General features: G+C 47.6%; 6 protein-coding genes and 1 long non-coding RNA gene across 14 annotated transcripts; 4 read left to right on the plus strand and 3 right to left on the minus strand.

Annotated features, from left to right (window-relative positions):
• Positions 1-27,070: 27,070 nt before the first annotated feature.
• Positions 27,071-39,244, minus strand: LOC144326052 (uncharacterized). 2 transcript variants are annotated; one of them, XR_013391206.1, is made up of 4 exons: positions 39,131-39,244; positions 29,800-29,980; positions 28,276-28,393; positions 27,071-27,794 (listed from the first exon to the last, which is right to left on the minus strand). It is a non-coding gene; the product is annotated as an uncharacterized LOC144326052 (long non-coding RNA). The 2 variants fall into 2 exon arrangements; XR_013391205.1 differs by having other exon boundaries at positions 27,071-28,393.
• On the plus strand, positions 32,601-34,024 carry LOC144326073 (vomeronasal type-2 receptor 26-like). Its single transcript, XM_077921900.1, has 3 exons — positions 32,601-32,714; positions 32,986-33,620; positions 33,929-34,024. Exons 2-3 carry the CDS (start codon positions 33,093-33,095, stop codon positions 34,022-34,024), a joined length of 624 nt encoding a protein of 207 aa, XP_077778026.1. The 5' UTR covers positions 32,601-32,714; positions 32,986-33,092.
• A 1,223-nt stretch (positions 39,245-40,467) lies between the features above and the next one.
• On the plus strand, positions 40,468-43,228 carry LOC144326097 (uncharacterized). The gene is made up of 5 exons (XM_077922031.1): positions 40,468-40,473; positions 40,573-40,671; positions 40,823-40,897; positions 42,560-42,709; positions 43,091-43,228. Exons 1-5 carry the CDS (start codon positions 40,468-40,470, stop codon positions 43,226-43,228), a joined length of 468 nt encoding a protein of 155 aa, XP_077778157.1.
• Positions 43,229-47,073: 3,845 nt separating this feature from the next.
• Positions 47,074-53,990, minus strand: NDUFA7 (NADH:ubiquinone oxidoreductase subunit A7). Its single transcript, XM_077922066.1, has 4 exons — positions 53,835-53,990; positions 51,287-51,336; positions 49,060-49,209; positions 47,074-47,306 (listed from the first exon to the last, which is right to left on the minus strand). The coding sequence occupies exons 1-4, from the start codon at positions 53,883-53,885 to the stop codon at positions 47,210-47,212; spliced, it is 348 nt and encodes a 115-aa protein (XP_077778192.1). The 5' UTR covers positions 53,886-53,990; the 3' UTR covers positions 47,074-47,209.
• Positions 53,991-54,581: 591 nt separating this feature from the next.
• RPS28 (ribosomal protein S28) lies at positions 54,582-59,151 on the plus strand. The gene is made up of 3 exons (XM_028713731.2): positions 54,582-54,739; positions 56,655-56,788; positions 59,047-59,151. Exons 1-2 carry the CDS (start codon positions 54,653-54,655, stop codon positions 56,775-56,777), a joined length of 210 nt encoding a protein of 69 aa, XP_028569564.1. The 5' UTR covers positions 54,582-54,652; the 3' UTR covers positions 56,778-56,788; positions 59,047-59,151.
• Positions 59,152-62,629: 3,478 nt separating this feature from the next.
• On the minus strand, positions 62,630-96,547 carry KANK3 (KN motif and ankyrin repeat domains 3). 4 transcript variants are annotated; one of them, XM_028713659.2, is made up of 11 exons: positions 96,440-96,547; positions 85,842-85,925; positions 80,586-82,382; positions 78,938-79,037; positions 75,731-76,009; positions 72,011-72,101; positions 70,713-70,932; positions 68,612-68,754; positions 67,109-67,309; positions 64,800-64,899; positions 62,630-64,217 (listed from the first exon to the last, which is right to left on the minus strand). In XM_028713659.2, exons 2-11 carry the CDS (start codon positions 85,876-85,878, stop codon positions 64,189-64,191), a joined length of 2,997 nt encoding a protein of 998 aa, XP_028569492.2. In that variant the 5' UTR covers positions 85,879-85,925; positions 96,440-96,547; the 3' UTR covers positions 62,630-64,188. The 4 variants fall into 4 exon arrangements, with proteins under 4 accessions (XP_028569492.2, XP_077778188.1, XP_077778189.1 ...); XM_077922062.1 differs by lacking the exon at positions 96,440-96,547 and adding an exon at positions 86,657-86,798; XM_077922063.1 differs by lacking the exon at positions 96,440-96,547 and adding an exon at positions 86,549-86,578.
• A 10,729-nt stretch (positions 96,548-107,276) lies between these two features.
• Positions 107,277-135,982, plus strand: NCLN (nicalin). 4 transcript variants are annotated; one of them, XM_028713478.2, is made up of 15 exons: positions 107,277-107,561; positions 116,221-116,411; positions 116,659-116,803; positions 117,782-117,876; positions 120,006-120,086; positions 121,365-121,468; positions 121,561-121,649; positions 122,349-122,488; positions 123,471-123,661; positions 127,068-127,155; positions 128,576-128,614; positions 128,745-128,905; positions 132,243-132,296; positions 134,024-134,102; positions 135,337-135,982. In XM_028713478.2, exons 1-15 carry the CDS (start codon positions 107,375-107,377, stop codon positions 135,394-135,396), a joined length of 1,704 nt encoding a protein of 567 aa, XP_028569311.2. In that variant the 5' UTR covers positions 107,277-107,374; the 3' UTR covers positions 135,397-135,982. The 4 variants fall into 4 exon arrangements, with proteins under 4 accessions (XP_028569311.2, XP_028569313.2, XP_028569310.2 ...); XM_028713480.2 differs by having other exon boundaries at positions 107,278-107,561; positions 123,471-123,649; XM_028713477.2 differs by having other exon boundaries at positions 107,282-107,561; positions 128,742-128,905.
• The last annotated feature ends 4,366 nt before the right edge of the window (positions 135,983-140,348 follow it).

The raw sequence follows: 140,348 nt of genomic DNA on the forward strand, positions 1-140,348 counted from the left end.
CCAGAATTGCATTGGCTTTTTTAGCTGCCGCGTCACACTGTTGGCTCATGTCAAGTTTGTGGTCAACCAAGACTCCTAGATCCTTTTCACATGTACTGCTCTCAAGCCAGGTGTCACCCATCTTGTATTTGTGCCTCTCATTTTTTTTGCCCAAGTGCAATACTTTACATTTCTCCCTGTTAAAATTCATCTTGTTTGTTTTGGCCCAGTTCTCTAATCTGTCAAGGTCGTTTTGAAGTGTGATCCTGTCCTCTGGGGTGTTAGCCACCCCTCCCAGTTTGGTGTCATCTGCAAATTTGATCAGGATGCCCTTGAGTCCATCATCCAAGTCGTTGATAAAGATGTTGAATAAGACCGGGCCCAAGACAGAACCCTGTGGCACCCCACTAGTCACTCTTCTCCAGGATGAAGAGGAACCATTGATGAGCACCCTTTGGGTTCGGTCAGTCAGCCAGTTACAAATCCACTGAGTGGTAGCATAGTCAAGACCGCATTTTACCAGCTTCTTTACAAGAATATCATGGGGCACCTTGTCAAATGCCTTGCTGAAATCAAGGTAGACTACATCCACTGCGTTCCCTTCATCTACCAGGCTTGTAATTCTGTCAAAAAACGAGATCAGGTTAGTCTGACATGACTTATTTTTCAGAAATCCATGCTGACTATTGGTGATCACAGCATTCCTTTCTAGGTGCTCACAGACTGTTTGCTTAATGATCTGCTCCAGAATCTTCCCTGGTATTGATGTCAGACTGACTGGGCGGTAATTATTTGGGTCCTCTCTTTTCCCCTTTTTGAAAATAGGGACAACATTTGCCCTCCTCCAGTCTGCCGGGACTTCGCCTGTTCTCCAGGAATTCTCAAAGATGACTGCCAGTGGTTCTGAAATCACATCTGCCAGTTCTTTTAATACTCTTGGATGCAGTTCATCTGGCCCTGGAGACTTGAATACATCTAGACTAGCCAAGTATTCTTGTACTATCTCCTTAGTTATTCTGGGCTGTGTTTCCTCTGCTGAATCATTTGCTCCAAATTCTTCAGGTCGGGCATTGTTTTCTTTATCGGAGAAGACTGAGGCAAAGAAGGCATTGAGGAGTTCAGCCCTTTCTGTGTCCCCTGTTTGCATTTCACCATCTTCTCCTCTGAGTGACCCCACGGTTTCTTTGTTCTTCCTTTTGCTACGAACATACCCATAAAAGCCTTTTTTGTTGCTTTTAACCTCTCTAGCAAGCCTGAGTTCATTTTGTGCTTTAGCTTTTCTGACTTTGTGTCTACACGTGCTGGCTATTTGTTTGAATTCCTCTTTGGTGGTTTCCCCCCTTTTCCATTTTTTGTACACATCCTTTTTTAATCTTAACTCAGTTAAAAGTTCTTTAGATAGCCACCCTGGCTTCTTTAGGCACCTTCCATGTTTCCGTCTCATTGGTATTGCCTGAAGTTGTGCTTTTACTATCTCCCTCTTAACAAACTCCCAGCCATCTTGAACTCCCTTTCCTTTTAGTATTACTGTCCATGGGATCTCACCCAGCACTTCCCTAAGCTTTATGAAGTCGGCTTTCTTAAAGTCGAGAAATTGAGTCCTAGTATGCTTGGCTGCTCCTTTCCGCTGTATAGTAAACTTCAGAAGAGCATGATCACTCGCGCCTAATGATCCTTCCACTTCTACCCCACTAACCAGGTCATCAACATTGGTTAGGACCAGATCTAAAATGGCTGTTCCTCTTGTTGCTTCTCCCACTTTCTGGACAATGAAGTTGTCTGCAAGGGCAGTGAGGAATCTGTTTGACCTTATGCTCTTGGCTGAGTTTGACATCCAACAAATATCCGGGTAATTGAAGTCCCCCATTACTACTATCTCCCTTCCTTTTGCATGCTTGGCCATCTGTTCCAGGAAGGCATCATCTATGTCCTCCGTTTGGCTTGGGGATCTATAGTAAACTCCCACAATGAGGTCACTGTTATTCTTCTCTCCCTTAATTTTGACCCAAATGCTCTCACTTTGGCTTTGAGGTTCTAAATCTTGGATCTCTTCACAGGTATACACATCCCTGACATATAACGCCACTCCTCCTCCTTTCTTGTCTGGTCTGTTTCTTTGAAATAGATTGTATCCCTCCATTATTACATTCCAATCGTGGGATTTATCCCACCAGGTTTCAGTGATTCCTATTATGTCATATTTAGTTTGCTGTACCAGGAGCTCAAGCTCATCTTGTTTATTTCCCATGCTTTGCGCATTAGTGTACAGACATTGAAGTCCATTAATCATTCCCCCGTGTCTCTTATTTAAGGATTTTCTCCTCCCACCACTAGGTCTGCATGCTCTTTGCTCCATTCGGTCTATGACATTTGGATGATCATCTTCATCAATTGATAGACTCCTACCTTCAGGAGCACTGTCTCCCTCCCCCACATTAGTCAGTTTAAAGCCCTCCTGATGAGGTTTCTGAGATTTTTTGCAAAAACATTCCTCCCAACCGTTGTGAGGTGCAGCCCATCGCTTGCCAGAAGTCCATCTTCAAGAAACTGCATTCCGTGATCTAAGAATCCAAACCGTTCCTGTTTGCACCATTTGCGAAGCCAGTTGTTCACTTCCACTATTTTTCCCTCTCTCCCTGGGCCACGTCGTTCAACTGGGAGGACAGATGAGATGACAATTTGTGCATTTAATTGCTTCAATTTCCTGCCCAGAGCCTCGTAATCTCTTTTGATCTTCTGGAGGCTATTGCTTGCAGTGTCATTGGTTCCCACATGAACCAAGAGGAAGGGGTATTTGTCAGTGGGTTTTATGATTCCTTGCAGTCGTTCAGTTACATCTTGGATCTTAGCCCCGGGGAGACAGCACACTTCCCGAGACATCTTGTCAGGCCCACAGATCACTGCTTCTGTTCCCCTCAGTAGGGAATCCCCTATCACCACTACACGCCTCCTCTTAGGTCTGGTCGGGGTTCTTCTGTGAGCTGTCGGTTCCAAGGTCGCCTGGACATTCCCAGAGGACTGCCTTTGCCTATTTGAAGCATATCATTCCTGTTCTTCGCCCATAAAAATCCACCCATTTTCAGGAGTTTCTTAAAACGCTTCTAATTTTTTTAAAAAAATGACAGAAAGGGGAAAGTGCTGGGATTGGAGGAGGAAACCTTTAATGTAGCTGAGACAGATTTCCCCATGTTGAGCTGTAGGTCTCCCGTTGCATTGTGTAAAGAGAACTGTGATAAGGTTGTTCACAAATGACCCAAATAGAATAAACATAAAATAATCTTAGCAGCTTGGGAATTTCTTGAGTTTCATGCCACCCTCTGGCTTAGGAAGAAACCTCAAACACCTCAATACTTTGAAATGAGGCCAGTTGTGTGTGGTCAAAAAAGGAATAATTACTTTTCACATTTTAGAGATCTAAGTCCACTTACAAGGAACTCCCCTGACATATTATTTTATTTATCCTTCCAATTAAAGCACATCTTTCAGCTACCAAAGGTCACCAAGAGGCTCTTAAAATTCCATTTGCAAAACTGTGGCATTCCTTAATGACAGTTTATGAATTGTCCAAATGGAATAATATTGAATAAAACCTTTGAGCCTGGGAAATTGCCTGAGTTTCATGGCATCCTGCAGGTGGGGAAATTCAGTGCATCCTTTTGAACCCTGACCAGATTCACTGGCATCCTTGTATTCTACTAAAAGCAACACAGAAACATAGGAACAGGATTGTTTTACTTAGGAAGACAGAGGGAAGAAGGAAATAAGAGAGGCTTTTTACTGGAACCCCCCCCCCCAAGCTCCCATCACCCCCAGCCAGCAAGAGCAATAATCAGGGCAGGGTAGTCCTGCAACATCAGCCCTTGGCTCCCAGCCCTGAGATAGGGGCTCTTTCCTATTTCAGCCATTACAAAGACTGGAGGACCATGAAACCCATCCGCATATGATTTTACATACACTTCATTCCTGGCGAAGGGTGTCTGAGTAAAGTTGTATGGAGTTGTCTCAATAAGGCGTATTGGAGATATGATCCCACTGATGAGAAAGTGTCCAGGCTGGTAGTAATTGCGAGCATCCGTTTCATCCCTGACTAGATTCAAGGGGCATTTCGCCTTGTGGTTCCCGCAGACTCCAAAGGGCATCATGAGCAACAGAAGCAGGGATCTCATTCTGGCTGTGCCTCCTCCTCCTCCTCTTACCTACCAAGGAGGCATAGCAGAAGAACCCAAAGACTCTTGCAAGGCCAGATTGCCTGGGCTTTGCCAGTCTGGGTGGTTTTCAACTCTACCTTCAGAGCTAGGAAGCACAAGGCAGGCACACCCCTCTTTCGCCAGCTCTGCATCTTCACTCAGTCTGTCTCCAACACAGGAAAAATTCTCTGCACCAACTTTTTCTTTCCCAGTCACACTTCAGTTAATATTGCCATGCTGTTGTTGCTTTCCGAGGACCATGCAATTTCCAGAAACATCTCCTGAACTTTTCGAAGATGAGATGACTATAATTTTGTTTATTCCAAGTGGAATAAGTTTCATCACAATAACTTTCTGGAGTCCTGAATGGCTCAGGCAGCAGGTGCAGAGCTGGAGAAAAACATGATGATGAAAAGTCAAAAGGTGTTTTGGGGAATCGGAAGTTTGGCCTGAACTTTGCTCCCAAGGACCAAAGAAGGAGCTGGATCTGACCATGGACTCTCCTTCCTTGGAGGTTTTTAAGCAGAGGTGGGATGACTATCTGTTAGGGATGCTTTAGAGAGCCAGTGTGGTGTAGTGGTTAAGAGCGGTGGACTCGTAATCTGGGGAACTGGGTTCGCTTCCCACTCCTCCACCTGCAGCTGCTGGGTGACCCTGGGCCAGTCACCCTTCTCGGAAGTCTCTCAGCCTCACTCACCTCACAGAGTGTTTGTGGTGGGGAATGAAGGAAAAGGAGATTGTTGGCTACTTTGAGACTCCTTAGAGTAGTAATAAAGTGGGATATGAAATCCAAACTCTTCTTCTTCTTCTAGTTGGCCACTTTCCTGCCGCTCCCTTCTGGTTCTCCCCCTGAAGGGAAGTAGCGTGTTGGTGGTTTTGAAGCTCTCTGGAGTTGGATGAGGGGAGAAAGGTTGTCCTGGGCCTTAGGCTCTCCCTTCCCCTTCGACATGTTCTGCGGAAGGAGAGCTTCTGTTGCACATGGAGCCAACTTGCTCCTCGTCTTTGAGCAGAAACATCTCTACTCATAAACAAATTGTCTGTGCAGAAGCCAGGCTAGCATTCTAGCAGCTTTATTATTCTTTATGAATTTATTTATTAATATTTATTTACTTTCTTACTTAATTATTTAATCTTTCATAAAATCCATGCACTATTTTGGCCAATCACCATTAGAGCGCTTTACGTCAAGATAAGTCAGGATGATCATAACAAAGTTTACAGTTTGACTTTAGAACATTCCAAAAGTTAAAATAATAATAAACAGAATCAAATTACCTCAACTTCCTAAGAATCTGGGTGGATGCTTTCTTTATTACATTTTTTTAAAAAAACTTTAAAAATTATTAAGTCTCCACAGATATTCCAATCACTTGTCTTCGTATACAGTTTAAACAAACAAACAAAAACCCCACACAATTTCTTCTTGACTCCCCACCCCCCTTCTCTATGTTTGTGTGATGGGATGATGGGCTGCTTGTGCGTAAAATCGTAGTCCCTCAGAGTTTGTTCAAGCCCACAAACTTCTGTCTGTGACAGAGCCCCTCAGACATGGCTGCTCTAGTCACTTGCAGATTCCGACAGTGGTTGCTTTCGGAATTGTTTCCAGCATAAAAGCTCCTTAACGGAAACACGTCTTCTGGACTCACGGCGTGACAGTTTCCGGCGAGGAGTGGGTCTCCCTATGGGAGCTTCAGATACCTCCCCACTGTTCTCGCTGGACGTGTCCCTGAGCCCTCCCTCCTGCTCGCTTTCCCTCAGAGATCCACCTCTCCCCCTGCTGGTTCCTGCTTCAGCTGCTGAGTCTCTCCCAGCCTGCGTGAGCCCTTCCACCAGAGACCCACCTCTCCCTCTGCTGGTTCTTGCTTCAGCTGCTGAGTCTCTCCCAGCCTGCGTGAGCCCTTCCACCACCGGTTCCTCCGATGGCAGTTCCCTGACATCCACCTCCCCTCCAGGGCCCCCTTCACCCCCTCCCGTTCCCTCTCCTCTGGGTGGTGAGGAGGTAAAACCCTGAAAAGAATCCTCTTCATCTTCAGACGTCTCGAACATTTCCCTCCATCGGTCTCCATTCCAACTCGCTGACTCCTCCTCCTCCTCGGAATCTGTGAACCCCTCCAACTCCTCTTCTTCGTCGGTGGTGGCAAAGTATTCCCTCCGGAACCTCGCTACAGGCTGAGGTTTACGTGGGAACCTCTGATGAAAAGTTTCTATTAAAACCTCGTCATTGACATCCTCTGCCATGACCCAGGTGTTTTCCGACTCCGGTTCCCCTTCCCACATTACCAAATACTCTACTTGATCTCCCTTCCACCTGGAATCGAGGATCTCCGCTACATGGTAGCTTTGTTCCCTTTCCTCCATTGCTGGTCCCCGAGTGACCCTCCCTTCTCTGTCCCCTTTATACGGTGACAGCAACGACCTGTGGAAAACTGGGTGCAGCTTCATGTGGTTTGGTAACCGGAGTCTGAAAGCCACTGGGTTGACCTGTTGCGTGACTTCAAATGGGCCCAGTCTTTTGGGTCTTAACTTCTTACAACCCCCTTTGAAGGGTAACCCTTTGGTTGACAGCCACACCTGGTCCCCCACCCTAATGGTTTCACCTTCTCTTCTGTTTTTGTCTGCCTGCCTCTTATATTCCTCCTTGGCCCTGTCTAAATTTAGTTGGAGCTGGCGATGGATCGCTTCCATTTCTTCTATGAACTGTTCGGCAGCTGGAACGCTCCATCTCTCCCCCTCCCCTCCTGGGAAAGCCCTGGGATGGGACCCGTAATTAGCCAAAAAGGGGCTCATCCCCGTGGACACATTCTCCGCATTGTTGTAGGCAAATTCCGCCAACGCCAGCTTCTCCACCCAATCATTCTCTCTGTCATTGACATAACACCTCAAATATTGCTGGAGGATGCCATTGGCTCTTTCTGCCTGCCCGTTGGTTTCAGGATGCCGGGCAGTCGAAAAATTGACCTCTACATGCAGTAAGCTCATGAGCTTCCTCCAGAACCTGGAAGTAAATTGTTTCCCTCGGTCTGAAACCACCCTCAAGGGGGCGCCATGCAACCTAAACACATTTTCTACAAACAATTTAGCTGTTTCTTCTGCCGTGACAGCATGTGAGCAGGCTATAAAGTGGGCCATTTTGGTTAACAGGTCTACCACAACCATGATGGCTGTTTTCCCTCTGGACCTTGGCAGATCAGTCATAAAATCTATTGCCACTGCTTCCCATGGTCTTTCAGGTGTGGGTAGCGGTTCTAATAACCCTGCCGGCGCCCGCCTCTCCCTTTTGGCTCGCTGGCATTGGTCACACCCTCTCACATACTCCCGCACATCTTCCCTGACCTTGGGCCACCAAAATTCCCTGGTAACCAGCCACATGGTTTTGTGTTGCCCAAAATGGAATTTGTGTTGGGATTCTGCCCGGTCAGAGGAATGTGCCATAGCGTAGGCACCGGCAGATATTCCTGTCGACCTCCCCGCGTTTCCCTCTGCTGATAAGCAGGCGAGGTCCCGGCGATTCTTCTCAGAAGTGTGAGAGGAACACACCGTTCTTCCTCTCTCCCCTTTGGTGTCCCCCAGGGAGGGGAAAGAAGCAGACAGAAAAACTATTTACATCATTTATTTCTGCCTCTCACATCAGTACAGAGAATCATGTCTGCACTCGACAACAGCAAGAAAAAACTCCACCCATGTACATCCAGTACAGGTCATATGACACACCCACTGAGCTAACATCCGGTGCTCAGTACAGAATGGACTGCCCCTTTGTTTCCATGGCAACAGTCACAAACATCCTGTCTGGCTTTCCAGCCACAAGCAGCTGACTGAGCTGCTGGAGCCTTTGCTTGCTGCAGCATTGGTGCTTTAGAATAACAAACTCCCCCTAAAGTATCAATGCTTGCTGCGAGCAAAGCGTCATCCAGAGAAGAAAACAAACAGTTGTTATACTTATAACATTCCCCTGTTGTTTCAGTTCCACCCTTGGAACTACCCGCCACTGGTTTAACCAATGTACCTCTCTGGTTGTGTGACTTCGCATTACCTTGGTTAACAACTCTCTGTTGTGCCTTTGTCTCTGACTTAGACACAGCTTCAATCTGTCCTTGATCGTTTACAACAGCAACATATGCAAGGTTAGCAAACTCCTTTGAATACCTCTTGGGTGGTACACCCTTTGTAGCTCTCTCAGACCTACGTAAGAGTTGCTTCTCTTCTCTGCTTTCTGGTTCAGCCTCTGAACTCTCTGGAGAACCAGTAGTAAGCTTAATCAGTGGTTCATCCTCCTCTTCTGAGGGTCTAGTCATTATTTGAGATTTCCTCTCAATGACTGTTACAACTGAGCTGTCTGAGCTATCGCTGTCATCATCAGTACCACTGAACTCAATAAGATCAAACTCATCATCATCAGAATCATCAGAATCATCTGTGGAAAAAGTGTGAACAATCACTCTCTCCTGTTCTGGAGCACTCTCTAGAAATTTTGTGAGAATCACCTGACCAGATTCAGACAAAATTACTCTATAGAGACCTTTTTCATAACCCACAAAAAATGCCTCTGGCATTCTTTACCCCACTTGGAGCTTCTGTTCTCACATGAGACTCGAAAACCTTAAAATAGGCAACAGAAGGTTTTCTATTAAACAGCTTCTCAAAAGGAGAACATCCCAACTCTGTTGAGACCTTTCTCAACCACACATGAAGATAGGACGCTAGCGACTCGGCCCAATATTCATGTGGTAAATGTGAACTCAGCAATTGTGCATGCATTCCCTTCTGCAATTCTTTGTTCACTTTTACACAGACACATTTCTTCCATGCTTCTTCGGAACTAGCAAGTTTGTGTCTTATCCCTTTTCCATCCAGGAACTTCTGGAACTTCTGTAAAAGAAAAACTGGCTTGTCATCTGTGAAAAGACAATCAATGTTAGCATCATGCATATTTTTAACCTTGTCACAAAACTCCTGAAACTTTTCTAAAGTTTCCTTCGGTTTCTTCATCACATAAACCCAAGAATAATTAGTGTAACAATCAACACACAAAAGGTAATATTTTGCACCGCCTCTAGATGGTTCTAGAGGACCAATCACATCAGCATACACCCGCTGAAACGCTCTGTCGACCTTCTTAGCCACCTTCTTGGTGTCCTTGTTGGTCAGATCTGCAAGAGAAATTTCGTTAAAATCAGAAGTATTACATTTCATGTAATCACTTTGATCAAAAGTCAACAAATACAGTCCATCTTTCTCTTTGGCAGTAAGAAACAGTTCTCCATCTTTGTAGATCTTGCATCTTTTAGCATCATAGTACAGTTTTAGCCCTTTATTTGCGATCTGCGAAGCACTCAGCAGACTAAACTTCAGCTCTGGAACCAGGTAAACATCGCTTATAGTCAAGTTCAGACTCTCAAGATACACAGTCCCAATCCCGGTCGCTTCCAGTTCTTGACCGTTGGCTTGTTTCACAGTGAAGCTTTGCTTCTTCAACGTCGAAAACAGTTGTCTGTGTGGGCAGAGATGCTTCGTTGCCCCCGTATCGATTATGAATGCGTTCCCAACATCTGGCGTGGTTCCTTTCGCCATCATCATAGCCTTTGCAGGTTTCACCTGGCAGTTGTTACGGCTTTTGCTTGACGCCTCAGGCTTCGTAGAGCTGTTCTTGGCTCCTTTTGACTGTCGCGGCTTCCTACAGTTCCGCTGTAGATGCCCAGTCTGTCCACAATTGTAGCATCTGACGGCGCTCAATGCTACAGCATGCTCTCCAGTATCATCAGCAGTGGGAAGATTTGAACTCTGTTTTTGCCTCCCTCTGTCCTTCACTTCCAGTGCAGCAAGTCTGTCGTGTTCGTTGAGGACCACCGCACACACCCTTTCCGCGGTCAGGTCTTGAGCCGGTAGCGAACCAAGCTGACTGGCAACGGATTTGTAAGTCCGATTCAGGCTGTTTATCATCATGAAGCAAAACACTTCCTCCTGTAAACGGAAATTACGTTCCACCATCTGTTGACGCAAAAACTTCATTTCTGTCAGGTGCGCTTGAACATCTCCATCAGGCGCTAATCTCAGATTGGTCAACTTCTCAAAATACAGCAACGCTGAAGAACCGGCATCTCTCTGATGCGTTGTACGCAGCGTATTCCAAACCTCTTTCGCATGTTCCAAATGCTGAATATGCACCAATTGATCATCTGAGACGCACAGAATTATAGCAGTCCTAGCCTTCACATTCTGTGACTCCCAAGCACGCGTTGGTGCTGCAGGAATGGGGTTTTCAATCACCCCAAACAGTCTCTGATTCTGCAACAGGGCCTTCATCTTTACAGACCAAGATGAATAATTGTCATTGGTCAGGAGGGGTGGAGAAGGCAGGCCTCCCCCCTTCTTAGCATCCATTTTGAGTCCTTGCATTGACTCTAAAACACAAGCCTCTAAAATCCAATAGCTGGCTTGTTTACTTCCTTCGCACCTGGCAGTTCTGACACTGGCTGCGTTGGAAAGTCCCTTCCACCAGTTCGTGAGGACCTAGTCATAACAAAACTTTGTTTTCGCCTCTCTGAGGCATAGACTGACTGTCCAGCCCTCTCGATATAACTTTCCAGTCCTCCTTCACTGAAGGACGTCGCTTAGCAACAGCGCATATTTCTCCTTGGACAGGAAACCACAAAAATGTTTGGAATGCAGGCCTCTTCTAAGTTGGAGCTGCTTTCCCACACACGCTCTCCGTGAAGCAGAGAATGAATCAATCTGCATTCACTCTTTTAAGCCCTTAAAATCTCATACCTTGGGCATCGTGGCTTGGCTGTCAGCTTCTTCTGGTCAGCTTCTGGCTGCAGAGGATCAGCCTCTCACAACAGGCTTCCATGGAGCAATGGAGGACAGTTCACCAGCCTCTCATGCAGATGTCCGATGAACCGAAACCATCCTCTGCTACCACTGTTGGAATTCTGCCCGGTCAGAGGAATGTGCCATAGCGTAGGCACCGGCAGATATTCCTGTCGACCTCCCCGCGTTTCCCTCTGCTGATAAGCAGGCGAGGTCCCGGCGATTCTTCTCAGAAGTGTGAGAGGAACACACCGTTCTTCCTCTCTCCCCTTTGGTGTCCCCCAGGGAGGGGAAAGAAGCAGACAGAAAAACTATTTACATCATTTATTTCTGCCTCTCACATCAGTACAGAGAATCATGTCTGCACTCGACAACAGCAAGAAAAAACTCCACCCATGTACATCCAGTACAGGTCATATGACACACCCACTGAGCTAACATCCGGTGCTCAGTACAGAATGGACTGCCCCTTTGTTTCCATGGCAACAGTCACAAACATCCTGTCTGGCTTTCCAGCCACAAGCAGCTGACTGAGCTGCTGGAGCCTTTGCTTGCTGCAGCATTGGTGCTTTAGAATAACAGTTTTGTGTTGCCCAAAATGCCCTGCTGTGGGGCTATCGTGCAGCTGCTTGAGTACCTTCTCTCTCAAATCACCTTCAGGTATATATAACGCTCCCTTGTAATACAACGCCCCGTTTTTCTCCTCAAAACCTCCGGGTTTATCTCCCTCCCTCCTGAGACCCCTAAGTTTGTCCTGGGCGTATTCATCATTCTCCGTTCCCTCTACCAGTTCTCTTTGCCCCACCCATGCCGCCCCACACACCCAGCGGTCCTCTGGAATGACATGTCTTTCTTCGGGTGCTCCCTCCCCCTCCAAATATTCAGGTTTGCGTGAGAGAGCGTCCGCCCTAACGTTCTCTGGGCCTGGCACGTAACAAATCTCAAAGTTAAATTTGGAGAACTCCTGGGCCCATCTCAACTGCCGTTGGTTGAGCACTCGTGCCGTTCTCCAATACTCTAGGTTCTTGTGGTCAGTGCACACTTGCACCTTATGTTGTGCGCCAATTAGCAGGTGCCTCCATCTCCGGAAAGCCTCATGAATAGCAAGAAGTTCTCGGTCATACACCGTGTAATTCCTCTCGGATTTGTTCAGTTTTCGCGAAAAAAAGGCACACGGTCTCCACTCTGACTCCTCCTTCCCTGGCTGCAGAAGAAGCACCGCCCCTATGGCTCTGTCTGAGGCGTCTGTTTCGACCCTCATCTTTTTTTGTAAGTCCACATGCAGAAGTCGTTCTTCCGAGGCGAAGGCCCTTTTCAGTTCCTCAAAAGCTCGCTCCGCCTCCTCAGTCCAAACGAATTTCTTCTTACTGCTGAGACAGTCCGTAATGGGCGCCGTCAGGTGGGCAAAGTTTCGGATGAACTTACGATAAAAGTTCCCAAACCCTAGGAACCTCTGCACATCCTTCTTTGTTTTGGGTGTTTTCCATTCCAGCACTGCCTGGACCTTGCCGGGATCCATGGCCAATCCCTTGTCTGACAGGCGGTACCCCAGGAACTCCACCTCCTTGGCATGAAACTGACACTTCTCCAGTTTCACCCACAGCCGGTTGGCCTGCAGCCTGCTCAACACTTCTCTGACGTCTCTCACATGCTGCTCCTCATTCTCAGAATACACCAACACGTCATCTAGGAAGGCCACACAATTCTTGTAAAGCAAAGGCCCCAGTACGTGGTTCATAAAAGCTTGGAAGCACGCCGACCCTGCTTGTAATCCAAATGGCATAACTAAATATTCAAATGCCCCCAAAGGGGTGAACATGGTGGTTTTCCATTCATCCCCTTTCCTTATACGTATCAGGTTGTACGCCCCCCTTAGGTCCAGCTTTGTAAAAATCTTTCCCTTCCGCACCCTGGTCAAAATGTCGTCAATCCTGGGCATTGGGAAGGCCACTGGTTCTGACACTGCGTTTAACCCCCTGAAGTCACACACAAGTCTCGGCTTCTCCGTGTTTTTTTTATCCACAAAAAACACTGGCTACCTCCCACCGCTCTGGACTCTCTGATGAAACCTCTCTTCAGGTTCTTGTCAATGAACTCCCTTAGCTCCTGCATTTCTCTGTCTGACATGGCGTACAACTTGCCTACAGGAAGCTGTGCCCCAGGGAGTAAATTGATTTGACAGTCAAAGGGTCTATGCGGGGGTAGTTGGTCAGCTTCCTTCTCGCTGAACACGTCGCTGAGATCTGCGTATTGTCGTGGTACCTTCACTTTCTCCATTACTTCCGTCCCTGCTAGGGTGGCTTGGGCCCCTGCTGAACCCTTCCCCCCTTTGCAGTGTTCTAAGCAATGTGCTGAACTAAAGGAAACCACTCTCTGATGCCAGCCCACCAGCGGATCATGTAACGCTAGCCAGCTCATCCCCAAAATAATAGGGGCGCCTCCCAAGGTGGCCACATTAAAGGCTATCAGTTCGGTGTGCCTTGCCACCTTCATTATCATTGGGACTGTCTGCAAGCTGACTTCTCCTCCCAACAACTCCCTGCCATCGATCGTGGTCACCTGCAGGGGGTTGCTTAAAGGGAGCGTCTGTATCTGGTGTTCAGCTGCAAACTCCTTGCTTATGAAATTGCAGGAGCTGCCTGAGTCCAACAGCGCCTTTATTTTTAGGGGGTATCCGTTTTGCAGCTCTAGCGACACTTCAATCACTAGGGCAGGTTTAGGAGGTTCTGGCGTGGGCACTTTCACTGCTCTTTGGCCTGGCTGCTGTGCCCCGACGGTGGCAACCAGGCGTTGGCTTTTACTTGCTCCGGTTTTTCCTCCTCTTTACCCTCAACAGCTCCCACCATCCCTTGCCATTCCTTCCTCTGGGGGCAGACTCTGGCAAAGTGACCTGGCTGTTGGCAGAGATAGCATTTCCGGGCGCCTTTTCCCTCCTTCTTCCCCCCTTCACTGGGCCTTGAAACTGCGCGCGCGCGCGCTGTTCCGATTTCCATCGGCTCTGCCGGCGGGAAAGGTGGCTCAGGAATCTCTGGAATGCGGAACTCCTTCCAACGTTCCCCCTTCCCTTCCCGCCTCTCCAAAGCTCTCGCCTCCTGGCGCGCTCCTATGGTCAGCGCAGATTTGCTCAGCTGATCCATAGAATCTGCCCTGGGACCCCGGGCCAGTTCATCTTTCACAACCGAAGCCAGACCTTCTTCAAATAGCATCTGAATGGGTTCCGCCGATAAGTCCCACCCCAATCTGTGAACCAGCATGGTGAACTCAGTCCAGTACTCACGGACAGATCGGCTCCCCTGTTTGCAAGCCATTAGCTGCCTGCGCACCACTCCCTGCTCAATATCGCTGGAAAACATCAGATCCATGGCACGAAAGAACTTCATTGTGTCCTTTAGGACGGCACTATTCGTTGCCATCATGGGTCTCACCCAATCCCGCGCTCCCTTTTCAAGATGCCCAATCACGAAAGCCACTCGCGATTCCTCGTCAGGGAATTCATCAAACTGCACATTGAGGGCATATTGCATCTCTGTTCTAAAGGCATGGTAGTCCTTGGGGTCCCCCCCAAACTTCTGCACCAATCCTGGTACCTTTCTGGGGAACTGGGTGGCTTTTCCCCTTTTGTCTGCATCCTGAGCCCTTCTCTCCTCAAGCCTTGCCGTCTGCAGCGCTAGCTGGATCTCCAACGCCCGGTAGCTTTCCTCCAGGCTTGGCCCTGCTCCAGCCCCTGCTTGCCCGGTTCCGGCTGGGTCGCTCATGATGCCTTCTCCTGCACAAACAGCTTACAAAGACTGTCGGAATGCTGTGATGGGATGATGGGCTGCTTGTGCGTAAAATCGTAGTCCCTCAGAGTTTGTTCAAGCCCACAAACTTCTGTCTGTGACAGAGCCCCTCAGACATGGCTGCTCTAGTCACTTGCAGATTCCGACAGTGGTTGCTTTCGGAATCGTTTCCAGCATAAAAGCTCCTTAACGGAAACACGTCTTCTGGACTCACGGCGTGACAGTTTCCGGCGAGGAGTGGGTCTCCCTATGGGAGCTTCAGATACCTCCCCACTGTTCTCGCTGGACGTGTCCCTGAGCCCTCCCTCCTGCTCGCTTTCCCTCAGAGATCCACCTCTCCCCCTGCTGGTTCCTGCTTCAGCTGCTGAGTCTCTCCCAGCCTGCGTGAGCCCTTCCACCAGAGACCCACCTCTCCCCCTGCTGGTTCCTGCTTCAGCTGCTGAGTCTCTCCCAGCCTGCGTGAGCCCTTCCACCACCGGTTCCTCCGATGGCAGTTCCCTGACAGTTTGTTTTTATTACTTCTTTTTATCAGATGTTTTAAAAAACATGTTTTTATTATCAAAGCCCCAATGTCATATTTCAGTAATCCGCTGCTAATAATAATAATAATAATAATAATTTATTATTTATACCCCGCCCACCTGGCTGGGTTTCCCCAGCCACTCTGGGCGGCTTCCAACAAAGATAAAAAATACACTAAAATGTCACATATTAAAATATATATTTCAAATCCTGCCTTTGACTTCATGTATGGATGATAGTTTGACAAATAAGATATCAATGGTCTCCATTCTTCCTGAAATGATTCATCCTCATGTCCTCTAAGTTTAGCAGGTAATTTCACCATTTCAGCATATTCCCCCAGTTTCATAAGCCAATCCTCCCTCTTTCCACTTCTGTGCATATAAAGTTCTAGCTGCTGTGGTTGCATACATGAATAACCCAGTCAGCTTTCTTGGGACCTTTAATTATTAAATTTATATAGGAGCCTTCATTGGATTGCTACAGGTTGAATTGCTATAAGAATAAGTGTTTCGTAAGCTTTCTACTAATCTGGAGAGATGAAAGTCTAAGTAGGATGCAATCTTAGCTAATGAATCTAAATGCTTCATCAGTGGCTGTTCTGCCAATTATTTTCACTTCCCATCTGATCTTGTTGTTGTTGTTGTTTAGTCGTTTAGTCGTGTCCTACTCTTCGTGACCCCATGGACCAGAGCACACCAGGCACCCCTGTCTTCTGATCTGATCTTGGAACCTGAATGGGAGGAACCTGAGTTGGAGGAGGAGGACCTGAATGGGAGGAACCTGAGTTGGAGAAGGAGGCCTCTCGCTCTTCCTTCCTGACTGAGCATAAGATGCCTCCTCTGAAAAGGTTTGGCAGGCAGGGAATACAACTATTTGGCATCGTCTCATTTCTCCCCTCCAATGCTGAACTTTTTGCTTGCTCACTCGTAATCCGGTGATCCAATCAACATCAGTGCACATCAGTGCACAAGGTGTCAGATCCAGGCAATGGAATCTGAAATGTGATTTCCCAAATTTCAGAATTCGAATAATCTCTCAACCACAAATTAAGACCAATTTAATAAAAATTGGTTCCCTTCCCTCTGTTAAGAGGCATGCAAGGTTTCTTCTTACCGCTGATTTATTTTCCTAGTTATTTCTAATTCACATGCCGTTCCTTTCCGTTAAGCTTATATTACAATAGGTTTGGGTTGTTGTTGGTTTTTTTTAAAAAAAAGCTTATCACCCTTAACAATCAGCTGTCAACTTGACAATTCCTGCACGTAAATTGTTTTACCATTTGCAACATCTGCAAGTGAGCTTACTCCACAAATTTTAAAAATCCACAATAAATCAGTAATTATCGGGGGGCCGCTAGGGGCGCCTTGGAAGATGGCTGACAATACCATCTATCCAGCTTGCACGAGGTAATTAGAGGCTGATTACGGGGAGTAAAATCAGTCTCCCTCATCTTCCCAGGGAAGGGGAAGATGCTGCCCTCGCCCGCGGATGCCATAAATCACCCCCGAGTTCGGACGAAGGAGGGGGTGAGAGGCACTGGTCGGAAAGCCCTCAAACAGGCTTGGAGCTCCCTGAAGCTGCTTTCAGGAGCGAATCTGGTTGCGTTGCTTAAAAAGAAGAAGAAATTGGAGAAGTAAACGCACATCCTTCAAGAGAGATCAGGAGTGTATTTATCTGCTAATAATTTTACCACTGAGATGAAGAAGATCGGGACGGCAGGAATAGAGATAACATCAGAGAATCGCAGACATGTTGGTAGGTGGAACGGAACGGAAAGGGGGGGGAAGACTTTTTTACTTTTTAATGTGATTAATTTAATAACCCTCCACCTTAAAGAACCGTCTCTGTTTTTATCTGCTAATAATTTATGAAGATCGGGATGGAAGGAACAGAGATAACATCAGAGAATTGCAGACATGTTGGTAGGTGGAATGGAACGGAAAGGGGGGGAAGACTTTCTACTTTTTCATGTGATTAATTTAACAACCCTCCCCCTTAAAGAATCGTCTCAACGACTAACTTGCAAGAGGGGTTAAAAATGAACTGTGTGGGGGGAAAATAATATGAATTAAAGGTTTTATTCTGTGAAAGATTTGGAAAAGAAAAGAGGCTCTCTCTGTGACGCAGCAAGAAATGTGACTTGATATGGACAGGCAGACCTTCGCTGCATGATATATGGTCTTAGGGAGGAAGAGCCGTGGATTGGTTATCAATTTGGGATCGTAAATTTGAAAGGCTATTACCCTCCTGGAGGACTAATTTACGATGCAGCGGGTCTGGAAAGTTAATGAGCGGACATTTAGACTGTATTTCATCGGAGGCAAGATGGCAATGTCTGCTCGAATGAATGCCTGGACTATTGGATTTCTGTGAGAGATCTACGAGAGAGCATTACAAAGCCCACACAGAGATATAAACAAGATTGTTTCTTTCAATCCACTTGTGGAGAGAACTCGGTGACAGAAAAGGAAAATGAGTAACGACAAAGAGTTGAGAAGATGGAACTGAAAACATCATTGTAAACATGAAAGCAGCAGAAATATAGATGATTGGACTCTGGCCGATCGCGAAGCATGGGTACCCCCCACAAAAATTTATAATTTGGAAAACATTTGGACTTTATGATGTGTATTTATACAATTTGGACAAATTGGTATGATATGTTTAATTTGGTAAATGGAAACTTAATAAAAATTATTTTAAAAAATCAGTAATTATCATTTCTAAAATAAATTACTTCCCATCCTTCTGCATGAATGAAAGCCCAATAGTTCATTTTTACTAGGCGTTTCCCCTTTTCTTCTTAATTGCATAGTCCATTCAATCAAAGATTCTGTCCAAAATTCTTAAATTCTCAGTTTAGATCTGAAATAAATTGTGTCTTGTCTAAGGACCTCTGGTTTCTATCTTTTCTTTGAGCATCCCAAATTGCCCTCCTATCTCAGCTGCTGTTGAAAGAAGGAGTGGTGGTTGTAGCTGTTATTGGACGGTCAAGACATCATTGGTCAACCTGATATGGTCATTTTGCAGTGGTTATTCAAGGAACAGCACAATCAGGATCTCCTAGCCCCCCCCCCCAATTATTCCCCCTACCTTGTTGAATTTCTTGTTCCACTCAATGGCTTCTGGGTTAATGGTGGACTTTATGCCAGCAGACGTCTCTCTCCTTATATTCCCAGTTTTCACAAGGTCACGAGACTTATTGGGAGACATCACCCAGTTCACAATATCGAAGTCCGCTGGCAGCTCTCAGTTCTCATCCAAGCACAGCCTGCCCCTGGAAGTATTCAGACCCCGGATTTCTCTTAAGAAAGGATGAAGCTGGAATGCCAGGGGAAAGTACCAGCATTGAGAAACCATGAAGTTAAGATGTCCTACTCACTTTGTCCTCTTATGATTTGGGGCCTGCGTGTATCTCATATACCCTAGAATTCCTATTCAGGCTTTTTTTTGTAATATATTAGAGCATTTATATAGAGTGCATATAAAATAACAAGGAGCTTTACAGATTAAGGTTAATACAAAAGACAAGTTAATACATTCTTAAAATCTACAAAAACCATAGATACTCAAAATGTCCTAAAAGTCAGTGTTCATGAATGTGCTTGCGAACAATCACATTGAAACTAGCAGAGAGAGCACAATTTCCGCAGGAGTCCCCTTTAGCTCTAGTGAAGTTTATCCCACAACACAGGGGTCATTGCAGAGAAGGCCTTCACAGACCCTGCAATCCTCACCTGAGGCCCTTTTTTGTGTGGCACCTCTATGAAAGATCTGGAGGGTGGCGGATAGAGAATTCACCTTTTTTTCAGAACCAAAGCCATCTGTTGGACGAAGTGACTCAATATGGATATCCAATGAATTATCATTAAGAACAACAACAACAACGAAAAGTAGAGATATGACCAAGGACACTTTCGGATCATAACCAATTACTACTTGAATTAAAAGATGAAAAAACACATCATTCAGGTGGAGATGAAACGATGGACTTCTTGCTAACCAAAGAATTTTACTTAAAGATGAAGAAGCTTTGAAAGATTATTTTGAGTTCAACTTAAATCAAGGAATGGATCTGAAGGTTGTCTGGGACTCAAGTAAGGCAGTAATGTGGGCTTTTTCATTCAAGAAAATGCTTTCTAAAAGAAGATGAGAGAACAAAAAAATCCCAGACCTGCTGGAAGAGCTGATTGAAAATGAAAATAATTGATGCTGTTAAATCAAGAAACTGAATGGAAGATTAAAATGTTATGGCATAATTTTTTTGAATTTGCCAACCAGCCAGGCAAGCTGCTGGCATGGCAGCTAAAGAAGAAGCAGGCCATGAACTTAATAAAAAAACTAAATATAGAAGGAAAAATAACCCAAAAGATATAAGAAAGCAATATGTAAGGTATTATTAAGAACTGTATCAAGTCAGTAAAGAGAACATAAATAATATTGAAGAATATTTAATTCTACCTCCCAAAATTTGTAAAAGAGAAACTCAATTCATTAAATGCATCTAGCACCATGATGGAGCTACAACAGGCAATTATTCAAAATGGGAAAAACTCCAGGGCCAGATGGGCTATCAGCAAAGTACTAAAGAAACTACAAGATTATCTGGCACAACCACTAAAATATGTAATGAACGAAATATTAAATATAGGGAAAGTGCCAGATGCTTGGAAAGATGCTTACATTATAGGGATTCTGAAACAAAATACGTTTCTATTATCAGTCAAAAAAATTAGGCCCATCTCTCTATTAAATAATGGCTATAAACTGTTTGCAGACATATTGGCAAACCACATTAATTCCACAGAGGAATTAACGCAATTTATTCTGATAGTAAATAATGTAATAACAGAAAAATGCAAAATAATGAAAGGGACAAGACAGAGATGTCCCCTGTCACCATTATTGTTGATTTTAGTTTTAGAGACCCTGGCCAGAAGTATAAGATCAGATGAAGAAATAAAAGGAAAAACAGTAGGTTACAAAGCATATAATCTTAAGGCATTTATACACCGCCCATCTGGTATAACCTTGTGGTAACTGTAGAAGACCCTGTGGCTAGCAGGGTCTTGGAACAGATTCTAAAGTTTGGAGAAGTAGCAGGCTTTAAACTAAATAAAAGTAAAAACAGCTAAGAATATAAATATTTTTAAGGATAACTATAGAAAAGCTAGGAGAGAAATAAAGAAAAACTTAGAAGTGTGTGGAAGAATGAATTTAGAGCAATTGGGAAGGGTATCATTACCTAAAATGAATGTATTGCCAAGAATGCTATTTCAAACAATACCCTTGATCAGCAATCCAGGACACTTCAAAGAATGGCAGAAAGATATTACAAAATTTATCTGGCAGGGGAAGAAGCCAAGAATAAAATATAATTTGTTGATAGATTCTAAAGACAAAAGCAGATTCTCCCTACCAGATTTAAGACTATATTATGAGGCATCCTGTTTATGCTGGCTAAGGGAAGGGATGTTATTTAAAAAAAACCCTGATGTTTTAGAAGGTAATGACAATAGATATGGTTGGCATGCATGTTGGTGGTATGAGAAGGTTAAAGTACATAGAGCTTTCTTAAATCATGTTGTAAGAGTCCTGCAGCTGGATCCCACCATGGACTCTCCTTCCTTGGAGGTTTTTAAGCAGAGGTTGGATGGCCATCTCTAATGGATGCTTTAGTTGAGATTCCTGCATTGGACAGAGTTCCCCCTGGAAAAAAAGCCCACTGTATAAATAGTAAAATATCATTATGGAAAGGGATGTCCCTATTTTCATCGGAGAAATGTTGGGGAGTATGCTACTCTTACTAAGACTAACAATGATATTTTACAGGTCTCTCCACAGTTGAAATCAGCATCTGCGTGGATTGCAGTTTTCAAAAAGGGGAAGGAAATACCTGCCATGGTCAGATCCAGCTCCTTCTTTGGTCTTTGTGAGTAAAGTTCAGGCCAAACTTCCAACTCTCCCAAACACACCCCTTGACTTCTGTCCAACATGTTTTTCTCCAGCTCTGCACCTGCTACTTGAGTCATTCAAGACTTCAGAAAGTTATTGTGGTGAAACTTATTCCACTTGGAATAATCAAAATTATAGTCATCTCATCTTCTGAAAGCTCAGGAGATATTTCTGGAGATTACATCAGCCTCAGAAAGTAGCATGACAATATTAATTGTGCTGTGTCTGGGAAAGAAAAAGTTAGTGCAGATAATATTTCCTGTGATGCAGACAGACTGAGTGAAGATGCAGAGCTGGCGAAAGAGGGGTGTGCCTGCCTTGCGCTTCCTAGCTCCGAAGGTAGAGTTGAAAACCACCCAGATTGGGAAAGCCCACCCAGTCTGGCCTTGCAAGAGTCTTTGGGTTCTTCTGCTTTAGCTCCTTGGCAGGTAAGAGGAGGAGGAGGCAGAGCCAGAATGAGATCCCTGCTCCTTCTGTTGCTGCTTCTGCTGCTCATGATGCCCTTTGGAGTCTGCGGGAACCACAAAGGGAAATGCCCCTTGAATCTGGTCATGATTCAATCAGATGCTTTCAATTTCTACCGGCCTGGACACTTTCTCATCAGCGGGATCATCTCTCCAAAACACTTTTATTCGCAAACTCCATACGTCTTTTCTCAGACACCCTTCACCAGGATTGAAGTGTATGTACTTCACAGTTTCATGGTCCTCCAGTCCTTCTAGTGGTTCCTATTTATCAAGGAAATAGCCCCTTTCTCAGGGCTGGGGAGCCAAGGGCTGATGTTGCTGTACTACCCTGCCCTTAACCATTGGGCTTGCTGGTTGGGGGTGATGGGAGCTGGGGGGGGGGTCCTAGTAAAAGATTCCACCCAACCCTCTCCTATTTCCATGTTCTCTGGGTCTTCCTTAGGAAAACACTTTCCTACCTTTGATTCTGTGTTGCTTTTAGAAGAATGCAAGAATGTTAGTGAATCTGGTCAGGGTTCAAAAGGATGCACTGAATTTTCCCACCTGCAGGATGCCATGAAACTCAGGCAATTTCCAAGGCTCAAAGGTTTCATTCAATATTATTCCATTTTGACAATTCAGAAACTGTCGTTAAGGAATGTTACAGTTTTACAAATGGAATTTAAGATCCTCTAGGTGACTTTTGGTGGCTGAAGAGCAGGAAAGATGTACTTTAATTGGAATGATGAATAAAATAATATGAATCAGGAGACTTCCTTGTTCGTGGAGTCAGGTCTCTAAAATATGAAAAGGAATTATTCCTTTTTTCACATACACAACTGGCCTCATTTCTAAGTAGTGAGATGTTTGATATTTCTTCACGTGGAATCCATAGGTACCTGTTTCCTATCCCAGAGGGAGGCATGAAACTCTAGCAATTTCCAAGCTGCCAAAATTATTTTATGTTTATTCTATTTGGATCATTTGTGAACAACCTTAGCACAGTTCTCTTGACACAATACCACAGGAGACCTACAGCCCACTATGGGCTACATTAAAGGTTTCCTCCTCCAATCTCAGCACTTTTTCCTTTCTGTCACTTTTTTAAAAAAAAATTAGAAGTGTTTTAAGAAACTCCTGAAAATGGGTGGATTTTTATGGGCGAAGAACAGGAATGATATGCTTCAAATAAAATGATTATATAAAATATCAATCAATCAATCTTTATTACGGTCCAGAGACCCAACAAATCATTACAAATCAATACACAATTCATACAGCCTACCTCCAGGTTAAACAAGCATTTTGTTTAGAATATAGGGCTCATTTATTCTTGCAACCTCCGATAAAAACTTTGCCATTGCTAACGTTCTAGCATTTGTCCGGTCTTCCAGTAGGAACCTGACACAGTGAGCCTCTGATTTTCCCGGGAAAGGTACCAGCAAGGGTAGTATCAGTTCAGCCCTGGCTTGCTCATATTTTGCACAATGCAACAAAATATGTTTTATGGAATCGATGTCTTGAGCACACGAGCAAAGTCTGTCCTGGTAGGGAACTCCTCTCAACCTGCCATCCAACACTGCAGAGGGAAAGACATTTAGTCTGGATTTGGTAAAAAGCCTTCGGTAGTTTGGTACTGTCAGGTTTTTGATGTAAGATGTTAACTTAAAGACATACCCATATTGTACTCCTACTCCCAGCGGACTACAGACTGTGTGTGATCGAGATCGCAAGTCACTGTGTGCATTATCCCATAATCTTTGCTTTAAAATCTTTTGGGCGCCTTCATAACCCAGGTAATACAGTTGGGGGGGGAGACAGACCAATAAGGTGGCTTTCTTAGCCATGGTTTTCTGCCATTTGCTGACAAATTCCTCATTGGTCAGGTGTTGGTACAAACCCTTCCCTAGATTAAACACTGAAATCCTGAGCCAATGTTTTAGGGCAGCCCACCACGCTTTAGTTGAAATTGGACATTCACCAGCTTCTAACAGAAGTACAGAGTTGGGGACGCAGTTAGGTACCTGCAGCAGAGATCGTAGAAATTTTGCCTGAAAGCTTTGGCAGGTCCCCATTATGCCAGACATTTGCTGCATACAGGAGTTGGGAAACGGGCTTTGCGTTGAAAACCCTTAAGGCTGCTGGAACATATTTGCCGCCCTTTGTGAAGAAGAATCTGAGTATGGCTAGCTTAGTAATCTCCACCTTTTGAAGGGAGGTTTGCCAATGGTGCTTCCAAGATTCTGTATGCTGGAATGTGAGCCCTATATAAATGAAGTATTTTATCTGTTCAAGGTTATGGCCATCCAGCACCCATTTAGACCGGGAGAATCGATTTTTCATAATTAATGGATAAACCATTTCCAGAACAGTAATCAGAAAATTTCCTCAACAGATAATTCAAACCCGGTCTGGAACGTGAGATGATGGCCGTGTCATCAGCATATAACAACAAGGGGTCCTTCTCATTCCTATTTTTGGAATGGGTCCATCTGGGTCCATTAAGTTCTCTTCTAGGTCATTTAAGAATAGACAAAACAATGTGGGGGCCAAAATACAACCCTGTCTCACCCCCCTAGTCATCTCGACACTGTTCGATAGCTGTCCCTGTTGACCGCATCGGACCTGCAGTTTGGTTCCATTATACAGGGCTTTTATGAGAAAGAGAAGTCGTTTGTCCTGCAAAATCAGACTTAATTTGGACCATAGCTGGGATCTGGGGATGGAGTCAAATGCTGATTTCAGATCCATGAAGGCCACAAAGAGTTTACCCTGTAGAGGCCTGGTACACTTCTCGGCTAGGAAGGACAGCATTAGACAGTGGTCTGTTGCTGAATGGTTCTCACGAAAAGCTGCCTGGGCTTCAGATAGCATATTGTGTTCATTTAGAAAAGTTGTCAGTTTGCTACTGAGGAAACGGGCATAAAGCTTCCCAATTATTAAGAGCAGGCTAATTGGCCTATAATTGGAAGGTACATTTGGGTGGCCTCTCTTAAAGATTGGAACTACTATAGCATGTTTCCAGCTATATGGTACCTTCCCCGAGTTATTTACTACCATAAAACGTGCTGCCGGAAGCGGAGGCCACCAGTGCTGGTTTGATGTGATCAACTCAGCTGGGATAAAGTCTTTCCCCGGAGCCTTTCCACTCTTCAGATTCCCAATTAATGTATGGACTTCCTCCACAGTAACCGGCCTCCAATTAGGGAGCAGTGACAATTCTGCCCTGTCATCCTCCTGTAAACTGGAAGGGAGGTTTGGATTTTCCATAAATATATTTCTGAAATGGTTCTCCCAAACCTGAGCTGGAATGACACAGCTGGGGGCTGAGGAACTATTTTTCATTGAGTCGGAGACTAGTTGCCAAGAGTTAATTTCATTGTTTAGTGAGGCATTCAATAGCAGGGACCAGGAATTTTGTTCGGACTGCCTTTTTTTTTGAGGCCAAAAGGGCTTTATACTCTTTTTTGATTTTGAAATAAGATGGAAGTAAGTAGTTTAATCCAGCGTTTCTATAGGCCAAATAAGCGTTCCTTAAGGCTTCCTTCTTTGTGCGGCACTCTTGGTCAAACCAACCGCGCCCTTTAGCAGTGCATGGCTTGCCGGCTGAGTTTATGTTGACAGAGACCACATCCTGCAAGGACTCAATGAGATTTTCGTAAGCCGTCAGGGAGGAGTCTATTGATAAATTGCTTATTATAATTGATCTTAACTTAATTGCAGTTTGTGAATTCAATCTATTCTCAACTGCAATTGCTATCTCAGGTGTCCATTTTTTCCTACGCAATTCTGGATCATTTGCTTTATCTATATCCTCATGTTCTATGTAAGAGCGCTGAATTGAGTTTTGGCCAGTAGTGGAGATGATTAGAGGTAGGTGGTCGCTTTCAGTCCTATTATCTATGGTGAATTTTTAAATTGATTCGAAGGCCTCTCTGTTAGTGAGACAGTAGTCTACTATGCTAGATCCATTTGTATTTATGAATGTATACTCGCCTTCTCTGTGCCCGGGGAATGCCCCATTAGCAATGACGAGGTCAAGACTTATTTGTAAAAAAGCCAGGCAGAATCCAGCATAGTTGATTTGGCAATCTTTCAAATGTCTACGAGGGGGTGGGTTTAGAAAGAGGGCGCTATTTTCCTTTAGATCTCTTAATATTGGGAATTTTATTTCCAGGCTAACATCATTTGAGCCTATTATGGCATTCATATCTCCCATTAGGTAAAATGCCGGTCCAGGGTACCTAATTTGTAGGGAATAAAGGAAACTATGGAATTTACGCCACGTGCTCTCTATCTGTGTTTGCACTGTATATGGTGGGATATAAGCTGAAACAGGAATGATACTCTTGGATTCCAGATGCAAAGTGATCCCCAGTGCCAGCTGCTCGAAAACTGAGCACTCAGTAACCTGTGACGCCAACTTAGTGGAAACCAGTTACTAGGCCCCCCCTCGGTCGTCCCCTTCCGAGCGGTTTAGAGGCCTTGATTTCATAGGCGTCGTAACCGTCGAGAACTATGTTGTCAGTTGCCCAAGTTTCCTGCAGCATTCTTATGTCAAAACCCGTTATATATTCACGAAATGGCTCGTCCCCTAGTTTGTTAGCCCAACCCGCTATGTTCCATGAGATAATGTTAAGGCTGCTCGTTCCATAACTGGCTTGGCTTCATTGTGGTGGGGAAATTGTTATCAGCTCTCCCACTGGTTCGGTAATGATGCAACCGTTCTTAGGATATGCACGGTGTTGTTGTTCTCGGGGTTGAGTTGCAGCATTTTCCCGATTTCCCGGCATCGACGGTCTTATCTGAATTGCTGGGACCATTGGGAGGTCTTCGTCAAAGACAATTAAATCTGTCTCTGGCTTTCTATGTGTCCCATTTCCCTTGGGAGGGGCGTCACTTGGCATTGGCTGATCAGATTCCAGCTGGGGTAAAGAGTGGTGAAATTCCGGATCTGCCAAAGGCGTAATGGAGTGTCCTATCTTTGAATTATCTAGATTGGGCTGTCGTTCTTTGTGTGTTTGGCCTTTTTGCTCTGACGTTTTCCTCTCCAAGGGAGTGTTACAGCTGGGTTCACCGCACATATTCATCTTTGACGGCCCTTCCGAATGAATCATGGCCCTATGGCGAAAGCCCTTCGGCAGAGAGGGCGTTGATTGCTTGGGGTCGGTCCGGCTATACAACAAGTTTGGCAGTAGTTGTTTTCGTTCTGTGTCTTTAAAAACACGCCTCAAATCAATATTATAGTCCTGTAAAAGGGCCCTATATTTCAGTAGCATTTTAGGGGTAGCTGAGTCAGAAAATGTCAGCATGAGTCTAGTGTGCTGAGGGTCCGTGCAAAGCAAGGTTATCGCGATCAGAGTGTTGCAATGGATATTTAGTAAAAGTTTCTCTTCACACTGTCGATTGATTTCCAGTAAGGCAGCATACCATTAAAAGGATATATATCGAGAGCTACTTGAGTACTTTGTAGGATCAGGTCCCTACTTTCGCTTTTGTTGGTTTTAGTATTTGTAGCCTCTCGGTTATCAAGTCCAGACCGGTTACACCCCTGTACGCGATGGTCTAGAGGGAGGGCAACGCTGTGGTCGGTCTCTTTAGTACTGAGTGAGCTATTTTTGGCTGCCAGGAGCACCAACTCCGTCAGGAGAGATGTTACCTTTTCTAATTTGATGTTAATTTCCTCCACTGTTCTTGCAGTCAGCAGGGAGTGGTCCGCAAGTATTTCCGCATAGAGCGGTGCCCCCTCAGATGGTAGTTCATGAGCGCTCATCTCAGCATTCTCCCCTGGGTGATCTCCACCCATTAAAGCGTCCCCACCGACCTGGGAATGAGTTCTATTTGATGTTGTAGGTTCTGAGTTCTGTGCTCTTACAAAATTGTCCATTTTACTCTGCTTGCCCTTCTGCTGTGGGCTCACTTGTGGAGATGAGGCCGGTCGTTTCTTTTTCCTAGGCATTTCCCCAGAGATAGAGCCGCTACTAATTTCTGCTGTAAATCAGGAAGCTCGGCGTCTTCCCACGATAGGGCGTCTAAACTCCACTCCTGCTGATAAGTAGTGTCTCTAAGACTTTTAACTCAAGCCATAGACTCAAGCTTTGTAAATATAATAGCTGCCAAATGACAAAGATAAAATACTGAGGCTGATAAAAGCTAATAAAAAACTGATAAAAATAATAAAAACAGCATCAACTGGTGCGGAGCTCAAGTCGACGCTACCACTAACGACGACGCCATCTTTGGGCTTTTTTAATACAGACCTCAAGTGTGTCCTCATTGGTGGAGTCACTGATCCAAACATGGGCAAAATTATAGATTTTACCATACACTCAAACCTGAAAGCCACCAGGCCTCATTTGTAACTAAAAGGGGACTGAGGTATTTGGTGCTTCTCCTCGTTCAGTCAAATGGTCTCTTATCTACCTATAGACTAGCCCCTTGGAAGGCGCCAAAGACCACTGCAGCAAAAGCAACCTGTGGAACAGCTTCCCAGTATATCACACATTTTGAGGGGCGCCTTCATTTCTTACTCATAGAACACAGTAGAATAGAATCATAGATTGCAGAGATGGAAGGAACCCAGAGGAATCACACCTGAAGCATCCATGACACATGGTCACCTTCGGAGGGAGTCTGTTCCACTGCTGAACAGCTCTGTGTGCTGTTTGCATCAAAGCTCCGGTCATGGAGCAGAAATTTCCAAATATTTGTTCTATGTTGGACAGGAAAAGGTTTGATATTAAAGCAATAAGATAAATAAATACTAATCTTTGTGGATCATATAATGTTTCCTCCCTCCCATTAATATGAATATGTTTCACTCTTTTTAAATAATTCATTTATTGCAGAGTGTCATCTAGGTTCACCGAGTACATGCTATCTTTCCTGTTCACCATCCAAGAGATCAACCAGGATCTCAGGCTCTTACCCAACATTACTCTGGGCTACAACATCTATGAGAACCAGTTCGATGCAATAATAACTTCGGACGCCATGCTAGAGCTGCTTGCAGGCAGTGGATGCAATATTCCCAATTATCACTGTGGAGAACAGAATCCCCTGTTGGCTGTTCTTGAAAGAAGCAACACTTTCATCTCAAGAGTGATTTCTGCCTTGTCAGGCATCTACAAAATCCCACAGGTAAGTAGTGGGAGAGCATGGAAGCACAGAGAATTTCAACTGCGTAAAATACTACTTTTTCTTTGGATAGGTCAAGCAGGGATATTTTTAAAAATGGGAAAATCCTGAGCTATGGATCCTACATCCCTTTTTCAAAACTGAGCCTTCACCAACTTGACACTTCCAGATGTTTCCAACTAAAACTCCCATCAGCCTCAGCCAGCAGAGATTTAGATATCAGTCATTTCAGATAATTAAATGTCTGTTATTCTGAAAGTAAAATAAATTGCTGATCTTTTGCTTTCCTTGCTAGATCAGTTATGGCTCCACTGCCCAGGTTCTCGAAGGTAAAACCCTGTTCCCTTTTGTCTACCGGATGAGTCCCAAAGAGGAAAGTCAGTATCAGGGGATTATTGAATTGCTCCTGCATTTTGGATGGACGTGGATTGGCCTCTTCACTACAGACAATGAAGGTGGAGAAAGATTTGTGAGCGCTGTGAAAACTCTGATGCTCAGCAAAGGGATCTGCATTGCTTTATCAAAAAGAGTACCAGAAAGTGATATGGGTCAATTTATCAGGCCTGGGGAACCTTTTTCCCTATGGAGACAAATTGGGGTATTTGTTTCCTATATAACCAATGCACATATTATCGGAATACTCATGGCAGTAAACCTTATCTATGAGAAGGAAATAGGGGCGAAAGTCTGGATCACAACAGCTTTGCTAGATATCACAACTGGCTTTTCCCTCCCTCCAAATCTATTCCAGCACCTCCATGGTTCTCTGTCCTTTGCAATTCAGACTGGAATAAGGAGCAGCAAAGGTGACAAATATAAATTGCAGACCAATTTTGGGGATTATTTCAATCAAGCATTTCAGTGTTCATATTCAAAGCATCTGTGAAAGGCAGGATAAGATGCAGAGAGGAGGAGAAACTGCAGCCATTGCCCCAAGGGGAGTATGAGAGAGTCCAGTTTCGAGACAACTATGGCACTTACATCACTGTTCAAGCTGTGGCTCAGGCCTTGCATGCTTCGCTTTCCTCGAGATCCCAGAGGAGGCTGATGGTGGAGGAAGGAGAGCAATGGGGACCCCAAAGGCTACAGCCGTGGCAGGTATTTCCTTCCCCCTTTTGCAAACTGCAGTCCACACAGATGCTGATCTTGACTGGGGATAGACCTGCAAAATAGCATAGTTACTATTAGTATTAGTAATAGTAGCATACCACCCAACATTTCTCTGATGAAAATAGAGACGGCCCATTCCATAATGATAATCTTACAGTTTATACCCAGGGCTTTTTCAGGGGGGAACTCCTCAGAACTCAGTTTTGGCACCTCTCAGGTGGGTGCCATTGCCATTCTCAGAGGGAGGTGTTCATGGTGAGTTCCGACACCTTCCTTTCTAGAAAAATAGCACTGTTTATACCCCACACATCTTCTTCAGTTGCCTCAGCACTCTGGGCAGCTCCCAACATAAAGAAATTCATACTAAAATATAAAAAACCCTAAAAATTCCTGATACAGGATTGGACGGCTTGTGGGTTGGATAACTCCACATCTGACAACATTTCTCCAATGAAAATAGCGACATTCTAAGGAAAAGTGGGAAATTCTGGGATCACATGAAAAACTGTCTCTAATTCAGGGACATCCCTGGAAAATTGGGGCCCTTGCAGGGTCCGTAGTAATAGAAATGTCTGAATAGGAATTCCAGTCTACATGAGATACACCCAGGCCCCAAATCAGAAGAGGTTGAAGTGAGTAGGACTGAGAAATCCATCTTGGCTTCAAGGTTTCTCAGTGCTGGTGCTTTCCCCTGCCATTCCAGTTTCACCCTTTCTTAAGAGAAATCCAGTGTCTGAATACTTCCAGGGGCAGGCTGTGCTTGGATGAGAACTGGCAGCTGCCAGCGGACTTCGCTATTGTGAACTGGGTGATGTCTCCCAATAAGTCTCGTGGCCTTGTGATAATTGGGAATATAAGGAGAGAGACGTCTGCTAGCATAAAGTTCACCATTAACCCAGAAGCCATTGAGTGGAACAAGAAATTCAATAAGGTAGGGTAAATCACAGAGGGAGAAGGCTAGGAGATCCTGAATATGCTTTTCCTTGAACAACTGCTGCAAAATGGCTATATCAGGTTGATCAATGATGTCTTGACCGTACAATAACAGCTGCAACCGCCACTCCTTCTTTCCACAGCAGCTGAGATAGGAGGGGAATTTGGGGTGCTCAAAGAAAGGATAGAGCCCAGAGGTCCTCAGAGAAGACACCATCTATTTCCGAACCAGACTGAGAATTTAAGAATTCTGGACAGAATCTTTAACCGAATGGACTACGTAGATAAGAAGAAAAGGGAAGGCCCCTAATAAAAGTGAACTATTGGGCTTTCATACATGCAGAAGGATGGAAAGGAATTTATTTTAGAAATGATAATTACTGATTTATTGTTGATATTTTAATTTGTGTACTCAGATCACTTGTAGATGTTGCAAATGTTAAACTATTGTACGTGCAGGAATTGAGAAGTGCACAGTGGTTGGTGAAGGATGAGAAGTTAAAAAAAAAAACCCTATTGTAATATAAGGTTAATGTTAAGGAATGGCATATGAACTAGAAATAATTAGGGAAATAGATCAGCGATAAGAGGAAACCTTGCAGAATGAGGAAACCAATATTTGGAAAAGTCATATTAAATTTGTCTTAATTAGTGATTGAGAGATTATTCGAATCCTGAACTTTGGGGAAATCACATTTCAGACTCCATTGCCATTTTCTTTGAAGATTTATTAAGCAGGGAAGCAGGTAAATGGAGAAGAGGAAAGAGAGTTCTGTGGTGCAAACCTCAGTTGTCCTGAACTAATTATGAAGAACAAGATATTCTGGTCACCCCAATGGTCAGTGGGGGGTTGAAAGGACCCTGATGAGGGGTCAAAGGCTGCAGTCCAGAGATCCTTTTGAATTCACTCTATGTGTGAATTAAGGTAAAGGTAACGGGACCCATGACCATTAGGTCCAGTCGGGGCTGACTCTGGGGTTGTGGTGCTCATCTCGCTTTACTGGCCGAGGGAGACGGCGTACAGCTTCCGAGTCATGTGGCCAGCATGACTAAGCCGCTTCTGGTGAACCAGAGCAGCGCACTGAAATGCCGTTTACCTTCCCGCTGGAGAGATACCTACTTATCTACTTGCACTTTGATGTGCTTTTGAACTGCTAGGTTGGCAGGAGCAGGGACCGAGCAACGGGAGCTCACCCCGTCGTGGAGATTCGAACCGCCGACCTTCTGATCGGCAAGCCCTAGGCTCTGTGGTTTTACCCACATCGCCACCCACGTCCCTATGAGTGAATTAAGGTAAAGGTAAAGGTACCCCTGCCCGTACGGGCCAGTCTTGACAGACTCTAGGGTTGTGCGCCCATCTCACTCAAGAGGCCGGGGGCCAGCGCTGTCCGGAGACACTTCCGGGTCACGTGTCCAGCGTGACATTGCTGCTCTGGCGAGCCAGAGCCACACACGGAAACGCCGTTTACCTTCCCGCTAGTAAGCAGTCCCTATTTATCTACTTGCACCCGGGAGTGCTTTCGAACTGCTAGGTTGGCAGGCGCTGGGACCGAACGACGGGAGCGCACCCCGCTGCGGGGATTCGAACCGCCGACCTTTCGATCGGCCAGCCCTAGGCGCTGAGGCTTTTACCCACAGCGCCACCCGCGTCCCCATGAGTGAATTACATACCCACAAATATTCCTAACTGTTCCTCTTTGTTGCACCTTCTTGTCTTTCTGGTTAGGCCGTACCTCGTTCCAGGTGTACAGAAAGATGTCGACCTGGATATGCCAAGGTGGTTCTAGAAGGAAAGCCCGTTTGCTGCTACGCTTGCGCTCGGTGTGCGGAAGGGACCTTCTCTGCCCAGGAAGGTGGGTGACTCCAAGGGGGAAGGTATTTCTGGAAAGAGTAAACACAGGGCAGAAACCCAGTCTCACACACTTTTTGTGAGAATTCTGCAGACATTGTGGAATGTGGCTCCTTCCTCAATTTCTTTAGGATTAATCACCTTCATTACATCCCGGAAGAGAGTTGAAAGGAATGATCATAAGGAAGAAATCTCTAGGATTTCTTCAAAACGTAATAAGCACAGATCCTTAGGGATGTAAGTGATGCTGCAGCCACTCTTATTCTCTTCCCCAGATGCAGAACATTGCACCAAATGCTCAGAAGATCACCATTCAAACAAGGACAGAGATCAATGTGTCCCCAAGATTACCACCTTCCTGACTTATGGAGAATATTTGGGAATGGTGTTAGCTTCCGTTGCCCTCTTCTTGTCCTTAACAGCAGGCATTGTGTTGGGAATCTTCATTAAATACAAGGAAACTCCCATAGTCAAAGCCAACAACCGGGACCTCTCCTACATCCTGCTCGTCTCCCTCCTGCTTTCCTTTCTGTCCTCCTTCCTCTTCATCGGGCGCCCAAGGAAAGAGACCTGCCTTCTCCGACAAACGGCCTTCAGCATCATCTTCTCAGCTGCTGTTTCTTCTGTCTTGGCAAAGACCATCACGGTGGTGCTGGCCTTCCTGGCCACAAAGCCCGGGAACAGGGTGAGGAGATGGCTGGGCAAGAGTCTGGCCAACTCCATTGTCATCTCTTGTTCTGGGGGGCAAGTTCTCATCTGCACCATCTGGCTGGGCTCTTCTCCCCCATTCCCAGAGCCCGACATGCACTCCCAGGTGGAAGAGATCATCCTGCAATGCAACGAAGGGTCTGTGTCCATGTTCTACGTTGCCCTCGGCTACCTGGGCTTCTTGGCTGCCATCTGCTTCACGGTGGCTTTCCTAGCCAGGAAGCTGCCCGGCTCCTTCAACGAAGCCAAGCTGATCACCTTCAGCATGCTGGTCTTCTGCAGTGTTTGGGTGTCTTTTGTGCCCACCTACCTGAGCACCAAGGGCAAGTACATGGTGGCCGTGCAGATCTTCTCTATGTTGGCCTCCAGTGCTGGGCTTCTGGGCTGCATCTTCCTTCCCAAGTGCTACATGATTGTGCTGAGGCCTGATCTGAACACAAAGGAGCACCTGACAACCAGAAATTAAGGGGGCATCTGATTCTAAAAATAGTCCATGTTCCTGATGTCCAGAAGTCCAGCATAAAGGAAGCACAGCTACTCATCCATGTTGCTTATTCTCCGTCTCTGAAAGAGATTGTGTTCATTCTTAGCCCTGGTTTTGTGTAATCCTGTTGACATGAACACTAAGATGGGAGGAAATGATTTGCTACCTTGCTTTGCCAAGGACTACCATGAGTCCTGGTCTACTGCCCTTAGTTTGTAAACTATTATCTTTTAATAATTTTGTGTTTTGGGAACTTATATTTATCTCACAACCAGATAGGCTGGAGGGAGAGAGGAGTTAGGTTTTTGAGTCTGTTTGCTTTGTCATGACTACCTATTAACCATATCAATTCTGATATTCAACAATACTGTTTGGTTATGCCAGTTCTATGTATTCCATTTTCTATGCTCCATTTCCCACATTTATGCGCTATCATTCATAAGCTCACTTCACATCATTTCGTTCTCCTAAGCTTTGTATATCAATAAACTGAGAAATTCATTTAAGACATCTTCCGTAGTCTGTTGATTTAATTTCTGTATTGTGTAAGCTCTGCTCCCTGTTCCAAAGAGTAGCAGCTGACCTTAGCCAAGCCTTGACTGCGATCCAATGAATTTTATTGCACTGGCCAGGGTTAGGGATAGGGATAGGGGTGGGCGAGGCAAGTGGGAAGAGAGGGGAGAGGGAACTCCGGCACTCACGGGAGTGGCAGGCCGCCTACGCCAATCTGGAAGAGTCATTGTGAAAGGAGGCGGGGAGAGTAGAGCTGGGGAAGGCAATGGGTCGCGAAAGGCAGCCGTGGAAAGCGGGGAGAGGCGGGGCGGGGTTTAGTGGGGAGGGGTCATGTCCACTAGGCAGGGCAAGGCAAAGCTGGGAGGAGCCTCTGGCTTGACTTATTTCATTATTATTACTAATATTAATTAGTAATACAATATTAATTTGGGGAAATGTATATTATTATATTATATTATATTATTATTATATTATATTATATTATATTATATTATATTATATTATATTATATTCATGGATCACTGCCTTGCCGTGGCGAAGGGGCTTGAATAACTCAGAGAAGCTATGAGCTATGCCATGCAGGGCCACCCAAGATGGACAGGTCATAGTGGAGAGTTTTGACCAAACGTGATCCACCTGGAGCAGGAACTGGCAAGCCACTCCAGTATCCCTGCCAAGAAAACTCCATGGACAAAGACAACAGGCATATAAAAGTTATGACGCTGGAAGATGAGCCCCTCAGGTCGGAAAGCGTCCAACATGCTACTGAGGAAGAGCGGAGGAGAAATACAAGTAGATCCAGAGCTGATGAAGCGGCTGGGCCAAAGCCGAAAGGATGCTCAGTTGCGGATATGCATGGAAGCGAAAGGAAAGTCCAATGCTGTAAAGAAAAATATTGCATAGGAACCTGGAATGTAAGAACCATGAACCTGGGTAAGTTGGATGTGGTCAAAAATGAGATGGCAAGAATAAATATTGACATCTTGGGCATCAGTGAACTAAAATGGACGGGAATGGGCGAATTCAGTTCGGATGACTATCATATCTACTACTGTGGACAAGAAACCCGTAAAAGAAACGGAGTGGCCCTCATAGTCAACAAAAGAGTGGTGAAAGCTGTACTGGGATGCAATCTCAAAAATGATAGAATGATCTCGATACGAATCCAAGGCAGACCTTTTAACATCACAGTAATCCAAGTTTATGCACCAACTACTGGTGCTGAAGAAACTGAAATTGACCAATTCTATGAAGACTTACAAGACCTTATAGAAGTGACACCAAAGAAGGATGTTCTGCTCATAATAGGGGATTGGAATGCTAAAGTAGGGAGTCAAGAGATAAAAGGAACAACTGGCAAGTTTGGCCTTGGAGTTCAAAACGAAGCAGGGCAAAGGCTAATAGAGTTCTGTCAAGAGAACAAGCTGGTCATCACAAACACGCTTTTCCAACAACACAAGAGACGACTCTACACATGGACATCACCAGATGGGCAGCATCGAAATCAGATTGATTATTTTCTCTGCAGCCAAAGATGGAGAAGCTCTATACAGTCAGCAAAAACAAGACCTGGAGCTGACTGTGGATCAGATCATCAGCTTCTTATAGAAAAATTCAAGCTTAAACTGAAGAAAGTAGGAAAAACCACTGGGCCGGTAAGATACAATCTAAGTCAAATCCCTTATGAATACACAGTGGAAGTGAGGAACAGGTTTAAGGATTTAGATTTGGTGGACAGAGTGCCTGAAGAACTATGGATGGAGGCTCGTAACATTATACAGGAGGCAGCAACTAAAACCATCCCAATGAAAAGGAAATGCAAGAAAGCAAAGTGGCTGTCCAACGAGGCCTTACAAATAGCGGGGGAGAGAAGGCAAGCAAAATGCGAGGGAGATAGTGAAAGATACAGGAAATTGAATGCAGATTTCCAAAAAATAGCAAGGAGAGACAAGAAGGCCTTCTTAAACAAGCAATGCAAAGAAATAGAGGAAAACAATAGAATGGGAAAAACCAGAGATCTGTTCAAGAAAATTGGAGATATGAAAGGAACATTTTGTACAAAGATTTCCATAATAAAAGACAAAAGTGGAAAGGACCTTACAGAAGCAGAAGACATCAAGAAGAGGTGGCAAGAATACACAGAGGAACTATACCAGAAAGAAATTGATGTCTCGTACACCCCAGGTAGTGTGACTGCTGACCTTGAGCCAGACATCCTGGAAAGTGAAGTCAAATGGGCCTTAGAAAGCATCGCTAATAACAAGGCCAGTGGAAGTGATGATATTCCAGCTGAACTATTTAAAATTTTAAACGATGATGCTGTTAAGGTGCTACACTCAATATGCCAGCAAATTTGGAAAACTCAGCAGTGGCCAGAGGATTGGAGAAGATCAGTCTACATCCCAATCCCAAAGAAGGGAAGTGCCAAAGAATGCTCCAACTACCGCACAATTCCACTCATTTCACACGCTAGCAAGGTTATGCTTAAAATTCTACAAGGCAGGCTTAAGCAGTATGTGGACCGAGAACTCCCAGAAGTGCAAGCTGGATTTAGAAGAGGCACAGGAACCAGAGACCAAATTGCAAACATGCGCTGGATTATGGAGAAAGCTAGAGAGTTCCAGAAAGACATCTACTTCTGCTTCATTGACTATGCAAAAGCCTTTGACTGTGTCGACCACAGCAAACTATGGCAAGTTCTTAAAGAAATGGGAGTGCCTGATCACCTCATCTGTCTCCTGAGAAATCTCTATGTGGGACAAGAAGCTACAGTTAGAACTGGATATGGAACAACTGATTGGTTCAAAATTGGGAAAGGAGTACGACAAGGCTGTATATTGTCCCCCTGCTTATTTAACTTATATGCAGAATTCATCATGCGAAAGGCTGGGCTGGATGAATCCCAAGCCGGAATTAAGATCGCCAGAAGAAATATCAACAACCTCAGATATGCAGATGACACAACCTTGATGGCAGAAAGTGAGGAGCAATTAAAGAACCTTTTAATGAGGGTGAAAGAGGAGAGCGCAAAATATGGTCTGAAGCTCAACATCAAAAAAACGAAGATCATGGCCACTGGTCCCATCACCTCCTGGCAAATAGAAGGGGAAGAAATGGAGGCAGTGAGAGATTTTATTTTCTTGGGCTCCATGATCACTGCAGATGGTGACAGCAGTCACGAAATTAAAAGACGCCTGCTCCTTGGGAGAAAGGCGATGGCAAATCTAGACAACATCTTAAAAAGTAGAGACATCACCTTACCAACAAAGGTCCGTATAGTTAAAGCCATGGTTTTCCCAATAGTGATGTATGGAAGTGAGAGCTGGACCATAAAGAAGGCTGATCGCCGAAGAATTGATGCTTTTGAATTATGGTGCTGGAGGAGACTCTTGAGAGTCCCATGGACTGCAAGAAGATCAAATGCATCCATTCTTAAGGAAATCAGCCCTGAGTGCTCACTGGAAGGACAGATCGTGAAGTTGAGGCTCCAATACTTTGGCCACCTCATGAGAAGAGAAGACTCCCTGGAAAAGACCCTGATGTTGGGAAAGATGGAGGGCACAAGGAGAAGGGGACGACAGAGGATGAGATGGTTGGATAGTGTTCTCGAAGCTACAAACATGAGCCTGACCAAACTGCGGGAGGCAGTGGAAGACAGGAGTGCCTGGCGTGCTCTGGTCCATGGGGTCACGAAGAGTCGGACACGACTAAACGACTAAACAACAACAATTATATTATATTATATTATATTATATTATATTATATTATATTATATTATATTATATTATATTATATTATATTATATTATATTATATTATAATATTATATTATATTATATTATATTATATTATATTATATTATATTATATTATATTATATTATTATTATATTATAGGGACCCTGTGGGTTAAACCACAGAGCCTAGGGCTTGCCGATCAGAAGGTTGGCGGTTTGAATCCCTGCTACGGGGTGAGCTCCCGTTGCTCGGTTCCTGCTCCTGCCAACCTTGCAGTTCGAAAGCACGCCAAAGTGCAAGTAGATAAATAGGTAACGCTCCAGCGGGAAGGTAAACAGCATTTCTGTGTGCTGCTCTGGTTCGCCAGAAACGGCTTAGTCCTGCTGGCCACATGACCCGGAAGCTGGACGCCGGCTCCCTCGGCCAATAAAGCGAGATGAGCGCCGCAACCCCAGTGTCGGTCACGACTGGACGTAATGGTCAGGGGTCCCTATACCTTTACCTATTATATTATATTGTATTTTATATTATATTATATTACATATTACTGTATTTTCCCATATACAACATGCCCCCGTGTATAAGACTCCCTCTATTTTTGGGGACTCAAAATGAAGAAAATGGGGGATCCCATTTTACTCTTCTTATACACAGAAAAGTACGATATATTATGTTATGTTATGTTGTTATGTTATTATACAAGGTGATTCATAATGAAGTATACAGTTTCAACACACTATAAAAGAGAATATAATATATCCCATGTTACCTGTGACAGAATTGTAGGGGAATGTTTAAAGTATTTTAGAAACAGTCACAGATGTTCTATGTGTGCACCCTTTGTCACACGACACACATCACAATCAAAAATGCTGTTGCACAAGAAACTCCGTTTTGCTCAATTCAAGAACCCAAAACGTCTTCTCCACTGCAGACGCAGCCATTTCGCCTGACTAGTCACGTGACACGCGCACTATCACCTCCATCACTTCCCTCAGTCGCGGAAGACAAACTGTATGAGTACATCTGCCTCACGGTTCGCAGCTGTGGTCCGTGTCAGCGCCGGTCTTACAGGATCTGGAAACTGTATATTTCATTATGAATCACTTTTAATCACTTTGTATTATATTATTTTGGTGTCCAATCACTGCATTACTATAGGATACTTCATTTCAATCAATCAAATCTTTATTACGGTAGTAGACCAGCATTCAGTAGGGTGGGGTACAGTCATTTACAATCTGTAAAACGTTTTGGAAAGCTTAAAAGTATTAAAACAGAAAGTATACATAAAAGTCTAATAGAAGCTAAAAGAAGGGTTTGGGAGCATTAAATGGATGTGGAAGAGCATAAAAGGTTAGCATATAAAGACTATGGCTATCAATTTACAGAGCACTCTGATATGAGTGTTCATTAAATCTAGTTTAATGATGATGATGAAAAGGTGTTGCAATGGAGAAGTGCAGGGAAAAGAGAACTCCTGGCACTCATTCTTTCTTGCTACAAAATTAAAAGATTTCTCTGCATTTTCACCTTTTTCTCTTGGGTGGTGTGTTCAGCAGTCGCCCTCAGGGCAAACAGGCCCCCCCCCCCCAGATGAAATGGACTGATCGGAACCTGGCTGTGACATCGGCTCAGAATCCCAACCTCACTTTGCAGTTGAGGCCAATCCCTGCCTTTGGGTGCCTTATCTGGGACTGCAAAGTGAGAAGATTGACGTCTGGGAAAATGGTGAGGGGACCAGCAGGAAACTGCTAAGGGAGTCTGAGTCCTTTTATTCTGTTGCAGTTGCAGAGAAAAGAGGGTGGGGGGTTGGGTCCGCCCCAGGTGTCATCACTGAGGGGGGTGGGAAAAGGACATAAAGCCGAGTTTAAAATAAAAATTGGGCTCACCAAACCTTTTAGTTGAGTCAAAAAACGCGGCTGGCACTGGGCGCCGCACCGCGGGGGCTGGCACTTACCGGGGGGCCTGCAGAGTGCCTGATCCACGCATCTCTCCTGGGAGTGACGTGGTGGCTTGGGCCCCTGCAGGCTGGGCGCTGCCTGAAACAGAAGCGTGGGGCTTGCGTCTGCCCCCTGCCTCTCCCTCAGCTGCCCTACAGCTGGGGGGGAGGCAGAGGATAGGCTCCAGAAAGCGCCCCCCGCCCACAGGACCCCCGCACTGAACCGGGCACCCGAACGGCTGGCTATGCCGCTGTTCTGTTGTTTGAATTATGGGTGCCTTGAGAGTGAATGTGCTGTGCTTGCTGCCCCACTCGTCCTGATGGACCAGCCCCCCATGGCACCAGGGCTGTAGGGCTTCCCTGGCTAGCGACTCAATGTGGGCAGGACAGTTTACCTTCTGGGTTCCTGCCTGTCTCATTTTGGGCTGCTCTCTTTCTCCTTAATCCCCGCCACCACCTCTGGGGTCCTGTCTCTGCCAGCAGTCAGCCATCGAAGAGGACATTCTCAATGACAAGGATGATGAAGGAAAAGGCGAGGAGGAGACCGCAAGACGGCTGGTTCTCCTCAGCCCTGACTGGGTACGTGGCCGTGGCCTAAGCGGTGATTGGCAGAAGGGGAGGGGGGCATATCAATCGTAGGATGAGACTGTTGTTTCAGTTATGGGTGCCTTGAGTTTTAATGTTTGGTTGCGTTTTTTAATTGCTCCTCTTTTGCATCTTTTCCTTGCAGGTTCCAAGTATGTCACCATTTTCGAGTGTTTCCTCCCTGTCCTCCCTGGATTCCCTTTGGGACTCCCTCAATGAGGTACGTAGCAGACAGAGCAGGAGGGAAGCCCTGCTGAGCTGCACATGGGCAACCCTGAGGCTCGGGAGGAGGAGGAAGAGGAGGATGCTGGCTGGCTGACCGGCCAGGCCACCTTCTGGACGGTTGAGAGCAAGGGGGCAAACAGGCAGGGGGCTGCTAAGGGCAGACCATGCTTGCTGCCCCACTCCTCCTGATGGACCAGCCCCCCATGGCGCCAGGGCTGTAGGGCTTCCCTGGCTAGCGACTCAATGTAGGCAAGAGAGTTTCCCTTCTGGGTTCCTCTCTCATTTTGGGATGCTCTCTTTCTCCTCTCTCCCCACCGTCAACTCTGGGGTCCTGTCTCTGCTAGCAGTCAGCCACCGAGGAGGACATTCTCAATGTCAAGGAGGACAAAGGAAAAGGCGAGGAGGAGACTGCAAAACGGCTGGATCTCTTCAGCCCTGACTGGGTAGGTGGCCGTGGCCTAAGCGGTGATTGGCAGAAGGGGAGGGGGGCATATCAACCGTAGGATGAGACTGTTGTTTCAGTTATGGGTGCCTTGAGTTTTAATGTTTGGTTGCGTTTTTTAATTGCTCCTCTTTTGCATCTTTTCCTTGCAGGTTCCAAGTATGTCACCATTTTCTAGTGTTTCCTCCCTGGATTCCCTTTGGGACTCCCTCAATGAGGTACGTAGCAGACAGAGCAGGAGGGAAGCTCTGCTGAGCTGGAGAACCCTGAGGCTGGGGAGGAGGAGGAGGAGGAGGCTGCTGGCCGGCCAGCCAGGCCACCTTCTGGACCAGTCTTGAGCAAGGGGGCAGACAGGCAGGGGGCTGCTGGGGGCAGATGGGCTTGCTGCCCCACTTGTCCTGATGGACCAGCCCCCCATGGCGCCAGGGCTGTAGGGCTTCCCTGGCTAGCGACTCAATGTGGGCAGGAGAGTTTGCCTTCTGGGTTCCTCTCTCATTTTGGGATGCTCTCTTTCTCCTCTCTCCCCACCGCCACCTCTGGTGTCCTGTCTCTGCCAGCAGTCAGCCACCGAGGAGGACATTCTCAATGACAAGGAGGACGAAGGAAAAGGCAAGGAGGAGACCGCAAGACGGCTGGTTCTCCTCAGCCCTGACTGGGTAGGTGGCCGTGGCCTAAGCGGTGATTGGCAGAAGGGGAGGGGGGCATATCAACCGTAGGATGAGACTGTTGTTTCAGTTATGGGTGCCTTGAGTTTTAATGTTTGGTTGCGTTTTTAATTGCTCCTCTTTTGCATCTTTTCCTTGCAGGTTCCAAGTCTGTCCCCGTTTAGTAGCCTTTCCTCCGTCCTCCGTGTCCTCCCTGGATTCCCTTTGGGACTCGCTCAATGAGGTACGTAGCAGACAGAGCAGGAGAGAAGCCCTGCTGAGCTGGGCAACCCTGAGGCTGGGGAGGAGGAGGAGGAGGCTGCTGGCCGGCCAGCCAGGCCACCTTCTGGACCAGTCTTGAGCAAGGGGGCAGACAGGCAGGGGGCTGCTGGGGGCAGATGGGCTTGCTGCCCCACTTGTCCTGATGGACCAGCCCCCCATGGCGCCAGGGCTGTAGGGCTTCCCTGGCTAGGGGCTCTATGTGGGTTCCTGTCTCATTCTGGGCTGCTCTCTTTCTCCCCTCTCCCCACCACCACTGCCACCACCTCTGGGGTCCTGTCTCTGCCAGCAGTCAGCCTCTGAAGTGGCTCTCAAGGAGGAAGAGCCACAGGAAGAACTAGCGAGCCCCCCAGAGGAGGACGGGGAAGACCAGGAGGACGGGGAGGCCCTTGATTTGCCGTGCCCCCCACCTGGAGAACACCTGGAGGCAAGCGTAATCGAGGTCAGATGAAACATACACTCATTCATGACATATGAAAAGCTTGCCTGAACAGGGCTGCCTTCAGATGTCTTCTAAAAGTCAGATATCGACTCAATGCGGGCAGGAGAGTTTGGCTTCTGGGTTCCTGCCTCATTTTGGGCTGCTCTCTTTCTCCCCTCTCTCCCCCCCCCCCCCCACTGCCACCACTTCTGGGCTGGTTCCTCCATCCTGTCCAGGCCAACAGTCATCCTCTGAGGATGAAATATCCCATGACAAAGTGACAGAGGAGGAGGGAAGCCAGAGTGGCCAGAGAGACCCTTGTAGTGTCAGGCCAGGTTGCAGAGGGTTCTGGGATGTCTGTCCCCTCTTCCCAGCGCTGCTGACAGCCCTATTCCTCCGCAGTTCCCCGAAATGGATATCAGTCCAGACAGCTCCCTGAGCTTAGACCACGAAGCCGAAGAGAGCGACACCTTCTGGGACTCCGTAGACCTCAAGGAGGGATGTGGCAGACAGAGGAGGCAACCTGTAAAGAGCTGTTAACAGAAGCAGAAGATCAGTTAAAGTTGAAAAAGTTTGAGTATATCAGAGATTTACTAACAGATTGGTTACAGTATTATCAATTAAATGATGTTTTCAAACTTGATTAAGAAATATGTCTTAAAACGGAGATATCAAAATTCGAAAGAGATCTGTTGGGAAATACGGTAATGTGAAATTGCTATCTAAAATGTATAAATTGATTTTAGAATGGTATACTAACGATGAAGAAGTTATATCTGTAATGATACACTGGGCAAGAGATTTTGGTTATAGTTTTCACAATGGGAATAGTTATGGAAGAAATTTACAGCTTGCTGTACGTTGAAGGAAAGTTACATGAAAATGATGAATTGTTGGTACCCGGCAGCCAGTAAACTAGCAAAAATGTACAGAACAGGTTGAAACATGTGTTGGAAATGTAAGAAGAAGGAAGGTACATTTTATTACATGTGGTGGACATGTGGGGTGGTAAAAGAATTCTGGGAAATGATATATAATGAAATGGGGGGAAAAAATGTTTGAGATAACTTTTGTTAAAAAAACCAGAAGCTTTATTATTAGGGATGACAGGTGCTGAACTACCAAGAGATAAGAAAAGACTGTTTATGGATGTGGCGACAGCAGCATGGATGCTCCTAGCCCAGAGGTGGAAAGAAGACAAAAACCGACCAGAGAAGAAGGGCAGACCAAATGGATGGAGTACGCGGAAATGGTAAAGCTGAAATGGTAAAGCAATCAGGAAGATCATATTTTTACAAGGGACTGGAATGATTTTTTAAAAATATATATATATATAATTTTTAATTATTTTTTTTAACATATCATTTTCAACGGTAATTAAACATACTTTTACATCTTATTCAAATTTTTCACTTCCACCAATCCTGTCTGAACTGGAATGATTTTGTAACCTTTTTGGGAGACCACAGTAAGCAGTTGAAAAAAGCAGCAGCTTTATAACCAACACTTGCAAAGCAATGTGAACTTTGGAAATTGTGGATATATACTAGATAGATTACAATGAAAGATGCAGGAACGCTGTCTATCTATCTATCTCTCTCTCTCTCTCTCTCTCTCTATCTATCTATCTATCTATCTATCTCTCTATCAGAACCCAGGGAGGGAGGTCCGAAGGTTTGGGTAACCTTTTATCTTGTTTTTAATTGAATGGAATAATTGTTATGTATATATATTGTGTAAAACCAAATATATACTGTTAAGAGTGCATAACATATACATATACATATACATATACATATACATATACATATACATATACGTATTACACACACACAAACACACACACACAAACACACACACACCAAAATGGGAAGAAATCCCTCACCCCCCAGCTTAGACTACAAAGCCTCTGAGGGCGTGCAGAGTGCAGATCCCCCCAGGGGCCCCTCTCTCTCCCGGGCTCACCTGGGGGCCCTGCCCCTGCCAGCCTCTCCGGCCTCTGAGGGCGTGCAGAGTGCAGATCCCCCCAGGGGCCCCTCTCTCTCCCGGGCTCACCTGGGGGCCCTGCCCCTGCCAGCCTCTCCGGCCTCTGAGGGCGTGCAGAGTGCAAATCCCCCCAGGGGCCCCTCTCTCTCCCTGGCTCACCTGGGGGCCCTGTCCCTGCCAGCCTCTCCGGCCTCTGAGGGCGTGCAGAGTGCAGCTGGACGGGCTGCAGGCGCTGGTGTCCCTGGCGGAGGCAGAGGCAGGAGGTCCATGGAGCCAGGCTTTGAGATCCCCTCGGAGGGGAAGGGGCCACCCTCAAAAGGCCCTGCGACTCCCGCCAGCCTCCGCCGTGGTCCAGGCTGCGGAGCGGCGGCAGTTGCAGTCTAGTTCCCAGCATGCACTGCCAGCTCCCTCAGGCCAACGGTCGATTCCCAGCATGCCCTGCTGTGGGGTTTTGTATTAATTTGAAATTTAACCGTTTTTTCCAGTGTATAACCAAATGAATAAATCCCAAGTGGTATTCTCTTAGGTTTCACATTAGCTTTCTTGATAAATTAGGTTTCATTTCCCTCACGTCCTTCTTCCCAGCATGCTTTGCTGCCTCTTCTCACAAACAAGGATCCTGTTTCCTATAATTGAAATTTACCCATTTTCCAATGTATAACTGAATGAATAAATCTGAAGGTTTCACTTATTAGCTTTATTGATAAATTATGCTTTATTAGGGTTGATTTCATTTCCCTCACATCCTTCTTCCCAGCATGCTTTGCTGCCCATTCTTCTCACAAACTAGGATCCTGTTTCCTACAATTGAAATTTACTTGTTTTCCAATGTATAACTAAACAAATTAATCCCAAATTGTCTTTTGTTGGGTTTCACTTATTAGCTTTATGGATAAATTATCCTTTATTAGTTTCATTTCATTTCCATCACATCCAGCATGCTTTGCTACCAAATCTTCTCACAAATATCCTGTTTCCTATTTTATTTTTCACTAGACATATTTGGATTCTTCCATTTAGACTTGAAGGAGGGGCAGCATTTGGAAATCCCTGTGAATGATTATAACAACAAGAGATTCAGATTATGTTCATAGGAGTGGCAGGTCCCGGTGAAACATAGCTTCATTTGGTGGTATTCACAACCTTTTTTTTGTATTCTCTTTGTATCAGGTCAGTTCTGTTGGAACATCCAATTCATTGTGTAGTCTCTTGAGAATGTATTTTATGCTATGAACCCCTTAAACTAGACGACTTGGTGCATTTTTTTTCTTTTTGGTTATTTTATATTTCTTACTGGAATGTTATTTTAACTTTACAATTTATATATATAAAGCTCAACATCAAATAAAACAAAGATCATGGCCACTGGTCCCATCACCTGCTGGCAAATAGAAGGGGAAGAAATGGCGGCAGTAAGAGATTTTACTTTCTTGGGCTCCATGATCACTGCAGATGGTGGCAGCAGTCACGAAATTAAAAGACGCCTGCTTCTTGGGAGAAAAGTGATGACAAACCTGGACAGCATCTTAAAAAGCAGAGACATCACCTTGCCAACAAAGGTCCGTATAGTAAAAGCTATGGTTTTCCCAGTCGTGATGTATGGAAGTGAGAGCTGGACCATAAAGAAGGCTGATCGCCGAAGAATGGATGCTTTTGAATTCTGGTGCTGGAGGAGACTCTTGAGAGTCCCATGGACTGCAAGAAGATCAAACCTCTCCATTCGGAAGGAAATCAGCCCTGAGTGCTCACTGGAAGGACAGATCCTAAAGCTGAGGCTCCAAGACTTTGCCCACCTGTGATGTACCGTATTTTTCGCTCCATAGGGTGCAACAGACCATAGGGCGTACCTAGTTTTTAGAGGGGGAAATTAAAAAAAAAAAATCTTATCCCCCCCCCCCCAGCCCCAAAGAGCAGCGTACAGGCTGCGCGCAACCTCTCCCTGCCAGAGGGGTTGCGCGCAGCTATGGCATAAGCCAAAGCCAAGGCAGAGAGCGGGATGGAAGAATTGATGCTTTTGAATTCTGGTGCTGGAGGAGACTCTTGAGAGTCCCATGGACTGCAAGAAGATCAATCCTCTCCATTCTGAAGGAAATCAGCCCTGAGTGCTCACTGAAAGGACAGATCCTGAAGCTGAGGCTCCAAGACTTTGGCCACCTCATGAGAAGAGAAGACTCCCTGGAAAAGACCCTGATGTTGGGAAAGATGGAGGGCACAGGGAGAAGGGGACGGCAGAGGACCAGATGGTGGGACAGTGTTCTCGAAGCTACCAGCATGAGTTTGACCAAACTGCGGGAGGCAGTGGAAGACAGGAGGGCCTGGCGTGCTCTGGTCCAGGGGGTCACAAAGAGTCGGACACGACTAAACGACTAAACAACAAAACCAATAGCAAGTGATTCAGATGACGTTAGAGATTGAGTTTAATCAGTCAGGTACCAATCAGAACAATGTGAATGGTCAGAAATAATGTCCACACACGAAAATATTTCCACGGAGCTTTGCACCATTGCCTGCTCTCCTCCCCATCTGCCTGGCAGCTCACAAATAAGGCTCATCTTTCGAAATTTCCCATTTCCGTGGCGCAGGGCCAGGTTTCACTGGCTTTCTCTCCATTGGTGCAATAGAAGATTCTGAGCTGAAGGGGAAGAGAAACAGGAGATGGTTACATTTCCAAATCCTCAAAGAATACAAGAATGTAGGGGGGACCCCTGAAAAATAACTGAAAAATAAAACTATTTTTAAATTGATTTCATATTAGTTTTGAATACAGAATGTTAAATTTAATCAATAAGGCTGCCAGCTTTGGTGGAAAGAATAATAATAATAATAACAATAACAACAATAAATTTTATTTATACCCCACCCTCCCTGATCAGAGCCGGGCTCAGGGCGGCTAACACCAGTAAAAATACAATAAAAACATAATAGGGGAAAAAACCACATTTAAAATACAGGTTAAAATGCAATTTAAGCAGAGCAAACATTAGCACTGCTGGATCAAAGCAATACTGAGGCATTTGAGCCAAGTCCACTCAGAGGGCAGATACTGTATGAAGGATCTGAATTAAAATATTAAAGGTTAGAGCTCTTTCCATTTGGAGTTTTCCAGTTTGGGAGAGAGCAGGAAAACAAAGGGATGAGGATGACTAGAGAGTCACAGAGTTATACATGAAGTGGAAAAAGACACATTTCTCTCTCTGTCATACTTACAGGTTCAGGGTGTTCGTATTAATTTAAAAGGCTCGGAATAATTTGGGTCCAAGATCCCTCAAGGAGCAAATCCCTTATACCCCCTGCCTGGTCACAGGTTGTCAGAGGAGTCACTCTGAATGGTTCCCCATGGCTCAGATCCACCAGGAGCTATATGTTTAGTATTGTGGGTACAGTTTTATGGAACTTCCGTCCAGTTGACAGGCTCTCCTAAATGTCTGGTGCCTGCTACACACCTTTTCTTTATTACCACAGGCATTTTAGTTGATATTTTATTGTATAGTTTTAACTGCTTGGTTTTTTTTGGTTGTTTTTGTATTAGAACCATACAGTAGAATCATCCAATCTAACCCCCTGCAATGCAGGAATCGCACGTAAACAATTCCAAACCTCTGCTTAAAAAACTCCAAGGAAGGAGAGTCCCAAAATTAGTAACGCCCATTAATTTAAATGTTTCTACTCTGTTACTAGGGATGCGGGTGGCGCTGTGGGTTAAACCACAGAGCCTAGGATTTCCCGAACAGAAGGTCGGCGGTTCGAATCCTCATGACGGGGTGAGCTCCCGTTGCTCGGTCCCTGCTCCTGCCAACCTAGCAGTTCGAAAGCACGCCAAAGTGCAAGTAGATAAATAGGTACCGCTCCGGCGGGAAGGTAAACGGCGTTTCCATGCGCTGTTCTGGTTCACCAGAAGCGGCTTAGTCATGCTGGCCACATGACCCGGAAGCTGTACGCTGTCTCCCTTGGCCAATAAAGCGAGATGAGCGCTGCAACCCCAGAGTCGGTCACGACGGGACCTAACGGTCAGGGGTCCCTTTACCTTTACTTACTCTTGGAAATTTAAAACATGGTCAAAAACCAACAATTCATGTCTTGCCAGACAGGCACATGATAGGAACTGAAGTCTACAGAGTTTTCCACCAAAATACTTCATTAAATTGGATACATCCCAGGCTGACCAAAGAGTTTTAATCCATTGACAGCTCAAAATAAAACTAAAGAAGCCATTGGGATGAAGCTGTGCCAACTGTCTGTCTACAGTTTTACCTTGTCTGCCCCAGTCCAGTAGGTGAGTGTTTTCTGCAGGCTCTTAAATCAAATAACAGCCAGACCTGGCTCAATTTAGTTTCCAAGATTGCTAGGCTGAAGTGGGTGTAGACCAAAAGGAAGACAAAACCTACCTGGCATGCTGCTGCCCTGGAGCCAACCTTTTCTGAGCTGATACAAGGACAATGGGAGGGAAAGTCTCCCGGCGTCCGTCACGGGTGCAGTAGTAATTGTTTGCAAATTTATGGCTGGGGCCGACAGGGAGGCGTGGAGGTGGCTGAGTCCTAAAGAACAAGACGTTTAAGAAGGTCAAACAATGGAAGGGGGAAATCTAAGAGGTTTGGTTCAGTTATCTGACCAGTCATTAGCGAACAACAGGATTGATCTCCCATAAATTGAAAGTATCTAAAGGGCTGAGCTCAAATGACATTTCCCCCCATAATATGGCATGATTTTATTTCTTACACAGATATTGAGGCACATGACCACTCAAGCGCCATTGGCATATGCAAATGTCTGGCTTGTTTTAAGACAATAGAGCCTTCATTCACAGTAATAATGGAACTCAGTAATAATGGTGGAGGGTAATAATAATAACAGTAATAATGGTGGAGGGTGTGAATCCTCCCACCCAGCCTGGAAGCTCATTGGGTTGTTCACTCACTCTCTGTTTTTTATGAAATATTTATTCAAGATTTTTTACATTTAACACCCAACACATATAATCCCATACCCAACAATACAATACAGAGACAAAAAAAGATAACAGTAAAAATACATACAAAAGAAAAAAGAAAGAAAGAAAAAACCAAGTTATGACATCATGTCCAGATTCTTAATATTCATCACTTTTGAACTTCCTCACATCTTCCATTCCTGCTTTCCAGGTTTATAAAATTCTATACAGCAAATTATCACCTTGTTTCAATTTCTTATTTATATTTTTCCCCATATTATTTCCCCATATTATGTCTCTAGGTTTAAATTTATTTTCCAAAAGCTTAAATACTTACTTAGACATAATATTATCCAAAAAATTACATTTTTCTCATATTGCGCCTATTCTCAGATTTTTATCAACTAATTTACTGATGCCACGTTTATTTTTACTCTTGCATCATCTTAACACTCATACAGTTTACAGTGTTTTTGTAAGTAGTCCTTGAATTTCTTCCAATCCTCTTCCACTGCTTCCTCTCCCAGGTCGTGGATTCTGCCAGTCATTTCTGCTAGTTCCATATAGTCTATCAGTTGCATCTGCCATTCTTCCAGCGTGGGCAAGTCTTGAGTTTTCCAATGTTTAGCTATCAGTATCCTTGCTGCTGTTGTTGCATACATAAAAAACGTGTAATCCTTCCTTAACACTCTGCCTGGCCTACTTCACAGGGTTGCTGTGAGGATAGAATGAGGAGGAAAACTACCTTCATGACCTTGAGCTCTTGCAGGAAAGGTGGGATATAATGTACTAAATAAATATTTTTTATCAATAAATTTACTCAGTACTCTAAATTTCTTCTCCATTATTTGATTTATATCCCACCCTTCCACATGAAGGAGCCCCAGACAGCAGTAATAAAACATGTTAAAGGTAAAGGTAAAGGGACCCCGGACTATTAGGTCCAGTCGTGGCCGACTCTGGGGTTGCAGCGCTCATCTTGCTTTATTGGCCAAGGGAGCCGGCGTACAGCTTTCGGGTCATGTGGCCAGAATGACTAAGCCGCTTCTGGCGAACCAGAGCAGCGCACGGAAATGTCATTTACCTTCCCGCCAGAGCGGTACCTATTTATCTACTTGCACGTTTTGTGCTTTTGAACTGTTAGGTTGGCAGGAGCTGGGACCGAGCAACGGGAGCTCACCCCGTCGTGGGGATTCGAACCGCCGACCTTCTGATCGGCAAGTCCTAGGCTCTGTGGTTTAACCCACAGTGCCACCTGCGTCCCTCTAATAAAACATGTTAGGTTTTTTTTTTTATTAAAAAAAAAAACATTATCTCAGGGTTATTGGGAACAGTGTCTTCCAAATGTCTGGGCAAACAGAAACGTTTTAGCATTTCATAGAATTGTAGAGTTGGAAGGGACCACAAAGGTCATTTTGTAGTCCATCCCTCTGCAACGGAGGAATCTTTTTGCCCACCGTCGGGCTCGAACCCATGACTTTGAGATGGAAAATCTCGCGCTCTGCTGACTGAGCTGTCCCAGCTCTGACTTTCTCCTGAAAGTCCATCATGTGTGCAGTTCAAAACTTGTTTCATTGGGGGGGGGGAGAGGCCTGCGGCTGAGATCTGAACCCAGGGCTTTGGTTCCCTTCCAGGGGAAAGGCAGCGAAGGAACCCCTCCCACACTTGACACCCCACCCCCTTACCTCTTGGCAATCTCTGTGTAACGAAGCTGAAGTTTCGCTTGGAGATCTCGCTGTTAAAAAAAGAGAGAGAAAGACAAAAGAGGGGCAAGGCTCAAGTCAAGTGTGCCACCTAGAGGGCAGGAAGCCTGTGTTTTCTTAAAAGCTAAACTGCAACAAGAACTGGCGAGAAGAATACCTGTCGCTTAGCATCAATCTGAAACCAGGTTAATACAGTGGTACCTCAGTGGTGACAGCAGTCATGAAATTAAAAGACGCCTGCTCCTTGGGAGAAAGGCGATGGCAAATCTAGACAACATCTTAAAAAGTAGAGACATCACCTTACCAACAAAGGTCCGTATAGTTAAAGCCATGGTTTTCCCAGTAGTGATGTATGGAAGTGAGAGCTGGACCATAAAGAAGGCCGATCGCCGAAGAATTGATGCTTTTGAATTATGGTGCTGGAGGAGACTCTTGAGAGTCCCATGGACTGCAAGAAGATCAAACCTATCCATTCTTAAGGAAATCAGCCCTGAGTGCTCACTGGAAGGACAGATCGTGAAGTTGAGGCTCCAATACTTTGGCCACCTCATGAGAAGAGAAGACTCCCTGGAAAAGACCCTGATGTTGGGAAAGATGGAGGGCACAAGGAGAAGGGGACGACAGAGGATGAGATGGATGGATAGTGTTCTCGAAGCTACAAACATGAGCCTGACCAAACTGCGGGAGGCAGTGGAAGACAGGAGTGCCTGGCGTGCTCTGGTCCATGGGGTCACAAAGAGTCGGACACGACTAAACGACTAAACAACAACAACCTCAGTTTTCAAACGTAATCCGTTCCGGAGGACCGTCTGACTTCCGAAAAGTGTTCAAAAATGGGAGCAATTACTTCTGGGTATCTGACTTTCGAAAACCGAAACATTTGGTTTCTGAGATGCTCACTGTAATGAGCAGAAATTAAATTCCTTGCCCCCAAAATGGAAAGAAGCATAAGTCCCAGCAAAGGAAGAATGGATATAGAAATTTACGAAATATGCAGAACTGGCGAAACTTACCGGAAGTATAAGAAATCAAGATAACAATTTTTTTAAATAAAAGAATGGAAATGGTTTGTTGAATATTTACAGTGGTACCTCAGGTTAAGTACTTAATTCGTTCTGGAGGTCTGCTCTTAACCTGAAACTGTTCTTAACCTGAAGCACCACTTTAGCTAATGGGGCCTCCTGCTGCCACCACGCCGCCGGAGCACGATTTCTGTTCTTATCCTGAAGCAAAGTTCTTAACCCGAGGCAATATTTCTGGGTTAGCGGAGTCTGTAACCTGAAGCGTATGTAACCCGAGGTACCACTGTACAGATAAATTATAAATACAATGTCAGGATTATTGTAATAACCTGCAGTTTTAAAAGAGTATATCTTTAAAGAAGATGAATAAATGAGCAAATTAAGTTAATTTGGATATGCAGGAGATATTAAAAACAAATTTAAGGAACGTCAGAAAGAGGGGGAAGGAAGTCAAGTTTTGAAATGTCAAAATGATTGTAAAATTAGTGAAATATATAAAATTAGTGAAATGTATGAACTTGAAAAGAATGAATGAATAAATAAATAAATGTATTTCAATGGGCCTGCTTTAGGTTTCATTGCAAGCAAGGCGATGAATGAAAAGTCACAGCCACAACATGCATCTAAAGCATATTTAGAGTATGTGGCTTTAAACTGCAGTTAAAACAACTAAACTTAGTCCCATTTAAAGCACGTGATTCTCCCCCACCCACCCACTCCTGGGAACTGTAGTTTTGAGGGTGTTGGGAATTCTAGTTTTGTGGGGGATCCTATTGTTTTGGGGAAGAAGTCATATGCTTTAAATGGAACTAAGTTTGATGAATTGATTGGATTGGTATTTAACTGCCTTTTTTAAAAAAAAAATGTAGGGGGGTCTCCCTATTTTAATCCAGGAGCAGGACTACAACCCCCATGATCCCTTGCACAGAAAGGGGACAGGGCTAGGCTATCGGATGGGAAACCGTGCCGGGGGGGGGGGGGACTTAAATCCACCAGGCATAATTTCCCACTACCGTTGCCACAGGGATCCTTTAGAGCAGTGTTCCCCAACCTTGGGCCTCCAGCTGTTTTTGGACTACAATTCCCATCATCCTTGACCACTGGTCTTACTAGCGAGGGATGATGGGAGTTGTAGTCCAAAAACAGCTGGAGGCCCAAGGTTGGAGAACACTGCTTTAGAGCAGCAGTTGTCAACTTGTGGGTCCCCAGATGTTATTGGACTACAACTCCCATCATCCCTGAGCTCTGGCCTTGCTAGCTAAGGGTGATGGGAGTTGTAGTTCAAGAACATCTGGGGACCCACAGGTTGAGAAAGGCTGCTTTAGAGCAGGCATAGGCAAACCCCGGCCCTCCAGATGTTTTGGGACTACAACTCCCATGATCCCTAGCTAACAGGACCAGTGGTCAGGGATGATGGGAATTGTAGTCCCAAACATCTGGAGGGCCGGGGCTTGCCTACGCCTGCGTTAGAGTCTGCCTGCCGGTTCCCAGCCCGGTTCGGTTCTTACCCCGGCCGCAAAGTTGCGGATCTTCTGGATGAGGCGGGTGGCCGACGCCATTTTGGCCTGTGTTGTCAAGGGCACGGGAGCCGCAGGGCACCTCGGGAAAACGACGATTCGGAAAGTCTCTTCGGGGCTTCCGTAGTCATGTGGGGTTCATTAGTGCCGCGTGGCACGCCGGGAGGAAGGGAGTCCCTTGCGGCAGGAAGGTCGCGCAATGCACCCTGGGAGTGGTGAGGGAAACGCTGTGAGGAGAGGCCTGCTTTCTCTCTCTTTCTCCCTTCCTCTTTCTTTCCATTAAGTCTAAATGGAAGAATCCAAATCCGTCTAGAGAAAAATAAAGTTATAGGAAACAGGATACTGTACTTTTTTTTGTGAGAAGGGTGTAGCAAAGCATGCTGGGAAGAAGGACGTGAGGGACCGAGTGTGTATTTGTGGAAATAAATGAAACCTAATAGAGGATAATTTATTAATAAAGCTAAGAGGTGAACTCTAACCAAAGACAACGTGTGATTTATTTATTGATACATTGAGAAACGAGTAAATTTCACATTCAACAGAAACCTCTCAGCGCGGGGCATGCCGGGAAGCGCCGGTTGACCTGACGGAGCTCGCTGTGCATGCTGGGAAGCAGCTCCCACTTTGGACTACAACTCCCGCCATCCACGAGCGCTGAGAGCGCCGGCGGAGGCTGACGGGAGTTGAAGTCTTTACGTCACACACCCCTTCCCGGAGCTGGTAGGCGTGGCCTCTCCCCCCCTCCGAGGGTATATAAAGGCCCGTCCCGGGCCACGTGACCCTTTCCGCCTGCCGCCTTCGCCTCCGCCATGGACACGAGCCGCGTGCAGCCCATCAAGCTGGCCCGAGTCACCAAAGTGCTGGGCCGGACAGGCTCGCAGGGGCAGTGCACCCAGGTAAGCCCGGGAGAGGGGTGGGGGTGGACAAGGCCTCCCCCCATCCTGCTCCTCCACTTCCGGGGGGGGGGTTTGCACTCTGCACGCCCTCAGAGGCTAACCACCCCCTTCCTCCTTCTCTCGTCTCGGTGCCTGAGTCTGGGCCTCTTCAAGGCGAAGGAGGGGACTCGGCGACGCCACCAGAGGGTTGGACTCGGGGGGGGGATTTGCACTCTGCACGCCCTCAGAGGCTTATCACCCCCTTCCTCCTCCTCTCGTCTCGGTGCCTGGGTCTCTTCAAGATGAAGGAGGCACGCCACCAGAGGGTTGGGCTAGATGATCCTGGGGGGGGGGATTTGCACTCTGCACGCCCTCAGAGGCTAACCACCCCCTTCCTCCTCCTCTCGTCTCGGTGTCTGAGTCTGGGCTTCTTCAAAGTCAAGGAGGGGCCTCGGCGACACCACCAGAGGGTTGGACTAGATGATCCTCGGGGGGGGGGTTGCACTCTGCACGCCCTCAGAGGCTAACCACCCCCTTCTTCCTTCTCTCGTCTCGGTGTCTGAGTCTGGGCCTCTACAAGGTGAAGGAGGGGCCTCGGCGACGCCACCAGACACACAAACACACACACTAACTCGTCATGAAATTTCGTGGGTCAGGGCATCAGAAAAGTTTGGTGGTTCGAGCTCACTCAGGGGGTTGGACTAGATGATCCTCTGGGGGGATTTGCACTCTGCATGCCCTCAGAGGCTAACCACCCCCTTCTCGGGGGGATTTGCACTCTTCACGCCCTCAGAGGCTAACCACCCCCTTCCTCCTCCTTTCGGTGCCTGAGTCTGGGCTTCTTCCAGGCGAAGGAGGGGCCTCAGCGACGCCACCAGAGGGTTGCACTAGATGATCCTCGGGGGGGTGGCTTGCACTCTGCACTCCCTCAGAGGCTAACCACCCCCTTCCTCCTCCTCTCGTCTCGGTGCCTGAGTCTGGGCCTCTTCAAGGCGAAGGAGGAGCCTCGGCAACGCCATCAGAGGGTTGGACTAGATGATCCTCGGGGGGTCCCTTCCCACTCCACAACTCTTGGGGTAGAAGTATTTTGTAAAAGGGTTCCAGGAACGAAACCCTTGGAAGAGCCTTACTCCTTTCGCAAAGTTTAAATGCGGTTGCGCGGGGGGGGGGGGCGCAAACCTCAAAGCGCTCCCTTGTAAAGTGCAATCGAGAAAAAAGTTTGCAGCCCTACTCAAAATGCTAATAATAAAAATTTATTATTTTTACCCCGCCCATCTGGCTGGACGGCTCCCAACAGAATATTAAAAACGATGAAACATCAAACTTTAAAAACTTCCCTAAGCCGATTAAAGCCACCTTGAGTTTCCTAGAAGCATCTGGGTAGGTTTGTAAACCTCCCTGTGACTACTTGTTGTTGTTGTTGTTTATTAAATGTGTGTATACTGCCCTGAGATCTTCATCAGGGCAGTTCACAACATAAAATAAAAAAAATCATTTAAAAATGAACAAAAGCAAACCATAGCGCCCCCCTTCAAATGTGAGTCGTCGTTATGAAAATAGGTTGCCCTCACTTGCAGAATGGTTAGTGTGGTGCCCGCACATACTAAACAGCTCCTAACACCTTGATGCTTGGATGAAGTGCAGTGTATAAATTAAAATAAATAATGACGATTAAACAGTATAAAAATGCAATAAGCTTAGCAACACTAGGATCTTTTGCAGGTGACATTCACGGCAGGCAGGGCTGGGTAGCTCTCTAATGAGGACGATGTAGTCCTGCAATAGAAAGGAAAATGTATTCTGTGCATTCTCAGGGGAACCCTGCCATCAATATTTGAAGCCTTGCTTTCAAAACAGGTTCAGTTTTTGGTTGTCTTTTGCAACCCAGCTCCTCTGCTAATTTCATCCTGCTAATGCCTCCTTGTCTCCTTCGTAGGTCCGTGTGGAATTCATGGATGACACCAGCCGTTCGATTATCCGCAACGTGAAAGGCCCAGTCCGGGAAGGGGATGTCCTCACGCTGTTGGAGTCTGAACGCGAAGCCCGGCGGTTGCGCTGAGCTGTAGCCAAGTGAGTCTTCTTCTAATTACCCATCCCCTCTCGAGCAGTGCGCAGTTCAGCCTTGCTCAACCCTGACATCTTTCAGATTATCGTTTAATCTGTGTTTGAAAAAAGCAGTGCACGAAATACAATAAAAGCAACTGAAGGCAAGACTGGCGGGAGCGAAAGCAGAAGATACATGTAAAATCCACGGGGAGGACAGGAGGAGAATGTTGCATTGTGCAAGGAGAAATTAATAATAATTTATTATTTATACCCCGTCCATCTGGCTGGGTTTTCCCAGCCACTCTGAGTGGCTTTCAACAGAACATTAAAAACAGAATAAAACATCAAACATTCAAAACTTCCCTAAACAGGGCTGCCTTCAGATGTCTTCTAAAAGTCAGGTAGTTGTTTCTTCCCTTGACATCTGATGGGAGAGTGTTCCACAGGGCGGGCGCCACCACCTAGAAGGCCATCTGCCTGGTTCCCTGTAACCTCACTTCTCGCAGGGAGGGAACCGCCACAAGGCCCCCAGAGCTGGACCTCAGTGTTTGTGTTGATGTTTCTTTGACTACAACCCAGTGGTTGCATCCATCTGAGTTGCACTGGGATTAGAGCCACTGAAATTAAGGAGTCTCTGAAAAGGACTAACATTGGATAGAATCCACTACAACACTCATGGCAGAGACCTATTCACCCAGCTGGGAAAAGCCCTCGGGAACAAAAATGCCTTCAGTTCTCCAGAGAGTAGACACCTGCCATATCTCAACAGGAATGCTATTTCATGGAATGGGCCGCCAAATTAAAAGCCTTGCTCCGAGTTAACGTGGAGTGGGCCTCAGATCTTTGGAACTTGCAGGAAAAGGATGCTTTTTAAATCTCAACTCCCATACTCGGGTCCATTGAACCCATCACCAATTACGGGTGCAGGATTTTGGCAGGTCTCCCCTTTCTATCCACCTAGCCTTAAAGCCTTTTAAAGAATCCTCCTGGGGTATCCTCATGCCTGCAATTATCTGATCAGTATTTGGTGGTCCATAGGCATGCTGAAAGATTGAAAATGAGATGTTGGTTCTCTTCGCTTAGGATGAGTTTAAACGACCTAGCAACTGGCTTTGAATTATTGCAGTTTGCTAGAAAATATTCCCTGGGCGTAAGGAAAAACCTTTGCGTTCAAACTTGCTCAGAACCTCAGTTGCCCCCCAAATGGAAAACCTTGCAGCATATGCAACTTTTGCTTTGGAGTAAAAATAATAACTCGTAAATTGAGTCTTGTCAAAGGCTTGGAGGACCCAATGCTGTTTGGTGGAATTTTCTCTTATCTGCAACCAATACAGACACACAGGACTACGTCTCCACAATACAGAGTGAAAATTGGTTTTCCTAATGGTTTTGAAGGAATTCAGCAACATAATAATATCATTGGAAGATCACGGGGTGGTTCACAACATAAAAATACAAAATAGGAACACAAAATAAAACAAAAACAAACCAATAACACTCCTCCCCCCCCCAGCACATTTAAAAGGCCATAGAAGGTTCCTATTCTATTGGATGTACAGTGGTACCTCGCAAGACGAATGCCTCGCAAGACAAAAAACTCGCTAGACGAAAGGGTTTTTTTTGTTTTTTGAGCTGCTTCGCAAGACGATTTTCCCTATGGGCTTGCTTCGCAAGACGGAAACATCTTGCAAGTTTGTTTCCTTTTTCTTAACACCGTTAATACAGTTGCGACTTGACTTCGAGGAGCAACTCATAGAACGCGGTGTGGTAGCCTTTTCTGAGGTTTTTAAAGACTTTGGTGATTTTTGAAGCTTTTCCAAAACTTTCCCGACACCGTGCTTCGCAAGATGAAAAAAATCGCAAGGCGACAAAACTCGCGGAACGAATTAATTTCGTCTTGCGAGGCACCACTGTACTGCGCTGCTATTGTAATTCATTATTTTTATTACATTGTTTTGTTTGGCTTTACTTATATTTTATTGTCGATAAATTATTTTATTTTGCAACACACACACAACACTAAAGGGGGGGGGGTTAAACAGAAAGTACAAAAACAAATACGAAACAAGTAATGGACTTATAACCACCTTTCAGAAGAAGGAAAAAATGACTGATTTGACTCCTGTTCACCCCAGCCACCAGTCGGGGGAGTCCAGCCCCACTTGCAGGTCCAGTTTGTGCAGTGCTGATCATTCCCCTAAACTTTCTGGCGCTCTGAATTTCAGCTGCCTATCGATAGGGTTGAGGCATGCAACTAAATCCCGGTTTGTTTTGTTTTCTAGGTTGGGTCAAAACTCCCATGCGATGTGTTTGTACAAGCCTGGTTGAAGAGTGATGAGCTACCCTCGGTCCTTCCAATAAACTTCCTTTGCCCTCCACCACTTAAACTTGTGTGCAGCGTTTCTAAATTACCATAGCAAAATATTTCGTAATGGTCAAAATAGTTATATGGCGTTATGGTACATACGCAGCCCTTTCTCCCTGCCTGCCCCATTTAAGCCCAATCCCTATTCGTTACTGCAGTTATATCTGAGGGGCAGGTGGGGCTTGTCCACTGGGAAGGTAGCCCATCTAGGAGAAGGAAAACACTGATCCTAAATCTGGCTTGTGGGATATTTTTTTCGGGAGAAGAAAAGGCAGTGCACCCTATACTGGAGACGAGTGAGTCTCTCAGATGGTTGGGTGGCGCCTTCTGGCAACTCCTGCATCGAAGCCAGCGCCAAACGTCTTGCTCTGCTTTCCTCTGGACTGTATCAGCATGGACACGAGGGGGGTCTTGTTGTCTCGGGACCTCCAGACACGCTGCCCGGGCTTGTGCCGGGGGGGGGGTGTCACATTGGTGGTGCTCATACAGTGGTTTCACCCCCAGAGGCACACTCCCATTATCTCAAGGCGGCGTAGGAGCCTGCAAGCTTTCTTCAGCCCTCCCCATTTTCTTTGCACACACCGTCCCCACTCTTAGGTCACCTCCACGCCGTACATTTAAAGCATGCGGCTTCACACAGAGAACTCTGAGAACTAGCGCCGCCTCTTTGCAGAGCTACAATTCCCAGCACCCTTAAAACACCACAGTTCCCAAAGTTTCTTGTGGGATGGATCAAATCCATGCTTCCAGGTGCCATAAAGCTGCAGGATCGTGCACACCCCGGAAATGATCTCTTTCAGCTTCTGCCTTCTGGAAGAAGGTACAGGGTTATAAAGACTAGGACTAGCCGCCTGAGAAACAAGTTTCTATCCAAATGCGATTTTGGTTTTAAAAACAGTGTAAGGAGTTCTGATTTTTCAATATAGTTTTGCAAGTATCCTTTAAACACCTTCCAGTCCTTGTCTAAAGGATACTTGCAAAACTATATTGAATCAGAACTCCTTTTAGAATAAACAAGTTCTGTTATAAATACTGAAATGCTAAATAAGATGGATAACAATGTGTAACAGAAAAAGAAGCAGAAAAATGGTTTAATGGTGTGAAAGAAAGTAATAGAAGTGGAAAGAAATTGCAACTGAGTAGATTTGAAGTTTAGCACAAGGGTGGGGTGAGGGGTAAGGGATGGTGGTGGAAAAAAGAAGTATCTGGGATTGAGCGTGGGTATTAATGCTGAATTATTTTAATAACAAATATATTTTTAAAAAAAATTAAACAGTGTAAGGAGTCTCTATAGGAGTATAATGTATTTAAAAATGGGGTATCAAGAGTTTTTAGGGGCTAACCAGGTTGGGATAGCTGGGTTAGCAGGCTTGTTGGTTTTTGAATGTCTCATGTAGATTAGATTACAGTGGTGCCTCGCAAGACGAAATTAATTCGTTCCGCGAGTTTTTTCGTCTTGCGATTTTTTCGTCTTGCGAAGCACGGTGTCGGAAAAGTTTTGGAAAAGCTTCAAAAATCACCAAAGTCTTCAAAAACCTCAGAAAAGGCTACCACACCGCGTGCTACGAGTTGCTCCTCGAAGTCAAGTCGCAACTGTATTAACGGTGTTAAGAAAAAGGAAACAAACTTGCAAGACGTTTTCATCTTGAGAAGCAAGCCCATAGGGAAAATCGTCTTGCGAAGCAACTCAAAAAACCAAAAACCCTTTCGTCTAGCGGGTTTTTTGTCTTGCGAGGCATTCGTCTTGCGAGGTACCACTGTATGGTGTGGGTGTGCCTGTATCCTCTGATTTATTCATGTATCTTTGCTGGTTAGTGCAACAGCTTGAATCCTCTTCCTAGCGCCAGATGTATTATTTGAAGGTCCCAGTCAGGACTGGGGCAGACCTGTGTCTGAAGCCCTGCCCAGCTATTCCCAATTGGTGTCTACACACGGAGGCATGGCTGCACCTCTCCAGGCCCGTCTTATCTTTCCAAGGTCATGCTCCATTCCTAACCGCTTTTGCCTGTCTAGAATGTGCCACTGGAAACCTCTGCCCACCAAGGGACTTGTGGCCTCTGGAAGGTTGCCCACGAGGAAATGCAGTCCTCGGGATCAACAAGTTTCTCTGCCTCGTGCAGATGACATGGATATAGATTGGACACTGGCCTGACTCTGTGCAGACACCACACATCTGAAGCCCATGTCTCCCCACCCACCCACCCAATAGCAATAATATTGGGAACTGTAGTTCCTATACAGCATCTTAAAAAGCAGAGACGTCACCTTGCCAACAAAGGTCCGTATAGTAAAACCTATGGTTTTCCCAGTAGTGATGTATGGAATTGAGAGCTGGACCATAAAGAAGGCTGATCGCCAAAGAATGGATGCTTTTGAATTCTGGTGCTGGAGGAGACTCTTGAGAGTCCCAGGGACTGCAAGAAGACCAAACCTCTCCACTCTGAAGGAAATCAGCCCTGAGTGCTCCCTGGAAGGACAGATCCTGAAGCTGAGGCTCCAAGACTTTGGCCACCTCAGGAGAAGAGAAGACTCCCTGGAAAAGACCCTCATGTTGGGAAAGATGGAGGGCACAAGGAGAAGGGGACGACGGAGGACGAGATGGTGGGACATTGTTCTTGAAGCTACCAGCATGAGTCTGACCAAACTGCGGGAGGCAGTGGAAGACAGGAGTGCCTGGCGTGCTCTGGTCCAGAGGGTCACGAAGAGGCGGACACGACTAAACAACAACAAGAAGTTCCTATAATTCCCAGCCCTACAGTTCACAGGAGTCTTTGGTAGAAGTCATCTGCATTAAATAGATTGGGTGCGTGCACAGATTCTCTGTACAACAGTTTTAGTGTGTGTTCTTAGACTGATGTCAAAGCATCGGGGCCTGGGAAGATTTTCCCAAGTTGCTCTGTTACTCAAATGCTGTAAAGTTCTGTTACTGATCTATTTTACTTCCCCAGCGGGGAATGGGGTGGGGTGGGGTGGGGACTGCATCTCAGCTGCTTAGCTAGGAACTTCGTGGAGAGAGGCTGTGCATTTTTCGTATAAGGTCAGGTGCATATTTGAAACCGGCATTGCGGCATGTAAGGTGGGCAGTGGTGTTTCTGGGTTGAACGGCTGTAGCTCAGAGGTAAGAGCATCTGTTTTGCATGCAGAAGGCTTCAGGGTCCATCCCTGGCATCTCAGAGAGTTGGAAGGGGTCCCTGAGGGTCATCCAGCCCAACCCCCTGCAATGAAGGAATCTCAACTAGATCATACATGACTCTCCAACCTAAACACACCCAGTTCCCTCAATTGTTTCCCATAAAGCTTGGTTTCCAGACCCTTTGTAATGTTGATGGAGAAACAACTGGGGAGGCTATTTGGTGCAAATCCCAGGGTGAAAAGCTTTAATAAAGACTTTATTAACAGTAAAAGGGGCTTAACTATTCCTGCACCATGCCGTCAAAATTCTACAACTTTCCCTTCCTTTTTTTTTTAACCCTGCCTGCTGGAATGGCAAAGGACAAGTGTTGTGGGTTAGTGGCTCTTTATTCTGGTGAATAACATTGGAAGACATTATTTTTAAAAGGAGCTTTGCATATGAAACGGTGCGCTGGATCTTTTGGAGTGGCTTTTTAAAAAGGAAAAACCAGGAGTCTGGAGCATAAAAAGATTAGATCCATCACTTCTGATTCGGAGAACCCCCGTCCTTCACAGAGAAAACACGTCTGTTGCTAAAAGCAGGAAGGTATGATGGATAAGAAAAGTGCCTTTGGGCAAAGGATGTTTCGACCGCTCTAAAAATCTGTTGCTTTTGAGAAACAGGCAAGAAGGGTTCTTAAGCTAGCTTGCCCTTCGAAAACTGGGAGCTCTTCCAATATTTTGCTCTACAACTCCCATAATCATGGGCCGGGCTGATGGAGTCGGAACCATGGCAAGAGGACACCAGGTTGGGAAATTGAAGTTGAATCATCTATATATTTTGGAAAGTAGGTTGTCGGTCCTCTTTAGGGTTCCCTGCCTCTTGAGAAACTGTCACCAGCCTTGGCATGACAGATCCTGAGGTGTGAGCAGCAGCCGTCGAATGTTTGAATGCCGGGTGCCATTTTGATTCTAGGTGGCAAACTGAAATCTGACTTCAGTGCCACTTCAGCTGTTTCTCCTTTGTTTTTGCATAGCTTTGGCTGCCTCATGAGCTGCGGACAGCAGCCTTTGTCGACATTCAGACACCAGACACCATTTTAAACCAAGGTGGCGGAACAAAACGTGGCTTTGGCGTAACAGGTTCAAACTCACAAATTACACTGAAAAACACAATATTCTGGGGGTTCTTCACATTCCCGGGCAATGCCAGGTCCCGTATATATCAATTATTTTGCAGGAAGTGGCATATAAACCCCCTTCCTCATAGAAAACGGGCAACAACAAAAAGTATGGATCGAACTGCCCCCCCCTCCAGTCTAAAGTAATGCTGAAACAGGTTGACCTTCTTTTTCTTCTTTGGCGATCACTCGTAGCCAAGCAAGATTGTCTTCCATGAACACGGTCTTAACAGTGAGTCCGTAAGTGACTGTGGAGGCCAATTCTGGATTCACATGTCCTTCGACAGTGGGGCCACTGGTTTCCGGGTGGGAGTTGATCACGGTGTGGATTTGCCAAGCCTGCCTTCCTCTTAGCACATTTCTCCCTTGCATCCTGAGTTCGAGTGTCTTCAAAGCCCAGGACACCTTTGGTAAAGGCTGTTCTCCAACTGGAGCGCTCGCAGGCCAGTGTGTCCCAGTTGTCAGTATTTATACTACATTTTTAAAGATTTGCCTTGAGACAGTCTTTAAACCTCTTTTACTGACCATCAGCATTACGCTTTCCATTTTTAAGTTCGGGAGGACTAGGTCCCCACCCAGGGAAGTACTGGCATATTCCTCCTAGCAGTCATAGCGTTGTACAGCTGTGGATTCTTAACTCCTGTGGCCCCTTCCATGTGGGAAACAAAGGCTGGACAGCCCCAAAGCAAGGCTGTTTTAAAAAAGTGATGGGAAGGGCAGTGTTTGTTTGGTATTTTGGGTCAGTGAATTACGCCAAAGGTAGCATGTCACTGCTGGGAATGTTCCGGTCCCTGTCCTGTAGAAATATAATCAAATCAAATCAATCTGTATGCAGAAAAAAAGAAAAGGGGAAAAACGCACAGCAGTTACTGAAACAATAATTAAAGGTAAAGGGACCCCTGACCATTAGATCTAGTCGTGACCGACTCTGGGGTTGCGGCACTCATCTCGCTGTATTGGCCGAGGGAGCCGGCGTACAGCTTCCGGGTCACGTGGCCAGCATGACTAAGCTGCTTCTAGCGAACCAGAGCAGCGCACGGAAACGCCGTTTACCTTCCCACCGGAGCGGTACCTATTTATCTACTTGCACTTTGACATGCTTTTGAACTGCTAGGTTGGCAGGAGCAGGGACCGAGCAACGGGAGCTCACCCCGTCACGGGGATTCGAACCGCCAACCTTCTGTGGTCCTAGGCTCTGTGGTTTAACCCACAGCGCCACCCGTGTCCCTTGAAACAATAATTATTACTTACTAATTTGCTTACTTACATGCCACCCATCTGACTGGGTTGCAGTCAAAATCACAAACTTTTAATTGTAAAACAGAAAATTTAATAAAATTATGAAGTTGGGGTGGGGGAGAGAACAGGGCTGACTCACCAGGTAAGCAGGCTGCTGACTGAGCGAGACGGGTAGATATCAACGCCGCTATGTCACGATGACCAGCCTCTAGAGCGATGGAAACAGCATCGTTGCCTTCCTACAGATGGGCGGGGAGGCACAACACACATAAAATAAGGGCTGGGAGATGCCCTGTTTAGCTACACAGAAACAGAGAACCACCTACAAGGCGAAATGTGGCAGGTCTACACTCCCCACAACTGCCACTTGAGATGGCCGCCTCAGAGATAGGAAGCAGCAGAACCTCATTGCTTCAGGTTTAGGGGTTGCTTGTCTCCACCAGGAATCCCCAGCCCCTGAACTGGGCTAGCTGGTCATGATGGGAACCACTCTTTAAGAAACGGGTGCCTGAGTTTTCCTCTTCCCTCCTTGTCCCTTTCCCCTTGCGTGCTCTGTGTGGGGTTTTTTCTGAGGCATCATTTTTTTGTTGTTGCACATAAGCCTCTTTGGGCAGCATTTTGGGAGGCACAAAACGAAGAATTTATTTACAACAGCGGCAAGAGTCTTGTTAGCACAAGGACGGAAGAATGAGGAAGCCCCAGCGAAAGAACAATGGCAAGAAAAACCGATGAGTTATGCGGAGTTGGCAAAGTTGACATATAAATTACGTGAGAAGGGCAATCTATCTTAAAAAAAAACAACAAAATGATTTGGACTCCTTGGCAGGTTTTGAATAAACATCCACAAATATTAGTAGAATATATGACAGATAAGGCACTGATATGTACAATTTTTAACATGCAGAGAATAATACGGGCAAACAAATCAGAGAAGGGAGCTGAGGGAAGTCCTTAGGGGGTGGGAGAGGGGGGGGTGTAATTGGTTATTTTGACTGATAATTTATTTTGTTAAAATGGTTTAATAAAAAATATATTTTTTAAAAAAAAGAGCCAAAGAGGTAAAGTGAATACCAATGATGTGATTGCATATTATTAAATGGAAAACTAATAAAAATTATTTTTAAAAAAATATATATTGAAAGGGACAATGAGGACCAGGGGCTTGAAGCAGGGGGAACCCAAAGCTCCCTGTGCAGAGCAACCCAGCTGCTTACTGAAATATACTGGGAGTCGAGAGTGGATTTCATGCTCTTTATTCAACTCAGTAGTGAGGAGGAATGGAAGTTCCCCCAGAATGTCTGCTTTATATACGTTATTTACAGAATGGGCCCCACGTGATTGGCTAATTCCGGGATTCTCCTGTAGGCCAATCAGGTTGCGGATTCACTTCCACCTGGAGCTGGATTGGGTGGCTCCTGTGGACCAATCGGACTGCAGCATTCTGGATCCTATTGTTCTAGGACCAATCAGACTGCTGCATTCTGGACCTTATTGTTCTAGGGCCAATCAGGCTGCTGCATTCTGGGTCCTATTCTTCTAGGACCAATCAGGCTGCTGCATTCTGGGTCCTAGCTGGAATTAAGATTGCTGGAAGAAATATCAACAACCTCAGATATGCAGATGACACAACCTTGATGGCAGAAAGTGAGGAGGAATTAAAGAACCTTTTAATGAGGGTGAAAGAGGAGAGCACAAAATATGGTCTGAAGCGCAACATTAAAAAAACGAAGATCATGGCCACTGGTCCCATCACCTCCTGGCAAATAGAAGGGGAAGAAATGGAGGCAGTGAGAGATTTTACTTTCTTGGGCTCCATGATCACTGCAGATGGTGACAGCAGCCACGAAATTAAAAGACGCCTGCTTCTTGGGAGGAAAGCAATGACAAACCTAGACAGCATCTTAAAAAGCAGAGACATCACCTTGCCAACAAAGGTCCGTATAGTTAAAGCTATGGTTTTCCCAGTAGTGATGTACGGAAGTGAGAGCTGGACCATAAAGAAGGCTGATTGCCGAAGAATGGATGCTTTTGAATTCTGGTGCTGGAGGAGGCTCTTGAGAGTCCCATGGACTACAAGAAGATCAAACCAATCCATTCTGATGGAAATCAGCCCTGAGTGCTCACTGGAAGGACAGATCCTGAAGCTGAGGCTCCAAGACTTTGGCCACCTCATGAGAAGAGCAGACTCCCTGGAAAAGACCCTGATGTTGGGAAAGATGGAGGGCACAAGGAGAAGGGGGCAACAGAGGACGAGATGGTTGGACAGTGTTCTCGAAGCTACCAGCATGATTTTGACCAAACTGTGGGAGGCAGTGGAAGACAGGAGTGCCTGGCGTGCTCTGGTCCAGGGGGGTCACGAAGAGTCGGACACGACTAAACAACAAAAGTTCTAGGAACAATCAGACTGCTGCCTTTTGGATCCTATTCAACTCAGTACATAACACTTACGTTATCCACGATGGAAGCGTCGCAGTCCGGCTGAGTCAGCAGCAGCCTGACGGTGCCTGCCCGCCCGTGTTCGCAGGCGCACATCAGTGCCGTGGAGCCCTCTTCATCTTGAAGGTTGATGTCTGCCCCGCAGGACAGCAGCGCCTCCACCATCTCCTGCCTCCCGTGGCTGACAGCAAGCATCAGCGCCGTCTGGCCGGCCTGGAGCGACACAGACAAAAAAAATGTTGAAAAGCACTTTCTTATCGTTCTCAAATCTTCCGTTTCGTTAGCTCAAATGCAGGATTTTCCCGATGAGCAGCGCAGGGTGTCTAGTGAGATTCCTCCGATCTTGTTTAATTTTATTCTCAACCCCAAAAGCACTTTCTTATTCTAGTAATAATTATTCACAGTATAAATACCGTATTTTTCGCTCCATAAGACGCACCTAGTTTTTAGAGGAGGAAAACAAAACAAAAAATGTTCTGAACGAAACAGTGGATGTATGATTTTTGTGGTTCATGCTGTGGCCACAGACATGATATGTGATTTGACGGTGAGTTTGGGGTAGCCCAGTGCAAAAATCCTGAGGATCCACGTGGATCCAGGCTTTGTAACCACGTTTTTGCACCCCACAAAACAGTGGATGTGTGTGTTTTTTGGTGCAGGCTGTAGCCATGGACATGCTATGTGATCTGATGGTGAATTTGGGGTGACCCAATGCAAAAATCCTGAGGATCCATGGGCTTTTACCTCCCTGCTCCCAGGCAGCCTCCTTTATTGCTAGCGTCCCTTATCTCCCTCCCGATCACTTGCCAATCAGCAGCTTTGTTTCAACACCCCCTTTCCTCTTTCTAAAACAAAAACAAGATGTGCTTTTTGCCCCTGGGCAATTTGGCTCCAGGGACCACACATTCGCTCCATAAGTCTCACAGGCATTTCCCCTTACTTTTTAGGAAGGAAAAAAGTGCGTCTTAGGGAGCGAAAAATACGGTGATTGCCACTGACCTTTTGGCCTTTTCCCTTTCATTTGCCTATCTTTTTTCAATTTTCAATTTTGTTTGGACAAAGTAATGATCACAAACAGATAAGAATAAAAATGCGCACCCCACCCCCGAGACCGTTCCACTGTAACTATCCAGCCTCCCAAAATTTCAACACTTCTGGCGATGGTTTCACCCCTTTCTAACAGTAAAAATTTTACAAACACCTTCCATATCTCCTCCAAATCATTTCTCCTGCGTATTCCCCATCTTAACCTTAATTGGAACATGTTGATTTATCACTAATAGCTATATCGTACGTCTCTTTATACCAGTCTTCCGTTTTATATTCTGCATGCCCCTTCCACTTCCTAGCTACAATATGATGATAATAATAATACAATGCAATAATGATGATGATCATGTGCAGTATTCCAGTGCGCCTCTGAGCATGTGCCGACCGCCTAGGCTTCTTAGTTCCCTGATGCCCAATAGCAGAGGGGCTAGTAGCTGCTCCCCACTCCCCAAGCCCCATACATACCTGGCTAGCTTTGGCATTCACATTCCCCATGCCGAAAAGTCTCCGGACAACAGCCATTTCCTCTTCCTGCTCTACAGTTGCGAGTGCAGTTAACATCAGAGCTGTGTAGCCAGCTTTGTTCTGGTAGTTAACATTACAGATCCCTGGGGAGACGAGGAGAGAAAAATGCAAGAAACTGCCGCATGTACTCTGCTCATGGCTGTCTAAGTCAGTGTTTCCCAACCTTGTGCCTCCAGCTGTTTTTGAACTACAACTCCCATCATCCCTGACTAGCAAGACCAGTGGCAAGGGATGATGGGAATTGTAGTCCAAAAACAGCTGGAGGCACAGGGTTGGGAAACACTGGTCTAAGTCATGGGTAGGCAAATTAAGGCCGGGGGCCGGATCCGGCCCAATTGCATACTCAATCCGGACCACGGATGGTCCGGGACTCAGTGCGTTTTCACATGAGTAGAATGTGTGCTTTTATTTAAAATGCATCTCTGGGTTATTTGTGGGGCATAGGAATTCGTGTCAGAAACTCGATTCGACCGAGCTGATAAAGTTCATCCTCCTCCGGCCGAATCCTCCGGAATCTCCCTTCAATGTGATCAACAACCTGAGCCTTTGATGAGGCCTCTAGGCACGTTCCCAATGCGCAGAGAATCAAAGCAGCACGCGGAAGTGATGAGATTTATGGCTACATTGCAAAGAGGTTTTTTTTCCCCTAACAACAGTGGTGCCCCGCAAGACGAATGCCTCGCAAGACGAAAAACTCGCTAGACGAAAGAGTTTTCCGTTTTTTGAGGTGCTTCGCAAGACGAATTTCCCTATGGGCTTGCTTCGCAAGACGAAAACGTCTTGCGAGTTCTTGCGAGTTTGTTTCCTTTTTCTTAAAGCCGCTAAGCCGTTAATAGCCGCTAAGCCGCTAATAGCCGTGCTTCGCAAGACAAAAAAACCGCAAGACGAAGAGACTCGCGGAACGGATTAATTTCGTCTTGCGAGGCACCACTGTACGCAGACAGAAAAGAAATCATCCTCTCTCTGTGAAATCAGAGAGCAACTGAAACAAACAAAAGAACAGGAAACAAGTAACGTCACATCCGTCTCCTGTCTTCCGTGAGACTTCCAACAGCCTGGAATGTGTGGATTGTGACTCCAAAGCACTGCACAGTGGCAAACAGAAATTAACAATTCATTCATTCATTTATTTTTTCAAAATATAGTCCGGCCCCCCACAAGGTCTGAGGGACAGTCGGCCGGCCCCCTGCTGAAAAAGTTACTGCTGGGGATGCTAAACAGCGAAATCGGCGGCATTTATGTATGCGATTACAGCAGCAGGGATTCTCTACGCTCAGAAATTGGAGGAGGAGGAAGAATGGGTGGTGAAAATCTTGGAATATGCAGAGATGGCAAAATTGATGGCACAGATAAAAAGATACAAATTCAGAATCTTTTAAAGAAGGCTGGAAACCCTTTCTAGTGTATATAAAAAGTTATTTCCTATAAATGCAAAGACCCCAGTGGGGTTTGAAGTGTAAGAAAGTGGCAGAATAAATTAAGAAACACATTAGAGAAGATGAAATTAGATAAGATGGAACGATTGCATGTAATTTGAATCGTGAACATTGATGCTGGGTGAGTAGGAAGTCACACTAGTTTTGTTGAATTGGAATACAATTGTTGAATAACAAATGCAACTTTTTACAGGGAAACTATACACACACACACACACACTCACACACAGTGGACGCTCAGGTTGCGAACATGATCTGTGCGGGATGCACGTTCGCAACCAGCAGCATTCGCAACCCGCAGTGGCGCGTATGCACATGCACGGGTTGCAATTCAGAGCTTCTGCACATACGCGACCGCCGGGTTTTGGCGGTTGTGTATATGTGTGTGTGTGTGTGTGTGTGTGTGTGTGTATGTATGTATACACACACACACACACACACACACACACACACACACACACACATAAATATAATTTTAAAAAAGAGGTATGAATTAGACAAATTCTCCTTTAAACGCAAACGGAACAGGATTTCTCCTCCATTTCTGGCTGCAAGAGGCACTAACAGAGACTACGTTGGCGACCCCTGACCTTAGGGCCACTCACCTGTGTCCAGCAAAATCTGGACGATGTCGAAGTTGGAATGCGAGACGCTGTAGTGAAGAGCGGTGTTGCCATTGCCGTCGGAGAGGTTGACGACGTGCGTCAGCAGCGCGGGTGAGATTTCGGCAAAGGCCATCAGGTGCAGGGCCACCTCTCCGGCCAGAGAGGCCTTTTGGCTCGACAGGCGGAACCATTCCTGGAGGAGGAGGCCGGTGCTGGAAAGCTGGAAGCCAAAACAGAGGAGCGGTTTTGATCCCTTTCTCAAAAATCCTCGCTGCAACCCTGCGAAGTAGACTAGGCCAGCAAGATTTGCATTCGAGCAAATCTGGACCCCCATCTTGGGTGGACACTTGTGTGGGTTTCCAGGAGTGCGCACTGCTATAAGTGGCCCCGATCCTTTGAAAAATACAAGTGGAAAAGGCCCCAGCCACATAACCCTTTGGAGCAGGTTTTAGGGGTGCATTTTTTGGGGAAGGGGGGAGCTTTGATGCAAAAGAAAGAGTGATCCGGTCCTCATTCCACAGTCAGCTGACAGGCACTATTGGATATAACCCAGAATTTAATTGTTGCTGTATAAAACTAATTATGGGACGCGGGTGGCGCTGTGGGTTAAACCACAGAGCCTAGGATTTGCCGATCAGAAGGTCGGCGGTTCGAATCCCCGCGACGGGGTGAGCTCCCGTTGCTCGGTCCCTGCTCCTGCCAACCTAGCAGTTTGAAAGCACCTCAAAGTGCAAGTAGATAAATAGGTACCGCTCCGGCGGGAAGGTAAACGGCGTTTCCGTGCGCTGCTCTGGTTCGCCAGGAGCGGCTTAGTCCTGCTGGCCACATGACCTGGAAGCTGTATGCCGGCTCCCTCGGCCAATAAAGTGAGATGAGTGCCGCAACCCCAGAGTCGGTCACGACTGGACCTAATGGTCAGGGGTCCCTTTACTTTTAAAACTAATTAAAATGACAACAAACAAATCATTCCACCTTTCCTCTAAGGGGCGAAAGGTGACATACCTAGCTTGTCCGCTCTCCATTTTATCCTCACAACGACCCTGTGAGGTAGGTGGAAAGATGCAGCAAATGGCACCCAACGGGTTACACAGTGAGCTTAATGGCGGAGTGAGGATTCGAACTCGGCTCCTAGCCCCCACACTCTGACTACTACATCACACTAGCTTATGGAAGCCTTAGGAAGCTGCGTGCACCACCTTCGGAGGGCGATTGTGTTATTTAATGCGAATAATAATAATAATAATAATAATAAGTTAACGTTGATGCTCCCTCCGAGTGGTCAATCGGCCCCAACTCACCACCTCTTTGCTCTTTGGGGCGGCGCCATCTCTGGCCAGGTGGCTCCTCACCAGGAGACAAGCGTCCCTCAGCCGGGGACTCAGCTCAAACCTGTCAAAGGAAACAGCTTTTGAGCTTCCATCGAGTTGGAATGGACCCCCAGAGGTCATCTAGCCCAACCCCCTGCAATGCAGGAATCTCAGCTGAAGCATCCGTGACAGATGGCCCTCCAACCTCTGCTTGAAAACCTCCAAGGAAGGAGAGTCCGCCACCTTCCGATGGAGTCTTCTCGCAACGGCCATGTTTTATAAGCCCCAACGCAATCGAAGTAGCCGTCCTATAGGAATTTTCGAAGCATAGGGCTGCCAGGAGTTCAGCCTACACTCGAGTAGGACCCTGGCAGAGACACATGCCCGACTGGCATGTTTTCTCCCTCCTGGTCAATCGTTTGGTATCTTCATAAGCTTTCTTCAGCCCGAACATCACAGCGACCGATGCCAACCGGCACAGGCACACTTAGGAATCCACAGAGGCTGTACCGTTCACGTGACAGACCTCAGCAACTCAGCATTTTGGCCAATCTACTTTATTTACTGGACGTGGGTGGCGCTGTGAGTTAAACCACAGAGCCTAGGACTTGCCGATCAGAAGGTCGGCGGTTCGAATCCCCGTGACGGGGTGAGCTCCCGTTGTTCGGTCCCTGCTCCTGCCCACCTAGCAGCTCGAAAGCACGTCAAAGTGCTCCCTCGGCCAGTAAAGCGAGATGAGCGCCACAACCCCAGAGTCGGCCACGACTGGACCTAATGGTCAGGGGTCCCTTTACCTTTACCTTTACTTTATTTACATATAAACACACACAGAGCACTGCAACATGGCTCCCTCTCTCTCAGACAGACAAAGAACAAAGGACAATACAGTGGTACCTCGGGTTACATACGCTTCAGGTTACATACACTTCAGGTTACACACTCCGCTAACCTAGAAATAGTGCTTCAGGTTAAGAACAGAAATCGGGCTCCGTTAGCTAAAGTGGTGCTTCTGGTTAAGAACAGTTTCAGGTTAAGAATGGACCTCCAGAACAAACTGAGACTCTTGAGAGTCCCATGGACTGAAAGATGATCAAACCTCTCCATTCTTAAGGAAATCAGCCCTGAGTGCTCACTGGAAGGACAGATCCTGAAGCTGAGGGTCCAATACTTTGGCCACCTCATGGGAAGAGAAGACTCCCTGGAAAAGACCCTGATGTTGGGAAAGATGGAGGGCACAAGGAGAAGGGGACGGAAGAGGACGAGATGGTGGGACAGTGTTCTCAAAGCTACCAGCATGAGTTTGACCAAACTGCGGGAGGGAGTGGAAGACAGGAGTGCCTGCCGTGCTCTGGTCCAGGGGGTCACAAAGAGGCGGACACGACTAAACGACTAAACAACAACAAACCACTGTAGTCCCACTTCATGGAACACAGTAACAGAAACATCCTGTCTCCGTCACTTCCCACTCTGTGGAGTCAAAACATATACCGCCATGTGAAAGACAACAATCCCATGACTGCAATCACGGAGCAGGAATTCTAACAAGGGCGTCCCTGGATTAAGGGAGAAGAAAGCGTGAAAGAGAGCATTCGTTGAAGGATCAGTGCCAGATTTTGACTGGTGCGGGTGGTTTCCCCCACACGTGGCGCAAAAATTGAAGACCCATCATTGAAAAGATACACATGACCCCCGTCCGCCCCTGACAGCGTGAATGAGAGGGGATTAAAAGAGGCGTGAGGGAAAGAAAAAAAAGAGAATATTCTTATATGCTACAACGGCAACAAGAATATTAATAGCTAAAAACTGGAAAAGTGAAATGGTACCAACCAAAAAAGGAACGGCAGGATAAATTATTTGAATATCTTGAATTGGCAAAAATGACAGGTGCGATTAGGAGACGGCCTAACCAAAAATTCCAAAAGGAATGGGAAATTTACAGAGGTTATCTAAAAAAACCAAAACAGTGTCCCCAAGTCAAAACCTGGATTTGCTTTGATTAATTTTCACAAACCACAACATGGATTGCAAGTATTGTATGTGGAAAACAGTAGAAATGAAGAAAGGATAAAAGGAGTTTAACAAATAGACAAAATAGACCCATGTTGTGGAGGACGGAAGTCTATTAGAGAAGAAAAGGAATTGGAATTAAAGAATACGGTGACGTAAGTCCGTACATAAGAATTTATGGATTTATGGTTGTATGTATGCTTTTTGTATATATATATTCCCTTTGGGACGCGGGTGGCGCTGTGGGTAAAAGCCTCAGCGCCTAGGGCTTGCCGATCGAAAGGTCGGCGGTTCGAATCCCCGCAGCGGAGTGCGCTCCCGTTGTTTGGTCCCAGCGCCTGCCAACCTAGCAGTTCGAAAGCACCTCCGGTTGCAAGTAGATAAATAGGGACCGCTTACTAGCGGGAAGGTAAATGGTGTTTCCGTGTGCGGCTCTGGCTCGCCAGATGCAGCTTTGTCACGCTTGCCACGTGACCCGGAAGTGTCTCCGGACAGCGCTGGCCGCCGGCCTCGAGTGAGATGGGCGCACAACCCCAGAGTCTGTCAAGACTGGCCCGTACGGGCAGGGGTACCTTTACCTTTTATATTCCCTTTTGGTTGTTGTTGTTGTCATGTTATTATTTTGGTTATTTTATTGTGTGTTTCTTCATCAAGTAAGAAAACCAATAAAAAACAAAAAAACAAACAAAAAAGAGGTGTGAGGGGTTTGCAATTTACATTAAGCTGAGGCGTAAATTTAAAGGGACCCCTGACCATTAGGTCCAGTCGTAGCCGACTCTGAGGTTGCGGCGCTCATCTCACTTTAGTGGCCGAGGGAGCCGGCGTACAGCTTCCGGGTCATGTGGCCAGCAGGACTAAGCCGCTTCTGGCGAACCAGAGCAGCGCACGGAAACGCCGTTTACCTTCCCGCCAGAGTGGTACTTATTTATCTACTTGCACTTTTGACCTGCTTTCGAACTGCTAGGTTGGCAGGAGCTGGGACCGAGCAACGGGAGCTCACCCCGTTGCGGGGATTCGAACCGCCGACCTTCCGATCGGCAAGTCCTAGGCTCTGTGGTTTAACCCACAGCGCCACCTGTGGACGGACCTTAAATCAGAAGAGAAAACTCATGCCTCCCTCTGCCCCTTTCTCAGTTGTGTGTAGGGAGTTATGATGATGATTACATATTTATTTGTGCCCTCGGTTTTTTCCTGACAGGAACTCCAAGGCAGCTTACGGTTAAAAACAAGAACAGCTAAAAACGTAGAAAATCATTGACAGAATTAAAACTCGCTCACTCAGTCTATCTATTAAAAACATACAGATCAAATACATTAAAAACAGCATGGCACCAGCCCTTTCCTTAAAAGCAGCCAGCTCCCAAAAGCCTGTTGGAGAAGAAGGTGCTTCACCTGCTGGCAAAAGAGCAGCAAGGAGGGAGCTGGTCTGGCTTTTCAAGGCAGGAAGTTCCAAAGTTGCCTGGGAGGAGCCACCACCAATAAGGCCCTCTCTCATGTCCCCACCAAGAGGGCCTGTGGGGGTGGAGGGGGCGAGAGCAGAGCCTCCCCAGGAAATCTCAGAGCCCGGGGCAGGTTCACCTGAAGGAATAAGGTATTTCCGATCACCTTGTAGGGATTTGTGGGGCATAACCAGCACTTTTAATTGACGCCCCGAAACAGATCGGTAGCAAGTGGAACTGTTCTGTCCTGGATTCTAGGACTTACTTCTCCTTTACTTCCAGGGGAGTTTCTCCCGAGCCGTTTGCATCTTCGGCTTCCTCCAGATCGTGGCTCAGCACTGCCTCCTCCTGGGCGGCCCCTGAAACAGGAGTCTCTGAATCGCTGCCGCTGCTGTCCACACGGGAAGGCAAGTCGTCGTCGTCGTCGGTGGTGCTGGGAGTGTCACTGCCGAAGCCAAGCGGGGAGCCCTTCCTGGGGGACCTCTCCTCTTCCTCTTCCTCCTCTTCCTCCTCCTCCTCCTCCTCACTTGAGGTGCTCTCGTACCTGCCAGGACAGATTGTGGGGGATCAAAACGGGGGTCTTGAGGGATGCAACTCGTAGGCAAGCACACAGCCAGGTTACTCCTGGGGTTTGGCGGCTGGCATTCCTGCCTCAGAGGGCAGGAAATCTGTTCAAAAGGTATATAGGAATGAACATAAGCGCAGGCCTGCAAGTTCAGGCTGAGGGTCTGTACCACACCGACACTGTTTCTATCCCCCAGCCCACTCGCTTCAGCGAGGTGTTCCTGGGAAGACCACAAAGCAGGAGTCAATGGTCGCAGCCCTCCCTTGCGATTGCAGCTGCCTATCAGAGGTAGGGATGCGGGTGGCGCTGTGGGTTAAACCACAGAGTCTAGGACTTGCCGATCAGAAGGTCGGCGGTTCGAATCCCCGCAATGACGGGGTGAGCTCCCGTTGCTCAGTCCCTGCTCCTGCCAACCTAGCAGTGCGAAAGCACGTCAAAGTGCAAGTAGATAAATAGGTACCGCTCCGGCGGGAAGGTAAACGGCATTTCTGTGCGCTACATCATCCCTACAGCGCCCCCTAGTAAAGGTACCCCTGCCCGTACAGGCCAGTCTTGCCAGACTCTGGGGTTGTGCGCCCATCTCATTTAAGAGGCCGGGGGCCAGCGCTGTACGGAGACACTTCCGGGTCACGTGGCCAGCGTGACATCGCTGCTCTGGCGAGCCAGAGCCGCACACGGAAACGCCGTTTACCTTCCCGCTAGTAAGCGGTCCCTATTTATCTACTTGCACTTGGAGGTGCTTTCGAACTGCTAGGTTGGCAGGCGCTGGGACCGAACGACGGGAGCGCACCCCGCCGCAGGGATTCGAACCACCAACCTTTCAATCGGCAAGCCCTAGGCGCTGAGGCTTTTACCCACAGCGCCACCTGCGTCCCACAGCGGCCCCTAGCCATGGACAAATTAGCTCTTCTTTCTGCCTCTCCTCCAACCCGCCCCCCATTCAATTCACCCTCTACTTAAAACCTTTTCTTATGAGGCAATAATCGGTATTTTTATTTATAGACATATTTATGGGCATATTTTAAAGCCGATTTTGCACCTCCCCCCCGCCTGCCCACCTCACCACCCCCTAGCTACGGCCCTGGCCTGGGGGCACATTTGAAAATATGTCACGAGCACCAAAAACACACACACAACCCATTTCACAGAATAAAAGATGGCGATGCTCAGAATACCCAGGGCACAAAAAAACAGGCAAAAATTCCCACACCCCTTAATACAAAGCGCTGGTTAAAGAAAGCAGGTGACATTTGCAAAGCAACCCTCCTCAATTTGTGTTTTTTAATGGTAAAAGCAAATGGCGAACGCCAAGATGGGTATTTGAAGGCTCTGTGGTGTCTGAGTCTTAAGGACTGACCATTAAGAAGCAATCATCATAGAAGGAACACATCGGCCCTGAGTGTCTGATGGCTGTGGTTTTGCACTATGACAGTGTTCAGTCTACATTATGTAGTTTGTGGCTTTTAATTCAGATATGGTTTCTGAAGCATGTTGTTTCTAATGACGGAGACTTAGGGTTTTGACTTCTTGGGTATCACTGGGAAGTTGAGAGAAGTTTTTAAGGTTTGATGTTTTATCGTGTTTTAAATATTCTGTTGGGAGCCAACCAGAGTGGCTGGGGAAGCCCAGTTAAATGGGCGGGCTATTATTATTATTATTATTATTATTATTATTATTATTATTATGGAACAGGCTGAGGATTCACCCAGTCTCTTTGTGAACCACTTTGAGGCTTTTTTAAAACCACCACCACCACCATCAAGCAGTGTTCAAACGCGGGTGGTGCTGTGGTCTAAACCACTGAGCCTTGGGCTTACCGATCAGAAGGTCGGAGGTTCGAATCCCCGCAATGGGGTGAGCTCCCATTGCTCGGTCCCTGCTCCTGCCAACCTAGCAGTTCGAAAGCACCTCAAAGTGCAAGTAGATAAATAGGTATCTCTCTGGCTGGAAGGTAAACGGCATTTCCGTGCGCTGTTCTGGTTCGCCAGAAGCGGCTTAGTCATGCTCGCCATATGACCCGGAAGCTGTACGCCGGCTCCCTCGGCCAGTAAAGCAAGATGAGCGCCGCAACCCCACAGTCATCCACGACTGGGCTTAACGGTCAGGGGTCCCTTTACCTTTATCTGACTAAATAGCATCTGTAGGGCTATAGATTCCCCACCTCTGCTATAATCCCACAGCTATCTCTCCAGGCTCCAAATACAGTGGTACGTCTGGTTACATACGCTTCAGGTTACATACGCTTCAGGTTACAGACTCCGCTAACCCAGAAATCCTGGGACGCGGGTGGCACTGTGGGTAAAAGCCTCAGCGCCTAGGGCTTGCCGATCGAAAGGTCGGTGGTTCGAATCCCTGCGGCGGGGTGCGCTCCCGTCGTTCGGTCCCAGCGCCTGCCAACCTAGCAGTTCGAAAGCACTCCCGGGTGCAAGTGGATAAATAGGGACCGCTTACTAGCGGGAAGGTAAACGGCGTTTCCGTGTGTGGCTCTGGCTCGCCAGATGCAGCTTGTCACGCTGGCCACGTGACCCGGAAGTGTCTGTGGACAGCGCTGGCCCTCGGCCTCTTGAGTGAGATGGGCGCACAACCCTAGAGTCTGTCAAGACTGGTCCGTACGGGCAGGGGTACCTTTACCTTTACCTTTAACCCAGAAATATTACCTCGGGTCAATAACTTTGCTTCAGGATGAGAGCAGGAATCGTGCGGTGGCAGCGGGAGGCCCCATTAGCTAAAGTGGTGCTTCAGGTTAAGAACAGTTTCAGGTTAAGAACGGACCTCTGGAACGAATTAAGTACTTAACCCGAGGTACCACTGTAGTTGAAACTTCAGCATCGAAGACACCTGGGTCTCCTCTGCCATCCTGAAACCCCCCCCCCCAAAAAAAAGAGAGGAAGCAAAAAAGATTCGTACTCGCCATTCAGAAAGCCCACGAACTGGAGGCTTCTCCTCCCACTACCTGCCTCCGTCTTGGCAGGGCTGCCTCCCTTCTTCATGATGGATTTGAGGGCTCCTGGGGGGGGGGGGGAGGAAACAGAAGAAGGAATGTTCTTTAGGCACTGGCAGAAGTTCCTCCACTTTGAGCAGCTACCTATACCAGGGGTCTGCAACCCGCGGCTCCGGAGCCGCATGTGGCTCTTTTACACCTTTGCCGCGGCTCCGGGGCGGATACTAGCGAGGGGAGGAGGCGCATTGTGCGCCCCGACACTCCCCACTATGGCGGGCGCTGTACTGGCTGTGACGTCGCATGGGGGCGGTGCGTGCGTTAGTCACGCACCGTCCCGACATCACCTTCCCGCCCGCTGTCAGATCGCGGCTCCGGAGATATATTTGTTTTAAATGTCGCAATGGTTTTGCGGCTCCCAGTTTTTTTCCCTTCGGAAACGGGTCCAAGTGGCTCTTTTTGTCTTAAAGGTTGCAGACCCCTGACCTATCCAGACCCAATGGTGGTTTTTAAGCTGCAGGGTGAAATTTAGCCATGGGACCAGTGGGAGAACATTAAGGGTTCTTTGCATAGCTGTCAACTTTTCCCTTTTTTAAAGGGAAATTCCCTTATTCCGAGTAGGATTCCTCGCAAGAAAAGGGGAAAGTTGACAGCTATGTCCTAGGGGCAGCCGCAGTTATTGCATGGCTCAAGTCTTCCTGGTAAAACATCTGCTATACTAAAGGCTCCCTCATCATCATCATCATTTTAAATTTGTATACTGTCTTTCTATCTTACAACACTCAAGGCAGTATACAGGCTGAAGAAACAAAAAAATGTTCATCTTATAACAATCTAATGCACTACAAAAATGTGACAATAAAGCGAAACTTTAAAATAAGCAACCTACATCAAAAAAGTAACATTCAACAATTATTAGAATAGTATAAAGTAATAATAACATATAAAAGTTAAACAGAAATCCACTCAACAGTTACAAGAAATACCGTATTTTTCGCTCTATAAGACTCACCAGACCACAAGACGCACCCAGTTTTTGGAGGAGGAAAACAAGACAAAAAATATTCTGAATCTCAGAAGCCAGAACAGCAAGAGGGATCGCTGCACAGTGAAAGCAGCAATCCCTCTTGCTGTTCTGGCTCCTGTGATAGCTGTGCAGCCTGCATTCGCTCCATAAGACGCACACACATTTCCCCTTACTTTTTAGGAGGGAAAAAGTGAGTTTTATAGAGCAAAAAATACGGAAATTTCTAAACAACAAACACCCCCCTCTTCCCTCTAGCTGTTCTTCCCAGGCAGGTACGAAATGCACTAGAATTAACTGAACCGCGCTGAAGCACAATGAAGAGCATGAGTGGTGCGGAATGGATGCTTTACTGGAAAATACAGGGAAGCCTCCCCCGCCCCACCCAAATCTCCAGATCTCCAGCTGCGGTCTCCCAGTGTGGAGGGAAGCACGCTTTGCACATCCTCAGAGGTCCGAAATAAATAAACAAAGCCCAGCCCAAGCTCCAGGTATGCCTGGATGCAAAAGCAGCGGAAATGGGAACATTCGGATTTCGGGCAGGTTGCAAATAGACTCGGGCTTTGAGCCGTGTTTAACTGAAGGAGGCTCACCAGCGCCTGTGGGGTTTTTTCCGGAATCCCGTTGCACACACACAACCTCCTGGTCCCTCGCCACGGACTGAGGGAGCAAGTCCAGATCCGCACCCAAACTCTCTGTTTGCAGGGATGATTCAGAAACTCCGCATTCCAGCAGCTTTCCGGGTTTCACAGACGCGTCTGTAGCCGTGCCGTGGTCCGGCTCTGCCGGAGCGGATCTGCCGTCCGCCCCGGGAGCTTTGCTTTCCGCCTCCGGAACAATCTGGGCAGCTTTCCCCCCACATTGCACAGGGGCAAGACCTGGAGATTGCAGGCTGCAGCCAACTCCGACACTGGTCACTTGCGGACAGCAGTGGACGGCCTTGTCTGCCATTTCGATGTGGGTGCCCACAGCTTGACACTGCATGGCTGGAGCAGATTCCATGCTGGCCTCCGCTGTCAACGGCCGGGCCATCGTCTCCTTGCTGGTCAAACTCTTTGGCAACCTTGAGCAAACCTCCACCCTCAGCTCCTCGAGCTCATCGCTGGCCTCCTGCAGGTGTCCCTCTAGCATGGAGATGACCTCTCGTTGATGTTGGACCGTCTGCTGAAGCAGCTGGATTTCCTTCTCGGCCTCCGACGAAACCCCGAGTAAGGACTCCATTACCCACACCTCTGCGTCCTTGGTGTGAGTTTCGCAGCCGGCGGCCACCTCTCGGCTCGGCTTCTGGCACCGGTAGTAGAAGACCACCTCGTTCATGTCCACCTCTTCTCCGACGCCAACAGACCGGCACGTGGGCTCTCCGGTTTTGGAAGCGGCAGCTGCTCCTCTGCTCATTTTCCTGGCTCTTTCTGAACCGGACAGTTTCTCCGTCAGTCTCTTCAACTCGGTGATTTTACTTGTCCTCGCTTTCGAAGGCTCGCCGTCGTTTTCGACCTTGGCACCGGCCCGAGAGCCTTCCTTGCCCTCGTCGGGAGCCCCTGAATTTGGAGACTTGGGGGGGAAGTTGAAGACACAAGTCTCGCCTCCGTCCATCTCCAGCTTCTCCCACAGCCTGGCCAGCAACTGCTCCTTCTCCTCCTTCAACCTGCAAACCTCCTTTTCTAGAATGGGGATGGTCTTCACTTGCTCCTCCATCTCCTTCAGCTGCCTGAGGGCTGTGGCCATCTGCTCCCGGACGTGTTGGAGGTGGGCAGGTCCAACGGCTGTGGCTGGCGTGCTCCTTCCTGAATTGGAGGGGCTTAACTTGACGGAGCCTGCAAGGCCTTCCCCCGTCAGAGAGTGATCTTGAGGAGACACAATCCTGGGAGGACTACCAGGCACCCCGATGGCTGCAGAGGGTCCCCTTGCCAGCAGACCCAGTTGCTGTTCTTCCAACCGCTTACTTGTCTCCTGCAAGGTTTCCTCCACACGTGTGTTCCTCACCAGCGATTTGGGAGGAGGAGGAGGAAGGAGATGGATGATGGGAGATGGAGACGTGGGGAGCGAGGCCTGTTTGCTCACGGGCTCCTTGATGTCGGAGGAACTGCCCCACAGCCTGTGGCGTGGGGAGAAGGCTGGTTTCCGATCCGCGCTGGTGATCGACGAAAGGGACTCCGTGGAGGTCCAGCCGCTGGTTTGGCCTCGGGAAGAGTTAGGGGCCTGCTTGGCCCCCTTAGACTTGCGCTGCGGCAGAAGCTTCCGGAAGCTTTGGCCTTTCTCGATATCGTCGACGTACTTGAGGAAGTCGAGATCCAGCAGGAAGCCGTAGGGGGTCTCCAGAGAGTAGGACGCCTTGTCTCCACCCTCATCCTCCTCCTCCTGGTCGCGGTACAAGAAAGGTCCCCCAAGATCTGAAAGCAAGATGGACACAAACATGTATCAAAAGAAGAGCCGTCAAGGCGGTATGAACTCTTCAGCCCAGCCTAGGACAAGAGTTTTCCAGGTCCGTGTGCCCATTTGGAATTTCCTAAACATATTGTGGTTGCCAGAACAAGATGGCCGCCACAGGGGGAGGGGCTTGGCCAGTCGCAAATCGATTTGTTGCTTGTTCACGTTGAGTGTATGTTGCTCAGTGCTTGACTAAGCCACTTCTGGCGAACCAGAGCAGCGCATGGAAACACCGTTTACCTTCCCGCCGGAGCGGTACCTATTTATCTACTTGCACTGGCCTGCTTTCGAACTGCTAGGTTGGCAGGAGCTGGGACAGAGCGACGGGAGTTCACCCCGTAGTGGGGATTCGAACCGCCGACCTTCCAATCAGCAAGCCCTAGGCTCAGTGGTTTAGACCACAGCACCACCCACATCCCTACAACCCCTGACTTAGGGGGACACTTAGGAGGCCCTCGATGGAGAATTGGGCTGTAAATGCCAACCCCAATTTTTTACCATACCAATTTGCCATAGAGGAGAAATTGTAGGTTCCTGTAGTTTGATGTACAGGCTTCCTTCCTCTGGCCAGGGGTGGAGTCTTGCACACAAACACACACAAACACAAAGCGATAAAGTCTTCCACCCCATTGTGTCCCAGAGAGGCTTCCTCCTCTTGGCTGCAGTGACAGATATATAGAATCCTGGAATCACAGAATCGTGCTTTCCAAAGTGAGAATGTGGTGCTGGCAATGCCAAGGTTGCAGGTTCGATCAATGCAGTTGCATATTCCTGCATTTCAGTGGGTTGGGCTAGATCAGGAGTCGGCAACCTGCGGCCCATGGGCCACAAGCAGCCCACGGGGGTCGTTTAAACCAGTCATAGGCAAACTTGGCCCTCCAGATGCTTTGGAACTACAATTCCCATCATCCCTAGCTAACATTGGCTCCCAGTACGTTTCCGAGCACAATTCAAAGTGTTGGTGTTGACCTTTAAAGCCCTAAACGGCCTCGGCCTAGTATATCTGAAGGAGCGTCTCCACCCCCATCGTTCTGCCCGGACACTGAGGTCCAGCTCCAAGGGCCTTCTGGCGGTTCCCTCATTGCGAGAAGCAAAGCTACAGGGAACCAGGCAGAGGGCCTTCTCGGTAGTGGCGCCCGCCCTGTGGAACGCCCTCCCATCAGATGTCAAAGCGATAAATAACTACCTGACATTCAGATGACATCTTAAGGCAGCCCTGTTCAGGGAAGTTTTTAATCTGTGATATTTTACTGTATCTTTGGTTTCTATTTATTTTTTTAAAAGATATTTATTATGATTTTCAAAATATTACAAAATGAAAAAAGAAAAAAGAAAAATACAAAATAAAAATAGTTAAAAACAATTCCATCTTTCCATTACTTATCTTTCATTTGCTTGTTTCCCGGACCTCCTCACACCTCCCTTTTTTGTATTCCAATTCAATTTGTTAGTTTAGCAAATCCTCTCCCTCTTTGTTTATCCTAGTCTTTAATCTTAAAGTATTATAACATTAAATGTTTACCTGTTAATAATCCATTTTTTCATATTCCTTTATAGCATTACAGCTAAAAACCACTTAACTTCTTATCCAACATCATTCTAACATTCATTAATTTTACAGTATTTCTGTAAGTAGACTTTAAATTTCTTCCAGTCTTCTTCCACCAACTCTTCTCCCTGGTCTTTGGTTTCTATGGAAGCCGCCCAGAGTGGCTGGGGAAACCCAGCCAGATGGGCGGGGTACAAATAAATTATTATTATTATTATTATTATTATTATTATTATTATTATTATTATTACAGGACTAGTGGTCAGGGATGATGGGAATTGTAGTCCCAAACACCTGGAGGGCCGGAGTTTGCCTATGCCTGGTTTAAACCGAGCCACTCTCTCGGCGAGTCCCCATGCGCTGTGCTAAACTGGTGCAGCGTGGAGCGAGGACTCGCTTCCGCGACGCCGGAATTCATGTCTGCACAGATGCGATCCAGCCCATGGAGCAATCTCCGCTGGAGTGAACCGGCCCAGGCGAGGTAAACCTTGCTGACCCCTGGGCTGGATGATCCTAAGGGTCCCTTCGAACTTCGTGATTTTATGAGATTGTGTGATGGCCTGGGATTCGGACTCGGATGCTGAACCTGAGGGATCCCAGCCTGCACAGGATTCCCTGCCTCCAGAACCAGCTGAGCCAGGGCTGGGGCATGAGCCTGAAGGGTCCTCACCTGTGCTGGGTCCTCAGGTGCAGGCACCAGCTGAGTCTGCTCTGGCTCCTGAGGGGATGGAGGACCCATTGCCTGCAGGTGCTCCACTCTCAGCCCCGTCAGAGGAAGGAGAGGTTGCCTCTGGGTCCAGTAACCCTCCAGCCTATCCTGAGCTGCAGAGGCTCAGGGCAGAGAGGCGGGGGGAACTAAGTTCCCGCAGGAGGAGCGCTCGCCTCCAGGCCAGGAGAGGCGAGTCACCTGAGGATCGGGGCCGCTAAAAGCCAGCCAGCCCCAGTCCCAAGTTGCGGGAGCAACTTCCTTGTTTGTCGGTTCCTGCCTGAACCCCGTCCTGCTTTCCTTCCAGAGCTCCTGACCTCACCTGACTACCTGCCCTGCATCCAGCTTCAACTTTTACGGACTGCCTCCATACTGCACCTTCGACCTCAGACTGGACTCGGACCTCGCCTTTCAGTTAGCCCACGGGACCAGCACAGATTGGGATTCTAAACATTCTTTATGTGCAAAAGACCCCAGGGTCCACCATCAGGAAACCCAGGCAGGGCTCGGGAAAGGTCTGTTCCAAACCCCCACAGAGATGCCGTCACTCTAGAATCTAGATGTTATACTGAGCTAGATGGATTAATGGTATGATCTGGCAGAAGGCAGCTAGCACCCTATGGGATAAAAGTAAAGGTAAAGGTACCCCTGCCCGTACGGGCCAGTCTTGACAGACTCTGGGGTTGTGCGCCCATCTCACTCAAGAGGCCGGGGGCCAGCGCTGTCCAGAGACACTTCCGGGTCACGTGGCCAGCGTGACAAAGCTGCATCTGGCGAGCCAGCGCAGCACACGGAAACGCCGTTTACCTTCCCGCCAGTAAGCGGTCCCTATTTATCTACTTGCACCCGGGGGTGCTTTCGAACTGCTAGGTTGGCAGGAGCAGGGACCGAGCAGCGGGAGTGCACCCCGCCGCGGGGATTCGAACCGCCGACCTTTCGATTGGCAAGCCCTAGGCGCTGAGGCTTTTACCCACAGCGCCACCCGCGTCCCTACCCTATGGGATATCTCCCACTAAATTCTACTCAAGAGTAGACCCATTGTAGTTAAAGGCCACGACCAACTTAGAACCGTTTGTTTCAGAGGATCTGCTCTGGCAATGCCTAGCATGGCATGCGACCCAATGTCCTCATCGCAAGCAGAGTGAAATAAAATAAATTTCTCATTACCTGGGAGATTTTGATTCAGGTGTGCGGACTGGGCCATTTTCTTCTGCTGGATCCTCCCGAAGTTTCTGAGAAGGCAATGGGAACCTAGAAGAGGTGGGGAGGAGTAACACTTGGGAGTTAAGACTCATATATTATTTTTCTGTGCACATCTGTGCAGCAGCCGCGTAAAGATGGACCACTAAACGCCGTGGGAGTTACTGGAGTACGCAAGCGCTGGGTTCCCCTGCGTGGCCGGCAGTGTCGTGCACCCTTACCTGCAAGTAAGCCCCATTGAATTGGTGGGGTTTACGTCTTAGGCTTGCCCCACCACAATATGTCTTAAAATAGGTAATGAGCCCTTGGCAGCCCCTGTTGACTTCTGAGATCCCAAACCACATCACTGTAACAAGGAGGACTAGGAACTTGCTTCTTTTTTTTGACAGCTGAAATTGTCAAGAAACTGAATCCAGAGCCCAATAAAACATTCTCATGTGCCCCCCCCCGACCCACCCAACACACACACATTGTGCAGAATCACAGAAGATGCACCACCTAGTTTATAAACTCATCTCCAACACCCAGAGGTCTCACTTCCAGCTGCGTTCGCCAGCAGCAGTTCTGAACCCCTTGTTTTGCTCTCAACAAATACGGCAAAGTCACAGGGTCAGGACTTCCCCCATTGCGGCTGTCCCCGAGTGACAACAAGCCTCTGAGCACGTGCAGACTACCTGCACCCCGGGAGAGAAGCGACAAGAGAGCCACCTGGGACTTAGAAGCACGCGTCTCCCAGGCCTCCAGGCTGATAAATTGAAAAACCCCTCCTTGTTAGGACTTGCCTGCCTGGGATCAGCACACATTCTTCCTTCCCTCTTCTGGCAGCATCTCTGCATTGGCTCGCGTCCTAGACGCCTGCCTTTCGGAGCACAGCTTCATTCCTGCCCCAGGACCGTGTGGGTTTTCTCGACGGCAAACCCCCCACCCCCCCAGTAACACCCACAAGTCCAGCTCTGCAGCTTTCGCCTTGGCTGAATTGCCGGCTCGTCCCAAACGGCTGCAGATGTTCAGTTTGTTGTTGCTTTTTTCCACAAGCGTCCGAGATGCAAATCAGAGTCCAGCTATTTTAACGTGGCCAAAGGGTGGAGTGTTTTTAGTTTAGTGCAGAGAACACAAGACGGGAATTCATACGTGTGTGTGTTTAAAGTACACCTTGCATGCTTGCATGAATCAGGACAGCGGACGTGTTTGGGACGCCAGCGCAAACCGGGGATGGCATTCTCCAAAGCGGTCTCTGGGACCAATTCCTGCCCCTTTGGAGAGCTTTCAGACGCTGGCTGCTCCTTCTCGGCTGGGCAGCATCAATCAATCACACGTTCTAAAATTAGCTTCCCTTGCGGAGATGAAGGGCCCTTCGAAAACAGCGCTGACTGCCTCTTGCCCCGAAATGCCAGGAATGAGGCCTTTTCAAAATCCCCAGACCAGGGGAAACAGCAAAAGGAAAATAATAAGAGGGACAGGACAGAGAACCATCTCTCAGCTGAAGAACTACCTTGGGGCAAATACCGTATTTTTTGCTCTATAAGACTCACTTTTTCCCTTCTAAAAAGTAAGGGGAAATGTGTGCGCGTCTTATGGAGCGAATGCAGGCTGCGCAGCTATCCCAGAAGCCAGAACAGCAAGAGGGATTGCTGCTTTCACTGCGCAGTGATCCCTCTTGCTGTTCTGGCTTCTGAGATTCAGAATATTTTTTTTCTTGTTTTCCTCCTCCAAAAACTAGGTGCGTCTTGTGGTCTGGTGCGTCTTATAGAGCGAAAAATATGGTACCTTTCTGCCTAAGCTGAAATTTTCCAAGCGTCCCGATTTCCCAGGGACAGCCCCGGAATTACGAGAGCCATCACAGATTCCAATCTGATCCCTGAATGTCCCTGAATTTACCTTTTCCTCCGCGTCTCGGAGAACAATTAAAAGTTGGCGCTTGTCTGTGTAGGGGCGAAAACGGAGCCCTGTTTATCCTGAAGATAAAATCCCTGACCAAATTAAGAGAACGGTGAAACTGGCATACGAAGCCCTTCCTTTAATTCTGAAGGGAAGAGTCACCCATCCACCTTAAATTATTTCATTGCAGTGCTTCCGTTTCTTAGGAAATGCACGGAGTGTTTATTCCTTTATTGTAAATGGAGTCTTACAGTGCCTAGTCAGAAGTAAGTCCCACTGGATTCAATGGAGCTGACTCCCAGGTAACTGGGTCAAGACTGGGCAGCCTCACACCGCAATCCTACACATTTTTACTCAGAACTAAGTCCTACTGAGTTCAATAGGATTTGGGAGGCGGGTGGCGCTGTGGGTTAAACCACAGAGCCCAGGACTTGCCGATCAGAAGGTCGGCAGTTTGAATCCCCACGACGGGGTGAGCTCCCATTGCTCGCTCCCTGCTCCTGCCAACCTAGCAGTTCAAAAGCACGTCAAAGTGCAAGTAGATAAATAGGTACCGCTCCGGCGAGAAGGTAAACAGCGTTTCCGTGCGCTGCTCTGGTTCGCCAGAAGCAGCTTAGTCATGCTGGCCACATGACCCGGAAGGTGTATGCCGGCTCCCTTGGCCAATAAAGCGAGATGAGCGCCGCAACCCCAGAGTCGGTCACGACTGGACCTAATGGTCCAGTCCTACCTTCCCGCCAGACCTTGTGGGGGGCCAGACTATATTTTGGGGGGAAAACAAATTCCTATGCCCCACAAATAACCCAGAGATGCATTTTGAATAAAAGGACATATTCTACTCATGTAAAAAACACGCTGATCCCTGGACCATCTGCGGGCCAGATTGAGAAGGCGATTGGGCCGCATCTGGCCCACGGGCCTTAGGTTGCCTACCCCTGGACAAGATGGAACCCCTTCCAATAATTCTATGATTCTAAACTCCTGCCCCCCCATATCACCGGCATGCCCCGAATTGGGCAAAACGGCTCACTTGGCATTGTACTGGTTTTGGAATTCTCCCCATTGTAAAACAACAACAACGTTGAGTTAGGTCGCCAGTGCAGAACTCAAAATGGTTTTAGAAACACGGAGACCCTGGGAAGCATTCAAAGTGGCAGAGCTCTCTGGGAACGACAGGAAGTCGCAGGGAGCAGGATTCTGGGACTGGATCTGGGCCAGGAAGTGATCTCATTGTCTGTCGGCGCTGCAAGCGTTGAGCCCAGATGCAGCAGGACCTCTCCCCCAGCAAAGAACGGTGCGGGTGGGAAAATAACTGTCCCCGGTGCTGTGAGCCAAAAGAAATGGGTGGGGAGAACCAGCCGAAAGCCAGTCCCACCTTATCAGGTCAAAAGTGGGTTACTTTCTAGATAACTCCTGGGCCAATGAAAACACAAGCCGGGTCCAGATCCCACGTCACCCAGAGAGCCCCACACAAAGCAGTAGATTTCACTGAGCATCACTGGATACAGATCACAGGCTTGGAAGTGGCTCGGGGTATCATCCAAGGTGTGGCAGTGTGTATGTTGTGGCGAGGGGCGGAATGAAGATTGCTAAATTGGGTGGCCAGCTACAGGAGATCATGGGGCACCATTTAGGGCTTTGAAGGTCAGCACCAACACTTTGAATTGTGCTTGGAAACGTCCTGGGAGCCAATGTAGGTCTTTCAAGACCGGTGTTATGTGGTCTCTTAAGCAGACAGATATATTGACCCATCGCCCTTTTGCAACCCAGTTCATCTTTCCAGCACGAGTAGGCCATTTCCTATGGAAGCCTGTATCTCCAGGGACCAGCTCACGTCTTGCACCAATTCTGAAACTGTTTTGCTTATCCAAACCAGAGTGGCATAGTGGTTAGAGTGACCTACACATAATTCCGAGCACAATTCAAAGTGTTGGTGCTGACCTTTAAAGCCCTAAATGGCCCAGTATACCTGAAGGAGCGTCTCCACCCCCATCGTTCTGCCCAGACGCTGAGGTCCAGCTCCGAGGGCCTGGTGGCGGTTCCCTCGCTGTGAGAAGAGAAGTTACAGGGAACCAGGCAGAGGGCCTTCTCGGTGGTGGCACCCGCCCTGTGGAACGCCTTCCGTTCAGATGTCAAGGAGATAAAGAACTATCTAACTTTTAGAAGACATCTGAAGGCAGCCTTGTTTAGGGAAGTTTTTAAAGCTTGATGTTTTATTGTGTTTTTAATATTCTGTTGGGAGCCGCCCAGAGTTGCTGAGGAAACGCAGCGCGGTATAAATAAGTTGTTGTTGTTGTTACTGGGACAGACCAGGTGTGACCTTAGGGGCCAGTCGCTGCCTCTCTGCCTAAAGCTACGTCACAGGGGTTTTGTGGGAAGTAAACAAAGAGGTGGAAAAATCATGTACAGTGGTACCTCGGGTTACATACGCTTCAGGTTACAGACTCCGCTAACCCAGAAATAGTGCTTCAGGTTAAGAACTTTGCTTCAGGATGAGAACAGAAATCGTGGTGGCAGCAGGAGGCCCCATTAGCTAAAGTGGTGCTTCAGGTTAAGAACAGTTTCAGGTTAAGTACGGACCTCCGGAACGAATGAAGTACTTAACCCGAGGTACCACTGTATTGGGCTGCTTGGAGAAAACTGATGGGGTCTAAAATGTCAGGAATAAAAAAACTTGCTGTTGAAATGGAATACTCAGGATGAAACGGTGAAATCTGCTATGATTAAATGGGCACAAGACGTTGGACATAACATAATGATGGCTGACTGGGAACAGTTGTGGACCACAGGTATGAAGTTCACGGCATATAATGCCTTAAGAGAGAATATTATGAAAATGATGTACAGGTGGTACATGACTCCAGTCAAGCTTGCAAAAATCTATCATTTGCCCGATAATAAATGTTGGAAATGTAAAGAAACTGAAGGTACATTCTTTCACCTTTGGTGGACGTGCCCAAGGATTAAGGCTTTCTGGGAGATGATATATAATGAAATGAAAAAGGTATTTAAATATACCTTTCTGAAGAAACCAGAGGCCTTTCTCCTGAGCATCGTAGGCCAATTGGTGCCAAAGAAGGATAGAACTTTCTTTATGTATGCCACGACAGCAGCAAGAATACTTATTGCAAAGTATTGGAAGACACAAGATCTACCCACCCTGGAAGAGTGGCAGATGAAGGTGATGGACTATATGGAACTGGCAGAAATGACCGGCAGAATCCGAGACCAGGGAGAAGAGTCGGTGGAAGAAGATTGGAAGAAATTTAAAGACTATCTACAGAAATATTGTAAAATTAATGAATGTTAGAATGATGTTGGATAAGAAGTTAAGTGGTTTTTAGCTAAAATGCTATAAGGAATATGAAAAAATGGATTATTAACAGGTAAAAATTTAATGTTACAATATTTTAAGATTAAAGACTAGGATAAACAAAGAGGGAAAGGATTTGCTGAACTAACAAGTTGAATTGGAATACAAAAAAGGGAGGTGTGAGGAGGTCCGGGAAACAAGCAAATGAAAGATAAGTGATGGAAGGATGGAATTGTTTGTAATTATTTTTATTTTGTATTTTTCTTTTTTCTTTTTTTCATTTTGTAATACTTTGAAAATCTTAATATCTTTTAAAAAAAATATGTCAGGAATAAAAACAAACGGGGGAAAATAAAAAGCGCAGCTCCTGTGAACCCCCCCCCCGGCAGGATGGGCTTCCCAGAAGAGGGAGGAGGAGTGGGGGACATGGAAAATAAACCCCATGAAAGGAAGTGGGACAGGGGTGGGAAGAGTCCCAGCTTCCGTAAGAGAAGGGAAATTACAGAGGGCCTCCATCCGTTGTGGGAAGAAAACCATTGTCTTGCTCGGCACGACTGCCAAGATCAGCGGCCGGGCGACATCGCAGGCTTCCTGGAGAGGAACAGACAGTAGACTAACCGCCGGCTGGGACAAGCTTGTAATCCGTAGCAGCACACCCTTACTGAAAAGCATGGATGCAAACAGAAAGCTGCCACATATATTTGCTTTCCCCCCCATTTTGCAGGTCCCTGTCTTCCCACCTTTAAGGGTCCAGTGCAGGTGTGTGGACCCCTCCAGGTCATGGGTAGGCAAACTAAGGCCTGGGGTCCGGATTCGGCCCAATCGCCTTCTAAATCCGGCCCACGGACGGTCCGGGAATCAGCGTGTTTTTACCTGAGTAGAATGTGTCCTTTTATTTACAATGCACCTCTGGGTTATTTGTGGGGCCTGCCTGGTGTTTTTACATGAGTAGAATTCGTGCTTTTATTTAAAATGCATCTCTGGGTTATTTGTGGGGCATAGGAATTCGTTCATTCCCCCCGCAAAAAATATAGCCCGGCCCCCCACAAGGTTTGAGGGACAGTGGACCGGCCCCCTGCTGAAAAAGTTTGCTGACCCCTGATCTAGGTTCTTGCTGAACTACAACTACCAACAGCCCCAGCCAGTATGGCCAATGGCCAGGGAGGATTGAAATTGTGAGTTTTAGCGTGGCTGCAGCTACACCTCGGAACTCCCTGCCGATTGAGATGGGCCATGGATTCCTCATTTGAGATTCCTGCATTGCACAGGTTAGACTTAGATGACTTTCAGAGATCCAACTCTGCAATTCTACAATTTTCTGACATCAGAGTACACATGCCGTTGTTGCACACTTTCCGGGGTCTGCTTCAAACTTTTTTGTTTGTTTAGGCAAATCTACCAGAGCCTAGGACTTGCCAGTCAGAAGGTCGGAGGTTCGAATCCCCGCGATGGGGTGAGCTCCCGTTGCTTGGTCCCTGCTCATGTTAGCCTAGCAGTTCGAAAGCACACCGGTGCAAGTAGATAAATAGGTACCACTCCAGTGGGAAGGTAAACGGCGTTTCCATGCGCTGCTCTGGTTTGCCAGAAGCGGCTTAGTCATGCCGGCCACATGACCCAGAAGCTCCCTTGGCCAATAAAGCGAGATGAGCGCCGCAACCCCAGAGTCGGCCACGACTGGACCTAATGGTCAGGGGTCCCTTTACCTTTACCTTTACTAGGGCTCAGACCCACAACCCCCCATCTCCCTGCAGTCTCCTCTTCTCCAGGCTAAACATACCCAGCTCCTTCAACCATTCCTCATAAGGCTTGGTTTCCAGACCTCTCGATCATCTTGGTCGCCCTCCTTCGCACAACTTCCAGCTTGTCAATATCCTTCTTAAATTGTGGCACCCAGAACTGGACACAGGACTCCAGGTGTGGTATGACCACACCTTGATCTGTGCACTCGTTTTAGGTAAGCTAGAATAGCCTTAGCCTTTTTTGCTGCTGCGTCACACAGCTATTCAGGAATGATAAAATGTTAAAATCTCCCTGCTGAGAGCAGGAGCTGTTTGAAAATGGAACAGACTCCATTGGAAGGTGGTGAGCTCTCCTTCGCTGGATGATTCTAAACAGAGGTTGAGAAGCTGTCTGTCGGGGATTTTCCGTAGATGTGACTCCTGCATTGTACGGGGTTGAACTGGATGACACCTGGGGTCCCTTCCAACGCTATCATCCCACGATTACTGTCATTTCTAAATATTAAACTGCTTTATCTCTGCACAATTGTCATCGGAAGGTCTGAGGCCAATGCGTTCTAACATGGGAAGCATCACAGAGAATGTGAGGAAGTTATATGTTGAAAGAAAAAATTATGAAAATGATGTACTGGTGGTACAGTCATACCTCGGCTTACAGACGCTTCAGATTGCATTTTTTCGGGTTGCGGACCGCCGAAACCCAGAAGTACCGGAACGGGTTACTTCCGGGTTTCGGTGGTCGCGCATGCACAGAAGCGCTAAATCACACTTTGCGCATGTGCAGAAGCGTCGAATTGCAACCTGCGCGTGCGCAGACGCAGGTTGCAAACACTGTGGGTTGTGAACGTGCATCCTGCACAAATCATGTTCGCAACCCGAGTGTCCACTGTATTTAACTCCTAGCAAATTAGCAAAAATGCATAAAACATGCTCAAATGTACACTGGAAATGTAAGGAAAAAGAAGGCACCTTTTATCATATGTGGTGGAATTGTAAGGTAGTAAAAGGATTTTGGGAAATGATATATAATGAGTTAGGGATGCAGGTGGAGCTGTGGGTTAAACCACAGAGCCCAGGGCATGCCGATCAGAAAGTTGGCGGTTCGAATCCCTGCGACGGGGTGAGCTCCTGTTGCTCGGTCCCTGCTCCTGCCAACCTAGCAGTTCGAAAGCACATCAAAGTGCAAGTAGATAAATAGGTACCACTCTGGCAGGAAGGTAAACGGCATTTCCGTGCGCTGCTCTGGTTTGCCAGAAGTGGCTTAGTCATGCTGGCCACATGGACGCCGGCTCCCTCAGCCAATAAAGCAAGATGAGCGCCGCAACCCCAGAGTTGGCCACGACTGGACCTAATGGTCAGGGGTCCTTTATATAATGAGTTGGGGGGAAAATGTTTAAAACAACCTTTGTTATGAAACCTGAAGCCTTCCTTTTAGGAATTCTAGGTGCCGAAATCCCAAGGGAGCAGAAAATACTATTTATGTATGCGACCATGGCTGTGCGGATGTTATTGGCCCAGAGATGGAAAGAAGATAAAGTTCCCACTAGAGAAGAATGGCGGATGAAGTTGATGGATTATGCTGAAATGGCTAAAATGACCGGAAGAATCAGAAATCAGGAAGACCAAAATTTTAATAAGGAATAGGGAAAATTTATAACTTACCTTAAAGACTATTGTAAACAGTTAAAATCGTTAGTAGTGCTGGAATAGCACTTGCCGTTTAAGAGTGAATTCTGGACACAGTGGAGATGTAAAAGATTTGCACCATCATAAAGGATGCAGGAGGAAATGATGAACAATAGGACCTGGACGGAAGTCCAGGAGAGTCATTGGGAATTTGTTTTTTTTTAATGTTGGGTATATCTCTGTAAAAACTGAATTTGAAAACCCAAATAAATAAATTTCTTTTTTTTAAAAAAAGAGACAATGTGAGAAACTGACACCCCTCCCAGCTCCCACACAGAGATCACAATCTCAGCTTTTATCTTTGGGCAAGTTCTCTTGCCTGCCTGCAACACTTTCCCCTGAGCGCTAAAACTCTTGATTTATCAGCCTTGGGGTCCAAGGCAGACAGGAAGCCTGTTTCCTCTTCTAGTGAGCAGTCAGGAACCAGGTGGAAAGCTGCCAAGGCAATTAAACCACCTGGTGCCAGAGAGAAAGAAGGAAAAAGGGAATAATTTAAAGCTCTCTCACACACTCCCGTGTGACCCACAGCTTGACTCTTTAATAGTAATAGTGCCACTGTATTCTGCTCTGGTCAGACCTCACCTGGAGTACTGTGTCCAGTTCTGGGCACCACAGTTCAAGAAGGACACTGACAAACTGGAACGTGTCCAGAGGAGGGCAACCAAAATGGTCAAAGGCCTGGAAACGATGCCTTATGAGGAACGGCTAAGGGAGCTGGGCATGTTTAGCCTGGAGAAGAGGAGGTTAAGGGGTGATATGATAGCCATGTTCAAATATATAAAAGGATGTCATCTAGAGGAGGGAGAAAGGTTGTTTTCTGCTGCTCCAGAGAAGCGGACACGGAGCAATGGATCCAAACTACAAGAAAGAAGATTCCACCTAAACATTAGGAAGAACTTCCTGACAGTAAGAGCTGTTCGACAGTGGAATTGGCTGCCAAGGAGTGTGGTGGAGTCTCCTTCTTTGGAGGTCTTTAAGCAGAGGCTTGACAACCATATGTCAGGAGTGCTCTGATGGTGTTTCCTGCTTGGCAGGGGGTTGGACTCGATGGCCCTTGTGGTCTATTCCAACTCTATGATTCTATGATTCTTTTACCTGAGTTCACGGCTGGCTGAATATTAATAGAATCATGGAACTGTGGGGTTGGAAGGGACCCCCAATGGTCATCCAGTCTGACCCCCTGAAATGTTGGGCTAACCATCAGGTGCTCTTCCAAGATTCCAGCCACTCAACGCAGCTATCCTGGTTTGGTCCTGTCCCCAGAATAACTTGAGTCCAGAAACCTCTCTTCAACTCAGAAGTGAAAAGGTGGTTTGAGTGGTGATTCTAAAACTCCACTTGCAAAAATACCAGGGTGATTGGTGGTAGTACCAGAATCCCACCTCAGAGTCCTACAGGGAATTTAAGAAGGCAGTCCAGTCATAGACGCTCAAAACCAAGTCTCAGGATGTGAGATTCCTGCGTTGCGAGGAATCCAACACTACAGATGAGCTTACTCCCAAAGTAAGTGTGGACAGAGTTTCATCTACCCAGCACTGTTCTATACCCAGAATCAAAACCCTCGACGTTCAATGCGCTTACGGTGGCTCACAGCCAGATCCTATGCAGCGCCGTCTCCAAAAAGTTCCAAGTTCCACCGAGCTCATCCTTGCTCAGAGGAGACCCGCTGGAATTGACAGGCCGGGAAGCAAGTCGTCGAACCCGCTGTGCGCACGGCAAACTCGGTGGCTTTACTCCCAAGTCAACCCACAGAGCGCAACAGCTTGAAGGCTGGGAAATCACGCTTTGTCCAGCGGGAGCAAGACCCATTGGAGACAGTGGGATGGGCTTCCGAGTAGACCAGCACTGGCTGACCCGGGGCCAGGATCCCAGGACCCGATGCGCCCAGAAGACCCATCCGCGCCGGAGTTGCGCAAATGCGCCTTTCCCCCTTCCGCATTCCGCCTTACCTGCTGCCACGGGCTCAGCGCATCTCAGCGTCGCGCAGCTGCTCCGGGAGCCACCCGGGACGAAAGACGCGCAAGGAGGCAGCGGCTGGGCTGCGAGAACATCTGGCCAATTAACAATGGAGGGCGGAGACTGCCTGGCCCAAAGGGGACTTTTTGGAGAAAGGTGGAGGCTTTCAGCCTAAGTCACTGGCTCTCTTCCCCCCTCCCTCCGGGCCACACTTTCAGAATAAAAATTGGTTTTCACCGCACCGAGTTTGCTTTTTTTATGGATACATTGGAAAACAAACAGAAATAACTCCTTGCACTGCTTGGTTTAAAACATGGAACACTCCTTCTTTATGTGATCATGGGATACCCAGAAAGCTTAAAACAATGCAGGAATCATTCCCAAAATATAATTTTTCTTGCATATGTAACTTAAGTATGCAAACTCAATGAGAGGTGTCTGCTTGCTTTTGCAGGGTAATCTCATTTGGAGACTGAATCTGAGACAAGCAAACTCTCATCTCCTCCCCAAGACAAAGGAGCCTTTATCTTTTCCTATCTTGATAGTATGCTATGTTACACCATACTGAAATGTTTAAATCAGTGATGGCCAAACTTGGCCCTCCAGCTGTTTTGGGACTACAGCTCCCACCATCCCTAGCTAACAGGACCAGCGGTCAGGGATGATGGGAATTCAGGGCTGGATTTAGATGAAGAAAGGCCCTAGGCCAGGGATGTGGGTGGCTCTGTGGGTTAAACCACAGAGCCTAGGACTTGCTGATTGGAAGGTCAGTGGTTTGAATCCCCGCGACGGGGTGAGCGCCCAGCTCCTGCCAACCTAGCAGTTTGAAAGCACGTCAAAGTGCAAGTAGATAAATAGGTACCGCTCCGGCGGGAAGGTAAACGGCGTTTCCGTGTGCTGCTCTGGTTCGCCAGAAGCGGCTTAGTCCTGCTGGCCACATGACCCGGAAGCTGTACGCCGGCTCCCTTGGCCAATAAAGTGAGATGAACGCCGCAACCCCAGAGTCGGTCACGTTTACCTTCCCGCTGGAGTGGTACCTGTTTATCTACTTGCACTTTTTTGGGGTGCTTTCAAACCGCTAGGTTGGCAGGAGCTGGGACCGAGCAACGGGAGCTCACCCCATCGCAAGGATTCGAAACGCTGACCTCCTGATCAGCAAGCCCAAGAGGCTCAGTGGTTTAGACCGCAGCGCCACCCGCGTCCAAACTGTATAGGAAGGAAGCAGGAAATAGCTGATGGTTCCCACCCCAAAGGCTGCTTCAGGTCTGGGCGAATCATAAAAAGGTAAAGGGACTCCTGACCATTAGGTCCAGTCGTAACCAACTCTGGGGTTGCGGCGCTCATCTCGCTTTATTGGCCAAGGGAGCCGGCGTACAGCTTCTGGGTCATGTGGCCAGCAGGACTAAGCCGCTTCTGGCGAACCAGAGCAGCACACGGAAACGCCGTTTACCTTCCTGCCGGAGTGGTACCTATTTATCTACTTGCACTTTGACGTGCTTTCAAACTGCTAGGTTGGCAGGAGCTGGGACCGAGCAACAGGAGCTCACCCCGTCGCGGGGATTCGAACCGCCGACCTTCTGATCAGCAAGTCCTAGGCTCTGTGGTTTAACCCACAGCGCCACCCGCATCCCTGGGCGAATCATACACCCAAGCAAACTATGTTTTTCAGGTATGCATTGCTGAGATGATATTTCCGCTTCCTGAATGTGGACAGTTGCTTTTTTGTGGATGTTCTCAGCAGGTACCTGTTGGTATTACGTATTATTGTTCTGGCTCTGTGTGTGGCTGTGCTGCCCTAAATCCAATGCTTTAAAGATCTGGATGTGGATCTGACCTCTCCACATCTGGTTCTCCAAGGTTTCAGAAAGGGGTCTTCGCCAGGCCCACCTAGAGATTCCTGGTGGTGAACCCGGGACTGGAGCTGTGGACTTTCCCCATCTCTTCTACGTTGCTTTGCGTCTTCATCCAGGCTCTGAAAGCTTTTGCGCTTTATGTGCAACGCTGGGAAAGGCACTGCCTTTGGGGCACAGAAAACGTGATTATCTCACCAGCCCCGCCACAACGCCCCTTTGACATTTCAGACAGAGAGGGAAATAGCCAAGTTGGTTCGCCGCAAAGAACAGCCCTTGTCTTTCAGAACCGGGAAGTTCTGCCAGGGGAACAGAGGAACGGCAGGAGGAAGCATCCGTTTTTAGAACCAGGACACCACACATTATCAAAGGGCCTTTCATGCACATATGCATTGAAAGGGCTGGGATTTTGGGAAAACAATCCTCCCATTCAATCCAATCTCCCCCCCCCCCCGCTCCCCATGTTATGATCAACAGTCTTCAACTTTCCATTCCCCCTTTTTTTTCTTCCCAAAAATTTTATTGATTTTCCACATTTATCACAAAAAAGACATAACACAACACACAAGAAAGAAAAACACTACAACACGCAAAACTAAATGCAAAGAAAATTTGTATCTTTAAATGCCTAATTCTCATTACACTGACAAGTGACTTCCTCCAATCCCCTCTAGCTGAATTTCATTATATCACCTGTGTAACAGTTCTCCGAATTAATATTTCTAATAATATTAACTCCTTTCATTTACTAACCTCTTCTCCTTTATTAATATTCTAATCCTTGATATTTACTACCACATATTCGTATTCTACCCCTAAGCCTATTTATTACCTCCAATAAATTTCTATTTATCTTATATCACAATATTTAATAATAATAATAATAATAATTTATTATTTATACCCCACCCATCTGGCTGGGCTTCCCCAGCCACTCTGGGCGGCTTCCAAAATAATATTAAAATACTATAATACATCAAACATTAAAAGCTTCCCTAAACAGGGCTGCCTTCAGATGTCTTCTAAAAGCCTGGTAGTTGTTGTTCTCTTTGACATCTGGTGAGAGGGTGTTCCACAGGGCAGGGGCCACCACCGAGAAGGCCCTCTGCCTGGTTTCCTGTAACTTGGATTCTCGCAACGAGGGAACTGCCAGAAGGCCCTCAGAGCTGGACCTCAGTGTCTGGGCAGAACGATGGGGGTGGAGAAGCTCCTTCAGGTATACTGGGTCGAGGCCATTTAGGGCTTTAAAGGTCAGCACCAACACTTTGAATTGTGCTCGGAAACGTACTGGGAGCCAATGTAGGTCTTTCAAGACCGGTGTTATGTGGTCTCTGCGGCCGCTCCAAGTCACCAGTCTAGCTGCCGCGTTCTGGATTAGTTGTAGTTTCCGGGTCACCTTCAAAGGTAGCCCCACGTAGAGCGCATTGCAATAATCCAAGCGGGAGATAACCTGAGCATGCACCACTCTGGCGAGGCAGTCTGCAGGCAGGTAGGGTCTCAGCCTGCATACCAGATGGAGCTGGTAAACAGCTGCCCTGGACACAGATTTGTCCTGTGCCTCCATGGACAGCTGTGAGTCCAAAATGACTCCCAGGCTGCGCACCTGGTCCTTCAGGGGCACAGTTACCCCATTCAGGACCAGGGAATCCTCCACACCTGCCCGCCTCCTGTCCCCCAAAAACAGTACTTCTGTCTTGTCAGGATTCAACCTCAATCTGTTAGCCGCCATCCAACCTCCAACCGCCTCCAGGCACTCACACAGGACCTTCACTGCCTTCACTGGTTCTGATTTGAAAGAGAGGTAGAGCTGGGTATCATCCGCATACTGATGAACACCCAGCCCCAATCCCTTGATGATCTCTCCCAGTGGCTTCATGTAGATGTTGAAAAGCATGGGGGAGAGGACAGAACCCTGAGGCACCCCACAAGTGAGGGCCCAGGGGTCTGAACACTCATCCCCCACCACCACTTTCTGAACACGGCCCAGGAGGAAGGAGTGGAACCACTGTATTTAGCTAAATATTCTTTAAATTTCTTCCAATCCTCCTGTGTCTCCTCCTCTTTCTGGTCGCGGATTCTTCCAGTCAGGTCGGCCAGCTCCAAAAAGTCCAACGTCTTCATCTGCCATTCTTCTGTTGTTGGCATTCTGTTCCCCTTTTGACCATCTACTGACCAGGGGAGCCAGATATAGGAGTGGAAGGGGCTTCAGACCCCTCAATATTTCTAGGCAGGGGCTGAGCCCCCCTCCCAATATTGAGGAGCCCCCCATACCCCACCCCCTCTGGCGAGCACCAGCCCATCATGGGGCAGGGGGGAGGAAGGCATGACAATTTTCACCCTACTGACCGCCCGCCAGTATAGATCTTTTAACATGTTATTATGAGTCTGTGGGTGCTAGACACCCTACAGGTGAAACTCAGAAAATTAGAATACCGTGGAAAAGTTCATTTATTTCAGTAATTCAACTTAAAAGGTGAAACTAATATATGAGATAGACTCATGACATGCAAAGCGAGATATGTCAAGCCTTTATTTGTTATAATTGTGATGATCATTGCTTACAGCTGATGAAAACTCCAAATTAACAATCTCAGAAAATTAGAAAATCAGAAAATTAGAAATCAGAAAATTAGAATATTAAGTGAAATCAGCAAAACAAGGATTGCAAATAGAGCAATACTGGACCTCTGAGAAGTAGAAGCATGCATATGTACTCAATACTTGGTTTGGGCCCCTTTGGCATCAATTACTGCCTCAGTGTGGCGTGGCATGGATGCTATCAGCCTGTGGCACTGCTGAGGTGTTATGGAAGACCAGGATGCTTCAATAGCAGCCTTCAGCTCTTCTGCATTGCTCGGTCTTATGTCTCTCATCTTTCTCTTGGCAATGCCCCATAGATTCTCTATGGGGTTCAGGTCAGGCGAGTTTGCTGGCCAATCAAGCACAGTAATTCCATGGGCATTGAACCAGGTTTTGGTACTTTGGGCAGTGTGGGCAGGTGCCAAAGTCCTGCTGGAAAATGAAGTCCGCATCCCCATAAAGCTCGTCTGCGGAAGGAAGCATGAAGTGCTCCAAAATCTCCTGGACTTCATGAAGCACAGTGGACCAACACCAGCTGATGACATGGCTCCCCAAATCTCTTTTCTGATGAGAGCAGCTTTTGCATCTCATTTGGAGACCAAGGACCCAGAGTCTGGAGGAAGAATGGGGAGGCACACAATATCCGCCCACCCTTCCCCACAGGTGGGCGGGGTTTGCGGCACCAAGCGAGGCTCACCTGGGCGGGTGCCGCCCACCTGCTTGAGCTGGCCTTTGACCCGCTGAAATATACTCAGAGTCGCAAAGTGATTTCATGCTCTTTATTCAGCTCATAGTGGTGAGGAGGAATGAATGAATGTCCCCTCAAGTCTCTGCTTTATATACATTATTTACACAATGGGCTGCACATGATTGGCTAATTCCGGAATTCTACTGTAAGCCAATCAGGTTGTGGATTCACTTCTATCTGGAGCATGATTGGGTAGTTCCTGCCAACCAATCATACTGCTGCATTGTTCTAGGACCAATCAGACTGCTGCATTCTGAATCCTATTGTTCTAGGACCAATCAGACTGCTGCCTTTTGGATCCTATTCAACTCAGTACATAACACCCGCCCTCGGCCAGGGAGGACAATGGACGGCCGGCCGGGGGTGGGCCTAAGGCAGTGTTTCCCAACCTTGGGCCTCCAGCTGTTTTTGAACTACAATTCCCATCATCCCTGACCACTGGTCTTGCTAGCTAGGCATGATGGGAGTTGTAGTCCAAAAACAGCTGGATGCCCAAGGTTGGGAAACACTGGCCTAAGGCCAAAAGAAAAGAGGCTGACCCCTGAGCTCAAGCCTCTTTTGCTGTTCTTCCGTCTGGGATCACCCATCCACCCACCCTCCCTCAATTAATATTTCTTGCCTTTTAATTTCAGCTTAGGTTGGCGTTCTTCAATTTAACGATTTCTTCTTTACAGGCTAATATTTTGCGTTCCAGGTCAGCGGTCGCTGCTGCGGTCGTAAGATGGTTGCTGTATTCAGAACCGGGAAGGAATTTTCCCTGCATTGGCAGGTTTCGCCTTCCCCGTAGCAATTTCGTCACAACTTTGGCGGTTTTAGGCCTTGGCAAGGTAGCCTTTAGTCTAACATCAAGTTGGGGGGTGCATTCATGCTCCCTCCCATGCGGCGGCGCGTGCAGGGCCCGTTAAAGGGCAAAAACCGGGAGTCCCTGGCCCTAGAGCGGCAGCATGTAGGTCAAACTCCCAGGACGAGGTCAGTGGAAGGGCATGCTGTGTAAGTTTGCGCTTTGCAGTCCCCTCTCACTGGATCTCTCTGAGAGGGTTACCTTCCAAGGCCTGTGCCAAGTTTCCCACTTCTGAAGCTCAATAAAGTTGTGGCCAATTTGAACCCATACTCTGGTCTCGGGACTATTTAATTGCTCATCGTCTAACATTGTGTATGCCATCAAATGCCAACAGTGTCCTTCAGCTCTCTATATTGGACAAACAGGCCAAACCTTACGCCAAAGAATAAACGGACATAAATCTGACATCAAGAATCACAAGACAGAGAAACCAGTAGGAGAACACTTCAATCTCCCAGGACATTCTATACAAGATCTCAAAATAGCTGTTTTACTACAAAGGAATTTCAGAAATAGACTGGAAAGAGAAGCTGCTGAATTGCAACTCATTACCAAACTTAAAACCATGGAGAGACCTGGTCTGAACAAAGACATTGGATTCTTATCTCATTATACATGACAAAGCCATTTTTCACCTTCTCACCCCTTGCTTTTTCCTGTAAGACCTATTGCAGTCGTTAAGAGTCGTCAACAGGCTCATCACAGCCAATCACCCATTCCCACCACCCTTCTGAGTAATACCCCTCCCCACCTTCTCACTATATAGAAGGATCTGGCAACTTCTGTTTCAGTGTATCTGAAGAAGTGTGCATGCACACGAAAGCTCATACCAAGAACTAACTTAGTTGGTCTTTAAGGTACTACTGGAAGGATTTTTTTTTGTTTTGACTATGGCAGACCAACACGGCTACCTATCTGTATCTGGTCTCTTGTGTTATCATTTGGGGAAAGCGGTAGGCACCACAGACAGGGTTTAGCGCATGTGCCCGCAATGCCAGATGCTTGAAGTCCAATGTGAAGTTTCCAGTCTGTGTTGATTTGGGGAGCCATGTCCTCAGCTGGTGTTGGTCCACAAGTCTATCTCATATATTAGTTTCACCTTTTAAGTTGAATTACTGAAATAAATGAACTTTCTCACGATATTCTAATTTTCTGAGTTTCACCTGTAAATTCCTGGGTCTCATAGGTGTGAGACTTTAATCGATGCTTGGAGTGTTAAAACCAGGAAATAGCCAGACCCTGTGTATTAGGCTCAGAGACCAGGGGCTGCCTTGAGGACCCCCAAAGTGAGGGGGGAGAGGAGGTTGAGGGAGCACTCCACAAGGGGGTGGGGGGTTCAGAAAGGGGTGAGGGGCTACTGGCTCTGCAGTCAGTGGCTGACATAATTGGGCTCCTGAGCCCCACAGGGGTGCCAAAGTAATTGGTCAAGAGAGCCATGGACTCAAAAGATTGAAAACCTTTGCTTGACGAGGCCAGTTCCGAGAAGCCAAGTTACAGTGAACCAGGTAGAGGGCCTTCTCGGTGGTGGCCCCCGCCCTGTGGAACGCCCTCCCACCAAATGTCAAAGAGATAAACAACTACCTAACATTTAGAAGACATCTGAAGGCAGCCCTGTTTAGGGAAGCTTTTAATGTTTGATGTATTACAGTATTTTAATATTTTTTTGGAAGCCGCCCAGAGTGGCTGGGGAAACCCAGCCAGATGGGCGGGGTATAAATATATTATTATTATTATTATTATTATTATTATTATTAATAATTTTGTGGCTGAAAGTCTGGACACCCACCAGGTTTTCTTCTCCCACCCCCACCTCCTTTAAAATACCGGTACTTTTGAGTAGCCAGTTATTCTCTTCTTTGTAGTTTAAATCAGTCAAGTGGCCAATTTGATTTTGTTTTGCAGCAGAAAGCCCTTACTGCCACCAGGTTTCCTTCTTTTTTTCACATTAGAACAGTTAAAGAGGTCAGTTTTCCTCCTTTTTGCAGCTTAAAACACTTAAATGGCCAGTTCAGATACATTTTGTGGTCGAAACTCTGGACTTCTGCCTTTAAAACACCCTTTAAACAGTTCTGGTCACCCGTTTTCCTTCCCCTTGAGGCTTTAACCATAGCTGTCAAAGTTTTCCCCTTTTTAAGGGAAATTCCCTTATTCCGAATAGGATTCCTCGCAAGAAAAGGGAAAAGTTGACAGCTATGGCTTTAACCGTTAAACAGATCAGAATCAGGACTTTCCAAGACTTAACAGCTGACTTGCATCTTAGCAAGCATGCCCATGAGGTGTAGAAACACAATTTCAGTGTGAATTTCAGGGGTCCTGCATTTTGCCTTAAAAACAAAAATAAAGCTATTCTATAAAGTAAAGGGAAAGGGACCCCTGACCGTTAGGTCCAGTCGTGACCGACTCTGGGGTTGCGGCGCTCATCTTGCTTTATTGGCCGAGGGAGCCGGCGTTTGTCCGCAGACAGCTTCCGGGTCATGTGCCAGCATGACTAAGCTGCTTCTGGCAAACCAGAGCAGCACACGGAAACACCATTTACCTTCCCTCCGGAGTGGTACCTATTTATCTACTTGCACTTTGACGTGCTTTCGAACTGCTAGGTTGGCAGGAGCTGGGACCGAGCAACGGGAGCTCACCCCGTCATTGTGGGGATTCGAACCGCCGACCTTCTGATCGGCAAGCCCTAGGCTCTGTGGTTTAACCCACAGCACCACCCGTGTCCCAAGCTATTCTATAGATGTAAGTAAACAACAAAGGTCCGTATATTTAAAGCCATGGTTTTCCCAGTTATGATGTTTGGAAGTGAGAGCTGGACCATAAAGAAGGCTGATCGCCGAAGAATTGATGCTTTTGAATTCTGGTGCTGAAGGGGAGTCTTGAGAGTCCCATGGACTGCAAGAAGATCCAACCTCTCCATTCTGAAGGGAATCAGCCCTGAGTGCTCACTGGAAGGACAGATCCTGAAGCTGAGGCTCCAAGACTTTGGCCACCTCATGAGAAGAGAAGACTCCCTGGAAAAGACCCTGATGTTGGGAAAGATGGAGGGCGCAAGGAGAAGGGGACCTCAGAGGACGAGATGGTGGGACATCCCTTCTTGAAGCTACCAGCATGAGTTTGACCAAACTGCGGGAGGCAGTGGAAGACAGGAGTGCCTGGCGTGCTCTGGTCCAGGGGGTCACGAAGAGTCGGACACGACTAAGCGACTAAACAACAACATTTTTTTTATATAATATTTTTATTAATTTTCATCAAGAAAAATAGATATACATTACAACTTAATAAATTTTTCCATTTTTGGACTTCCATCAGCCTTTCTGACAATCATCCGAATTGAACATTTTAATTACACATTTCCTAAATTTTCTATTGCCTTTTAACCTACCCTTCCACCCCTGTTTTTCTTTCTTACAATATGTCTTGAGTTTTTACAGAGCTTCTTTAAGTGCCACTAACGTTATTTCATTATCACTTATACATCCCCAGCACTCCACTAGTTTTCCCCTAAACAACAACATTTATACATTTTATATGCTGTATTCATCTACAATAAATTAAATGCAACATTTATAAAACAGAGAGGGATCTAAGCTGCATTTTAAATATATCTTTTATAAATGACTCCAGTTACTTCCACGCCACCAAGATGCAGAATGCCCTACACACGTGTGCCCTCTAAAGGAATACTCCATTGCCCTAGGTGCCTTCAGCTCCGCGCATGCGCCCTGAGGAGTTCCATAAATCAGCATGGTAAGAGCGAAGCCGCGCTCTCATTTCCCAGCGTGCCTTGCTGCGCCCTCCCCTGTCGGTCGTTGCGGGGGGGGGGCTGGGTACTTCAAGCCCCAGCATGCCATGCGCTAGAGAACCCCCGCTGAGGAAGTTCGCATAGGGAACTCCACTTCCCGGCGTGCCTTGCGCGTCACCCTCTCGCCCTCTCCGCTATTTGTGACCGAAAGAGCCGAGGAAGGAGGCCTCTGACTTGCCGTCTGAGGGAAAAGCACCATGGAAACGCACAGATAAAACAACACAGATCGGGAGATCACTGAGGGACGGTCACGGTGGCCATTTCCCGGCGTGCCTTGCGCGCGCGGTCGGTTGGGATAAGAAGCCCACCGTTTCCCAGCATGCCTTGCGGTTTGGGCGAAAGAGCTTAGTTCACCCACAGGGAGCCTTGACTCCGTTTCCCAGCGTGCCTTGCGGTTCCGGCCTTTAGGACAGCCGAGATAACTGTGAGGAGGCGGCGGCCGCCTTCATTTCCCAGCGTGCCTTGCGGCTCTAGCCTATTAAAAGCCTTGTCGACTGTCAGGGAAGGAGGCAGGCCCTCGCTTCTTTGAACTCATTTCCCAGCGGTCCTGGCCTGAATTAACCCCATGAGGGAACGCAGGGAGCCCCGGCGCCTTCACTCCTATTTCCCGGCGCTCCTTGCGGCGGCGGCCTCCATTTCCCAGCGTGCCTTGCGGTTCCAAGCCTGGGACAGCCGATTTAACTGTGAGAAGGAGCGGCGGCCCTCCATTTCCCAGCGTGCCTTGCGGTTCCGGCCGAGGACAGCCGAGTTAACTGTGAGAAGGAGCGGCGGCCTTCATTTCCCAGCGTGCCTTGCGGCCCTAGCCTATTAAAAGCCGAGTCGACTATCAGGCGCCTTAACTCCTATTTCCCGGCGCTCCTTGCGGCGGCGGCGGCGGCCTCCATTTCCCAGCGTGCCTTGCGGTTCCGGCCTAGGACAGCCGAGTCGACTACCAGGCGCCTTAACTCCTATTTCCCGGCGCTCCTTGCGGCGGCGGCGGCGGCGGACTCCATTTCCCAGCGTGCCTCGCGCGCGCGCTGTTTCTGAGGCGATGTGCTGAGGCGAAGAAGCGCCTCCTTCTTCTCCTTCCTTCTCGCCTCACGGTCGCTCTCGCCGCCGCCGCTCGCCGTCATGCTGGAGGAGGCCGGCGAGGAGGTGCTGGGCTCGGTGCTGCTGAAGGCCTCGTGCCTGCCGCTCAGCTTCCTGCTGGTGGTGCCGGCCGTCCTGCTGCTGCTGCTGGGCCCGCCTCCGGCCTCGGCCGCCCACGAGTTCACCGTCTACCGCATGCAGCAGTACGAGCTCGGGGGGCAGCCCTACGGTCAGTGAGCCAGAGGGGGTCGGGCGGGGTTCGGGTGGCGGCGGCGGCGCTGACAGGGAAGGCCCGGGAGACGACGACGCTCTCCCCACCCCCCCCCCTCCGCCTCTCATGAGGCGCTTAAATAACACCCGACCCCCCCTCAAATATCCATGCTACACAGGTACAGGGTTTCCAGGGAGCTGTAGTTTTCTCCTCACTCTCACGGAACTACAGTTCCCAGGATCCTTTGGGGGGGGGGAAATCCACGTGCTGACAGCTCCCTTAATGTCAGTGGTTCCTCATTAGCTACGACCCCCCCCCCCCCGTTTTTCATAAAGCCAAGCCTACTTTTGAACATTTTGATAATAATAATAATTTATTATTTATACCCCACCCATCTGGCTGAGTTTCCCCAGCCACTCTGGGCGGCTCCCAATCAAGTGTTAAAAACAGTACAGCATTAAATATTAAATATTAAAAACTTCCCTAAACAGGGCTGCCTTCAGATGTCTTTTAAAGATAGGATAGCTGCTTATTTCCTTCACATCTGCTGGGAGGGCGTTCCACAGGGCGGGCGCCACCACCGAGAAGGCCCTCTGCCTTGGTTCACTTCTCGCAATGAGGGAACCGCCAGGTGTCTCTCTGGTAGTTTTTGCTATGTGCCACAGGCCCCCTTGGGTGGGTTATCCCAGTGGGAACCACTGCCCCAATATATTATTTATTATTTTATTATTAGTGGGAACCATGGTCCAACATATTATTATTTATCCCCCACCTTTTCTGCCGACAGGGACTTGAAAGGTAGAAACAAGAGCTACTCAAAACCATGGGGCGGGGGAGAGCAATAATTAAAATACAATTTTTCCGTTTTGAGCTGCCCTGGGATCTTCGAAGAAAGGGTGGGATACAAATTTAATAAAGGATTATAATAAATTTTAACTTTTTTTAAAAACTTTATGCATACATAGTTTTAGATTAAGTATGTTAATGTAAAAATAGGAGATTGTGGTATTTAGTGTCTGCACTGTTTCTGTGGAGGTGCATGAAATGTATACACTGCTTGATGGTAAAAAAAATTATCTCTCAGCGGTTTGCAAAAAGATAAAACAATAAAATCAAGAGGAGGATCACAGTTGTACTTCAAAACATACAAAAGTCAAAATGCTAAAGCAGATTAAAATTATCTCAACTGTTTAAGCATGTGGGTAGGCTTATATAAGCAGGAATGTTTTTTAGCAGGGCTGCGATGAGTACAGGGAAGGCACCTGTTTGTTCTCAATCGGCAGGGAGTTCCAAAGTGTAGGTGCTGCCGCAGTAAACGATCTCATTCTTACAAGTGTGGAATGAGCGTTATGTGGCAGCTGTAGCAGATCCAACTCCATTGATGGAATCAGTCATGTCATGTTGGGTACGCAGGGTAAGACAATATTGTAGGTAAACTAGTCCTTAGCTGCTAAGGGCTTTATATGTTAATCGTAACACCTTGAACTCGGCCTGGTAGCAAATTGGCAATGAGTGCAGATCTCTGAGCGCAAGTGTTACATGCTGGCAAGGCCTCGCTCCTGTCAGCAACCGTGCTGCAGCATTCTGCACCGATTGCTGCTTCTATGGCTCACAGCCTGTGGTTTGTCGGGTAAGAGCTATCCGACAAAGCACTGTTCAGATGATACGCTAAGCTGAAACTAAACCATGGCTTAGCGGTAGAATGACCAGGGAGGGGCAGTGCAGGCAGTCTGACTTAGTATAAGACAACTTCCTACATTTGCATATTGTATTTAAATAATGTAGGTGGATCAGTTTAAACAGTATGTGTGTAGCAATATACAGTGATGAAACCCTGCAGTGTGTTCTGATTTCCTGATAAGGGAGTTCTCCTGCTTAAAGGTTTCTAGCCAGCCGTACTCTCCTGCAGCAGAACTCTGCCACCAGCCCTCTTTTTCCCCTCTTCCAACTGACAAGTCAACATTTATTTTTGTTTTGTAAAATTTGTGCACCGCTTGATTGTAAAAAAAACCCCAACCAACCCTCAAAGCAGTTTACAAAAAGGGTAAAAGAATAAAATTAAGAAGAAATTGCAGTCATACTTTCAAAACATGCAAACAGTTATAATACCAAAACAGATTAAAATTACCTCCACTTAGAATTGTAGAGTTGGACTAGTCCAACCCCCTGTAATCCAGACATCTTTGCCCAACATGGGGCTTGAACACACAACCTTGAGATTAAGAGTCTCATACTTTACCAGTTGATCTGTCCCTGGGTTTTCCTTCTTCTAAAGACCTTTTGTGTTTCGGCAAAACTTGTTCTCCACAGCATGCAAACACCTGCCTCTTGTTTTTCTGTGGCTACATTCTGGTTGCAGTCCTCTCAAGTCACCACCCAAATTCTCTGTGCTGTGTAGCGAGTCGAAAGATGTAATTAATATTTATAAGACTGAAATTTATTAGGAACAGGAATTGGCCTTATACAAGAGCTGTCTAGCGTTGCAGGCCAGAGTCATTCTCAGCCCTGCCTGGATATGCAAGGTGGTATAAGAATATAGCGGGACGCAGGTGGCGCTGTGGGTTAAAGCCTCAGCACCTAGGACTTGCCGATCGAAAGGTCGGCGGTTCGAATCCCCGCGGCAGGGTGCGCTCCTGTTGCTCGGTCCCAGCGCCTGCCAACCTAGCAGTTCAAAAGCACCTTCAGGTGCAAGTAGATAAATAGGGACCGCTTGCAAGCGGGAAGGTAAACGGCGTTCCGTGTGCTGCGCTGGCTCGCCAGATGCAGCTTTGTCACGCTGGTCACGTGACCCGGAAGTGTCTGCGGACAGCGCTGGCTCCCAGCCTGTGGAGTGAGATGAGCGCACAACCCTAGAGTCTGGCAAGACTGGCCCATACGGGCAGGGGTACCTTTACCTTTACCTTTTATAAGAATATAGCATTTATTTTTGCAAGCTTTGTAAGAAAGAATATAATACTAATCCTGTAAAGTCTCCCATATGTAAATATAGAGATTTATGTATGTATGCATGCATGCATGTAATGCTAAATTGTACCACTCTGCATTAGGGAAGTTCAAGAAAAACCCGTAGCTGAAACTTGCAGTTTAAAAAAAGCTGCACCCCAATTCTGTGCAATTCCATTCAGAAGTAAAGCCTGCTCTGTTGAATGTAACTGGCACAGAGATAAGCAAGAACAGGATTTCAGCCTTAGATGATTAGTCACCTGAGTTCTAAATGATTAATTGACTAAGGCTGCAATCCAAAACCACTCTTGCGAAAGAGTAAGGCCTCATTGAACTAAGTGGGCTTGCTTGTGTGCAATCAAGCTTAGGGCTGTGTTGAAAATTTGGGTGTGAAGAAATCCTTCTGAAGGAAGGGCAAGTATTTTTCCTTGCTCTTGGGTGACACATGCATATGTTGTAGCAGGTGCTGTCTTCAAATAGGCATTCTGTCCTGTGTGTGAGAGGCAGACAAGACGACATGCCTTTTCTAAGCGTGCCTGCTTTTTTTTATTTTGTAAGCATGAAAGCAAGAAATACCTTTAAATATAGGAAAGCAGCAGTCTGCTCAGCTAATTGGGCGGTGCAGGGAACACACAAGTGTGGCCTTTAGATGTTGTTGAGCGACTCACATCATCCCAGATTCTTTGTTCATGCTGGTTGGAGCTGATTGGAATTGTAGTGCTAAGATTTTATGGAATCGTCTCTGCCGCACTTCCACTTCACAGGGCTGTGTACAGGTAGGTGAGCACACTATGTGCGTGAGAGCTATAATAATAATTAATAGTAATATATATTGCTTGGTATGGGAGCAGAGTAAGATCAGCTGTCCTTTTCATAGAATCATAGAGTTGGAATAGACCACAAGGGCCATCGAGTCCAACCCCCTGCCAAGCAGGAAACACCATCAGAGCACTCCTGACATATGGTTGTCAAGCCTCTGCTTAAAGACCTCCAAAGAAGGAGACTCCACCACACTCCTTGGCAGCAAATTCCACTGTCCAACAGCTCTTACTGTCAGGAAGTTCTTCCTAATGTTTAGGTGGAATCTTCTTGTAGTTTGGATCCATTGCTCCGTGTCCGCTTCTCTGGAGCAGCAGAAAACAACCTTTCTCCCTCCTCTATATGACATGCTTTTATATATTTGAACATGGCTATCATATCACCCCTTAACCTCCTCTTCTCCAGGCTAAACATGCCCAGCTCCCTTAGCCGTTCCTCATAAGGCATCGTTTCCAGGCCTTTGACCATTTTGGTTGCCCTCCTCTGGACACGTTCCAGTTTGTCAGTGTCCTTCTTGAACTGTGGTGCCCAGAACTGGACACAGTACTCCAGGTGAGGTCTGACCAGAGCAGAATACAGTGCCACTATTACTTCCCTTGATCTAGATGCTATACTTTTAACTTGTCCCGCCCACTCCACCCTGTGGCTTTATAGACATCTTTGGGCACAGTAGTGCTGCAGTTAAGAGGTCTCCCCACTGTGCTTCCCTTCATAAGTTCAGCTCCTGCCCGACTAGCCAGGAGAAACTAGAGCTACTCTTTGAACTCCTCACTATTAAAGACACACTTGCCCTGCAAGAGGCAGCAATTGGTATTTTTGCGCCCACTTTTACAGGCTAAGCAGCTGCTCTAGTCAAAACGTATTTCCACGCAGCAGGTGTAGCCTCCAGGCTCATGTGTTATTTCCCCTCTCCAGTCACTCACTTCTCACAGTGCGTGACCGACTGGGGCTGCTGTAAATCAAGACAGGTTCCTAGCCATCTTGGTTGCTTTATTTAGCCAAGACCACCGGTCTTGGAAGCAAGTGCCTGGTTTCATGCAGCTGCTCTGTGAGGATCTGCAAGGGAGGGAGAGCCTTTGGAGAGGGACGGTGACGGCAGGGTTTTAACATGCATGGGTGTGCGAAGCTGCTTCACATTCAGTTGTCCTACCTGTCCGTTTCAAGGGACGCGGGTGGCGCTGTCGGTAAAACCTCAGCGCCTAGGACTTGCTGATCGCATGGTCGGCGGTTCGAATCCCCGCGGCGGGGTGCGCTCCCGTCGTTCGGTCCCAGCTCCTGCCCACCTAGCAGTTCGAAAGCACCCCCGGGTGCAAGTAGATAAATAGGGATCGCTTACTGGCGGGAAGGTAAACGGCGTTTCCGTGTGCTGCGCTGGTGCTGGCTCGCCAGAGCAGCTTCGTCACGCTGGCCAGGTGACCCGGAAGTGTCTCCGGACAGCGCTGGCTCCCGGCCTCTTAAGCGAGATTAGCACGCAACCCCAGAGTCGGTCACGACTGGCCCATACAGGGGTACCTTTACCTTTACCTGTCCATTTATCTCAGTGGTATCTGGCCTATAGCTTAGAACAGGGCTCTGGACAGAGGTGTTTCCCTTTTAATGGGAGGTGTCAGGATTCAACCTGGGACCTTATGCATGAAAAAGCACGTATTTTATCACTGGCTGACACCCCCTTCCTGTTTCTAGGGGAGGATTGTCAAGGAGACAGCTGGAGATTTTTGGGTTGGGTTTTTTTTTTTACAATTACTGTATTTTTCGCTCTATAAGACGCACCAGAACACAATACGCACCTAGTTTTTGGAGGTGGAAAACAAGAAAAAAAAAATAACCTGAATCTCAGAAGCCAGAACAGCAAGAGGGATCGCTGCGCAGCAAAAGCAGCAATCCCTCTTGCTGTTCTGGCTTCTGGGATAGCTGCGCAGCCTGCATTCGCTCCATAAGACGCACACACATCTCCCCTTACTTTTTAGGAGGGAAAAAGTGAGTCTTATAGAGCAAAAAATACGGTATATTGTCAAACTGCTGTGCAAATAAGTTACATTAGGATTAAAAGGGTTCACTGTGATGGCACTAGGGAACTATCTGTACATTTCCCTAACCACTCAAAACAGATACACTGAGTGGCAATGAGCAGACACCAAAAATGAGCTATAATCGGGGGGAAATTTAGGAGGGAAGATTTCAATGACAGCTGCAGAGCCCTCAGTGGTACCTAGATATTTTGCATTGTTTCTTATTCTTGAAAACGTGTCTCACAAAGTTAGTATCCTACACATATTTTTGTACTGCACAGTCTGGATTAAGTAACTGGTGAGCTGTAAGGGAATCATCCACTACTCTTCCAATCTAAAGACAATATTCCTGCTCCCTATAGGTGAAAGGTGGATACCTATTTGCTCCCCCCCCACCCCCAAACAAAAAGAGTTCTCCTGAATCAGGCCAGAGACCCCTCTAGTGAAGCATTCTCTTCTCCCGTTTGTCAGTAAGATGTCAGTCAAGCACTTAACTGCTTGTGAAACCTAGCAACTAGCTTTCAAAGGCATATGCTGCCTCTTAATTCTGAAAGTAATATATAGCCATCAAGTAACTATTGATAGATTTATCCTGCGTGAATTTTATGATCTCCTTTTTAAAGCCATCAAAGTTGGTAGCCATTGTGGTTTATGAATTCCATTGTTGTTTCTTCTTCTTTGGCAATACCTCATAGCCGAGTAAGATTGTCTTTCATAAGCACGGTCTTAACAGTGAATCCGTAAGTGACTGTGGAGGCCAATTCTGGATCCACACATCCTTCTACAGTGGGGACATAGGTTTCTGGGTGGGAGTTGGTCATGGTGAGGGTTTGCCAAATGTGACTTCCTCTTAGCACGTTTCTCCCTTTCGTCCTGAGTTTGAGAGTCTTCAAAGCCCATGACACCTTTGGTAAAGGCTGCTCTCCAATTGGAGTGCTCTCAGGCCAGTGTTTCCCAGTTGTCGGTGTTTATACTACATTTTTTTAAGATTTGCATTGAGAGAGTCTTTAAATCTCTTTTGTTGACCACCAGCACTACGCTTTCCATTTTTAAGTTCGGAATAGAGTAGTCGCTTTGGAAGATGTTAATCAGGCATCTGGACAACATAACCAGTCCAACAAACTTGATGTTGAAGAATCATTGCTTCAACACTTGTGATCTTTGCTTCTTCTAGTACACTGGCGTTAGTTCGCCTGTCTTCCCAAGTGATCTGTAAAATTGAATGGAATTTTACCATTGATGAAATGTTTCAAGGAGTTGGAGATGTCGTTTATAAGTGGTCCATGTTTCACAAGCATACAGTAAGGTTCGTAGCCACAGTTTATGCCCTGTGTGGCAAAGGTTTTTCCTTTTGTCTGTCCTGAACCTTCCATGCTTCAGCTTCATTGCATGTCCCCAAGTTATCCTATTCAGAATCTACTTCCTCCACACAACGCACAACCTCTTATCATGTTCTCCGCCCACTTAGCTGCCTTTTTTCTAAGCTAATGAGTCCCAGATGTTGTAACCTTTCCTCCTGGGAGCGTTCCTCCAGTCCCTTGATCATTTTGGTTCCCCTTTTCTGGATCTCTTCCAGCTCTGTAGTAACCTTTCCAAGGTGAGGCAACCAGAACTGTGCAGCAGTATCGCAAGTGTGGTCTCACTGTAGATTTGTACAATGGCATTATCGTAGTAGTCGTCGTATTTCCAGTCCCTTTCCTAATGATCCCTAACATGGAATTCACCTTTTTCACAGCTGCCGCACACTGGGTCGACATTTTCATCGAGCTATCCACCATGGCCCCAAGATGTCTTTCCTGGTCACTCACCACCAGGTCAGACCCTGTTAGCGTATATGTGAAGTTAGGAATTTTTGCCCCAATGTGCGTCATTTTACACTTGCTTACATTGAATTGCATTTGCCATTTTACTGCCTTTCTGCGTGGTTTGGAGAGAACTTTTTGAAACTGCTGCTGCTGCTGCTGCTATAACTTTTTGTTTTTACCACCCTGTGTGATGTAGTGTAATACAGTGTTCCCCAACCTTGGGCCTCCAGCTGTTTTTGGACTACAACTCCCATCATCCCTCGCTAGCAAGACCAGTGGTCAAGGATGATGGGAATTGTAGTCCAAAAACAGCTGGAGGCCCAAGGTTGGGGAACACTGGTGTAATAGACCCAAAAGCAAAACATTAAAATAAGCAAGTACGCAAATTGCAGTGAAGAAAGGCAGTGCAGTTATTAAAGTAGTTTAAAATAAAATCGTACAGATAAAATTGCTTTGACATCAAAATGCAGCCCAGTCACAGCGGGTGGAGAAGCTGTGCATTAAATTGTAGCTCTACACTAGAGTTGTGGCTCACATGCTGTCGCGGCTCACTTCCTTTCCGAATCACAGTGAGTTTGGGAGTTGACAGTTCATGGCGTGAGCCCCAGCAACAAAGGCATGTGGCATTCCCACTGCGTGGTTTCTACTAAGCTATTTCAACTCTGCTCTCTTGGCAACATCTACACCTGCCAACGTTGGCAAAGCATCTTCAGAACTGATCACTGAACATTCCTGATGGCACCAGCCCTTCATAGTCAAGTACTACACAACCTGAGAATTGACCTTAAAGGGTTGGGGAGCTGTTGTTATTGATTTATTTAAAGACCTTTTTTAAAATAATAAATACATCCCATTCTCCAGCCAGTGAAAACTCCCAGAGCAGCTTAGTAATCACTCCACTTCCCTAAAAAGGCACGGTCTCTGTCCACAAACTTAAAATTCCAAAAAAGACAATGAGAGAAAAGGAACAGATTAGGAGGGAGGAGGAAACAGGCAATTAAGCATTCACATTCTCTTTTTAGGACATGGGGAGGCCTCCTATCTGTGGATCTAAAGTACCTCCATGGCTACGTACTAAGCCCCTTTCTCTGCTTTTGACAGGCACTCGGAATGCCGTGCTAAATACAGAGGCCCGCACAGTGGAGGCGGATGTCTTGAGCCGCCGCTGCGTGATGATGCGGCTGATGGACTTCTCCTACGAACAGTACCAGAAGGCGCTTCGCCAGTCGGCCGGTGCCGTGGTCATCATCCTGCCACAGAACATGTATTCGGTGCCTCAGGATGTCATCCGGGTAAGCATCCCTTTGAGGCCCCTGCCTTACATTCAGAATTGTGCTTCAGCGTGCTGAGACTGCCTCCCCTGCTTAATTCCAGAAATCCTTATGCCACCTGTAATCAAGCCGATATTATGGCTTCTGTCTGGACCCCCGAGATCATCCTCTGAGGACCTTCTTTGTGTGCCTCCTCCCAAGTCAGGTCCGGAGGGTGAGCGGAGTCCTCCCCTGCAAGTCACTGAGTCTTTTATCTGATCCTCCTCAGCAATTCATGGAGATTGAGCCAGAAATGCTGGCGATGGAAACCATTGTGCCGGTCTACTTTGCTGAGGAAGATGACGATCTCCTCTCAATCTACGAGCAAACGCAGGCGGCTTCTGCGTCGCAAGGCTCGGCTTCAGCTGCTGAAGGTAGGCCTCTTTCAAAGAAAATAACTGGGATCAGCTTCAGGGGTCGCCTCCCTTTAAGACCATCTTCCAAGGGCCTTTTCAGAGGTGGCGCCTCGTATTTGGAACAGCAACTCCAAATAGATCCAGCAGGCTTTGCTACTGGTATAAGAGAGGGATCATAAAAAACAGCTTGGCAGGTGTTGGGAAAGATCCAGCTCTAGAATACTATACCCCCTTATCTGGGATTAAACACCATGGACTCAGTGGGATTTGTTTTTTAGTAGACAGGCATATGACTACATGGTTACATTATGAAGAAGCCTGAGGCAATGGGTTGTTTCCAGCTAAGGTTTACTCAGAGCAGACCCATTGAAATTCATAAGAATTATTAATAATAACTTTATTATTTATACCCCGCCCATCTGGCTGCGTTTCCCCAGACACTCTGGGCGGCTCCCAACAGAATATGAAAAACACAATCAAACTTCCCCAAACAGGGCTGCCTTCAGATGTCTTCTAAAAGTCAGATAGTTGTTTATTTCCTTGACATCTGGTGGGAGGGCGTTCCACAGGGCAGGCGCGACTACCGAGAAGACCCTCTCCCTGGTTCCCTGTAACCTCACAGTAAGGGAACTGCCAGAAGGCCTTCGGAGCTGGACCTCAGTGTCTGGGCTGGACGATGGGGGAGGAGACGCTCCTTCAGGTCTACAGGGCAGAGTCAGTTTAGGGCTTTAAAGGTCAGCACTAACACTTTGAATTGTGATCAGAAATGTATACATGAACCCAATTCCTGTTATATTTTGAATATTTATGTTAAATATAAAGAGGCAAACCTTGACCGTGGATAGAAGAGACTGTCCAGAATATACAAAGCGTGCCGGCTCACATCCATGTGTGTCTTCTATACGGGGAGCAATTTGCAAGGTTTCTGATGCTGTTGTGAATGAAGGTAAAGTGTAGCTGTGTACTCTTATCTTTACGCACCTGTTTTCTTCCTAGTACTTTTACACACAGCAACTGCCAACGGCTTCCAGATGGTGACCAGTGGGGCTCAGAGCAAAGCAGTCAGTGACTGGCTCATCACCAGTGTGGAGGTGAGTTTGGGAGCAATCCTGGCATACTGACTTTTCAAGGTTGGATTACCATAATGCACTGTGCGGGGCTTCTTTTGCACTTGACCCAGAAACTGTAGTTAGGGCAGAGTGCTGCAGCGCAGTTGCTGACAAGAGTGAGAGACCCTATCAGCTTGTAACACCTCTGCTCAGGGGGCTGAACCGCCCTGTGATCTTTCGTTGAAGGTCAGTGTACAAATTTAATAAACCAGCAAGCAAGCCAACCAAAACTAAATCTGCACTGGTTGCCATATTCCTGCCAGGCCAACTTCAAGGTGTTACTGTCAGTTTGCATTTCTTGGTGCAGAAGGTGATTGATCTAAAGTGTAGAGATCTTGTCTATACTAATTGATTCAAGAGGGATCTGGAAGCTTCCCTGTGTGATACAAACTGAAGTTTCTAGCTAACAAGCAGGCTTCTGTTCTGCCTAAAGGTAAAGGTACCCCTGCCCGTATGGGCCAGTCTTGCCAGACTCTAGGGTTGTGCGCTCATCTCACTCTATAGGCCGGGAGCCAGTGCTGTCCGCAGACACTTCCGGGTCACGTGGCCAGCGTGACATCGCTGCTCTGGCAGGCCAGCGCAGCACACGGAACACCGTTTACCTTCCCGCTAGTAAGCGGTCCCTATTTATCTACTTGCACCCGAAGGTGCTTTCGAACTGCTAGGTTGGCAGGCGCTGGGACCGAACGACAGGAGCGCACCCCGCCGCAGGGATTCGAACCGCCGACCTTTCGATCGGCATGTCCTAGGTGCTGAGGCTTTAACCCACAGCGCCACCTGCGTCCCCTGTGTCCCTCTGTTCTGCCTAGAAACAAGCAAAAGGTTCCTTTTTAAAACTGATAATCTTTAATATTTATTGTAAGCTGCTTAGAGGTTGTTTTTTTAAAAACAAAACAAAACACCACAGTGAAAATGGTGCGTGCTTTTTGTTAAATAAAATAAAATGGGCACAAATGTAACTTTGCAAACTCAGGAAGGGATGGGGCATATTTGCTAGGGCCAAGGAGGCACTTGTTTTGGGCTACCAAGCCAAGAGTACAGGTTCCCAGAGTCTAGCCTTAACTACTTTTCACAAGCCTGACTCTTAACCCTGCTTTTAAAAAATTCATTTTACTAAAATTATTAGTGTGCATCATGCTTCTGCCGATTAGAAGCAGACAGGCCTCTTTCTGGAGGAAAAGTCTTTTTCTGGAGGAGTTTACAGTCTAAATTTTGACATAGGGGTGACAAGGAAGTGCAAGGGAAGTGGATGCAGTAAATAAGGCAGAGAAAGAATATCCAATCCTTGCATGTGTGTGTTTGTTTCTGCCAAGCATTCTTAGAGATAAGAATGAAATAAGATTCATTGTTTGCCGTTTGTCTTGCATATTTTATTGTACACTGGCATGATATTATTATGAGGCTTCCCCCCCCCCCCCCCGAAAAACTCTTCCGAATTATTAAGAAAATCAATACATCTGCATGGGCCTGGTTACAGGCTGGCAGGTTGCGACAGGGCACAAGGCGGTATGGGCAGCGGTGCCAAAGACTTTGCAGAAAAGGTGTGAGAAGAGATTTGAAAGGAGGAGGGAGGCAGTTCGGAGTTTAAGAGGTGATGCGTGAGTCTTTGGGTGGAGCTGGAGACCTTTGGACGCTCGAGGCTTGTGGCGCTCCAGGAGTAAAGGTCATGAGCAACAGGCATCGGTAGCAAGGGCTGGGAAGGAACCCAAAACCAAACCAAGGAGCCTACGCTGGATAAGGGAGCAGACGAGAAGTCGGTGTAGGGATTTTGAAAGTGTTCAGAAATGATTTACTGCAGAGATTCTGAAGGTGTTTAGAAAGTGATTTACAATAGCAATAATACTGTAAGAGCTGTCTGACAATGGAACAGACTCCCTTGGAAGGTGACGGACTTCATTGGAGGTTTTTAAGCAGAGGTTGGATGGCCACCTGTCAAGGATGTTTTAGCTGAGATTCCTAAAATTGCAGGGGGTTGGACTAGATGACCCTCAGGATACCTTCCAACTCTGCAATTCCCTAGATTTCATGAGGAGGCAGAGGTGATGTCTTGCATTGACACAGCGGCAGAAATGGCCTTGATGTAATGATTCCTCCCCTGCTCCCCTTGCCAGGGTCGGCTGACTGGTCTGGGAGGAGAGGACTTGCCTACTATTGTAGTAGTCGCTCACTACGACTCTTTTGGAGTGGCACCGGTAAGTTTCTGTCGGCTGTTGCCCCATGCTTGCTTTGGCCTTTCTGTATAATGCAGCATGGCTCACTTACGCAAGCCACCTACGTTGTTATACACTAACAGTTCCTTTAAATCTGGGCAGACCTTATGCATGAACTGACTATAGAATGATCTGATCCACTGGGCCTTCTGCTTTGTGATCCATGCGACGGTCACCTCCGGGCTTGACTACTGTAATTCGCTCTACGCGGGGCTGCCCTTGAAGCTGTCCCAGAAACTCCAGCGGGTGCAGAATGCTGCAGCGAGGCTCCTCACGGGGTCTCTGCCATGGGAGCCTATTCACCCAGTGCTTTTCCAGCTGCACTGGCTCCCGGTGGAGTACAGGGTCAGATTTAAGGTGCTGCTTTTGACCTTTAAAGCCCTTCACGGCCTAGGACCCTCGTACCTACGGGACCGCCTCTCCTGGTATGCCCCACGGAGACCCTCAAGGTCCATAAATAGCAACACCCTAGTGGTCCCGGGCCCTAAGGAAGTTAGATTGGCTTCAACCAGAGCCAGGGCCTTTTCACCTCTCGCTCCAACCTGGTGGAACGCTCTGCCTCATGAGACCAGGGCCCTGCAGGATCTGATTTCTTTCCGCAGGGCCTGTAAGACAGAGTTGTTCTGCCTGGCCTTTGGCTTGGAGCCAATTTGATTCCCTCCCCCTTTCTTTTTTCTTTTCCTTTCCCCTCCTGCGATGAGGCTACATTTTACTATTTTAATGTTTCAATATTTTAATGTTGTTTTTAAGTTGTATTCATTCAACTTATTTTTATTATTGCTTGTTAGCCGCCCTGAGCCCGGCCTTGGCTGGGGAGGGCGGGGTATAAATAAAAATTATTATTATTATTATTTGTTTGTTTGTTGAATTTTATGAGTTACTTCTCTTGAAATTTACAATTTGATACTATGAATTGGATACCTTATTTATCTAAGAACACAGCCGGTTACGTCTCATGGGTTTATTGAGGAGGGAGCTCACAAGCAGGGCTGGAAGGCAAGCTGCCCTCTCACCTTGGCTGTCCTCAGCACCCGGCTGGCCTTCCCTTTTGTGGATCACAGCTGTTCTATTTTTAAAAACAAGCTGCAGATGTTGGTGGCTGTTGCGCCATTCAGTGGCAAAAAACCCCAGCTTCTTGCTGGCTGCAATGTGTGGCAATGACTTGGCTTACTCTGCAAGGATCTGGCTTGCTGCCCTTTGCTAGTGTGTCCCCAAACCCAGAGTTGCCCTTAATATTGGATATTCTTTCCTCCCCCCCAGTGGCTCTCCCATGGCGCCGACTCCAACGGCAGTGGGGTCGCCATGCTCCTGGAACTGGCCAGGCTGTTCTCTCGCCTCTACACGTACAAACGGACACACGCCGGGTAAGTCGAATTCCTCTTCTGGGAGGCCTTTTGCCCAAAGCGAGTGTGCAGTGGCCAGAATGTAAGCCTGACCCTTCTCTCTGCCTCCCCAGGTATAATCTGCTGTTCTTTGCGTCTGGAGGTGGCAAGTTTAACTATCAAGGGACCAAGCGGTGGCTGGAAGACAACTTGGATCACACAGGTGCTGCTTGCTTATTGTTATATTCCCCATAAACCTGGAGGTTCTACGGCCAGGTACAGGACCTGGCTTATGAGTTGGCCAGGAGGGGAGAGGAGGCATCAGGAGGATGACTGGGAAGCCATGGGCCTAACTTTCTCACTTTTAGAAATGGGAATGTGTAGCTCTCAATAAATAGCTTGCAACTATCCCTGGTCTTAGGGATGCGGGTGGCGCTGTGGGTTAAACCACAGAGCCTGGGACTTGCCGATCAGAAGGTCGGCAGTTCGAATCCCCGTGACGGGGTGAGCTCCCGTTGCTCGGTCCCTGCTCCTGCCCACCTAGCAGTTCGAAAGCACGTCAAAGTGCAAGTAGATAAATAGGTACCACTCCAGCGGGAAGGTAAACGGCGTTTCCGTGCGCTGCTCTGGTTCGCCAGAAGCGGCTTAGTCATGCTGGCCACATGACCCAGAAGCTGTCTGCGGACAAAGGCCGGCTCCCTCGGCCTATAGAGCGAGATGAGCGCGCAACCCCAGAGTCGGTCACGACTGGACCTAATGGTCAGGGGTCCCTTTACCTTTATCCCTGGTCTTAGCTGACAATCAGTGGTTTTTCATGTTGCATTAAGAGCATGCAAAGGGTGTCTCTTTCACCTCCTTCCCCGCCTCGTAACTCTTTGTAGGGTGATGGCCATTTCACATCCCTGACTGCCCCTTATTTCAGATTCCAGTTTGCTGCAGGACAACGTGGCCTTCGTACTCTGTCTGGACACTCTGGGGAGAGGGAACAGTCTCCACCTGCACGTCTCGAAGCCTCCAAAAGAAGGGACCCTTCAGCATGCTTTTCTGAAGGAGCTGGAGCTGGTAAACAAAGGGGGTCAGGCTGGCGTGTGTTGGGCAAGATGGGAGGGCAGCAGCAGTTGAACACTCAAGTGTGCCTTCCTGGCAGAGCATCCCACTGTGCTCCGGCTAATGTGGATGCCTCTTCCCCCTTTTCTGGAGCAACTGTCCTTACTACAGAATTACTGTTTCTGGGGGACACAGGTGTGGAGGACTCCCCAGTCCTGTAGGGGTAACTGCCCACCTAAAGGAACAGGTGCACAGCCTGGGAGTCATGGATTCAGAGGTCAGTTCTGTGTCCAGGGCAGCTGTCTACCAGCTGCATTGGGTACACTGGCTGAGACCCTACCTGCCTGTGCCCTGTCTCGCCAGAGTGGTCCATGTTCTGGTTATCTCCCACTTGGACTACGGCTACATGGGGCTACCTTTGAAGGTGACTTGGAAACCACAGGGTTTCAGGCAGGGGGCAGTTGCCATCCCTACCCGAAGATGCAGAGGACTGAACCTGAAAGCTGAATGTGAAGCGGGTGCTCTGCCGCTGAGGCACGGTCCTTTCCTTTAAAAATTGAAGCAAGATTCTAGTCCTCATGACTGTTTCAAAACAGTCCATTGGTCCATCTAGCTCAGCATCACCCATACTGACTGGCAGTGTCTCTCCAGGGTGTCAGGGAGGGAGGCTCTCCCGGTCCTAGCTGGAGATGAAAAGCAGACCCTCTCTCACTGAGCCCTGTTTAGGGAAGTTTTAGGGATGTTTTAATGTATTTTTAATCTTTGTTGGAAGCCACCCAGAGTGGCTGGGAAAACCCAGCCAGATGGGTGGGGTATAAATAAATTACTACTACTACTACTATTCCCCTTTTGGGAATAGATTGGGGTTGCGCAGCATGGCAAAGGCGCAGACCCTGTTTTAAGAAAAGCAGGGTTGCGAGGGAGTTGCTAACTGTGCCCCGGAGGCAAGTTGCTTGGTGCCTCCTCACCCCTCTCTTTCTGGTGACTTGTCTCCCAGGTGGTTGCCAGCCAGTTCCCAGAGGTGAGGTTCTCCATGGTGCACAAGAAAATCAACCTCGCGGAAGACATGCTGGCCTGGGAGCATGAGCGCTTTGCCATCCGGCGCCTCCCAGCCTTCACCGTCTCCCACCTCGAGAGCCACCGAGACGGCCTGCGCAAGAGCATCATGGACGTGAGGTCAGCCGCTGGGTGAGGAGGCTGCAATAAGGGCTGGCAGGGGGTGGCAATAGCTTTCAGCTGCTGGTCTACTTGCACATGTGAGCTTAGGATCATTATCAGAAAATGAACCTTGAACTCATTAGGAAACATGAGGCTGCCTCTCACTGAGTCAAACCATTTGGGCCCATTAACTCACCATTGCCCACACTGGCTGGCAGTAGCTCTCCAGGGGTTCAGACTGGAGCCCTTTCCCAGCAAGGATGTGGGTGGCACTGTGATCTAAACCGCTAAACCTCTTGGGCTTGCCGATCAGAAGGCCGGCTGTTCTAATCCCTGTAACGGAGTGAGCTCCCGTTGCTCGGTCCCAGCTCCTGCCAACCTAGCAGTTCAAAATCACACCAGTGCAAGTAAATAAATAGGTACCGCTGCGGTGGGAAGGTAAACAGCGTTTCCATGCGCTCTGGTTTCCGTCACGGTGTCCCGTTGCGCCAGAAGCGGTTTAGTCCTGCTTGCCACATGACCCGGAAAGCTGTCTGTGGACCAACATCAGCTCCCTCTGCCTGAAAGCAAGATGAGCGCTGCAACCCTATAGTCACCTTTGACTGGGCTTAACCGTCCAGGGGTCCTTTACCTTTTTCCTTTTTCCCCCAGCCCTAACTGGAGATTCAGGGTTTGAACCTGGATCCTTCTCCTGGCACAGCAGGTGCTCTGTCATCAAGCTTACAGCCATTCCATAGGGCATAAACTTGGAGGGCTGCCATTTGGCTCAGGAGCTGAACATGTGAGATTGCATTTAGCAGTGGAGACTTAATATTACCTGTTGGCAGTCAAAAGTTATGCAGGGGGAAGTGTAGCCATTTTTCCTTTCTTAAATCACGTAAGCTGTTGCCACATCTTCTAAACACGAATCCCACGAGTTCTGGCTGGGAGGCAAAGAGCCTGCATGTCTGAATGCTCTATGATCTGGCAGGACGGGCTTAGGCTCTTCTATCGTTTCTCTTTCTGTCTCTGTCTCCCTCCCAGACTCACTGCAACGTAGCAGTGGGTGGGTGCAGAGGCATTTTGTACGAAAAGCTTTGTACGTTTCTCTGGAACCGGAATTCCTTGCGCAAGTCCAGTAGCATGCCCTCCGTTGTGTGTGAAAAGTGTGCCAGTGGTGACTTCCAGTTTGGCCCTCAGTCGTGGTATGAAGTAGGGGTGGGGAAGCCATGCTGGCCCTCTGGATGTTGTTGGGACCCAACCCACTGTCAGCACCAGCACCCAACAGGGATGATGGGATGTTGTAGTCCGGCAACCCCTGCAGGTTCAGAGCGATAGACTCGTAATCTGGGTAACCGGGTTCGCATCCCTGCTCCTCCACCTGCAGCTGCTGGGTGACCTTGGGCCAGTCACACTTCTCTGAAGTCTCTCAGCCCCACTCACCTCACAGAGTGCTTGTTGTGGGGGAGGAAGGGAAAGGAGAATGTTAGCCGCTTTGAGACTCCTTCGGGTAGTGATAAAGCGGGATATCAAATCCAAACTCTTCTTCTTGTTGTTGTTAACACCAGTTTGGGGTGGCAAACGCCCTGCATGTAATTATCAGTTCTTAAAGGTAAAGGTACCCCTGCCCATACGGGCCAGTCTTGACAGACTCTGGGGTTGTCTGCCCATCTCACTTAAGAGGCCGGGGGCCAGCGCTGTCCGCAGACACTTCCGGGTCACGTGGCCAGCGTGACATCACTGCTCTGGCGAGCCAGAGCCGCACACGGAAACGCCGTTTACCTTCCCGCTGGTAAGCGGTCCCTATTTATCTACTTGCACCCGGGGGTGCTTTCGAACTGCTAGGTTGGCAGGCGCTGGGACCGAGCAACAGGAGCGCACCCCGCTGCGGGGATTCGAACCGCCAACCTTTCGATCGGCAAGCCCTAGGCACTGAGGCTTTTACCCACAGCGCCACCCGCGACCTTCTTAGAGTTCTTACTGGTGTCCTAACTTTCCTACTGTGCATAGTTAACACATAGCACATAGTTAAACTCTGGACCTCCCTCCCACAGCAGGTAGGGAGGGCCACCAACTTGGATGTCTTTAAAAGAGAGTTAGACCATGGTTGGAGGCAATGATGCTTCTCAATAACAGTTGTTAGAAACGGCAGGAGGCAAGAATGCTCTTGTGTTTGGGTCCTGCTTGCAGATTTCCCATTGGTGCATTTGGTTGGCCACTGCGAAAACAGGCTGCTGGACGAAATGGGCCATTTACCACATCCAGCAGGGCTATACTTGCGTTCATATATATACAGTGGTACCTCGGGTTACATATGCTTCAGGTTACAGACTCAGCTAAGCCAGAAATAGTACCTCGGGTTAAGAACTTAGCTTCAGGATGAGAACAGACATCGTGTGGCGGCAGCAGGAGGCCCCTTTAGCTAAAGTGGTGTCTCAGGTTAAGAGCAGTTTCACGTTAAGAACGGACCTCCGGAATGAATTAAGTACTTAACCCAAGGTACCACTGTATATATATATATATATATATATAGAGAGAGAGAGAGAGAGAGAGATTTTAACAACTAGATTATCAATCAATATATAAAGGTAAAGGGATCCCTGACCATTAGGTCCAGTCGTGGCCGACTCTGGGGTTGTGGCGCTCATCTCGCTTTATTGGCCGAGGGAGCCGGCGTACAGCTTCCGGGTCATGTGGCCAGCATGACTAAGCCGCTTCTGGTGAACCAGAGCAGCACATGGAAACGCCGTTTACCTTCCTGCTGGAGCGGTACCTATTTATCTACTTGCACTTTGACGTGCTTTCGAACTGCTAGGTTGGCAGGAGCAGGGACCGAGCAACGGGAGCTCACCCTGTCGCGGGGATTCGAACCGCCGACCTTCTGATCGGCAAGCCCTAGGCTCTGTGGTTTAACCCATAGCACCACCCGCGTCCCTCAATCAATATATAGCATTATTAATGCGGAGGAGCGTTTTTTAAAAATGCAGCATGCGCACCCTTCCCAGCCACCTGATTATCTGAAATGGTTCCTTGCCGAAAGGGGAAAGGGTTGGAAAGGGAGGAGGAAAACAAGCACAGCCAGCCATCAGTTCTTGAAAGTTACCACTGCACTTGGGAGTATCTCCCCCCAGAATTCTGCCCCAAGGCTTCATCATCTGCAGATCGGCTTGCTGTCAAGGTGGGGGGTGGGATAGCCAGCTGTATGAACTGTGTCGTATGGGCCTTGCTCCCCTTTTTGAGGGAAGACATCGGTTTGCATGCTCCCTTCCACGTTTATGAGGACCATGGGCTGGTTGTCCCTTTTTAAAGACCTCGGGCCCAAGTGGGACTGCTGGCGGAAGACTGCACGACACGGGGCCCAAATGAGAAACTTGGTAGGCAGTCGTTCAAATGCCTGCTCTCCCTCCCTCCCAGGAAAAGATGTTCTTGACACCACTGTTGCCTTTCCCCTTTGCAGGGCACGGGTCGACCCCAAAATTCTAACCCGCAACACCCGCATTGTTGTGGAGGCTTTGACGCGGGTTATCTACAACCTAACAGAAAAGGTGAGGGTTTTTCTCTACATCTGCTCTCCCTGTAGGCAGTTTTCGCTAGCCACAGCAGAGGAAGAGGCTCAGCGTGGCCCCATCACATTTCCTCATCTGGCTCTCCCCCTCCCAGAACTGTTAGCAGCCATTCCACCGATTGCAGCCGAGGGGCTGATAGGGCAGCAGGGCCCACTCTGTCAACTGTTAGCTGTAGGCTGCCACTTGACCTGGCCGGAAAGAAGGGGCAACGGGGCCATTCTGAAAGACCAGCTCCATTTGGTTCTTTTCCTCCCCTAAACCATCCCTGGTCTTGGTTGTGATTATCAGATACACTAACATCGCACTCAGGTGCTGAGTTACGAGGAGCATGTTGCCAAAACAAGGCTCTTGAGAAACAAGGAGGGAATATTAGCATGCTCCATGGGGAGCAAAAGAAATTTTATGCTCGCGGGGAGGGGAGAGCCCTAATGAGGGACCAGAAAAACCCAACCCAAGACAGCACTACATGGATTAAGTGTGCTCAGCAGCCACTGAACTGACCGTTGAGGGCTGCAGGGTTGTTCAGAAAGGCTATTCTGGAAGAAGCCATGCCTGCCTGGCTGGAAACCCAGGGTCAGGAGTGCCTCACATTATCTTGCACTTATAGCATGAGCAGTGATGTGTGCTTTCCCAGAAAATTTTGAACTGAGTGATTTGCACTGGGATTTTTTTCTTCTGCTTTCCCAGGGAGTGGTCTAATTTAGCACGCTTGTTTGACTTGTATTTAGCGATCAAGGCCAAAAACCTTGAAGCTGCCAAGTTTGCCTAACATTTTTGCGGTTGGTAGGGACGCAGGTGGCACTGTGGGTTAAACCACAGAGCCTAGGACTTGCCGATCAGAAGGTAGGCGGTTCGAATCCCCGCGACGGGGTGAGCTCCCGTTGCTCGGTCCCTGCTCCTGCCAACCTAGCAGTTTGAAAGCACGTCAAAGTGCAAGCAGATAAATAGGTACCACTCCGGTGGGAAGGTAAACGGCGTTTCCGTGCACTGCTCTGGTTCGCCAGAAGCGGCTTAGTCATGCTGGCCACATGACCCGGAAGCTGTACACCGGCTCCCTCGGCCTATAGAGCATGATGAGTGCCACAACCCCAGAGTCGGTCACGACTGGACCTAATGGTCAGGGGTCCCTTTACCTTTATCTTTATTTGCGGTTGGTATTCATTCATTGCTGCTAACAAAATTAGGACACGGAGAGCACCTCGCTCCCACATCACATAACTTTAAGAATTGGTGCTTGTTTTTCTCTTCCCTCTCCATCCTTCTCCCCTTTCGGGTTGTGTCTCTTGCATTGAAAGCCCGTGAGCAGGGGCTGCCTTCAAAAAACAAAAAGGTAGCAGGATGCCTAAAATTCCCAATGTGTTTTATAGATGAAAACTCTCCATTGTGTCTGTTCCTCTAGGGAGTACCTGTTGACCTCCAGATCTTCACAGAACAGATGGTAAGCATGCCTTGCTAGTGGGGTCTCTTCCCCACAGGGCAAGGGGAAGCCTGAGGGTGGTGGGGGGGTTTAATCTGCAGTGCAGACCGACTGCCTGTCTCCCTCCCCCCCCCCCTTGCTTCTGTAGCAGATCCAGCAGGAACAGATGGAGTCGGTGATGGACTGGCTCACCAGTCAGCCAAGGGCCGCTCAGCTGGTCGACAAAGACAGCACTTTCATCAACACTCTGGAATATTACATGAGCCGCTACCTGAAAGACGTCAAGCAGCATCACGTGAAGGCAGACAAGCGGTAAGAGCAGGGCTGCCCTTTGCTCTTTTCCCTGTTCTGCTCTGGTGCTCTTTTGTGCTGTTAACTGCCCTCAATATCCACACACACACACACACCCTTGTTGACGTGGTTAGAGACAGGGTGGCACAGAGAGGTGACCTAGTAAAAAGCATCTGCAGGAAAGACTGGGTGGTCCTGGTTCAGGGCCCAGCTGGTTTCTTATTTATTGATGGCATTTACAGTGGTGCCTCGCAAGACGAAAAGAATCCGTTCCGCGATTCTCTTCGTCTAGCGGTTTTTTCGTCTTGCGAAGCAACCCTATTAGCGGCTAAGCGGATTAGCGCTATTAGCGGTTTAGCGGCTTAGCGGCTATTAAAGGCTTAGCGGCTTAGAAAAAGGGGGGGGGAGCGGGGGGAAAATCGCAAGACTAGCAAGACGTTTCGTCTTGCGAAGCAAGCCCATAGGGAAAATCGTCTTGCGAAGCAACTCAAAAACGGAAAACCCTTTCGTCTAGCGGGTTTTCCGTCTTGCGAGGCATTCGTCTTGTGGGGCACCACTGTATACTCTGCTCTTTAGCCAGAAAAGCTTTGAGAGTGGCTTACAAAAATCAGTATTCAGACACCCCTTTAGAAAAGCATGGCATGGACATGTAACAAGGTAAAAGAGTATTGGGAAATGATTTATAATGAATTGAAATAAATGTTTGAAATTACCAAGGGCATCTAGGACAACCCCCTGCAATGCAGGAGTCACAGCTAATGAATTCCTGGCAGATGGCCATCCAACCTGTGCTTAAAATCCTCCCATGAAGGAGAGGCCACCGCCATCTTCCGAGCTTTTCTGTTCCGCTGTCCAACAGCTCTTAACCCTCGGAAAGTTATTCCTAATACAGCGGTGCCTCGCAAGACGAAAAGAATCCGTTCCGCAATTCTCTTCGTCTAGCGGTTTTTTCGTCTTGCGAAGCAACCCTATTAGCGGATTAGCGCTATTAGCGGTTTAGCGGCTTAGCGGCTATTAAAGGCTTAGCGGATTAGCTGCTAAAAGGCTATTAGCGGCTTAGAAAAAGGGGGGGGGAAGCGGGGGGAAAACGGTTTTCCGTCTTGCGAGGCATTCGTCTTGCGGGGCACCACTGTATTGAGCTGGAATCTCCCTTCATTGTGTTTGAATCCACTGGTTCAGGTTCTCCCCTCTGGAGTAGCAGGAAACAAAGCTTGCTCTCTTATAAGGTGTGTGACTGAACCCACATCTGTGCATCTAGCACTCAAACAGGTATTCCTACACAAACTACCAAGAGGTGTAGGAGCTTTTGGGTAAAAGAGTACAGTGGTACCTTGGGTTACATACGCTTCAGGTTACATACTCTGCTAACCCAGAAATGTTACCTTTGCTTCAGGATGAGAACAGAAATTGTGCTATGGCGGCAGCGGGAGGCCCCATTAGCTAAAGTGGTACTTCAGGCTAAGAACAGTTTCAGGTTAAGAACGAACCTCTAGAACGAATTAAGTTCTTAACCCAAGGTACCACTGTATTGGGAAATGATCCATGATGAATCGAAAAAAATGTTTTAAAATACTTTCCCACCAAAACCAGAGTCTGTTGAGGATAACTCAGTCTGAAATTCCCAGGTGTCAAAAAAGGTTACCGTATTTTTCTGTGTATCAGACGTTGCTTTTTGCCAAAAAAAAAAAAAGGCAAAAATTGAGTGTCGTCTTATACACGAATAGTGAATGCGGGGGGGGGGGGGGGCGTGCGCTTATTGGCAGCAGCAAGCAGGAGATTGGCAGCGGCGATTGGGTGGGTGATTGGTGGCTGCAGCAAGGCCTGCTGGCGATTGGTTGTGGCTGCTGCAATTGAGCAGGAGATTGGTGGCTGCAGCAAGTGGGCGGGTGGGCTGTTGGTGGCAGCGAGTGGGCAGACAATTGGTGGCTGCGGCCAGGTGGGCAGTGGGCAGTTGCTGTGGCAAGCGATCGGCAGTGGCGGGCAGGCGGGTGCGCGATTGGCGGAAGTGACCTCCCCCACCCCCCACCCCAAAAAGCTAAACAACTTAATTTCTTAATTTTGGGTTAAAAAAAAATAGGGGTCGTCTTATACACAGAAAAATATGGTATTTATGTATGCTTCTGCTGCGGCCCATGTTTTGTTAGCCCCAAAATGGAAAACGAGCAAGGTCCCAACCAAAAAAGATTGGCAACTTACGTGGACAGACTATGCACAACTTGCAGACTTAATATATAGAATAAGAGAACAAGAAGAGCATACATATAAAGAAGATTGGAAAATATTTATTGAATGTATGGAAAATAATTGTACAGCTGCAAACGCTGGCAGCATTAAGATAAATTCAATAGTATAAATAAGTTTTGATGGATGTAATAATGGAAAACCGATCAGTATAGTTTTTGTAAAATATGCAGGAATTTATGATATGCAGAATGAACCATGGAAAGAGAAGGGAAGTCATTGATATCTTAAGCATGTAAAATGTTTATCTGAAATTGTAAAACAGAAAATTTAATAAAAATCATATTTAAAAGGCATGGCACACAAGGAGAAATAAATAGAAGGGAGGAGGAAAGAGCAGTCTGAAGCCCAAGTTATTAAAGTTTCCCCTTCTTCTACCACGGTTAAGAGCAGCAGCTCCCCACCGATGTCCGTGGCAGTTCTGGGTCTCCTGCCCCTGATAACGAGCAACTCCCCCCCCCTCCGGAACCATTCGTCCTCCACAGACGAGACCCAGGGTGACCAGTCTGGGACGCCACTGCAGATTCTGTCGCACCGTCTGAGTCTTGAGGGCAGTTGGAGTCCTCGCAGGAGGAGGATGGGAGCTTGGTGGGGCTGGTTGCCTGTTCCTCCCCAGGAGCACTTCTCCTCTCGGGTCAGATCCAGCAGAGCTGGCAATGGGGATCAAGGCAGCTCCAGCCCCACAGCTCTTCCCTCAGGCAGCTTAGTTAGATTATTAGTTCCAGTTACAGATAGGTAGCCGTGTTGGTCTGCCATAGTCAAAACAAAAAAATTCCTTCCAGTAGCACCTTAAAGACCAACTAAGTTAGTTCTTGGTATGAGCTTTTGTGTGCATGCACACTGTGTGTGCATGCACACTGTGTGTATCTGAAGAAGTGTGCATGCACACGAAAGCTCATACCAAGAACTAACTTAGTTGGTCTTTAAGGTGCTACTGGAAGGAATTTTTTTGTTTAGATTATTAGTATTTAGGATGAGCTAGATCAGACTCTGTACATAAGGCACCCCCGTGTATTTCTACAGCTTACTGTGTTGTGTTGTGACTTTCAAAGGCACAACTGTTTTAAAAACATTAACAAGTTAATTCGGCGCCCCTCTTTTTCTAAACCCCATGCAGGGACCCCGAGTTCGTTTTCTACGACCAGTTGAAGCAAGTAATGAATGCTTATAGGTAAGTACAGGCAACCTTGTTTTGTATTTCTTTGCCCTGAGATCAGAGGCCCCCTCAAAGGCCTGTGTTCTAGGGCTTGGCCTGTGTGGGGTGGGGAGAAAGAACTCTTAATATCAACCTGTTGCCCCACAGAAAGAATTGGGAAATGTTCTGTGCAGATTCCTCTTGGGCCCAGGAATGTGGTCAGCCTTTTCTCCCACCTTGTGGTGCTGGCATTGCCCTGCTTTGAATACACAGGCTCTGAGGATATACAATATCTTTATTGTCATTGTCCCATGCAGAACAATGAAATTGAAAAACTACATAAAAACTACATAAAACTACCACAAAACTACATAAAACTACATAAAAACTATATAAAACTACATAAAAACTACATAAAACATTCAAAAACCCCTAAAAACTCTAAAACCCCATTTTAAAATACATTATACTATAAGTAAAGGTAAAGGTACCCCTGCCCATACGGGCCAGTCTTGACAGACTCTAGGGTTGTGCGCCCATCTCACTCAAGAGGCCGGGGGCCAGCGCTGTCCGGAGACACTTCCGGGTTACGTGGCCAGCGTGACATCGCTGCTCTGGCAAGCCAGAGCCGCACACGGAAACGCCGTTTACCTTCCCGCTAGTAAGCGGTCCCTATTTATCTACTTGCACCCGGAGGTGCTTTCGAACTGCTAGGTTGGCAGGCGCTGGGACCGAACAACGGGAGCGCACCCCGCCGCAGGGATTCGAACCGCCGACCTTTCGATCGGCAAGCCCTAGGCGCTGAGGCTTTTACCCACAGCGCCACCCGCGTCCCACATTATACTATAGAGACCCCTTATGCTGCGTTTAGAGCCAGAATTGCATTTGCGTAGAAGCTGTTTCTCAGGCGGCTAGTCCTGGCCTTTATAACCCTATACCTTCTTCCAGAAGGCAGAAGCTGAAAGAGATCATTTCCGGGGTGCGTACTATCCTGTGCTATCTCTGCCGCTTTCTTATGGCACCTGGCTGCATAGATTTGATCCAAGGTGGGAAGAGTGCACCCAATTATTCTCTCTGCAGTCTTTACAACCCTGGATAGCATTGTTTTTTCCCTGGCCGTGCAGCTCCCAAACCACACACACAGACCAGCCAAGGAGGAAGCGTCAAGTGATTCCTCCTTCCTCCCCAGCCATTTATGCTCCTCTCTCATACACACTCTCACTCTCCAACCTATCCAACGTATCAAGGCAGCCTTCTCAAACTTGGGACTCGCCAGATGTTATGGCCTGCGATGGCATCATCCCCAGCCAGCAGGTTGCAGAAGGGGTTAAATAGGGGTTAAATCCAGCAGACAGGGCTGGGTGTCACTCCATGCACCATCTGTTTCCCACCCAACAGAGAGGAGTCAGAAGCAAGCCTTCTCAGACTGGTCGTGTACCTGACCCTGAGCAGGAGGGAGAGCGTGTGGGGAGGGGCAGACGCTGCAAATTGGACACTCTTCTTTCCAGAGGGAGAAGAGGGGAGGGCGCTCTGGGAGAGGAGCTGGTACGGGCCTTTCTGAGTAGCACCCACCTGAACATGAGCAACTCCAGCGGGGTGTGTGTTCAGAAAACATTCCCCTCTTCAAAGGGTGACTTTGTATTCCTGTTACTCATTCACTTTGTAATCCACCAATTTCTGTGGAAATGGTGCAGGAGGGCGTGAAGTGTGTGCTTTAAGGGACTCCGCAATGTGCGCACGTCTAAACTTGGCTTGTTTTCCAGGGTCAAACCTGCCATCTTTGATCTCCTCCTGGCTCTCTGCATTGCTGCCTATCTCGGGGTAGCCTATGTTGCTGTCCAGGTGAGTGTGCAACAGATCACGGTGGCCTCTCTCAAGCAAATTTCAGGAGGAAATCAAGGCAGCTGCTTTCTCTTTCCCCCAGGGCTTGTCTGAGTTGGGGCAAAGTCTATTCAGAAGCTTCTTTTGCCACATTTTTGAGTTTTGCCTTCACCTCTTAATAGGTGCTGGCTTCCATGCCTTTTCATGATGGAGGCTATCTGTTAGCAGTTCATTAAGCCGGATTAATGTGGACAGAGTCCTTTTTAACCTTTCCAATCCTCACGTTTGCAAGGAAACTTGAAAACTTGCAGACAGAAAGGAAAACTATTCAGGGGCTACATTTTTTGCCCATCCCGTTAATTTCATTTCATTTCATGCACAGAAATCGGAACAAATTTTGAGTTGTGTGTGTGGTGTAAATAGGATTGCGACTTAACCGAGGAGAATTTTAAACTCTGAACCGATTATTCTCCCCTGACTCTTCTATATCAAATGGCTTTTTTAAAACTCGCCTCCATTTTTGATTTGCCAGGCATTGTTTTTCTTTGGGGTGGGGTGCCCAGGTGCTGGCTACTGTTAGAGAAAGAAAATAACAAGTGTAGATTCCCATTGGCCTTATGGAACCACTGAGAGCCAGTGTGGTGAAGTGGTTAAGAGCAGTAGTCTCGTAATCTGGGGAACCGGGTTCGCGTCTCCGCTCCTCCACATGCAGCTGCTGGGTGACCTTGGGCCAGTCACACTTCTCTGAAGTCTCTCAGCCCCACTCACCTCACAGAGTGTTTGTTGTGGGGGAGGAAGGGAAAGGAGAATGTGAGCCGCTTTGAGACTCCTTAAGGGGAGTGAAAGGCGGGATATCAAATCCAAACTCTTCTTCTTCTTCTTTCACAGTGCTCCAGATCCTGGCTTAAAAATCAGGTTTTTGAGACAATGGGTGTGATCCACCCGAAGCCACCTCCCTATCTTGATACGGGTGGGTGGGCTGGCCAAGGGTGGGGAATTGAGCTATAGCAAAGAAAGCCTTGCCCCCCCCCCCATAGGACGTTTCATTGTGGCACAACAGACATTCTCCTCTTTTAAGGTACCACTGTTGCAGATGTGGCTGCAGCATGCCAGATTCGAAAACACTTCTCCCACCCCCTCTGCCCATTTCAGCATTCATCTTGAAGATACAGAGCCACCCACTCACTGTCTGTTTCTCTCTCTCTCTCTCTCTCTCTCTGCTTGTGTGCCCCCCCTTCCCTGCCCCCCCTCCCAGCACTTCAGTCTGCTTTACAGGTTGGTGCAGAGGCTGTCCCTGAAATCCAAGCAACAATGAAAGGGTTCCAGAGGCACCGCCATTGGAAATGAGCCCGTCCGGACCAGCGCTGTGTTGGATGCTACTGCTGCTGCTGCTCGTTCCCTCGTTCCGTTTCGCGACACCGGAGCAGGAGGCAGAAGCCGAGACGGAAAACGCCCTTCCACTCCCTTGTGTTTCGCGGGCCTGCGTTGCTCTCCCTTCCCGCTCCCCCACCCCCCTTCCTCGGGACAGAGCCCCAGGCGTTCACACACACACACACACACACACACACACACACACACACACACCATTGCTTCCAAACTGAACAATGGGTGTCTTCTTCTTTTTTCGTCTTCTCTTTCCTTCCTCCCGCCTTCCCTTGGAAATCTTCCTCTGAGCAAAAAGACATTTCCATAAGTGCAAAACTGCTGTACGAGAAGCAGGGCAACAAATGTGCCATAGGTTTTAAGCTTTGGGGGTGGAAGCCTTGGGCTGGTGGGGTGGGCGGGGGCCTGCCTGTCAGATGGAGAACTTGAAGGGGCTGCTTTGGGGGGTCAGTTTGTGTTTTGTTTCGTTTTTTTAAAAAAAGATGTGCACATGTAAATTAAAAGAGAACTACTGCGAAGTTTCCTCCGGAGCTTTCTTGATATCACAGCTTTCTGACATCTAGGGCGCTGTTTGTTAAGTGGGGTTTGCCACATGGATGTGGCAGCTGGGTGGGTGGGGAGTAAGGGTGGTTAATACCTCTTTTTGGTGGGGAGGGTGATGAGAAGGGGAAGCTCTTTGGTAGAGCGGCCAGAGCTGTCATGTTCAATATTTACTCGGCGCTGCCTATTCTTCCTTCTCTGGGCACCTCCAGGAAGAGTTACTCAGTGAGTTTTCACGAGTTTGTGGCCGATCCCTACCGCAAGGCTTGGCCTATCCAGCTCTCATCATCTGCAGCTAGCAGGGCTTCTGGGGAAGGCTGTCGTAGCCCACCTGGTCCAGACTCGAAACCCACCTCTGACTCACAACCTGCAATATAGGTAAAGGTAAAGGGACCCCTGACCATTAGGTCCAGTCATGGCCGACTCTGGGGTTGCGGCGCTCATCTCGCTTTATTGGCCGAGGGAGCCGGCGTACAGCTTCTGGGTCATGTGGCCAGCATGACTAAGCGCTTCTGGCGAACCAGAGCAGCGCACGGAAACGCCGTTTACCTTTCCGCCAGAGTGGTACCTATTTATCTACTTGCACTTTGACATGCTTTCGAACTGCTAGGTTGGCAGGAGCAGGGACCAAGCAACGGGAGCTCACTCCGCTGCAGGGATTCGAACCGCCGACCTTCTGATCGGCAAGTCGTAGGCTCTGTGGTTTAACCCACGGCCCTGCAACATAGAATCTGCAACATAGAATTGGAAGGGATCCTGAGGATCATCCAGTCCAATGTGATGCAGGAATAAGCAGCTGTCTCATACGGGGATCAAACCTGCAACCGTGGCATTATCAGCAGCACGCTCTAACCAAATCCAGGCTGAGGCCCACTTTTCCACATGCTCACTTTTGACTTCTTAATAGCTGTTGCTTCTTTGGCAATCACTCATAGCTAAATGGCGTTTATTGACCTGACCAAGGCCTTTGACACTGTAAATCGTACTGCCCTGTCGACTGTCCTCTAGAAAATGTGAACATCCTTCGGTTCCTCCGCAGTAATACGACGGCAACAATTGCGGGTAACAAGGGCTTTCAAAGTGAATCATTCACGGTGGGATCAGGCATTAACACATCCCTGTTTATCACCCCGACTTAACAGCACCAATAAGGCACATTACTAATCTTAGGGTGGCAGTGCACAGTGTTGCCTTAGCTTTAGGTAAAGGTAAAGGGACCCCTGACCATTAGGTCCAGCTGTGACCGACTCTGGGGTTGCGGCGCTCATCTTGCTTTACTGGCCGAGGGAGCCGGCGTACAGCTTCCGGGTCATGTGGCCAGCATGACTAAGCGCTTCTGGCGAACCAGAGCAGCGCACGGAAACGCCGTTTACCTTCCCGCCAGAGCGGTACCTATTTATCTACTTGCACTTGACGTGCTTTCGAACTGCTAGGTTGGCAGGAGCAGGGACCGAGCAACGGGAGCTCACCCCGTCATTGCGGGGATTCGAACCGCCGACCTTCTGATTGGCAAGTCCTAGGCTCTGTGGTTTAACCCACAGCGCTACCCGCGTCCCACGCCTTAGCTTTACTAATGGAAAAACAGCGAGGAAATTCCCCCTGACTCAACCCTGTTTTGGAGTGAGGATGGTGTCCCTGCTCCTCCTCACACTCATTTCCTGCAGCCAGACTTTTGCCGTTGCCGCCAGGGGCCCCCAGAGGCTACCAAGATGGCAGCCACTGGGCCACCCAGGTACAGAGTTCTGCATTTTAATTCCCAGCATGTTTCCATTCTGAGAGAGAAGTCTAGAAACCCATAGAGGCAGACTAGAAAGTGAACACGCATTTTCCTCACCATAATTGATTTCCATGGGAGCCCCGGTGTAAAAACAACAAAACATATAGCATGGAATACAAAATAAGCTATACAGTAGTGGGAAAGCTCAGTTCCGTCGGGGGCTTTGTTCAAAGAGGCAAGTTCCTGTCATTTCTGTGAACACTCCATTGAAAAAGATAGCTTATTTCTAAGTTGGGAGACAGTTCAGAAGGCTTGGCGTTCTTTTTGCATCAAATCCATAAAATTGTATATCCCCCCACTCCACAAGTGCACATAGAAAATTTCCCTTCCATGTCTCCTGTGTTCACGCAACATTCATATATGGCCGGCCACATTTAATACTTGCGAAAGCTTGCACCAACATTCCTGTAATAAAGAGAACAAGTCTGTAGAAGGTTGCCAGCCTATTGCAAATCCCCTTCCCATTAGCAAATTGGATGTAGAACAGCAGTGTATACAAACTTCTGCTCTTTAAATAATGGGTTTATTTTGCATCAAATTTTGTTAATGGACAGGAAAGTATTTTAAATGGTCGGCTGGGTGTGTTTTTTGAGTCACTAAAACAAGTAAGACAGCGAAGCTTTCCTGGTGGCCAGAATTGCCCTTGTGTTGATGTTCAGTGGTGTGTGGTGGAAGGGGAATAATTCATAAATTGTACGTGCCACTCGACTGTAAAAAGAATAAGATTTTAAAAAAAGAGTTGCAAGGGACACCAAAGGGTCATTTAGTCCAACCCCCTGCAATGCCGGAGTCCTGCTCACAGCCATCAAACCACCAACCTTCTGGTTAACAGCTGGATGCACTGACCCATTGCTTCATTTTGAGTTGACTATGGCCTGAGCTCAGTGGCAGTAGGACACATGCTTGGCATGCAGAAGGTCCCAGGTTCTGTCCTCAGTGTCTCCAGGGAGGGCTAAGGACTGCCCCATACCTGAAACCTTTGGAGACCTGTTACCTGTCAGTGGAGAGGTAACCTTGAGCCAGACAGATCAAAGGCCTGCCTCAGGGTAAATTTATCAAAATGATGAGGACTAGATGCTTCCGTTCTTTTTAAGAGGAGGGCCATGCCTGCTTGGCATACGGAAAGTCCCAGTTTCAGTCTCCTATAAAGGTAAAGGGACCCATGACCATTAGGTCCAGTCGTGACCGACTCTGGGGTTGCGGCGCTCATCTCACTTTATTGGCTGAGGGAGCCAGTGTACAGCTTCCGGGTCATGTGGCCAGCATGATGAAGCCGCTTCTGGCGAACCAGAGCAGCGCACGGAAACGCCGTTTACCTTCCTGCCAGAGTGGTACCTATTTATCTACTTGCACTTTGATGTGCTTTCTAATTGCTAGGTTGTAAGGAGCTGGAACCGAGCAATGGGAGCTCACCCTGTCGCGGGGATTCGAACCGCCGACCTTCTGATCGGCAAGCCCTAGGCTCTGTGGTTTAGACCACAGCGCCACCTGCGTCCCATTCAGTCACCTATAGTCAATGGTGATTGAGGAGGGGTCGTCACTCCCCGAAGTCTAGATGCAAGGGAGGGCAGGATTCCTATCCCCCTTTAACAGATGTGCAGAGAGGACTGGAGGCAGTTCCAGCCAAACTGCATCTTGCCATGAAGGTTTTCTTCTTGTTGTTTAGTCGCGTCCGCCTCTTCGTGACCCCCTGGACCAGAGCACGCCAGGCCCTCCTGTCTTCCACTGCCTCCCGCAGTTTGGTCAGACTCATGCTGGTAGCTTCAAGGACACTGTCCAACCATCTCGTCCTCTGTCGTCCCCTTCTCCTTGCGCCCTCCATCTTTCCCAGCATCAGGGTCTTTTCCAGGGAGTCTTCTCTTCTCATGAGGTGGCCAAAGTCTTGGAGCCTCAGCTTCAGGATCTGTCCTCCCAGTGAGCACTCAGGGCTGATTTCCTTCAGAATGGAGAGGTTGGATCTTCTTGCAGTCCATGGGACTCTCAAGAGTCTCCTCCACCACCAGAATTCAAAAGCATCCATTCTTTGGTGATCAACCTTCTTTATGGTCCAGCTCTCACTTCCATACTACTGGGAAAACCAGAGCTTTAACTATATGGACCTTTGTTGGCAAGGTGATGTCTCTGCTTTTCTTCTTACAAAGCTCTTAATGGCTGAGGGACGTTGGGAGCTGCTTTCAGCCCGGGGTGGGGTGGGGGGACACACATGCCAAGAGTGGTGGGGGTGGGTGGGCAGAGAGAGGCAGAAGTGGGCGAGGCAACAGGTGCCCGTTTTGCATCTGGGTAGGAGGCTAGTTTCTGCACCTCCCCAGGGAAACAAGATGAGTTTTTGGAGTTTGGAGTCCAGGCAGGCTAAAGTTCTCCAGGAGAGTGCAGGGTGCAGACCTGTGAGGGGGCAGATCTTGGGCACACGCCATTGTCAGTGGCTAAGCTGCTGTGACGTCACAGAGGGTTCGGGGATCCCTGACCCTGCAGATCAGGGACAGAGCAGGATCGGGAAGCGTCTCCAGGCTGCATAGTAAAGGTAAAGGGACCCCTGACCATTAGGTCCAGTCGTGACCGACTCTGGG

This window comes from Podarcis muralis, chromosome 18, assembly GCF_964188315.1.
Source record: "Podarcis muralis chromosome 18, rPodMur119.hap1.1, whole genome shotgun sequence".
In the NCBI taxonomy this organism is placed as follows: Eukaryota; Metazoa; Chordata; class Lepidosauria; order Squamata; family Lacertidae; genus Podarcis; species Podarcis muralis.

What these genes read in the sequence shown, in the direction of transcription:
- LOC144326073 (XM_077921900.1), top strand. Translation starts at nt 33,093, where the DNA reads ATGGTGTTAGCTTCCGTTGCCCTCTTCTTGTCCTTAACAGCAGGCATT. An exon ending in TGGCTGCCATCTGCTTCACG is followed by an intron (nt 33,621 to 33,928) that starts GTGGCTTTCCTA and finishes CCTGATGTCCAG; the next exon opens with AAGTCCAGCATAAAGGAAGC.
- LOC144326097 (XM_077922031.1), top strand. An exon ending in TTTGGGACTCCCTCAATGAG is followed by an intron (nt 40,898 to 42,559) that starts GTACGTAGCAGA and finishes CTCTGCCAGCAG; the next exon opens with TCAGCCTCTGAAGTGGCTCT. An exon ending in TGGAGGCAAGCGTAATCGAG is followed by an intron (nt 42,710 to 43,090) that starts GTCAGATGAAAC and finishes ATTCCTCCGCAG; the next exon opens with TTCCCCGAAATGGATATCAG.
- NDUFA7 (XM_077922066.1), bottom strand. Translation starts at nt 53,885, where the DNA reads ATGGCGTCGGCCACCCGCCTCATCCAGAAGATCCGCAACTTTGCGGCC. An exon ending in TACACAGAGATTGCCAAGAG is followed by an intron (nt 49,210 to 51,286) that starts GTAAGGGGGTGG and finishes CTTGTTCTTTAG; the next exon opens with GACTCAGCCACCTCCACGCC. An exon ending in CCAGGGCAGCAGCATGCCAG is followed by an intron (nt 47,307 to 49,059) that starts GTAGGTTTTGTC and finishes CTTCCCCTTCAG; the next exon opens with CTCAGAATCTTCTATTGCAC.
- RPS28 (XM_028713731.2), top strand. Translation starts at nt 54,653, where the DNA reads ATGGACACGAGCCGCGTGCAGCCCATCAAGCTGGCCCGAGTCACCAAA. An exon ending in CGCAGGGGCAGTGCACCCAG is followed by an intron (nt 54,740 to 56,654) that starts GTAAGCCCGGGA and finishes TCTCCTTCGTAG; the next exon opens with GTCCGTGTGGAATTCATGGA.
- KANK3 (XM_028713659.2), bottom strand. Translation starts at nt 85,878, where the DNA reads ATGGCCCAGTCCGCACACCTGAATCAAAATCTCCCAG. An exon ending in CCCCTGGAAGTAAAGGAGAA is followed by an intron (nt 72,102 to 75,730) that starts GTAAGTCCTAGA and finishes TTCCTTTGACAG; the next exon opens with GTTTGAGCTGAGTCCCCGGC. An exon ending in TGAATGCCAAAGCTAGCCAG is followed by an intron (nt 67,310 to 68,611) that starts GTATGTATGGGG and finishes GTGTCGCTCCAG; the next exon opens with GCCGGCCAGACGGCGCTGAT.
- NCLN (XM_028713477.2), top strand. Translation starts at nt 107,375, where the DNA reads ATGCTGGAGGAGGCCGGCGAGGAGGTGCTGGGCTCGGTGCTGCTGAAG. An exon ending in TCTACAACCTAACAGAAAAG is followed by an intron (nt 127,156 to 128,575) that starts GTGAGGGTTTTT and finishes CTGTTCCTCTAG; the next exon opens with GGAGTACCTGTTGACCTCCA. An exon ending in TAGCCTATGTTGCTGTCCAG is followed by an intron (nt 134,103 to 135,336) that starts GTGAGTGTGCAA and finishes CCCCCCTCCCAG; the next exon opens with CACTTCAGTCTGCTTTACAG.